General features: G+C 47.2%; 1 protein-coding gene across 2 annotated transcripts; it reads left to right on the top strand.

The window, feature by feature from the left end:
* The first annotated feature begins 56,020 nt into the window (after window positions 1–56,020).
* On the top strand, window positions 56,021–131,322 carry SIAH3 (siah E3 ubiquitin protein ligase family member 3). 2 transcript variants are annotated; one of them, XM_053899344.1, is made up of 2 exons: window positions 56,021–56,236; window positions 124,843–131,322. In XM_053899344.1, the coding sequence occupies exons 1-2, from the start codon at window positions 56,198–56,200 to the stop codon at window positions 125,509–125,511; spliced, it is 708 nt and encodes a 235-aa protein (XP_053755319.1). In that variant the 5' UTR covers window positions 56,021–56,197; the 3' UTR covers window positions 125,512–131,322. The 2 variants fall into 2 exon arrangements, with proteins under 2 accessions (XP_053755319.1, XP_053755313.1); XM_053899338.1 differs by lacking the exon at window positions 56,021–56,236 and adding an exon at window positions 56,913–57,387.
* The last annotated feature ends 12,857 nt before the right edge of the window (window positions 131,323–144,179 follow it).

The following is a 144,179-nucleotide window of genomic DNA, read 5'->3' as shown; positions in this document are numbered from 1 at the left end:
TTCTAGCTCTATGAATTAGCCTATTCTAGATACCTCACATAAGTAGAAGCCCACTCTATTTGCCCTCTTAGGCTGGCTTATTTCACTTAGCATGTCCTCAAGGTTCACGCGTGTTGCAGCCTGCGTCAGAAATTTCCTTCCTCTTCAAGGCTGCATAATATTCCATTGGGTGTCTACACCACGTTTGGTTTTGCCCACTCAGTTTGAAGAGCATTTGGGTGTTTCTACCTTTTGGCTGTTGTGAATAGCACTGCTATGAACACTCTCGTACAAGTATTAGTCTCTGCTTTCCATTCTTTTGAGTATATACCCAGAAGTGGATTATTATTATTACACGGCACTTGTATATTTAATTGTTTGAGGAGCTGCCACGTGGTTTTCCACAAACTTTGAATCAAATCTTCCACTTCGGAGTTGTTCACCAGAAACAGGGATGCTGAAAACCTCACCAGTATCCTCCAAGAGGGATCTCGTGCCAGCCTCTGCCAAAGGACTTATGGCTCTGAACCTTTGTGGTAAGAGGCTTAACTAACCTCCCCACTGATACACGCAGAAAGCTAACACCGGCAGGAACCGCACACTCTCATTCTAGGAGATGAGCAAGTTGTAGTCAAGAGAGGTGAGAGTGCTACATAGCTTTACTGGCTCGTCACTCCTCAGGGCTCAGTCCAAATGTCACCTCAAGGACCCTAACCATCCCCTTCCCCTAATCACTCTCTAGCCTTATTTTCTGCACATTACAGTCTAAAAGGATAGTAGTTCTTTGTGTCTCTGTTTATTCTCTGTCTCCTCCAAATGGATGTGAGGGCAGGTGCAGGGATCCCTTGCTTTTTGAAAGTTTGCATTACACGGTGCTTTAACAAAAATACCTATATTAGTTCCTGCTTTCCACTAATTTAAAGATATCCGAAGAGGATTTTCATTTTCAGGAGAAAAGGCACATAGTGAGAACAGGGGTCAGCACCTGTTTTGCAACAAGCCCTTATAGAGGTGGCACACATCCTGAGCACCAAGACGGTACCGCCAAGCTCCTTCCCCAGGAACCACACTCAACATCTCAGCATCAAGCCACCACAGCTTTGAATGGTGTCTGTGAGTATGTGTGCTTTATCCCAACTTATTGTGTGAATCCATTGGCAAGATGTGTCCTAAAGGTATCAGGAAAGCCTAAGAGAGATTATTTTTTGGGTCTGGGGACACTCAACGTTTTTTTCCCATGTAAATTAATGATAATTGCTTCTTTACGCCATTTTGGCTTACAAAAGGTTTCATAGGAACACTCTGCTTTTGGATAGTGGGGGAATCCAGATAAGATTTTCTGCCTTAATCATGCATGCCCACAGTATCTACAACTGTGTGTGGCATGTTGTAGGCACCCACGTATTTTCATTGAATGAATGAAATATAAATATCTTATTAAAATGTATTTACAACTCTGACATTTGCAAGAGATTCTGAGACTTGCACAATTCTCTCAAGTATATACTCTCCCATAAAATACAACCCGTTAAAAAAAAAAAAAAAAAAAAAAAGACAAAACCACACTGAGATCTAAGTGACAGACTCCAGCTCATCAGTTCTTACAATGAGTCTAAAGCTCAAATGTTAATTCCACAGATGCCAGGTCTCTACTCTTTCCACAGGTCTGAGATGAATGGGGAAGGGCTAATATTCCATTAGGGAGTCAAGGTCTTCGATTGTGATCACACTGATCATTTTCTTTCATTAAGATGTTAAATCATGTGGCTGTTCTAAGGATGAAAGTAACACTTTTCTAAGTAATGGTCTCTCCTGGTATAAAAACACGGTCGGTAATGGGACAAAAAGACAAAAAAACCAGAGGGGCTTGGCCTCATTCCAGCTAGCTGTGTGTGCGCGCGCGCGCGCGCGCGATCGGTGTTGCTGTCCCTGGTCCTGAAGTTTTCATAAGAACCCTCCATAGAGCACAGCAGAACTTACAGGAATGCTAGATGTGGTTTTACTATTTTTAGTTCTACTGATTGAGAACTGAACAGAGCAAGGTGAGACCTTTTCCTGAACCTGAAATAGAGCTAATTGGGGTGGTCAAGGAGGCAAGGCCATGAGCCATACAACACAGACTCCGGGGTTCAAGAGTGAAAATTTCTTTTTTTTCTTTATTGTTTATTTAAAGAGAGAGAGGAGAGAGAGAGGAGAGAGAGAGAGAGATGAGAGAGAGAGAGAGAGACCGAGACCAGGGGAGGGCTAGAGAAGGGAGATAGAGAGTCCCAAGCAGGCTCTGCGCTGTCTGCACTGAATGTAGAGCCTGCTTAAGATGATTCTTTCTTTCTCTCCCCCCTTTGCCCCTCTCCCCTGTTCATATTCTCTGAAAAACATTTTTTTCCATGAAAGGTTCAACAGCAGACTAGTATAAAGTGGAAGAAATGATCAGCAATGGAATTAAAAAACACAAATAATCCAATTAAAAATTGGGCAGAAGACATGAACAGACATTTCTCCAAAGAAGACATACAGATGGCCAACAGACACATGGCAAGATGCTGAACACACTCAGAGAAATGCAAATCAAAACCTCAGTGAGGTATCACTTTATATCTGTTACAGTGGTTAAAATCAACACCACAAGAAACAACAAGTGTTGGTGAGGATGTGGGGGTAACAGGAATCTTTGTGCGTTTCTGGTGGGAATGCAAACTGGTATAGCCACTCTCGAAAACTGTAGGGGGCTTCCTTAAAAAGTTAAAAATAGCACTACCCTACAATGCAGTAATCGCCCTACTAGATACATACCCCTATAATTCAAAAACACTATTTCAAAAGAATACATGCACCCTTATGTTTATAACAGCATGATTTACAATACCCAAGATATGGAAGCAGCCCAAATGTCCACCAATAGATGAATGTATAAAAGAAGATGTGATACACACACACACACACGTTAGATTCAGAAAAATGTATCAACGATTTAGAAGACAGTGAAGTGGAAAGCACACAATTGAACAGCAGAAAATAATAAAAATTAAAAGTAAATTAAAACAAAATAAGGATACATTGAGATCTCTGGGACAACTTCAAGTGAACAAACCTTCTTATTATAGGGGTCCCAGAAGAAGAGAGAAAGAATGGTGTAAAAAAAACAAAAACAAAAACAAAAACAAAAACAAAAACTTATTTGAAGAAATAGTAACTGAAAATTTCCCCAACCTAGGGAAGGACTCTTGTTTGTTAGAATATGTTTGTACTGACAGGGAGGTGGGAGATTAGGCAAAATGGGTGAATCGAAGAGGGAGGTACAGGCTTTCAGTTATAGAATTGTAAGTCACGAGAATAAAAGGCACAGCACAGAGAGCACAGTCAATGAACCTGTAATAGTGATGTACCAGGACAGACGGGAGCTACACTTGTGGTGAGCATAGCATAATGTATAACCTTGTCAAATCAATAAGATGTACACCTGAAACTAACCTAACATCATGTGTCAACTATACTGAAACAAACAAAAAACCGGTGTAGATGGTTTAAGAGACTTATGGGAGAATATCAAGAGAAATGTTTGTTTTATGGTGGTCCCAGAAGGAGAAGACAGCTTATTTGAAGAAGTAATGACTAAAACCTTCCCTAACCCAGAGAGGAAAACAGACATCCAGATCCAGAGGAGGCCCAGAGTATGCCAAAGAAGATAAATCCAACAGACTCTTAACCAAGACACATTATAATTAAATTGCCAAAAGTTAAAGATAAGGAGAGAATCTTAAAAGCAGCAAGAGAAAAACTATTTGTTGGATATAAAGAAACTACTTTAAGACTAACAGATTTTTTCAGCAGAAACTCTGTAGGCCAGAAGGGAGTGGCATTATGTATTCAAAGTTGTGAAAGTTCAAAAAACAGTCTACCCAGAAAAACTATCCTTCAGAATTGGAGAAAAAAAAGTTTTCCAGAGAAGCAATAACTAAAGGAGTTAACACTGACACTGGACCAGTCTTACACAAAATGTTAAGGGAACTTGTTTAATCTAAAATAAAAGAGTGCTGATTAGTAATAGGAACACATATAAATGTGTAATTATCACTGGTTTTAGGTAAATACATACAGTACTTAAATTCAGAATAGTCTAATGTAATGGTGGTGGACAAATTAAAAATTTAGTATGAAGGTTAAGACAAAAATAGTAAAAATAACTACCATAATTTGTTAATGGATACCCATGATAAAAAGGTATAAATTGTGACATCAAAGACAAAAATATAAGCGTGTGTTGGGGGTGGGGGAGAATAAAAATGCTGAACTCTAGAATGCATTTAAACTTAAGTTATTATCAACTTAAAATAGACTTTATACCTCTAAGATGTTTTATATAAGCCTCATGGTAACCAGAAAACAAAAACCTACAGTGCATACACGAAGGAGGAAATCTAAGCATAGCACTAAAGACAATCATCATATCACAAAGGAAGATAGCCAGAGAAGAAAAGAAGCAAAAGGAATTATAAAACAGACAGAAAACCATGAACAAAACGGCAATAGTAAGTCCTTACCTATCAATAATTACTTTAAATGTAAATAGACAAAATTCTCCAAAAGACATCAAGTAGCTGGGTAGATACAGAATAAGACCCAACTACATGCCATCTACAAGAGACTCATCTCAGCTTTAACCATATGCTGTCTACAAGAGACACATATAGACATGAAGTGAAGGAATGGAAAAAGATATTCCAAGCAATGGAAGCCAAAAGAAAGCTGAGATACCCATACTTCTATCTGATAAAATAGGCATTAAAACAAAGAAGGTAATTATGTAATGACCAAGTGGTTAATCCAACAAGGGGATAGAGCATTTGTAAATATTTATGAAATCAACATAGAAGTACCTAAATAATAACAGACTCAAAGGAAGAAATATATAGTAATATAATAATAGCAGAGGACTTTAATACCCCACTTTCATCAATGGATAGATCATCCAGATAGAAAAATCAATGAGCAAACACTAGACTTAAACGACATGTTAGAGCAGATGGACATCATGTACATTTATAGAACATTCCATCCAAAAGCAGCACATTCTTCCCAGACACATATGGAACATTCTCCAGGACAGATCATATATTAGGCCACAAAACAAGTCAATACATTTAAGAAGATTGGAAGAGCATCAAGCATCTTTTCCAACCACAATGGTATGAGACTACTAATTACAAGAAAAAACTGGAATATTTGAAAAATATGGAGATTAAAAAACATGCTACTAAACTACTAATGGGTCAAAGACAAAAAGCAAAAAATATCTTGAGACAAATGAAAATAGAAATACGATATACCAACACCTAGGAAACGCAGCGAAAGCAGTTCTAAAAGGGAAGTTCACAGTGATAAAAGCCTACATTAATAAAGAAGAATGATCTCAAATAAAAAACCTAACTTTGTACCTCCAGAAACTAGAAAAACAAAATAAGCCCAAATTTAGAAGGAAGGAAATAGAGATTAGAGTGGAAATAAATGAAATAGAGACAAAAAGGCAATAGGAAAGATCCATAGCTCTCAGATAGAATAGCTTAGATCAAAAGACTCTTAGACTAAGTGCTGTTTTAGAAGATAAACAAAATAGACAAACCTTTAGCTCAACAAGAACAGACAAGAGAGGACTCAAAATTAGAAATGAAAGGGATGTTACAACCAATACCACAGAAATATAAAAAGATCATAAGAGACTACTATGAACAATTATCTCAACAAATGAGATAATCTAGAAGAAATGGATAAATTCCTAGAAACATACAACCTACCAGGACTGAATCAAGAAGAATAGGCAATCTGAACGTATCAGTTACTAGTAAGGAGATTGAAACAGTAATTAAAAACCTCCCAACAAACAAGTTCAGGACCAGATGGCTTCACTGGTAAATTCTACCAAACATCTGAAGAAGAATTAATACAAACTCTTCTCAAATTCCTTCAAGAAATAGAGGATGGGACACTTCTGAACTCATTTGAGTCCAGCATTAACCTGTTATCAAAACCAGACAAGGACACTACCAAAAAAAAAAAAAAAATTACAGGGTAATCTCCATGATGAACATAGACACAAAAAAATTCTCAGCAAGACATTAGCAAACTGAATTCAACAATACATTAAAAAAATCATATACCATCACTAAGTGGGATTTATTCCAGGGTGTAAGGGTGGTTCAACATCTGTAAATCAATGTGATACACTACATTAACAAAGCAAAGGATAAAAATCCTATCGTCTTGACAGATGCAGAAAAAGCAGCATTTGACAAATTTAACATCCATTTATGATAAAAACTCACAAGAAACTGTGCATAGAGGTAAAGTATGTCAACATAATAAAGCCCCAATATGATAAGCCGACAAACAACATCATACTCAGTTGTAAAAAAATTGAAAGTTTGTCCAGTACGAATAAGGAGTAAGATAAAGATGCCCATTCTTGCTATGTTTATTCAACATAGTATTGGAAGTCCTAGCCAGAGCAATTAGATAAGAAAAATTTTTAAAGGCATCCAAACTGAAACAGAAGTAAAATTCCCTATTTACAGATGACATATTATATATAGAAAACCTTAAAGGCTCCACCAAAAAACTGTTAGTACTAATAAACAAATGAAGCTGTAGGATACAAAAATCAATATACAAAAATCTGTTGTACTACTTTACACTAGTAATGAATTCTCAGAGATATTATGAAAACAATTCCATTTATAACTGCATCAGAAACAATGAAACAAAATTTAAAGAGGTGAAAATCTGTACACTGAAAACTAAGACACTAATGGAAAAAAAATTGAAGACAATACACATAAAAAGATATTATGTACTCATGAGTTAGAATATTGTTATAATGTCCATATTATCCAAAACTATCTACAGATTCAACGCAATCCTTATCAAAATTCCAATAGAATTTTTTTTTTTTTACATAGAGTGAACAATCCTAGAATTTGTATGGAACCACAAATGACTTAGAATAGCCAAATTAATCTTTTTTTTTTAACATTTATTTATTTTTGAGACAGAGCGCATGAACAGGGGAGGGTCAGAGAAAGAGGGAGACACAGAATCTGAAACAGGCTCCAGGTTCTGAGCCGTCAGCACAGAGCCAGACATGGGGCTCGAACCCACGGACTGCAAGATCATGACCTGAGCCGAAGTCGGCCGCTTAACCAACTGAGCCACCCAGGTGCCCCAATAGCCACATTAATCTTGAGAAAAAAGAACAAAGCTGGAGGCATCACACTTGCCAATTTCAAAGTGTATTACAAAGGTATGGTAGTCAAAACAGTATGTGAGTGGCATAAAAACAGACACATAGATCAATGGAACAGAACAGAGAACACAGAAATAAACCCATACATATATGGTCAATTAATTTATTACAAAGGAGCCAAGATTATGCAATGAAGAAAGGATAGTTTTTTCAATAAATGGTCCTGGGAAAACTACACAGCCACATACAAAAAAAATATAATTGGACCACTATCCTATACCATGCACAAAAATTAGCTCAGAGTGGATTAAAGGCAAACAAATGTAAGACCTGAAATCATGCAACTCCTACAATGAAACATGGGGGTAAGCTCTTTGACATCAGTCTTGGCAGTAATTTTTCAGATTTCACACCAAAAGTAAAGGCAACAAAAGCAAAAACAAATGAGTAGGGCTATATCAGACTAAGCTTCTATATAGCAAAGGAAACTACCAACAAAATGAAGACAGCCTACCAATGGAAGAAAATATTTGCAAATTATATATCGGATATGGGGTTAATTTCAAAAAAATATATATAAGGAACTCCTATAACTCCATAGCAAAACAAATCAACAAACAATGCTGTTTTTAAAATGTGGAGATGATGGGGCGCCTGGGTGGCTCAGTCGGTTAAGCGTCCGACTTCAGCTCAGGTCACGATCTCGCGGTCCGTGAGTTCGAGCCCCGTGTCGGGCTCTGGGCTGATGGCTCAGAGCCTGGAGCCTGCTTCTGATTCTGTGTCTCCCTCTCTCTCTGCCCCTCCCCCGTTCATGCTCTCTCTCTGTCTCAAAAATAAATAAACGTTAAAAAAAATTTAAAAAAAATAAAACGTGGAGATGAACTGAATAGACGTTTTTCCAAAGACATCCAAATGGCAAATAGGTACATGAAAAGATGTTCAACATCACTCGTTATCAGGCAAATGCAAATCAAAAAGGCAATGAGATATCACCTCACACCTGTTAGAAAGGCAATTACCAAAAAGACCAGTATTGGTAAGAATGTGGAGAAAAGAGAACCTTTGTACACTATTGGTGGGAATATCAATTGTAAATTGGAAAACAGTATGGAATTTCCTCAAAAAAAAAAAAAAGTATTAAATAGTACTACCATATAACTCAGCAATTCCACTTCTGGGTATTTGTCTGAAGGAAGTGAAATCACTATCTTGAAAAGATTTCTAGACTCTCATGTTCATATCAGCGTTATTTACAATAGCTAAGACCTGAAAACAAACTAAGTATCCACTGATGGTTGAATGGATAAAGAAAATGTGGTATATTTATAGAATGAAATATTGACCCCAAAAAGGAAGGAAATCCTACCATTTGTGACCACATAGATGGACCTTGAAGGCATTAGGTAAGTGAAATAAGTCAGACAAAGACAAAATAGTTTATGGTTTTACTTATATGTAGAGGTCTTAAAACAACCTGAACTCATAGATGCAGAAAACAGATTGGCAGTTGCCAGAAGCAGGGGTGGGGCTGAAATGAGTGAAGAAGGTCAAAAGGTACAAAGTTTCAGTTACAAGATGAGTAAGTCCAGGGAGTATAACGTACAGTATTGTGACTCCTGACTATATTTTTTCAATAAAAAAAAAAGTCTCAGTTGAAGGGATGAGGAGAAAGAAAATGGTTAATTCAAGGAGTAACAAGGTTTGGGAAGGATTGGTTCCATTTATTCTTTTTAAGACAAGGTACAATTGACCAGTCTTTTTAGGCAAAGATGAATACAATAGGGTTGGTGAAACTGAAGAGTCCAGGGCACGAGTCATTAGTGAGAATGACCATGGCCACAGGCACAGATCAGTATCTGGAGAAGAGATGGTCTAAGAGGGAAAAGGGACCCTTCACTCCTGAGATGTTCCAAAGTAGAGAGGAAGGAGGGGAGAGGAGTCCAGAGTGGCCTCAATAAGGACCATATTCTTATCTGATGCAGAGCATGGGGCCCGTGACTGGTGTTGGGCTTGGTTTTAGGAGAGAGAGAAACACCTCACTTTTGTCTGCATCTCCACACCTGGGACCAGGATCCTTCTCGCCTTCTTACTAAATACATTCCAGGCACCCACATCTCTGTGCTCCTACTTTTCTCCCTTCCACAAAATCTTGCACAAGCAAGACATATGGATGCAGTAGGTTACTACTTGTAGGCATATTGCACATGGCAGGTGGCTCCTGGAACGTACGTACACAGAGGAATGGCATTTCCTCCTGGAAGCCACTACAACTCAGCTGGTCTGAAACTGAGATCATTGCCACCTGCCCAAGCCCGCTTCCTCTCACAGGAATTAAACCTTCTATTAAAAGGCATTGATGATCAGACACGGGGCTGAAAAACAGACCCATCTATGACACCTTCCTCCTCAAGTGTCCTCTTAACTCTTCCTAGTGGTTTCTCCTGTGCCAATCTCAGGAATATTCGCACCCCCACTGTCGGCCTCAGGTCCTGATCACCTCTTGGACGGATGACAAAAATACCTATCAGCTGGTCCATCTTCCTCCAGCCTATTCCCGTTGCCCCGGGCTCCTGCAACGCCTTGTTCTCCTTGGCTCAGAAGCCTTCAGTAATGCTGTTCTCTCCCAGTGAAATGCCCCTACTGCCTTTCTTGGTCAACTCCTACTCATCCTCCAGACTCAGCCCTGACCCTCCTACGTCCTGGCCCCAACCAGACCGTTGTGAGGACAGGAATGCTGTTCTACTTGTCATCCCCACCTCTAACCTGGTATCTACACTTACTAAGTGCTTGGTAAGTGTCTAATGAAGAAAGCGCTGAAGAAATGAGGGTTTCTCACTGCTTAGTCTTCTCCAGTTAAATGACGAGGGGACAGGAACTAACATTGTGCTAGGTCTACTCCAGCCAGGCATTGCACCAAATACGGTATCCCAAATGCTTTGAATATGCTATTTCAGTAAAATTTCTCTGCTGCCGACAAGGAAGCAGGCTGAGCAAGGAAAGGAGTTTACTCAAAAGCACCTAGATTGCACCACTGGCTCCAAAGTCCCTATAATCATGGGCTACGTATCATTACCTTCCATCTCCCCTCGCCCCGCAATTAGAGGCCCTTGTGATTGCAAAGCTTGGGGAACTAGAAAGTCACTCCTTAGCATAGCTTAGGGATTCTAACAAATAACTTATGTCATTCATGCATCTTTAAATATCTATTTCTTAACGTGACATCAAGCTAAGAGGTCCCCACAGGCAGGAACTGTGTCACATTGATCTTTGTACAACTTTTGGTTCTTGGCAAGTTGTAGGTATTTTGTAAATATTTACTGACTTGATTATCAATCAAATTATTTGTTGATTTATTAAGTGAAACTGTAAGGGTGAATTTTCTGGAGTCAGGGCAGGAAGTAGTTTTGAGCAGATGGCCCATTCTGGCACCCATCAAATTATACTAGATGGGTCATTTTCTAAGCATGGGGCCAGCCCTGGGGACGTAGCTAAAACAAATTTAGATTCATGATGAATTCATTAAAAATTCCAGGGCAAGAAATCTTTCAGGAGCACTAATGACATCCACATTTAAGACTACATTAATTCTGTATGGTTTAAATGTTATTGAAATGAAGTGCAAACAAACATAATGGTGACGAGGCACTGCTTCTGAAAAGGAATCCATTAAGAGACTCAAATCACCATAGCTTAGCTATTCTTTAGTACTGCTTGACATCTTCTGTGTTAGGTCATTTTTTTCAGTTTAGTTATTCAACACCTATTTACAGAGCACTTGTTCAAACAATGCAGGGAACTTGGAAAATTCAACAGAAATGGAAGGTGGGGTACTTGCCTGTGCCAGGTGTGGTCTGAGAACCAGCATGTGGAGACTTGAACCAAACTACTCCATGATATTTGCTGCCTCAGCATCCATTTGGTGTGGCCAAGCAGTCCGCAGGGACGAGGGACAGGTAATATCTTCTCGCACAAGCACGTGCCCCGGATAACAGCCCACAGAGGCACAGGTAAATTCAAGTTCCTGATACGACTTCTCCAACAGCCCTTGTGATAAACGTTCTCCCCTGCCGCCCAGGGCCTTCCCCCTTGGATGTCCCTGAGGACAAAACTTCCAAGAAGCTTACTGAAATTCCACTCTTTTCATTTGAATGGACTTACCACAGGAAGCCCAAAGCACTCCATCTACCAATCCAAAAGGCTTGGAAAACAGTGTGGAGGTTCCTCAAAAAGTTAAAAATAGATCTACCCTATGACCCAGCAATAGCACTGCTAGGAATTTACCCAAGCGATACAGGAGTGCTGATGCATAGGGGCACACGTACCCCCAATGTTTATAGCAGCACTTTCAACAACAGCCAAATGATGGAAAGAGCCTAAATGTCCATTGACTGATGAATGGATAAAGAAGATGTGGTTTACATATACATTGGAATACTACTTGGCAAGGATAAAGAATGAAATCCGGCCATTTGCAGTAACATGGATGGAACTGGAGGGTATTATGCTAAGTAAAATAAGTCGGGCAGAGAAAGACGGATACCATTTGTTTTCACTCATATGTAGATCCTGAGAAACTTAACACAAGACCATGGGGGAGAGGAATGGGGGGGAAAAGTTACAGAGAGGGAGGGAGGCAAACCATAAGAGACTCTTAAACACAGAGAACAAACTGAGGGTTGATGGGGGTGGGGAAGAGGGGAAAGTGGGTGATGGGCATTGTGGAAGGCACCTGTTGGGATGAGCACTGGGTGTCTTATGGACACCAATTTGACAATAAATTATACTTAAAATCAACAAACAGACAAAAGTCTTGTGCCCAAGGTCCTGGGGCTCTCTCTGCCTGCACCCTGCCTTGACCTCCCCACCTGTCCCCTCAAGGCATGCTGTGCACCTCCTGCCAGGACCTGTAATAGACCTATTTCAATTTCCTCTGTGGTCTCTCCTTGAACTTCTGCTCACCATCCCACACCTCAGTGCTCTACTTAACAAATGTTAATTTGATAAGGACACAACACAGCAGCAGCAACCTCTTGGAGCTTGTAGGATCTCATACCCCACCCCAGACCTCTGGAATCAGAATCCCCAGTTTAACAAGATGCCCGGGTGATTGGAAAGGCCACAATGTTTGAGAAGCACTGTAGAAATCTCTAGGATCCAGCTGGTCATGTAGGATTGTCAAAAGATAGAATTTCTGGACAAAAAAACAACCTTAATAAGGTCTACCCTATACAGACATCAAGTCATTTTGTTTTACACTTTAAACTTATATAGTGTTATGTTAGTTATAGCTCAATAAAGCTAGAGGAAAAAAGGACTACCCTGATGCTATTTACTTCTACAATGTGAATCCCTTACCCCAATGGCCCACATAATCTCCTTACCCTGATCTATTTTTCCCTGTGACACTTATCACCTTCTAACATGTTATATTATACCTTTGTCGTATATGTTGTTCACACTGTCTCCTGCTAGAATTGAAGTCCATAAAGGAAGGGATCTTGGTCTGCTTTGCTCACTAATATACTCCAAGCGTTACAGATTTGAGCTCTGCAACGGCAGGGATACTTCTGATGTTCCTCTAGCCCCCAGCTCAGCCAGAGGTTAAGTACAGAAAGAATCTTTCTTAACAAATGGAGGAAAAGGGGCGCCTGGGTGGCTCAGTTGGTTGAGCGTCCAACTCCCGATTTCAGCTCAGGTCATGATCCCAGGGTCGTGGGATGGAGCTCCCCATCAGGTTCCACACTTAGCGGGAGCCTGCTTGAGATGCTTTCTCGCTCTCTCTCGCCCCCCCCCCCCTTTGCTCCCCCTCATGCGCTCACTCTCTCCCTAAAATAAAATTAAAATAAATAAAAAATAATTGGAAGAAGAAATAAATGTCTGGTTGCTCCCAGGGCCCAAAGACCCTTCCCTCGTGTAAGACTTCCAGCCTTTTTGTTTCAACTCAGTGAAGAGAAACCTAGAGTCTCCATACCCTATGTGTAGAAGGACAAGGTCATTCAAACTGGAATGCCTTGGAGATTACAGGAGGGTGGCATTAATCTGCAGGTACAACAGGTGTATGTGAGGACTGTCTCAAGAAGCTAGGGTCTTACTTATGGGACCCACTTTGTTCTCTACAATCCAGCTCCAGGAAGATGGATTGGAAAGTTGTCTCCATGAGAGTTCTTCTCAAATACACTCAGATAGTAATAATTTGTGGCAAAATAGTGCCACATTTCCCACTGACATTCCCCTATGAAATAAAGTAGGTCATCTAGATTGTCAACTTGTATCTTTGTTTCTATGGAGTGCAATAATGCTACTTTTTGTTTCAAAGAGGGAAAATGTAAACATGTATTTTTCCCAAACTGGCTTTTCTGCAGAAAACGTTGTATATCCCAATGTGCAAGAAAACAGCCAGTGCAAAAATGCAAAGGGGTGTGTGGTGGGAGGCAGGCCCCGCAGATTTCCCTTTTGCTTCTTACCCAAACACACCCTGGGCCTCGGTCTCAAAATAAAAATCAAAACAAACAATCTGCCCCCAACATTCCTTTCCTTCCTTCCCTCCCAAGTCCCAAATACATAAACATAATTTTTTTTTGAAGGAAGCACATTTTTTTTCCATGTGTGTTTAACAAGCTGCCGTGAAAGAGATACCTGTATTATGTTCCCTTCAGGAAAACGAAGGCTGACAAAGAATCCTGTCACTGGAACACACCACCTGCCTTAATAAAGATATCACATAATGCTTGGTGTTAACATACATGGTCCTGACCCTTAACTGAGTTCTAAGCTTGCTACAGAGGGGATCAGGTCATAGATTTTTGCCTCCGTGTGGAATCATTTGATTGTAAAATAAAAAAAAAAAAAAACCAAAAAAAAAACCGATTGAAATGAGGTCAAGTTAAAAAGTGTTTTCTTGAGAGGTTATAGGGACAGCTCACAGAACCAAGTGTAGGAATTCTAGCCAGGCCTGAGTGCCATGGGGAAGGTATGAGGCATGGAGGTACAAGGCTTGCCATCCCTCAGGGCCAGTGGTCCCCTTCATCACTGTTTCTATCTCCTGTCACTGTGCTGGCTTACTAACCATGCCTGTGCCCCCAACACCCTAAGAAATTCTTCCTTGGAGATCATGTCTTTGCAGTGAAAACATCATTGGCAACTTGGATGGGGCGATTCATTGAGCTATGGTCTTGTGCATAGCTGGAGATTCAGCATTCTCTGCCCTTGCCCAATGAATGCTAGTAAGGTCTCCTCACAAATTCATTGTCACAACCTAAAATACCTCCATGCATTTTCCAATGTCCCCAACTATGTGATAACAGAGGTGAGCTTGCAACACCGTGTCTTAACTCACATTCCCAGGAGAGAAATCGATTGATCAGTCTATAGCCATTAAATTGGACCCCAGTCCACTCAGCCGTGACTAGAAGTGTGAATTTCAGTCCATCACAATCACAGGATACACCCAAGTCTGCCAAGACCTGCTTCTTCCATGGGAGCTAAGGGCAGGGATAATCCCAGAGAGGGGACTATGACTAAGAAACTAATAGTCTAAATTGACTAACGCATGGGACCAATGGAAAGAGTTCTCCGAGATAATTACATTTGCTCAGGGGGCCCCACCATAGTGCTCAGAATCTTGCCATGCTTTTGGAATCAATGCCTACAGGTCATCTAATTTCCCTTTCCTTCTCCCTTGAATGCCACTTTACTCCCACTTTTTATTTTCTCTACATCTCCTACAACCATTTAGGTCCACAAACATGTGATCTTAGTGGTTCTGGCTTCTCTTGCATACCAGATAACACAACATTTATTTACTTGGACTTGAATGAACTATTTTGTAGGCCTAAGAACATAATGCCCTAATTTACCCCCCAAATTAACATACTTTTGCTTATGCGTTTGCCTTGCACAGCTGTTCACCATTTGAAGAGGCCATCACAGTGCTCAAAAGATAATCAAAGAAGCTACTTAAGAATAACATGCTGCCTTTTTCAAAAACCAATGCCCATGCTGAACTCAGAATGGTAATCAGATCAGGCAAGAACCCAACTGAGACCTCCGTGGCCAACCCACCCAGCTGGGATATTTGCATTTTATACAAACCATTTTATGAGGCTATAAATTTCACATTTTTACAGTTACAGGTCTTAATCATCACGAATACCATTTCTGCACGCATCTTTGGTAGACAGAATTAAAATTTCCACATGATCTGAAGATGCTGAATTGTTAATAGCTTCGCTAGGGCTTTGTGGCTTTTTCTGACCTCTTTGATGATTTCATCATTGTTTATGCATATAAAAATCATGATTTAGGCTCATGAGCCTAATGTAAATCTCCAGGCATTTTTTCCAGTTTTTGCCACTTTTCAATATTCTTCAAGCTAGAGGACTGGTGCTTGAAAAGCAGGGAGTGTATTGAGACTTACAAATGCCTTTCTCAAACCAAGTTAGGTTATAAGCAAATGGAGTACAAAATAATGGAGACACCAGTTTTTAACCCCAGCATATATTATAAACACAACTGTCATCTATTTTCACACTTTAAAGTATTTGTTCATGACATGCGATCATATCATTTTTGGTTGTTTCATTCAGTATTTGGCTCTTAAGCCAATCTGCTTTTCCATTTATAATGTTTTTCCTAGAGGGTGCTTTAACTGCATTCATTTGGGGTTTTGAAACTGCTATATCTATATTTACCTACTTTTTAAAGTCACAAAGCTGTTTGAAGCAGACTCAAATTTCTTAGGTCTAAGTAAGCATTTGATTTAAAAATTATCTTTGAGCTGTTTAGTAACTATTTGTGAGCATTGTATGCTATTCTACAGGAACTCAGAAGAGTTTTTCATTCACTTGTGTTTATCAGTTCCGTATGTGTGGGGATCATAGAGAATGTGTTCAAGACAATAAATTTAACATGCTTTTTTTTTTTTTAGGTCTACTTATTAATTTTTGAGAGAGAGAACACAAGCAGGGGAGGGGCAAGAGAGAAAGGGAGACACAGAATCCAAAGCAGATTCCAGGCTCGGAGCTGTCAGCACAGAGCCTGACGCGGGGCTCGAACCGTGAAGTCATGACCTGAGCCAAAGTTGGACGCTCAACAGACTGAGCCACATAGGCACCCCAACAAGCTGTTTTTGATTTAACCGTGAAATGAAAGCTTGTGCTTCCTTGAAAACATCTTTTGCATGAAGTAAAGGTGTTGATTCTTTCTATTGTTATCACCTGCCAAAGTTGACCAACAAATACTTGGTACATACTAAGCACATTGGCTCAAGATTCAGGTCTTCACCCACCATGTGATCGTGAGGATGGGGGCCTTAAAAAGCCATCATTGTATTATTAACTGAGGCAGACAAACCCCTCTTCACACTGAGTGAGTGTGGTTGACGGAACAACAGGCAATAGAAAGAGCACGAAGTTTCCAGGGGGAATAAATGCAAACTGAAGGACTTGGACACATTTGTAAAGGGTCTGATGAGTCCAGCCTGTGTGTCTGCCAAAGTCATCTTGCTTTCCAGTATCGGGCCTTCAGAGATGCCGGGTCTGTCTTTTAAATTAATCTAAGAATACCCTAGCTAATCCTGCCAGCTTCAACTTCATAACACCGCCCCTCGTTTATCCTTCTCAAATGCAAATGTAATCCTATTCCATCCCCTTTGAAACTCTTCAAAGTTTTTCTATGGCTTGCAGGGAAAACATACAAATGAGCTGGCAAGACCTCTAAAGCTAGCATCATTTGGCCTCTGGCCACATCTCCATACACTTGCCATTTGTCCATTTCATTCCAGCCGCGGGGAACTGCATGGAGCCCCAGCCACGAGCCATTTGACCTTTAAGGCGTCCATTTCTGTCTCAAGGAATCTCCCATCCCATCCAGCTTTCACCTGGCCCGGCAGCCCCCGTAGCCAACTCCTATTCCACCCTTCAAGACCCGGTTCAAGCATTACCTTGCTCAGGCTTTCCCTGACCACCAACCCCCTTCCAACAACTCAGTTCAGAGTTCCCTCCTTGCAGACACAGCTCAGCGCTCAGCCCTCTATTCCAGCACTTAACCACATAGGGTTGTAACTATTTTTCCCGAACAGGCCAGCAATTCCCTCCTTGATTACACAAAGGTCAACCGGGAAGAGGATACCTATTGTTATGTTGCATCCTTGAATCCTTAAAGATTCTAATTTAATGGGTGGGGAAAGGCCCAGGAATTTTTTTTTTTTTTAAGTGCTCCAGGCGATTCTGATGTGCCTGTCTGAGAAGCCCCACACCGAACTGTGAGTTCTGGGCAGGCCAGGACTGGATCTTGTTTATCTCTGACCTACAGCAGAATGGCATTTAGACTTTCAGTCAACATGCAATGAGAAAAAGAAAAAAAACAGAGTTGGGGGGGGGGGGGAGGGCAGAGGGGCAAAGCACAGGTCTTCTAGGCTTCTTGGGAGAATGGTACCCTGTGGGGGAAAATACTGCAATACCGGAGTTTTGCGAAAAGAAACTTCCTGATTTAGCTCTAAGGATCAGATCTGCTTCTCAAGAAGATAGGAGCCAGGAGGTCGATACACTGAGAAAGACGCACTGGTACCTGGGAAGTGTGTGGGCACAGAAAAACCACCGAAGTTATTCCTGGTCTTATAAGCACCAATGTCAACCATCCATAGAAAACACATCAATCAGCCTCTTGAACTTTGCCTGCGGTACCTCAGGTCTCTGGTAGTCTGACATCTAGCTTAAAGGATCTTCCACCTCTGTGATACACAAATTACTCCCAAGCCTTGCCGGGTGTTCCTCTGCTCAAGCCAAGTTTTTGGCAATCAGGCTGCCTCATGCTGTTCCGCAGAATGCTGGGATCAGCGTTCTAATCCACTGGCCAACAACCCCTGCCCCTCCACCCGCTCCGTCCCAGCCCCCAGCCCCAGCCTGGCGGACTCATTCTGATGTCAAGAGATCTGCACTTGGATGGCATTTTGTAGAAGAGGATTAGACAGGCAAGAGGACACCCTGGAGTGGAGTTGGAAAGAGATCTTCGCACCTCATGGGGAGTTTTCCAGCTGCAAAGAACACTGCCGCTAGTTTTCTCTATACTGAATACCAGGAAATGGGGTTAAGCACCATGCAAAAATCAGCCACCCACTCCCATCCCAAGGCTGCCAGACTGGGGCAAAAAAAAACACCAGATCCTTCTCAACCTCTGGAAGAACGCTTTTAACGTTCTGGTTTTCCTGATCGCTGGAAAACAGGCCTCAGGATTTTAGCAGCCAAGAGGCCCGGTATGATTAGTCTGGTCAGAACGGACTGGAATTGCTAACGACCGCAGGTTTTTGTTTTTAAATACATGCCGTGGTCAGGGAAGGAAAGCCCATCGTGCAGGGTGCAGCATTTCAAGCACAAAACGTGATGAGGAAGGGTTATGATTGGAGCAAGCATAGCGCGACTCCACTTTGGGGCTCTGCCAGAGCTCCCATAAAACCCTCCTTTTTCTTGAGTCTACACCATGCGCTCTGATGTGATCAATTTAAGAGGCTTTTATGAGATGCCAGAGCGCGTTACTTAAAGCACTCCCATTTATTTCTCTTTACTTTATGTTTTTATTACGTAGCATTTGAATTAAATCCATCTGGCAACGTTTTACCATGGAGGGAGGTGGGGCCCATCAGGAAGAGAAAAGAAATTTGTTGACGAGGGAAAAGCTCCTGTGGTCAGGGCTGCTTGGACCTCAGTGGGGTGAGCACCCTCCCCCCAGTTGAACCCCCAGGTTCCATGTGAGGACAGATCTTAGATGACGAATATACAATCTGCCTCCACAATTTGATTTAGGTTTCCACCCCCCCCCCCTTCTTGCTTCTTCCCCTCCGGCTAACCATGAGCTATTTCCTGTTTATGCCTCCTACTAACCAGCCTTCAAGTCCTACTGGACGGTCAGGGCCCAGACATAATGTCATCTCTGCCTCACCATGTCACTTAATCCTTCTGGAAGGAAGTAGCTGGTTTCAGCTCTGAACGCCTATGGCATTTTATCTGGACTTCTGTAGGAAAGTTATCACTTTTTATCTTGACTCCTACAGAGGCGCGTTTTAGTTTTCAAAATTATGAGTCTAGAGCCTGAATGTTTTATCTTCGAATCATGCTCAGCACCCACTGCAATGACTTGAACATCCGAGGGACCCAATAAATATGTTTTGAGTAGTTATGTACATGCCGACTCCAAAAAGCAATTTTAGAACTAGGAAGCAGTTGTCACTTACCTATAAGTGAGCCACAAGGACTTGTTTTAGAGGCAGCTCTTAAAGTCACAGCTACTCAGAGGCCACGCCTGGCAACTGGCCTCAGGTCCCACCGGCCAGCTCAGAGCCACGGCCAGGCTGACTCGTTCTGAGATCAGGGAGCTATGCTCAGATGGCATCTTATGGGAGGGTACCGATGAGCCGGATTGGGATCATCTGTTTGCAATAAAGACCATCCTGCTCAGCCGGCACTATTAAAACAGGCTTCATCTTGAGGATCCACGTGGAGCTGTAATCAGGTCAAACCTCTGAGGACGCACCTGGAGCCTGGACCTTCACCTTGGCCCTCCACTCTGGTCAGGGCTGGCCACACGCGCCTCCCATCTGCTGGACCGCCAGCGGCCCCTCCATCCTGGCCAGTTGCCCCCACGGCCACCTTCTCTGTGTGACCCTTCAGTGGTAGCAGTTGCAAACAGTGGGTAAATGTGCTGTCTGTAGTTTTTGTTTTGGTTTGGTTTGGTTTGTTTCAGTGTGGATTTCTGAACAAAGGAAGTTGATTGGTTCAGCCATCCCTGGAAGCCAGATGACTATAGTTCTTGGGTCAGGCACCTCCCTCCGGGTCCCAGGGCCAGGGTGCAGGGACACGGGTGCACCTGTGGGTGTGTGCCCTGGAAACCGTCGGTCAGCAACCACTGCACACCTGCGGAGCATTGCTGCCTGCCCTCCGTGAGGACCCTGCAGCTAGGGACAGGGCTCGGGGGAGGCCTCTGCTCCCTGTCAGAGCAGCGAGAGAAACGCAGCAACCAGAAGCTGGGGGTGACTAATTCACCCAGGTGTCCAGACTCTGGCGCACTGCAGGAGAGTCGAGTGGGGAAAATGAAGTAATTGCAGGCGATCGCAGATTGGTTGGGAACAAACAGTAAAAACACTACACAAGGGAGAAAGGAGGGGGGAAAGCAAGTATTTTAAACCCCCTGATGAGCAGCTGAAGCCAGAGGACAGTCTTCTGAATGGAGTGATACACTCAACACCTCATTAGAACCTCCGAGTTCATTGGGTCCTCCGGTATTTTAGACTCCTGGTCTGTCCTGGGTCCTCATCTTTAAGGCATTTGAGGTTTGGCTTTGGATATTTAAAAAAGAAAAAAAAAACATCATAAGCTATTGCCTGATTAATGCCTAAGACACAGCAGTTTCTGATGCTCATTGCAAGCTTTGCCTCTTAGAAGTGGCTAACGCTGGTTCAGTTCTTAACAAGCTCCCCGTTCTCACGTCTCTCACGACTTTATAATCACAGATGGAGAGCCCTGATTAGCTGCTCAATCTGGTGACCAGAAGCGCTAGTCCTTTCTTTTAGCAGATTCAGGCAATCGCCCTCCTGTATCTCTGAGAAAAGAGTCTAAGATTTGATTACGGGGTGCTAACGATCACAGGGTGGGGCTGGGGGTTGGAGGGTGGCACGGCCCCCTCCCCTGTGCTCTAGGAGCTTCTTTCTCTGTCTCCCTTCAGGAATGCTCCAGCTGGGAGGACGAATCCAATCATGATCATAAGAGCCAATGTCTACTGAATGCTTAATATGTCCCAGGCACCCTTGTGAGCCCATCCCATAATTACCTCACTGAATTCTCACGACAGCCTTTTGAGAAGGGCGCCATGCGTATCTTTAATTTACAGATAGGCTCTGTCTTCAGAGGGGGCTTCTGAAACAGAGCAGGCAACCTTTTTTGGGGGGTGGGGGTGGGAGGGACGGGAGGGTGGGTGAGGGGTATTGAGGAGGGCACCTGTTGGGATGAGCACTGGGTGTTGTATGGAAACCAATTTGACAGTAAATTTCATATTTAAAAAAATAATGATAAATAAATAAATAAAACTCTTAAAAAAAAAAATGAAACAGACTTTAGCCTGCCCAAAGTCACAGCCCAGGCAGGAGGATGCCACCCAGGCAGACCTCCACTTAACTTCTGTGCTCCTCCCAGGCTGGGAGACGTTAACTCACACCTCAAATAAACGAACATTTCCACGAATGGAGGTTTTAAGTATTGCCATCATGTTAGCACTCCCCGCCCCGGGGTTATCTGTGGCCCCTCCCGGAAGGGCCTTGCTTCCTGGGGCGACTACCGTAGCAGGAAGCCATCTAAATGGTTGATTTCCAAAGAGATGTACAAGAGGGATGCTTTCTAAGGGTGGGATTTCTGGACCTACCACAAGGTGACAAAGCAGGTTGTGGCGCAGAACGCTCGTTTATTTAATTTGCACCACTCCTGAAATAATAGACGCTCTCATCCTCCTGTAAAAGGTGGGGGAACAGACACAATGAGATTCATCAACTTGCCCAACATCAAAATTGGGTGAATGGAAGAGCCAACATTCCAACCTGGCCCCGCACCAGTAGCTTCCCCATCTCTCAGCAACAAAAGAGCCCTGCCGGACGGGAATGTACCCTACTGGGATCTGCATTTGCTCAAAGGGCCTCTGGTCTTTTGGGTTTGGTCTTGTTTTTCCCATCAGGCAAACCTGCTGCCTCCCGCTCCTGAAACTGCACGTCCTGGCATGAAGCCCCGCCCACCTGCTCTGCAGGCGCACCTCCCGCTGGGTGGGCGCTCCATTCCCCCCCCCCACTCCGGCCTCACCCCCACCCCACACACAACACAAAATGACAGGGGAAAGAAAAATATCCCTTGTGTGGCCTGGAAGACTTAGCCTGAGGCATTACTCCTGCTTTAGCACCAAGACAACAGAAATACACGATGATTCCTGGGTACCTTTGTCAATGGATTTTTAATTTCACCTTATTTGTCATTTACTTTCTTAGGAAGAATTCTACAGTCTCCTTCTCTGTCCCGTGGGTGGATGTCTTGGGATCGCTCTCATGTCCCTCTTATTAATTTTACTTTTATGCTCTCTGAAAAGACATTTTTTTCACTTTGTCATTCCTTGGGGCTGGCGTGCAGCCCAGAGCCTCAGTTTGCTCCCTGGTGGCGTTAAAGGTGACACCTGAGTTCTGAGCTTCACCTGACCTCTGCCATGGCGTTTCTCCTCTCCTCACAGCCAAGCCTGGGAACACCTCCTCTTCCCTCTCTTTCCCCAAATCCGCCCACAAAATCTGCTACTTTTTGGGGAAGACACAAGTGGGGAGACTTAACCTCCGAAGCCCGGTCTCGATCTGAGCGCAGAGGGGCAGCTTGGCTGAGATGAGTTCAACATTCGTTCATTGCCTTTTTGTCAGACAGCTGTGGTGCTTTTCAAACAAAAACTTCAGCAGTTATTTTCCTGTCCTGAAAAAGAATTCAACTTCGTCAAATTCACATCGTGTTTTGTTCTCTCAATAGATAGGTCTGGGCAGTTTTGCCCCGGGCATTTCAAACTGAAGCCAATGCCATTTCATACATAACTTCCTCAAAGATAGGAGACCCTCAGCCAATCGAATTGGGAGGCTTCACCGGCCTCCTGCCTGAAAGCACTTTCACCCAGGGGACGGGACAATGGGCGTGCTTTGCACTTCTCCTGCCTTGAGGGAGGAAAAGCAGAGGCCTCCTACCCCAGAATCTTTGAGAAATTCATTGCTCAACATGGAGAGCACCTCCTCTGTGCCAGGCATGTACTAGGCGCAGGGATAGAAAACAGACACTACCGTGGGTCTACAAAAGAAAGATATTATCCTTCTGTTTCCAGTTTCTAAGTTCAAAACCAGTGGATAGACATACTCAAGAGTGAGACAGGTGGAGATGAAAATATCAGCCTTAGCACTGGCAAAAGCCAGACTGGAGGGCACAGCGTAGATACGAAGGTTCCTATTACTTTCCACACGTGTCCAGCCCACCGCTGCAGAGCCGGACCACGGCAGCCTCCCCCAAAGGGTGGAGCGTGCCCCCGGGGGCTCACTGCCAGGCTGAGAGCGGGTAGGCATCCCCAGCTCCCCCACGGAGGCCAGACGGAGAGAGAAAGGAAGGGGAGAGCCCAGAGGACTCTGGGCTGGTTTACCGAGCACCCTGGTTCCCCATGCCCGTTACCCCTCTGCAGAGAAGCAATGAGTGAGGATGGGAACGGGGCCAGGAAGGGTGTGCTGACCGGAGCCCCTCCACCTGCCAGCACGCGACAGGGGACTAGAGACGCCCCCTAAGGGACACATTCCCTCCCCTCACAGAGAGGGCGGCCCTGCGGTAGGGAGACCAGAGAGGAATTGTAAAAGAATAAGTGCTTTCCAGAGCAGGTGGTCTCTGAGCTGAGGCCAGGACGAGCAGGGCCCTTGCCAGCTGGACGAGTTGCGGAAGGACCAGGATACGCCAGGGCCCGGAGCCTAATAGAAAGAGGGTGACTGCGAGGCCAGGCAGACTTGCAGGAAGCCACCAAGGTGCACTTTGTCCCTCTGGCCCTCAGGACCAGCTTCCTCCACCTCCATCTGGCTTGCAGTCAAGGACTAAGGAACTGAGCACAGGACCCTGAAGGCAGGTGCTCCGCGGGGCAAAGACTGGCGTCTGTCACAGGTGGCTGCTCAGCAAATATTTGTTCTTTGGACCCACATCACATCCCTCTGGCCGCCTGGAACAGGCCACTTTTCCTTCATGCCTCTTGCCGTAACTGCAGAGACCCCACTCCGAGTCACCTTCTCACTTCCCTGAGCCCCTGTGATGATCCTTCCAGAAGTGATGTTTGCACAAGCCCGAATGCTCTCGGAAGCACGGCTCTCTGTAAATACAGAGTTTTATTATTAGAAGATGATGAATTTTTAAAATGCCAATTCTGGCCTTTTCGCCGTGACAGAATGTGACTCAAGTCTGCATACATTTGGCTCCTTCTTCGCCAGAAACCTCACGGGTCTCAGCTCCACGCCGAGGACGTGACTTTGTGCAGCGGTCGAGGCTACAATGCCCAGGGGGGATCAGGGACATCCTGTGAATGATGGAGCCCACGCAGCCACCCAACTCCTGGGAATGCCCAGGAATATTCGTCCAGCATGGCTTGTCAAGAAAAAGCAGAAAAATCTGTATTTTGTGTAAAATGTCCTGAATGTTAAATATCGGCCTCCAATTCAAAAGTTAAAAAAGAACACTGTGAGGCCCTAACATGACACATCAGAGGGGCAGGTTCACTCTCCTCCCACTCCCCCTGCCAGCTGGCTTCTGATCTACGGCAACTTTGCCCTAATGTCCAGTTCAGCACTTGGACTGGATTGCTGGAAGGAGAGCTATGGTCTCGAGGAAGTGAGCCTTGGCCACCCAGGGGAGGGCAAGGTCTGTGCTGTGCATATTTTATTTTATTTTTAATTTTTTTAATGTTTATTTATTTTTGAGAGAAAGAGAGAGAGACAGAGTGTGAATGGGAGAGAGGCAGAGAGAGAGAGGGAGACACAGAATCCGAAGCAGGCTCCAGGCTCTGAGCTGTCAGCACAGAGCCCGACGTGGGGCTCGAACCCACGAACCGTGAGATCACGACCTGAGCCGAAGTCGGGTGCTGAACCGACGGAGCCACCCAGGCACCTCTGTGCGTATTTTAAACTACTGCTTCTTAGCATTTTCAGCTTCACATAATTTTTCCTTTAATGTTTTCAGTCGTAGGGCTTGTCCCAATTCAGGCTTATGCTCTATGGCCCGACTCTTCGCCAGACAGGAAGACTGTGGTTGAGACCACACACGGAGCCTGTGCAGTGCCACAGGTCTGGGGTCAAATCCCGACCCGTCACTTCTTGGCTGTGTGATTTGGACAAATCACTGAACCTTTCCGGGCCTCGTGGGCAAATGAGGGATGGCTACCACCCCTATTTCAAAGGGCAACTATGAGAAATACTTGTAGGTAAAGCCCCGAGCACCTGTCCGGCAGAGTGAAACCCCGGCTACAGGATCTCCATGTCCTCCGTGCCTCCTGCTCCTAACACACAACCCCAGGGCGTGCGGAAAGCCGGGTGGACGACCCTCGGAGAGCGAAAAGTAAAAGACCAGAATCAGCCGGCACTTTGGGCACATCCACAATGCTCAGCGGATTGCTGATCGAACCTAGAAACAATTTGCCACATGCCTTTCTGGCCTCTTTTACCGACGGGATCAAATACGCTTACGAAGACAAAGTTTGGGGCATGGAGCCCCCATAACCATCGGGCCCTGTGTGGGCATCAAGTGATTCCTTCTCTTGGGTGGAGATTGTTTCCTTTCTGCCCGCTGGGCTTGCACCAGAGAGCTTGATGGGACCCTTTCCCATGGCGCACATTGTTCCTCCTCAGCTCACAGTTGTCTGCAGACGTTAGAATATACGCTAGTTGGACAGCGGGCAGCCCATCATCTGGCTCATCCTTGGACCTCCTTCCTCCTCATCAGCCTGCCCCGTGGCTGCCAAGTGGTCATGCGAAAACAAACAAACAAACAAACAAACAACAACAACAACAACAAAAAACACCCCTCCAGAAACAAGAAGCTACTAATTGAAGCCTGGGCCAAGGTGCATTAACACCGTCATACCCACACTCTCTCCCAATCCCACTCTAGCCGTTGTCCACTGATAGTTTTCCTGTCCTTCTCCACTTGGAAGCTCTCAGTGATATCAATGATTGCCTCCAGTGTCAGATTATCATCTGTCTTCCTCATTACATTATAGATTCCTTGGGTGCCCATAAAACTTTCAACATGAAACTTTGGAAATCAGGGACTGTGAGGAATAGGAACTGGGTATTTATTTGAGAGAGAGAGAGAGAGAGAGAGAGAGAGAGAGAGCATGCACGAACCAGACAGAGGGGCAGAGGAGAGAGAGAGACTCTCAACCGAGCTCCACAGTCAGGATGGAGGGCTCAATCCCACGCCCCCGGGATCATGATCGGAGCCAAAATCCAGAGCCAGACGCTCAATTGGCTGAGCCACCCAGGTGCCCCGAGAGACTGGGCTGCCTGTGTTGTAGATGTTCCTCAGCTCCTATAGAAATCCAGGGAAAAAAACCCAGAAGGTCTAAGACGGGAAAAGACCTTCGCGTTTGCTGCATGCCTGCACCAAGAGCCCAGAGAGCAGGGCCCGAACGTGCTGGGATGCCAGCGCCACTGAGTCAGGTCTGCTGGCAGTGACGGGCATTGGGCTGGCTCTTTCGGGGGCAGGGGGGAGGGGGCACCAAGCTGACGTGGAGTCAGGGACCGGAAGCTGTGAACAGAACACCCGCCGGCCCTGGAACAAGAGCACCGCCGGGGCCGTCACCGCGGGGAGAAAAGCTGGGCGAGCGCTGGCCTTTTCCGTGGTACCCGAACAAACTGGAACTATTTTCAAGGTGTTTGTGGGACTCTAAAGTATGTTCTGGCTGATGACATCTTTCGAAGTATAACGAATTGCACGGTTCTGTTGCTAGAGTGTGACTTTCTGGGTGTGTGCTATGGAGAGCTTCCGAGAACCAGTGATCTCACGTTCATGCATTCAGTCATCAACCATGTGAGGCGCTGTGCTCCGTAGTACAGGAATACTAAGAGGAGCTTAAAGTCAATGGGGGGGGGGGGGGGGGAGTGGGGGGGGGGAGGGACGCAATTTGGTCTTAAAGATTGAATAGGACTTTACCAGATAGACATGAGTTGGGGAGAGGAAGGCACAGGACTGAAAGTCAAACTCTGAAGAGATGGAAAGATATGACAGAAGCACAAGGATCTTCAAAGTTCAGATAATGCAGTTATTAATTTTAAAACATTTCAGATGGAGCACCTCATTCAGGCAGTTAAGCTTCCGACTTCGGCTCAGGTCATGATCTCTCGCTTTATGGGTTCGAGCCCCACGTTGGGCTCTGTGCTGACGGCTCAGGGCCTGGAGCTTGCTTCGGATTCCGTGTCTCCCTTGCTCTCGGCCCCTCCCCCATTCGCACTCTGTCTCTCAAAAATAAATACGTTACACATTTTTTAAAAACATTTGAGATGATCTATAATTGGGCAGTATTTGAACAGAGTGCTTCTGGAGTAAATATCGTTTTTTTACTTCTAATTTATAATACAGTAGTTATCGGCCAATGCTCAAAAAGTAACTGGAGTGATTTACAATGTGAAGTCTTTATTCTCAGCATCAGAGAAGGTGTCATTATCTGATGTAGCAGCAGAAGCTGCTGGCAGTCCAGCCACGGCCCTCCCCATTCCTGCACTTAGCCCTTTCCCACTGTCCCTTCTACGGCTCTGCTGGTGGGCTTTCAGCCAATGAAAGAAAACAGGGGATAAATCCCCTAACTTCCTCGGGTATGACAGCTCGGAGATGCATTTGACACTGTCTCCTGGAGTCCCCCAACAACATTGACCCCCAACTGCCCACAACAGCATCTTGCTCATTAATGCCCTTTGTATTGGCCTCCTTCCCTTCTCCTCCTCACTTCTCCACTTACCTCCTGCGATCCCCTCAAACGTAACCTATCTGCATTCAAATCTTTGTCTCAGGGTCTGTTTCGGGAGGGACTCCCATGTTGCGGATTGAACTGTGTCTCCCCAAATCGCATGCTGAAGTTCTGATCTCTGCTCCCCCATCTCTGCATGCGACCTTTTTTTGGAAATAGGATCTTTGCAAATGAAATCAAGTTACGCTGAGGTCGCCCTGGATCAGGGTAGGGCCCTCATGACTGGCTCCTTACAAGAAGAGAAGAGTCACAGACACACACAGGGAGACGGCCGTGTGAAGACAGAGACAGAGACTGGAGTGATGCATGCGTGTGCCCAGGAACTCTAAGGATTGTCAGTAGTCATCAGAAACTACAATAAATGCACACACAGGATTGTCTGAGGATTTCCCCCAAGGAACCAGTTCTGCCAACACCCCAAGTTTGGACTTCTGGTCTTGTGAACTATGAGAGAATAAATTCCTGTTCATTTAATACATCCAGTTTGTGGTCTTCTGTTAGAGCTCCCTAGGAAACTAATACACTGACCCATGATAAAAGTGAATGTTTCCTTCTTCTGGATTTTCTACGAGTCTGGGGCTCTTTGGCTATGTGCTTCAGAGTCTCTTACTGCAGGAATCCACGCTGTTCCTGGTCAGGGGGTCAGACTGTGATGTCAGGAGAGATCGGGCAGATAGGAATGGAAGAAAGGGATGAATGAACTCTTCTGAGTCCTCCTGGGTGATTACAGCCCCTGAAAATAATAATGTGACCATATTTTACAACCAGAAAGATCTGGAAATGGCTGGTGCTCCTGCAACATTCGTGGATCTCCTCTACCCACTCACATAATCAAGCTTGCACAGATTTTAAGTGCTAAGGTATGTTGTTCCCCATCTTTAGGCGGATCACAGCACTAATTAAATACTGGCATAGGAGTCTGTATAACTTTGAACTTGCTTGTCACAAATTATACATTCCAAATCTTCTGGCTGTGTGCATTTCTATTCCATTTCTAGAAAGAAAAAGAAAGAGAGAGAGAGAGAGAGAGAGAAAGAAGAAAGAAGAAAGAAGGAAGGAAGGAAGGAAAGAGAAGAACGAAAGAAAGAAAAAGAAAGAAAAAAAGAAAGAAGGAAGGAAAGAAAGAAGAAGGAAGGAAGGAAATAAAGAGAAAGAAAAAAGGAAAGAAAGAAAAAAAGAAAGAAGGAAGGAAAGAAAGAAGAAGGAAGGAAGGAAGGAGAAGAAAGAAAGAAAGAAAAAGAAAGAAAAAAAGAAAGAAGGAAGGAAAGAAAGAAGAAGGAAGGAAGGAAATAAAGAGAAAGAAAAAAGGAAAGAAAGAAAAAAAGAACGAAGGAAGGAAGGAAAGAAAGAAGGAAGGAAGGAAGGAGAAGAAAGAAAGAAAGAAAGAAAAAGAAAGAAAAAAAGAAGGAAGAAAGAAGGAAGGAAGGAAAGAAAGAAAAAGAAAAAAGGAAAGAAAGAAAAAGAAAGAAGGAAGGAAAGAGAAGAAAAAAGGAAAGAAAGAAAAAAGGAAGGAAAGGAAGAAGGAAGGAAGGAAAAAGAAGGAAGGAAGAAAGAAAGAAGGAAGGAAAGAAAGAGAAGAAAGAAAAAAGAAAAGAAAAAAAGAAAGAAAGAAAGAAAGAAAGAAAGAAAGAAAGAAAGAAAGAAAAAGGAAGGGAGGGAAGGAGGAAGGAAGAAAGAAAGAGCAAGTCACTGAGTCTCTTGAAAATTATCTCAATCTTTTATCAAAACCCAATCCCAGTTTTCAAACCTTCAGAGGTTTCTATCTTCTTTTATCCCACTTTATTGAGCCAGCTGCCTCCTCCCTAACTTGCATGTCAGTCTTTTTCTGTAAGAAATAAATCTACCTCTAAGGGTTTGACCTTGAGCCTGGAAGATGGAGGAAGCACAGAGGGAAATAAGTACAGCCTGACAGAGACGATGCAAACCCACTCCTGAGGCTCCGGGAGAAGGAGGGGGGAGCGCCTCGTGTGTTTTGGTACCACTGAGTTTTTCTCCCGGACTTTCACCCCCTAGGCCGGAGTCATCAGCTGGGTACCCAAAGCAAAACCCTGTGTGGGCCTGTGGCTGAAAGTGGCCACACCAATTTGGAAGTCTCTTTCAGAGATCTGATCCTACCATGCTGCAGACAAGGGTTGCCATGGTAACTCTCCAGGGGGCATTTTCAACCAGACAGAGACATTCCAACATGCAGAGACGGGTGGTTAAGAAAATCTATCGTGACATCGAGTTGGCGTTTTAATTTGAGGCAGAGTCAGAAACTCTGCCTGCAGCTCGGAGTGACCCTCTGAGCGGGAGAAGGCAAGTGATCAAAGTAATCTGTCATGTCTGTAATCAGACCCCCAAAGCGGGGAGGGCGCTGTCTGGAAGCCCTCTGGGGGAGGTCTCTCCACAAGAGTGAAGCCCAGCCAGCTATAGCCTCTGCAAGTACTGTTAAGAGCCCAAGTCGATGATGTTCTTCCCGGCCAGGGAGGCCAGCATGGTCTTTCTTTTCCTGACTCGCTTACCCTCCCCGTCTCCCTCCCAGAAATCTTCCTGCCTTTCCAGGTTCTTTCTCTCTTGGCTGATCTGCCATATCGGATTTCGGATGCATTTGGCCATGGACTTCAGTCCTAGCCGCGGGACCTTGTTCGCTCACCCCTCTGGGCCACAACTTCTGCGCCCGTGGTGGTGGACACTATTGTAAACAGCGAATAGGGAGACATCTGTAAACGGCTTAACACAAAAGGAGCACAGAGCTACCCAACAAACGGCTGCTTCTCCTCTTACAACTTTTCCTTAGTCTTTGTGCGAAGAAGAGTGACTCTAAATTAGAGAAGAATATGTCCCTCTAGTTCTGTGGGTACTTGGCTAAGATAGACGAGTTCAATGGTAGTACTTTTCAGTTGGAGGAGGGACTCTCCTAGGATAAAGGCACAACATCCCAAGAAAGCTGGAAAGGGACAGGCAGAAATAACACTCAACAGGGGCACCGGGGTGGCCCTGTTGCTTGAGTGTCCGACACTTGATTTTGGCTCAGGTCGTGATCTCGTGGTTTGTGAGATTGAGCCCCTCGCCCCCCCCCCCCCCCCCCCCCACACACACCTCAGGCTTGCGCTGACCGCATGGAACCTGCTTGGGATTCTCTCTCTCTGCCCGTCACCTCCTCTCGCATGCAGACACGTGCGTGTGCTCGCTCTCAGAAAGAAATGAACTTAAAAAAATATATATATCACTGAACAAAATCTTGCTATGACCCTTTCTAGTGAGTCTGGGGCGCTGGGGGTGGGGGTAGGAGGAAGTGCAAGTGTCCCCGGTAACACAACAACGTGAATGCACCAGAGGCCACTGGACTGTATGCTTAAAAATGATGCAGCTGGCAAATTTCATGTTATGTGTATTTTTAACCATAATTTTAAAAAGATGTGTCACAAGTGATTTCCTGAGCGTTTTATTCCAGACTTGGTTTTTTTTTTTTTTTTAAGTAATGCAATTAACGCATTAAGCTAAGGGTAAAAAAAAAATCCATTTAGGTTGTTTTTTTTTTTTTTTTTGTGGTTAATGACAGCAGTGGCATCCTTAATGCAGGTGGATTCACAAAGAAAAAGGCACTGTAAACTTTGAAAAGCCAGTGAAAGAATGAAAAGTTATTAAATCCCCCAAATCAAAACCTCTTTTCTGATCCCTTTGAACTTGGATCTTAGGCTACCTTGAAAACACGGGGTTTGGTTTCCTTTCTGTGTCCATAGTTCGCCCCCAAAGGTAAATTTAATCTGCATGAAATTGCAGTCATTACCCAGCCGTGTGTCTGATGGGGTTGGCTTCTGTCGGGGCTGGAAAACATTCGAGGGCTTCTGGCTTCTCCTGCTACCCAGGCATCCACTCCAGGGAACGCAGCCACCTTCCCAAAGAAGGCGGAAAATTTCTGTCATAAAGGTGGCTCGAAGGGTGGCTGTATTAAATTACCCCTTAAAATGGCAGGTGCAGTAAATTATTTAATGAATCTTCCGCTGCAGCGTTTGGGCTTTTGTTTTCTTCAAATTAAAAATGAAGTGGGGGGGGCGGGGTGGAAAAAGCAATTTCAGTGAGACGCTGCTCAATGTTTTTCAAGCCTGTGGAATTTCACTGACACCTCCACCCCCAGAAACAAGCATGTCAGTCACAGACTCAGGAGCTGAGAGGGGAAGAGCTTTCCAGAGCTGCTCTGACCCAAGGCGTGCAGACAGGCGCTGGCAGTCACCAAAGGGGTGTCTGCTGTTCTGGGAGCCAAAGAGGCCAGATGTTTGAGGCCACTCATGGGCGCAGAGTGGGACGGTGAACACTGACCCTGTGAGCAAGGGTGAGGCTGTTCCTGCCCCCTGGCTCAGCGGCTCCCTGGAAGGGGGGAGGAAAGAGCACTTCTCCGCGTCCTATGCGTGATGCGTCGTCCTTGTACCTTACCTGTGAGTTTTCACAACAGCCTCGGGCAGAAGGTACCCACAAGTAGAAAATAGCTCAGAGTGAGCGAGCAACTTACCGAAGTGGTGATTCCTCATGGTAGACTTTGGGACCGGGAGGACTCCAGAGCGCTCCCTCCTTCCATCAGACAAGAAATTCCGTTCTGCAACCTGGGAGGAGGGGGTGTTCAGTTTAGGGAGGACGATATGGGGCAAAAAGCAGCAAGGAGATGCAGTGCTGCTAAAAAAAAAAAAAAGCAAGAACCCCATGAAGGCCAAGTTTGGGCGGGAGGAGAGGGGGCTTGAGTTTAGGGTGAGGCTTCCTGCTTGTGTTGAGTAATTAATTAATGGGGAGCCACTGAGGATGTATGAGAAAGGGAGTGCCCATGCCAGATCTTCAGGAGGTTCCTTCAGCCACAGTCTAGGGGGCAGACTCACATGGAAGGACTTCAGAAGGATGTCAGTGGTTTGGCGGTCAGTTGGCTTCAGGGTGTGGACTTTCTCTGTTTTCTTTTTTTTTTTTTTAATTTTTTTTTAATGTTTATTTATTTTTGACAGGGAGAAAGGCAGAGCATGAGCGGGGGAGGGGCAGAGAGAGAGGGAGACACAGAATCCCAAGCAGGCTCCAGGCTCTGAGCTGTCAGCCCAGAGCCCGACACGGGGCTCGAACTCACGGACCGTGAGGTCGTGACCTGAGCCCAAGTCGGACGCTCAACCGACTGAGCCACCCAGGCGCCCCAATGTTTTCTGAGCGGTTACACTTTCTCCCTTCTGCACACATCCCTCCGGAGAAGGAGGCAGCATAGCGAGCTGGTCACAAGCTCGGCCTCTTTTTTGCTGTGTGAGTTGGAGCAAAGTCCTTCCCTTCTCTGGGTTTACTTTCCTCTTCTAGAAAACGGGAAAAATAAGACGTGCTTCACAGGGCTACCGTGAAAGATACAGGAGAATAAAGTTATTTAACACTTGGCAGCATGATATACATTTAATAACTGCCGTTATTATCGCTCTTATGCATAGATAGCAGCCCTTTGCACTTTGGCAAGCAGGCCTGATCAGAATGGAAACCGTAAAGTAAGTGAAATTAACCTTTGGTCCTTTCCACCCCTTCCCCCCAGACCCCCAAGCTCCCAAAACTCATTTGGTGGCAAAATCGGACGTGAAGTCAAGGGAGCCTAGCGACAGACTTCATCTGAGTGTGAAACTCATCCAATGTTGCTGCTGAAGTTCCATGTGTGTGATGTGGGGGCCTAGGTGCCAAGGTGTTTGGTCAATCACTAGTCTCGAAGTTGCTGTGAAGGTAAATTTAATATGATTAATGCCGGCAATCAGCTGTTTTTTTCTATTTACTTATTTATGTATTTAATGTGTATCTATTTTTGAGAGAAAGAGAGAGTGGGGGAAGGGCAGAGAGAGGGGGCAGAGGATCCGAAGCAGGCTCTGCACTCACAGCAGAGAGCCTGATGCGGGGCTCTCGAACTCATGAACCATGAGATCATGATCTGAGCCTAAAGTCAGACGTTTAACACACTGGGCCACCCAGGCGCCCCGTTATTTTTAATTACTTATTTTAAAATTTTCTTTTTTTTTTTTAATTTTGTTTTTGAGAGAGGGAATGAGAGAGCGAGAGAGAGAGACAGAACGTGAGCAGGGGAGGGGCAGAGAGAAAGAGGGAGACACAGAATCCGAAGCAGGCTCCAGGCTCTGAGCCATCAGCACAGAGCCCGATGCGGGGCCCAAACCCACAAACTGTGAGATTGCAACTAGAGCCGAAGTCAGGCGCTTAACCAACTGAGCCACCCTGGTGCCCCTGAGATTTTCATTTTAAGTAAACTCCATGCCACATGTGGGGCTCGAACTCACAGCCCCGAGATCAAGAGTCATATGCTCTACCGACTGAGCCGGCCAGGCACCCCTCAGCTGACTTTAAATCAAGGAGATTGCAATCAATAATACGGGTGGGCCTCTGAACTGGTGTGCTCAGGCTGCCACGGTAAAAGACCACAGACCGGGGAGCTTCAGCAGCAGAAATTTATTTCTCAAGGCTCGAAACCCAAGATCGAGGGGTCAATAGGTTTGGTTTCTCCTGAGGCCTCTCTCCTTGGCTCACAGATGGCCTCCCTCTTCCTGAGTCCTCACATGGCCTTTTCTCTGTGCATCCCTCCCTGGTGTTCCTTCCTTTTCCAATAAGGATGCCAGTCCGGTTGGATGAGGGCCCCAACCCTGTGACCTCATCTAATCTGAATTCCGTCTTGAGAGATCCTATTTCCAAATACAGTTAGACCCTAAACAGAAGCATTCTGGGAGGACACAATTCAGTCCACGCCATTCTCCCCCAGTCAGTTGAAGGCCTTAAGAGGAAATATCGAGGATTCTCGAAGAAGATGGAATTTTGCCTCCAGACTACAACATAGCAATCCTGCCTCAGTTTCCAGCCTTCCATCCTGTGCTGCAAATTTTGGACTTACCAGCCCCTACAATCCCATAAACCAAGTCCTTAAATCCAATCTCTTTATGTCTGTCTGTCTCGATCTATCTACCTACCTACCTACCTACCTACATATCTCACACGTAAGCGGTATATAACTCAGGGTAGAATGGACTGGGGCTGAATGTGGGCCAATGTTGACTCTCCAGAGTAGCTCACTGAACAGAAGTCCTTAATCAGTAGGGCCTGTCTTTGGAAAGTGAGCCCCATTTGAGCCAGTGGAAACCCTTCTGTATAATTTGCCTAGAAAACACATTTTCTCAGTCTTTGGTGATCAGTCCTTCCTGCCACTTTCTCTTGTCCGTGGGACTTCCAAATGATCTCAATTGTAACTCCGAGCTACTAATTAAGTCCGTTAAACACAGTGAGTTTTCTGCCTCCAGCAGTGCTATAGAAATCGAGGGTTTTGCTGGTAAGTGACTAATCTGCCTGAATATATTAATTGTTGCGTGAACTGCTAGAGCTTTGAGAACAGTCTAAAAACATCCTAAGAATACCTTGATAATGAAACATCTCCTCCGTGATTGCCCTTTTCATGGTCAGAAGAACGTGTCATACCCAAAAGAAAGCCTCCACCTGTATCAACACAAGCGTATCAAAAACAGAATGCATGGGTGTGCTTTCGTATTTGTCTCTGTGAGGACTGGCTGGGATGTCTTACAGCAGTGACCTCCCCCCAATCCCCAAAAGTGCCCGGTGAATGTCCAGTGAATGAACAAACGAACGTCCTTCCTCTCCCCTCCCCTCCATCCTTGATTTTGTTTTGAAAGAAGGGGAATAGCTCCTTGGCTACAGGTAGTGCCCTTAGGTCTTGTGAGAAAAGTTTGGGGGAGCCGTTTAAGAAAGAGTCCGGAAGAACTCCTGCTGGGGCAGCCACTCAGACACCCCATTTTGCCAACTGAAAACCCCGCCCCGTGCCGCCCTGGCAATCTGTGGCCAAGGTCAGAACAGGAGTTCTTCCTTGCAAACGTTCAAGTGATGTAGGCTTTGCCGTTAGGAGCAGTTTGAGGGGGAGCTAAAACTCACCTCCCTGGGTGGGAGCAGACACATGAAAACTTTCAGAGAGGAAAGGTCAAGCCGGTCCTCCAGCAAGAGGGCACCATCTAGAGACAGAGAGAGACAGTGAGAGACCAAGGAGCCAGTGACTGGCAAGAGCCGTCTAAGCATCAGGCGGAATGGTGAGCTGTTCAGGTCCTGGCATCTGGAGGGCAGGTGTGAGCTGGGCAGGGGGCAAAGGACACTCTGTGGAAGATTTGAAGTCCTGGGATGAACTGCGCCTCTCTCACAGTGATTTGGAGGCAATCCTGGGCCAAGGTCATGTGCCAGTGAGGCAGGGAAGTACAACCTGCAGAGGCAGGGGCCTTGGGAAGAGCACCTGAGGTGGGAAAAGTGGTCAGGTGGCTTTGGAGACCGATAGGCCTGGGTTCAAATTCCAGTTCCAGCATATTTCTTGCCATATGGCTCTGGGTGCGTTCCTTACTTTCTTTGAACCTCTGTTCTACCGAGTGGGATTTAACCACGTCTCACAAGGCTGGTGTGAAGATTTAGGAGAAAATACGTGCAAACTGGTAAAGCGCTGTGCTCGGTGCATGGTGGGTAACAAGTGCTCACAACGTGAGTGTCCTTTCATCCTTTCTCCTGCTCTGATTTCCTCCAGGCTCACCTACACACACACACACACACACACACACACACACACACACACGACAATGAAAAAATTCTTAGTTTTAAAGAAGTACCATTCTTACCTTAGGAGCCTTCAGACATGTCTTCCAACTTTTTTGGTTACAGACCACAGTCAGAAATACATCTGAACAAAACCACGTGTGGGCTGGTGGTGGAGAATGGGTGCAAGCACCGAGCTGCACCCCGTCACGTAGAACATGCAGGAATCACAGATCCAACAGCCCTGTCCTGTGTGCCAGAGAAACCCCTCTGTAGGCATGCCAGGGAAATGAGGGAGAAGGTTCCGGAGCAGCACTGTTTGTAAACACCCAATCTGGAATGACTTTCGTGTCCACCAGCCCCAGGATGGTGCCGGTATCATGGTACAATCCTACGAAGAAAGCTACACGCCAGTGAAATGCTTGAGCTACAGGTGAACATGCGGACGAGAGAAAAATCTCAGGAACACAGCCTTGAGGGGAAGAAGCAAATCCCAGGAGAACCCTTAGGAAGAGCTCAAAGGCAGACCAAACTCAGTGTTCTTCCTGATGTAGATGTCGGGGGCAAAACTGTGACCAAAGCCAGGGGATGATTACTGTAAAAGTCAGGAGTGTGGCTGCTTCTGGGGGCCGGGAAGGGGAATGAGGTGAGGAGGGTCAGACAGACGGTTTCTTTTTAAATTTTTTATGTTTTATTTATTTTTGAGAGCAAGAGAGACAGAGCACGAGCGGGGGAGGGGCAGAGAGAGAGAGGGAGACAGAATCTGAAACAGGCTCCAAGCTCTGAGCTGTCAGCAGAGTCCGACACGGGGCTTGAACTCACAGACCGCAAGATCACGACGTGAGCCAAGTTGGACGCTTAACCGACTGAGCCGCCCAGGTGCCCCCAGACAGATGGTTTCTAAGGTCTCAGCTCTGTCCTCGTTCTCAGTCATAGTGGGGGAAACTCAGGAGTTGGTCTAATGAGTCTTTAAAATAGAAATTGTATATATGCTGCTGGGGGTTTAATACTACGTCACAGTTAAAATAAAGGTTAAAAAATAAACAGAAATACATTCGTGCCCCCACATCAGTACACACGTTTATGTATCTATGTGCGTGTGTTTATACCAAAATGAAAATTTCACAAAGAAACCAACCTTTTTACGGGCTGTGTACTCCTGTACGTCTACTCTATTCTCTTTGGTTCGATTCTATTTTCTAATGCAGTTGTAACCTACTAAACTGATTTCAGAAGCCCCTAGTGGATCATGACCACAGTTTAAGAACATTGCCTCAGCCTGATGACACATACCAACATTCCCCCTTGCCCAGATGCGAAAGGCTGTTTGAAATATTTGGCAAAGCCCAAAGTGGCAAAGACAGACCTTGTTCTTGGAAGGGATTTACCGCTTTTGATCAGCCATTTGCATTTCAACGGCACAGCTTTTCCTCTGGGAAGCCTTGGGGGGGGCGGGTGCGGGGAAGTGACTGCTGGTTATGGTGCTGTCGAATCAGTCACCCTTGTCATGGGATTCGAACAGCCGAGGAAAGAGAAGGCTGAATGCAACAGTTTGGAGGCTGCGTCCCTGGGGTGCAATAACAGTGTTTCCAAGAGACAAACCAAAGCGCATCATCAGGAAATACACAATGGACGCTACGTACCTAGGCAGCGGGGAGTGAGAATTGCAGCAGCGCATCTAAAGGACAGGAATGCTGAGATAAAAATGGAGTGGAACAGGGCATCCCCTAGAAGAGCATTTTGTTCAGTCGCTGCCCTGTGGTGGCTGGCAAATCATGTGGAGGGAGCAGCTTGCGGGGGAGGGAGCTGCTCGCTGGCCAGATAACAGAGCGGCAGTAGGAACAATCGACAGACAACGGGTGAGCACTCCTTTAGTGTCCGAATGACTCGGAATGTTCCTCTCCAGTGCTTCAGCGTCAGCGCTGCTTTTAAGGTTGAGCGTGACCCTGGACAGAACAAGCCAGCGCCCACAGCTCAGATCCACGTGAATCAAGCATTTGCTCTAAGAGACCAAACACCTGCTTCGAAGAGCTCACGCTTTCCGGGACCCCTGAAAGGGTTCCGCCTTCTGGCTTTCCTGGAGACTCCGAAGCTCAGCAAATGGTGACGTCCTCGCAGGTTCTAGAACCCAGACTAGAGTGGGAGCTGGGAGCCAACGGGGTGCTGTCCCCGGGGGCCCCAGCCCATCTAGCAAAATCCCATATGGGCTATTTCAGATGGCCTCTGCCGTGGGCGAGTATCAGGCCCCTTCTCCAGAGATTGGCCAGAGTTGGTTAGGCTCTGGGGGCATGTAAGTTCTTTGGGACATTCTGTTTAAGCCTTGAGAAGGTAAGTGGATGGAACATACAGGTGTTACTATGGGAGAGGTCAGAGTTAACTGCTGCCCTGTCCCCACCCTGAACCTCGAGAAGCCAGAGCAGAGATTCTGATAAATACCTGGCTGAGAGATAGGATCAGAACTGCCAGGAGGCAAGGAAATCATGTGGGCTCCAAATGATCTCTGTAGTGCTGTCAGGGTGGTCCAAGTCCCCCCTAATCATAGGGGTGGGTTGCGGTAAGACGAGGGCAGGAATGAGAGAAAATGAGAAAGAAGAAATGACAGAGCTCTCACGTTCCTCTCTTTTCTTGACAATCACTGAAAATTGCTAGCCAGAACAATAAAACGTAGGTTCCCAGATCCTTTTCATCCCAGCACTTCTCCCCCTAAGGAGGAAGGAGAAATGTTCTGCAATATTATTGGCGCTCTATGCACACTGCATCATCTTACGTGCAGAGGACAAGACCATCCCCAGGTGAAGTCAGTCCACATGTACTCAGGGCCTTCCTTTTGCATCAGGGTATATGGCAATGCAGGAACTTCAGAACCTTCTGTCCTCTGCAAGAAACCATGAGGGAGGATCTGCTGAGATGCTTGGAAAAGTATCGCCTCCATCCCTAGAAAATTGTTAATGCTTCTTTGTTTGTGTGGTGGATAGAAGGCTGCAATATTGCAGCTGTGTGTGTGCGTGTGTGTGTGTGTGTGTGTGTGTGTGTGTGTGCATCTGCTTGCATGCACGTGTGTTTGTCCACAAACTGGAGACAGAGAGAGTACGCTTCTGAGAAAGACCAGAAAGGAATGGAAACATAGTCTGTTAAGCAAATGTTGACATAACCAAGAGCCAGAAATCACCTTGCAGCTTTTAGCTCACGGGGGGGGGGGGGGGGGGGGGGGCCCTCTCCCCAATAGCTCGGGCTCTTGGCTCTTCGCCCAGTCTCTTGATCAGTCAAGCCTGCTTCTAACCTACTTCATATAAAAGACACATATATACATTTTAGGTGGCCCCTACAAAGGAAAGTTAAGGTTTGAGAAGCTTTATGAAACAAAGACAATGTTTCACAGTAAGTACACATTTCTTGATCATAACAGAAATTAAGCTGCTGTGGGTTTTCCTTATCCTACTTGTAAATGCATCCAGAGGGTAATAAGCCATGAGCACATCCAATAACTCTAATAATTGCATAATAAATAAGCATCGAGTCAGCACAGACTGTGTGAGGGAGCGAGGCCAACAGGCTGGAGCAGCACTTCCCGGTGTGGCACACAGGCAGGTTGATACAGATCAAGGAGGAAGTGTTAGGACAGCCCTCTATAGATTTCCTGACCTTGGCATTTGTCCAGGACGCGCAGCTGCAAACAAACTCCTAAATGCACACGTAGCACATGCCGCCGACCTCCTTGCAGCTCTAAATGAGCCTGCTGAAAATGTGCTTGTTTTCGCGTGGGCTTAAGACAGCCACTGGCAGCTGCAGGGCAATTGCCTGGAGTACTTAGACCATCACAAAATTGGATGGCTTCTGACTTCAGCATCAATCAGCTTCTTCCCTGGATTAAAAAAAAAAAAAAAAAAGTGTGTGTATGGCAGGGGGAAGGGGCGGTGGTGGAATTAAGTTATTGGGTTAGAAGAATTAGCATAATGGAAGGAAATGAGCTACACAAAGTGTATGAATTCACCGCCATATATAACTCACTCCCGGAAATTTTTTTTTTTTCCTTTATGATTCCTGGCAGATTTGGCCCGATGATTTGGGGCATGTCTGAGGCTCCATTTGAATCTGAGGTAAGGGAGAGTGGAGTTCCTTCACTAAAGAAAGATCTACAGGGAGTCTGCGAGTTGGGAAGGCATAGCCCGTACATGTGATGGAATGCGTAGCTCACGCTTGTTGGGGGAACCCAAGGAGGGGGTCCTACCTAATCACGGAGCCAGCCTCCCTCTCCCAGGAGCTGCCAGCAGGGAGACCATGGCCCCTTTAATAAAAACACCTAGAACTCACCTGTGCCTGTGCTCCTTGGGAGCCTACAAGAGGGAAAGAGGCATGGGGCCTGCAAATTATTGTACATTCTATTAATGTTACTAGCATGTCCTTCAAAGGAGGGACAGAGCACCAGGATATCATTAGAAATGGAAGGCGTAGTTTCTGTTTGAGTCCACAATGTAAAACTATACTACGAAAACAGTTCTGTGGATATGCATATATTGATCTAACAGTTCCCTGTATTCATTTTAAAAATTTTTTAATGTTTGTTTATTTTTGAAGGAGAGAGAGACAGAGAGCGAATGGGGGAGGGGCAGAAAGAGAGGGAGACACGGAATCTGAAGCAGGCTCCAGGCTCTGAGCTGGCAGCACAGAACCTGACACGGGGATTGAACTCACGAAGCTGCAACATCATGACCTGAGCTGAAATCAAGAGTCAGAGGCTTAACCGACTGAGCCACTCACATGCCCCTAGCCTGACTACTTTTGAGATCACAAGATTCTTGATATAATCCACTCCTCTTATTCTCTCTTGTGGTTTTTTTTTTCCTTCTTTTTTTAATCTTTGTTTATTTTTGAGAGAGAGACAGAGTGTGTACTGGGGAGGGGCAGAGAGAGAGGGAGACACAGAATCCGAAGCAGGCTCCAGGCTCTGAGCTGTCAGCACACAGCCTGACGTGGGGCTTGAACTCATGAGTTGTGAGATCATGACCTGGGCCGAAGTCGGACGCTTAACCGGCTGAGTCACCCAGGCGCCCCTTCCTTGTATTCATTTTACACACTCAGCATAGTACTATGTACACAGGGCCTTTGGCTGATGATTGGAGGAAGAGGAGAAGGAGAAAGGGGAGGAAGAGATGTTGATGATGATGATGCCTTGGAACGGCTTGGTGCAATCTTCTGTAAAAGGGAGGGATTAAATGATCTATGCTAGATATTGTAATCTATGAAAAAACACTTTACTGTTCAGTCCAAAAACTCTAGGAGTATTGTGCCTTGCAGTGTTGGGAGTGTAATAGTTGAATAACAAATACCTATGGGTTGATCTTATGAATCCATTTAATAGGTTGTAAGTGGAAAGATTAAGTCTGCTCCACTGTCAGCTTATTACCAGTGAGGGTCAGAGAGAAACTGACTAGGCAGAGTCCCAGAATAATGGCAGGTCCTTGAATGAATCCATTGGATTCCTAGCTAAATTCACCTTTTCTACCATGAGGGGAAGAGTAAAGCATCAAAGCAGTGACGTCAAGGATACCAGAGCCAACTCCTTCCTTGAGAAGGGGGAATCACACACATCCATTAAACCATTGGGAGATTGAAAATCAACTTTCTTTTTTGAGAGCTCCAACTTCTTGTTCTCTCTGTCAGTGGAAATGAGTAAATGTGGAATGCCTACTGTTCATTCATCCATTCATGCATTTGTTCATTCAATGATTTTTTTTTTAATATATACTGAACATCTGCTGGGTACCATACATGATCAATGCCAACCCAATTGAGAAACTGTCAGTGCCCTCGGGGAACTCGCAAGCTAGTAAGAGTTTAAGAAGTATTCATATATAACTACAACACGAGGCAAGATAAGGTGACCGTCTTGAGAGAGACAATAAAGGCTAGTCGATGCTCTGGGAGGGTAGAGATACGGCAAGAGAACAATCTATGACCTCCATTGTTGTATGAGAGTGGGGACAGGGAAGAGGCCCTTCGGGAAGCTGGAGCCAACCTGACACTGCAGATAAATGGATGGCATGTCATCCTTCCTCCCCACAGCCTCCTTGTCTACCCATCCTGACTCACTAGTTGTTGCCTTTTTGTGAAACAGAGTGGCGTTTGTGATCCTGCTTTGTGTTTCGGGATCTAGAAGCCGGAGGCTACCTCAAGGGGTCTTAACATTTGTGCAGTCAGGAGACAAAAATCTCTCATTACAGCTCAACAGCCCAAAAGAAGGGCAGGGTAACATGATTACATGCTGATTTTCTGCCACAGTATCCAACCTGCTAAGTGTTTTCTGGATTACCTACACAGGCACTCAGGGTGAAGTGTCCCCGTGTTATCGAGAAGTAACATCATTTCAAGCCCTGCCATGGCATACACTAAAAATATCAGATCTCATGATCCGCCCAAAGGAAGAAAACTATCAGCCCTCCTTATGGAAGTACATACCCACCTGTCAAGGTTTTCTCAGTGTTACCTTGGGTTCTATTTCTGACTTCAGGTTTTAGCATTAACCCCAGAACCTTCTTGATGAGTTCATGTTAGCAAACCTCCAAGAATTACAGTCCTTATGATAATACAGGTGCCAGGGTGCCTTTGGGGGTATCAGGTAAGTGGCTGCTCTACCTTGCAATGGCTCACAATCTAGATTCTTCAGAAAGAGCTGTCCAGGGTTGGCGTCTGCTAATAGTTTTTTTTTTTTTTTACAGAAGAGAGAAAATCGATCTGAGGGGATACACTCAGCACTGATGTCAAAATGCCAATGGAAGGTGAAAAATAACAGAAGTAATGTTGAGGACAATTTTCCTCCCCAGATGTCATGATGATCCTCCAGAATTCACAGCACTCCCCCTTCTAATCAAGAACGGGCAAATTGCAGAGCGGTAAATATTATCTAAGGAAGGCATTTCCCCCCTTATTTTTTCAGGTATACAAGGAATCATATGTTCAGTGTAGAAAAATAGAAAACACAGATAAGTAAGAAGAAATAAAACAACCAGCCAAAATTCTACTACCCAGAGAAAATCACTGTAAATATTTTGGTGTATATCCACTGCTATCAATCGAAAATTTATGTCCCCCCCACCCCCACTCCAGGTCCAAATTCATATGTTGAAACCCTAACCTCCAGTGTGATTAGGAGGTAGGGCCTTTGGGAAATGATAAGGCCATGAGGGTGGAACCCTCATGAATGAGATGAGCGCCCTTATAGAACAGACCCCAGAGCTCCCTCCTCTCTTCCCCCATGTGAGGACACCGGAAAAAGACTACCATCTATGAATCAGGAAGTGGGTCCTTGCTAGACAATGAACTTGCTCATGCCTTGATCTTGGACTTCCCAGCCTTTGGAACCATGAGAAAAACATTTCTGTGGTTGATTAAGTCACCTCGTCTATGGTATTCTACCATAGAAGCCCGAATGTACTAAGACATCTCATCAAAACTTTTCCATATGTTTGTGTGTGTTTATTTTTTAATGGAATTAATGCTATATTTAATACTTACTGATTCACTGGGGCACCTGCGTGGCTCTGTCGGGTTAAGCTTCCGACTTTGGCTCAGGTCATGATCTCATGGTTCACGAGTTTAGAGCCCCATGTTGTGTTCCACGCCGACAGCTCAGAGCCTGGAGCCTGCTTCAGATTCTGTGTCTCCCTCTCTCTCTGCCCCTTTCCTGCTCACACTCTGTCTCTCTCTGTGTGTCTCAAAAATAAATAAAAACATTAAAAAATACTAGTGATCTACTTGTCCTAATATATTATGAATATCTTTATATATTTTTATATGCACACATGTACATCATTTTATTATCTTTAATGGTTAAATAATTCTATTTTCTTTCTTTTTAAAAAAAATTTTGTATGTTTATTTATTTTTGAGGGAGAGGAAGACAGAGCACAAGCAGAGGGAGGGGCAGAGAGAGAGGGAGACTCAGAATCTGAAGCAGGCTCCAGGCTCTAAGCTGTCAGCATGGAGCCTGACGTGGGGCTCAAACCCATGAGTTGTGAGATCATGACCTGAGCCGAAGTTGGACACTTAGCTGACTAAGCCACCCAGGTGCCCCTAAATAATTCTATTTTTTTTTTTTAATTTTTTAATGTTTCTTTATTTTTGAGGTAGGGGAGGAACACACACACACACACACACACACACACACACACACACACACACACAGAATCTGAAGCAGGCTCCAAGCTCCAAGCTGTCAGCACAGAGCCCGACGTGGGGTTTGAACCCAGGAGCTGTGAGATATGACCTGAGCCAAAGTTGGCCCCTTAACCAACTGAGCCACCCAGTGCCCCAAATAATTCTATTTTTAAGATGAACTGTAATTCATTTATTCAATCCTGTATACCTTTGGACATTTAGGTTACTTACAGCCATTCATTGTTAAAAGAGTATCCTTTGTATGTTTCACATACTTATCTGTTACTTTCTTAGGATAAACTTCTTAGACCAGAAATACACACTTTTGAGGCAGTTGCTCTGTATTTCCCAACTGTACTCCAGGACATCATACTGATTTACACTTTTAGCAACAGCGTCTAAGAAATCCTCTTTCCCTAGACCCATGAAAGGCACCTTTTAAAGTCCTGTAGGTCATCTTTGCCCTTGGACTCCCAACACTCCCTGACAGCAGCTTACAGAAAGAGCTCTGCACCACTCGTGTGCACCAAACAAAGGAAGATGGGCAGGAAGCCATAAACTGGAAGACTAACTGAGAAGCGCTGTCAAAACATAGTGAAATTTTGCTTAAGAGAAAGAAGAAAGAGAAGAACAAGGTGTCAGCCTGAGATATGTGGCTTGGTTCCCTCTTGCCTTCCCTTCTGTTTTAAAAGCAGCAATGTTTTCTGTTTATACAGCTCTTCTGAGAAAGTTAGATTACCCCCGGCAAGGTTTCAGCTTTCAACCCTTTTCCAGATTTGAGTAGAGTTGATATCTGTGTGCTTTTACATAGATTATTATAGCAAATCCTCCCTACGGCTACATTTTTTGGTGCAGGTATAAACATCCACTTTGCTAGGGTTTAGAACCTCTGGTCCCCAGTCTAGTGCTCCCTTTATTTTTTATTTTACTTTTCTAAGGTTTTATTATTTATTTTGAGAGACAGAGAGAGAGAGAGAGAGAGAAAGGACCCAAAGCAGGCTCTGCACCACCAGGGCGAGCCCAATGCGGGGCTCGAACTCATGAACCGTGAGATCAAGACTTGAGCCGAAGTCAGACATTTAACTGACTGAGCCACCCAGGCGCCCCCAGTGTTCCCTTTAAATATTCCACTCTTTCACTTAAGATTTAAGACATTGGAATAAATACATATTATTAGCCCCAGGATCTATGGCAAAAATTGCCATTTTTACATATTTCCTGCTATCAACTTTGGTCACGCTTTGACTTTTTCCTGAGGAAGGGTACAGCACAGATCATGAAAACAGTGAAATCTGGTCCCAGCTATTCTACAGATGCCATGACATTAAGTGTATTAATGGGACCCTCTTCACTGTGTGAGTGACTCTCTAGGGTCACGGTTACTGATTCGTGAGGAGATACCAAAGTTCGGACAGGGCTCTAAGGGCCCTGCGATGGTTAATTTTTCTGTCAACTTGGCTAGGCCACGGTACTCAGATATTTGGTCAAACATTATTCTAGATATTTCTGTGAAAGTGATTTTTTTCCCCAGTGAGTTAACATTTATATCGGCAGACTCTGAGTGAAGCAAATTACTCTTCACAAGGTGGGCAGGCATCATCTACCCAACCAAAGGGCTTAATAGGAAAAAACCGACCTCCCCGGAGAATGAGGAAATTCTGCCTCCGGACTGCGTTTGGACTTGAACTGCATCAAATCTTCCCTGCACCTGCAGGCTGCTGGTCTGCCCTGCAGATTTTGAACTTGCAGCCTCTACAACTATGTGAGCCAATTGCTTAAAATAAGTTCTATTTTCTCAGATAGAGAGATAGATAGATAGATAGATAGGCAGAGAGACGATATAGATACAGTTATAAATATACATATAGATCCTTGCTTCTGTTTCTTTGGAGAACCCTATTTATAGGTACATCGTCACCTCGTGACAGAGCTTTCTAGTCAGGGTTTCTACCTTATCTAGTGTCACTCCCAAAGTCAAGAAGCAAGCATAGATAAACTAACTCCATTCCATCCTACTTTTCAAAGACAAGTTCAAATGACAATGATGAAATAGTAATGTCCCAGGTGCTGTGCCAAATTCACAACCCAACACTAGGGGGTTGGCCTTGGGCCCACATTGACAGAAGAGGAAGCTGAGGCCTGGGGAGGCTGAGTTCCCCGCGGTTAACCTTGTCAACGTGACTCCAACCAAATAGTATGAGCAGCTCCAGGTGGCGGGCCTGGGGTTCAGATCCAGGTTCGGCTGGCCTGCCTGACTCCCAAGTTCAGGCTTTCGACCTCTATGCCACCCTGCATTGTTGTAAAAGTGGTTTGGCATTTGAAAAAACATTCAATACCAACTGGGCAGGAGCAGGGCTCTAAATTCTCTTTACTTGAGCGCACGTGAAAACCAACCAAACATTGTCCCAGGTTCTGAGCACACGAAATGAGGTTCTGAAGGGAAGAGAGTCTTTCCCGGAGCCGGTGCGTTCAGAGCGTCTCCACCTGGAGAACGACTGAGATGCTCCACATGTCCCACTGATCGTTTCCAAACCTCTGTCTTCATGTCCAACTCTGACCCCTCCCTCATTACCTGCAGAGCTGGGCTCCTGACTCAGCTCCTCCCAGGCTCCCGGTGACCCCAGGGGGCCGCCTTCTGGCCAGGTAGCCTGCTGGCTGCACTACCCGTTGGCTGAAAATATCTCTAGCACATTCCCCGGACCTGCTGTTCTCGCTCTCTTCTCACTGCCACACTCTCCTTCCTTGATCTTCTTCCTCTGCAGCTAAAAAGAACGGAAGCAGGAGTGAGGGGGAGGAGAAGAGGAGGGGAAAGACCGAAGTATCCCTTTCCTCTCTTCTTCCCACTCAAGTCCAGACATAGTGAAAACCTAATAAGCATCTTTCAGCCTTGTGAATAGATGCCGCCGTAACTGTCACAAGAAAACGTCAATGTGTTTTAACACTCAAGGGGACGGAGCTCTAAGAAGGCCCCGTCTACCGCTGTTTGGAGCCATGGAAGGGAAGATGACAGGATGACAACAGGCACCAGACTCCTATTGGGGTCCAGGCAGATTAGAATATGAAACACACCATTTGCCCTTCCTTTTACTGATGACGCTTCATGTGTTATGGTAGTACGTTCACCCAGAGAATATTCAATATTTTATAGCATCCGTCCCTATTTCCCTAGGAAAGATTTACGGAATCATTCTGCTTCTTCATTTCCACTGCTTTTCCCCTCCCCCACCCGCCGCCACAGAAGCAGCTGCTGTTGCCTTGGCAACGTTACAGAATAAACTTGTTGCTTTTGGACCATCTGTACCCAACCTGAGCTACGTTGAGGCTGTTTGTTTCCTCTTCCTGTTCGTCATCCACCAAAAGTCAGACTTCGTAATTCACATGCTGAATTACAGACCTGTCTCAAAGCTAGAAGGGCCAATTCATTCCTCTGGTTTCGGGTTTTCCCGTAGGACCCTTAGTCAAACATATGCGGCTGCCAGGGAGTCAGGACCCCCCCAGCACATTACAACCCAACGGGGTTAGTCCATGTTATGGCAGAAAACAGAATCTCCATGGATGGAATCACAGGGCTACCGTGTGAAAAAACAAGTACTTTAGATTTATAAGCATTTTTGCTGACTCTAGACATATGTTGACTAATTTATCTATTTGTCCTATTCCAACAAAGAGATAATGTACCAATTATAAAAATAATATTTGTATCTTAAAGCAGATTGGGAAAATATAGAACAATATTTAAATACCACCAGCAACCCTGCTGCCCACAGACACCGTTACGATTTTTTACATTTTTTTTCTTTTGTGCCATATGTTACTTTTAAAACATAAGATGGATTTATTTTATAAATGCAATCTCATATCCTGATTTGCCTAATTCAATATACACCAGGCACCTCTGCATGTTATAAAAACTATTTGAAACATGCACTTTCTCTCTCTCTCTCTCTCTCTCTCTCTCTGTCTCCCATCCTTCTCTCTCTCTGTCTCTGCAATGTCTGTGTTATTGGTTAAAGAACCCGGTCATTTATCCAACCTGGAATTTGCTACTCAGGTCCCCATGTTGCCATTTAGCACGTTCCTCTGTCCCCTACATTTCCTAAAAATTGGTAGCTAAACCTGGAAGTGTGATCAATGTGCATTTGTCACTTTGGCAAGAATGCTTTGCAAACAGTGCTGTAGACCTCCCCGATGGCACGCAGTGCCTGCCTGGCTATCTTCCTGTGATATCCAGATCCATTAGGAATTTCAAAAAAGTAGATTCTCATTTCACCATTATTTCTTCATCTGTGAACTGGAGTCCTTCTACAGACAGAAACAACTTCTCGTTGCCTATTTAATTATACTCAGGTACAGTTCATAGAAGAAAGGTAGGATAAAGGCCTAATTTATTCCTTGTATTCACTAGCTATCACGATAATGAACTGAGTGCCAAGTACGATCCAAAGGGAACTAGTAAGTTTTTCTAGTATCATTCTGAATTCATTTAAACATATTTGATATGTTTTAATCCATTACAGTTATTATTCTTAATCATGCTTCAATTGTCCCATCTTTGGCCAGTAGGGGCCTCTTTGCATTGCTTTCTGAATCCTTAAGAAGACTCTAGCATTTTTTCTAGTTTTTTGTTTTTTGGGTTTTTTTTTTTTTATCGCCTTGTTACTTTTTGGTGTGATGAGATGCTCCAGGCTCATCTGAAACATTTTCTGCTCCAGATCTGGAACTAGCCATTTCTTCATAAATATCTAGTTTGTTGGTTTTCCAGGGGGAAAATTTATATAGAAGCTGCAATCTGGGTTTTAAGGTACTCATTTTTCAAGGTCTTTTCTGTGGATAGAATTAACAAACTTTGCTTTTGCTCTCCCTTTCCTCCTCTTCTTCCTCCTTCTCCTCTGGCTGCTCCTTAACATAAAATATCCCATTGCAATTACTGCCATTTGACTTTAAGCCTACAGTATTTTTTAAACCTTATCAATCTTAAGCCTGTGGGTCCTTTCTCTTACCCCAATGACACCAACACAATTATCCATTTGTTTCATCAACAATGCACACACATCAATCTACTCCAAAACTTAATGGCGTGAAGCCACAATAAACACTAGCGATGTCACAGTGTCAAGGAAGCAGCAAATCAGAAGCAGCTTGGCTGCCCAGTTCTGGGTCAGAGTCTCTCATGATATTGCAGAAGAACGTTAGCCAGGGCTGTGGTCATGTGAAGGCACGACTGGGGCTGAGAGAACGGTTTCCAAGGGGACCTACTTACATGGCCACCAAGCTGATGCTGGATGTTGACAGAAGACTTCAGTTGTTCTCAGAGGGCTGTTGGAGGGTCCTCACAGCATGATTTCTGGCTTCCCCTAAAGTGAGTACTCAAGACAGCAAGGTGTAAATGGCAATGACTTTCACGGTCTCAGCTCAAAAATCATACATTGTCATGTCTATCACATTCTATTGTTATAAGTGAATCACCATGTCTGCTCATATTCAAAGGGAGGAAAATGACTCTCCACCCATTGAAAGAACAATGTCAAAGTATGTGTAGGCATGTTTCTTTCTAGTCTCTGGCTTACTGATTTACACTGCAAATGTTAAAATACACTTGGCTTTCCAAAGACTCCCCAAAACTCATTCTTTTACGGCATCAGCTTGAAGTCTAGGATCTTGTTACCTAAATCAGGTCCAGGTGTGGAGAAAACACCTCAGGATTCCTAGAGTATAGCTCCTCGAGTACAGTTTCTCAAAACATGAAGACCTACGACCCAGAAAGAAAAGTTACATCCTACAATCTATCAACTGCACCACAAGGCATTCAGCCAAAGGACACAAAAATGCTGATTCAAAGGGACACACGCACCCCAATGTTTATGGCAGCATTAGCAACAACAGCAGATTATGGAAAGAGCCCCAAATGTCCATCCACTGGATGGATAAAGGAGATGGATAAAGAAGATGTGGAATATTACTCAACAATCAAGAAGAACAAAATCGGGCCATTTGCAACAACGTGAATGGAACTAGAGTGTATTATACTAAGTGAAATACGTCAGTCAGAGAAAGATAAAAACCATACGATTTCACTCATATGTGGAATTTAAGAAACCAAGTAGATGAACATAGGGAAAGGGAAGGAAAAGTAAGATAAAAACAGAGAGGGAGGCAACCATAAGAGACTCTTAAATACAGAGAACAAACTGAGGGTTTCTGGGGGGGGGAGTTGGTTGGGGGCTGGGGCTAAATGGGCAATGGGTACTAAGGAGGGCACTTGTTGGCATGAGGACTGGGTGTTATATGTAAGTCATTGTTCACTACATTCTACTCCTGAAACCATTAGTACACTGTATGTTAACCAGCTTGGATTTAAATAAAATTAAAAATAAATAAAGAAGTAAACAAACAAATAAATAAATAGAAGAGAAAATATTTGCCACCTCTTTGCACATACACACACTTAACATACAACAGTGGGACAGGCATAGGGTAACTACTATGGACCACTCCCACCCCAACACACACACACACACACACACACACCATAGAGGAAAACAGGAGACACGTAGAAGCCTCTGATCCATAGCAAAACCCACAGGGGCAAATGTTGGAAGTTCCGTGACTAGGACTCAATGCCTGAAAGTGAGTCTCCCTAGCTCTCAGCTCCAGCCTCTCTTCTCTTTACTCCACCCTCTAGGTCACCCTCATCTCATCGAGAAAGGCAGCCCAGGTCTTTTGCAGAAGAGTTTTAGCTTGCTTCCCTGCCTGCAGAAGCTTCAGGGTCCTAAGGCCTCTTATCATTTTATACTGTTTCTGCCACCTTTCAACCCAAGCTTGTGGGACTTCTGCCAATTTACTTCTCTTAAAAACCTCTTGGATCTCCTGTGATTCTGGTTGTGGCCCACTCGGACAAGACCACACTCACAAACTCTTCCAAAAATCAGCCCTCCTTGATCATGGGCTTCTACAAACAGTCCTTTCAAGAACCTCTAAGCCTTTTTAATACGTTCCACCTCCGTCCATGGCCTACTTCCGAAGCTACTCCTAAAGTTGAGGGTTTTGTAACGGCAGCACCCTACTCCTGGCACAAATTCTGTAGTCATCTATTGCTGCATGATCAATTATCCTAAAACTTGGTGGCTTAAAGCAACACTACACAGGGATTATGCCACAGTTTCTGTAGAGTAAGAATTTGAGAGCCACTCTGCTGGCTAGTTCTGGTGGGGATTTTCCCATAAAGCTGCAGGAAGGAATGTGTCCTGGGCTGAGGTTACCTGAAGGTGTGGCCCAGGCTGAGGGATCTGCTTCCAAGGTATCTCGTTTTCACGGTTGGCAAAGTAGTACTGGCTGCTGGCAGGAGACATAAGTGCCTCTCTGTATGGGTCTCTCTGGAAGGCTAATGAAATGTCCTCATGGCATGAAGGCTGGCCCCAGAGCAGGAGATCCACCAGAACCATGGAGAAAACGCCATTCCTTTGATGATCTAGCTTCAGAAGTCACACATCAACATTCCCACACTTTTCACTAGAAGCAAGTCACTAATGAGCGTCTCACGTTCGTGCGGAGGGAGATCAGGGTCTTTCTGTAGGTGGTATTATATTTTTAAACCACTACAAACACTATCGTCAACAATATGATTTCTAAGTGTAGCTGAACGTTTAACTTATTTTTGTCCTTAGGGTGTATTTCACTAAAGATTTACAGTCACATGATCATGTTCCAAAGTCGCCTAAAATTGTCCTTTCTTGGTGCCTATCCCATCAACTTGAAAAACTGTTGATTTATCTCATCTCGCTTCTAACTTTTGGGGATTTCTTTTTAGTTTTTGTTTCACAATTTTATAAAATAACCTCAAGGTTTCAAAGTCAAACCACAGAATAAGTGAATTCAGAGAAGTGTGGCTTCATTTCTGCCTTCTCTCTCTTCCCTCTTCTCCCCTATCACTATCCTTGTTTTTAGTTTATTATTTATTCTTCCACTTTTAAAACATAAATAACAAATACAAATCCCCCATTCGAAGATAAACATCTGCATTTTATGCATAAGACTCTTCACATTAATACCACCTGAATTCATTCCATAACAGTATTTAGAGATAACTGTCATTTCTTTTTAAGGCTAATAGCCACTATTATATAGATGCATATAGTTTATTTCAACCAGTCCCCTACAGAGGGATAATGTGGAGGTTTCGCATTTATACGTTTGTCATTATTAGTCTTACCACCACCACCAACAGATGAGAATGTCAGTCTCATGGAAGATCCATCAGCGCTGGATAGTATTGTTTAAAAATAAAAAAGTGCTAATTTGACGAGTAAAATATGCTACCTTGTCTTAATTGGCATCTCTTGGAGTTCTAGTTCTATTAAACATTTTCCACTTATTAATATTTTTTTTCTTTTGTGTAATCTGTTTATATTTTGCATCTATTTTTTCTATATGATTTTAGTTCTTTAGAATGTATATAGAAGGCTTCTTTATCAGGAATACAAATCTTTTGCTGTTGGGGGATGCAAATATATCCCCCAGCGTGTTGGTTGCTCTGGTTTTTGTTTTCAATTTCAGTTGTTAGACATTATTTCACAGAGTTTAACATTTTACATAATCAAGTATTTCCCTTATTACTTCAATAGGCTTTTTAAATCTTAATGGAGTTCTTTACTATTTCAAAATGCAATTATGTGCTCATCCACATGTTACTTTAGTATTAGTTGGAGCATTTATCTTACATGCAAGAAAGGTGCCTTGCTGGTAAGTTCAGGGCCTGAAGAATTTCCACGAAATAGTCGTAATCGTTGTTAGTTAGCTAGGATCGTTAGCTAGAAGTACGACAACCCGGGTGGCTTAAACAACCGAAATCAACTGTGTCACAGTTCTGGAGAAGAGAGATCTGAGATCAAAATGTCAGCAGGATTGGTTCCTTCTGGAGGCTGTGAGGGAGAATCTGTTCCATGCCCTCCCCCAAGCTTCTGGGGGTTTGCTGGTCAGCCTATGTGCTCCTTGTCTTGGAGATACATCGCCCCAGTCTCTGCCGTTGACCTCCTCACGGTATTCTCCCTGTGTGCATGCCTCTGTATCCAAATTCTCCCTTTTTATAAGAACTCTGGTGATAGTGGATTACGGCTCACACCAATGACCTCATGTTAACTCGATTACCGCTGTAATGACCCTATTTCCACCTAAGGTCACATTCTGAGGTACTGGCCGTCAGGACTTCGGCAAATCTGTTTCTAGGGAAACAATTCAACCCACAACAGTCACAAAACTAGAGCACGGATCAAGAAACAGAGCACACCTAGCTTTCTAAAACCTACCTTGCGTTCTCTTCAGCCACAAGCCCTTGCCAAGGTTACCGCAGCCCTGTCTCCGACGCCGTAGATTACCTTTTCTATGTTCTTCAACGACACATGAACGGAATCACGCGACATGTACTCTTCTGTATCACATCTGTGCCTCAAAATCGTATCTGTGAGATCCACGTTCCTGCATGGCTGCAGGTAGCAAAGAATTCACGTCTTCGTGTCTAGGTAGTTATTTGCAAAAGGAGGACAAAATGGGGTAATTTACCCAGTTTCTTGTTGATATTTAGGCTGTGCCCAGTTTTCAACCGCTGTGGATATAGCTGCAATGTTGCAGTGAAAATCCTGGCGCAAGTCTTCTGCTCAGCACGTGTTCACACGGCTGTTGGGCACGTGGAGCGGGCTTTCTGGGCTGCAGACAGGGTATCGATACGCTTAGCTTTAGTAGATGATCCCCAACAGTTTTCCAAAGTGGTTTCCAGCCGTGCACGAAATTTTTTCGTTGTTCCACATCTTCACTAACACTTTGGGGTGACTTGGACAAAAATATTTTTGATGAGAAGAGGAGGAGGAGGAGGAGAATAGCTTCTCGTTAAAGTTATTATGAAAACCAGGCACTGGCCTGGTCATTTTACCTCTATTATCTCATTTAATCTGTACACTACTTTTTAGGGGGAAATTATTAGCTTCATTTCACAAGACAACAAAACCAAGCATCAGTGAAATAAAGCAATTTGCCCAAAGTAACAGGAAGTAGCAATATAGGGTTTGAATTAAAATTTGTCAGGACTTTCTAGTCCAGATAAAATATAAATCTGGTTGCTGTGGAGGTGAAGGGAAGCCCTGAACATCATGGTGTAACATGAGGCGGGGCGGGGCGGAGGCGGGGGGGGGGGGGGGTTGGCGTGGCTATGGCAGAGGACCGGACTTAGTGGTAAACAGTGACATAGCTCTAAATCTCTATTTGAAGGTTGGTTTATGCCACCCTATTTTGGAGACATTAAGCATGAACATCTGCTGTTAGGGTTAACTCCAAACGTTTTCCAACGGATGAGTTTTGTGAGAACTGATTCTGAGGACAGATGATGTGCTTAATACCCTAAACTAGAGTAACGGAAACCAGTTTTCGGGTAGAGAGAGCAAGGGCTCACGTCCGGAACTAAAGAAAAACATCCAGCAGAGCAGGTCTGGGGTGCTGCCCCCACTGCTCATGTCAACATGCATTCCTCAGCCCCTGGGTCCTGACTCCTAGGCCTGGTCTCCAGCCCTCAATGGTGGCCTCCAGCTCGTATCGGGAATACCTATCCTTAAGAACACAGCAGGAGCAAAGTCCACTGTTTCTGTGCCCTCTGCTTGTGTGGCCCTCAGTGGTAGGGTGAATCTCCACAGGGAAAAATATTTCAGGGAGCAGGAAGAAAATACATACCTGCAAATAATCACCCTTCTGCCAGAGCTATGCAGTAGACTCAAGACTTGGGAGGCTGCTTTGAATCGGGCACTGTGCAGGGTACTTACAGATACATCAACTTAGTCTTCACAACGACCCGGAGAAGCAAATAAATTTCTGTTATCCCCACGTTACAAGTGTGGGAACCAAGCCTCAGTGAGATTAAGAAACCTGTCTGAGGTTATACAATCTCTGTTTGTTTGTTTAAGTGAGGCAGTGCAAGAACACTGAATGCTTTCCTGCTGAACTCCCGAAAGCTGCTTCTGGAGAATGAAAACTTCAGAAAGCAAATTCCAGGGTCGTGGTCTAGCAACCCTGATTTATGAACCATATAATGAGAGGGTCTAGGAACTCATGTCCTATAGCACGCATCACGGCGTGTGAGTTTCTAACCGGTTCAAATGTTGTCACCTTCTAGTTTTGTGTGAGTGCAGTCATTTTTAGAAAGTACAAAGTTTCCACTAATGAACATGGAAGCAACAATTCAGTGTTTGGCGTGTTTCTTAAAGCATCGGTGTGGTTTTAAATTCGGGTCAAAACGAATCCCTGCCTTCGTCCTGGTTTCAGTAAACCTGTACCTTCTCCCCCCTATAGTTTAATCTGTTGTTGGCTGAACTGGTCTGACCAGGTCACAGACGTGGGTGTCCCAGGCGTGTGTAGGCTTTGCCTACGTTACAACACAAGCACTGTCGCCCCAGCAGATTGAGGGCCAATCAGGAAGGAACTTGGGCTCACACTCCGGGTGCAATTCGCATACAAGGCTGATCCAACTCACCCCCAGGTGCTGAAACAACAAAAGACACCTAACTCTGCTGTGTTAGTCACAAACAGTTGACTAAGCCATCGGAACTAGTCCCCAGATACCCTAGGACACTTGGGTGTGCCGTGCATGAGCCTCTTTTCCGGAACCAGGGAGTGGGCTCAGTGCCCCCGCCAGCCCCACTCTGGAGAGGGAGTGCCGTCAGGAGCCTAGAATGCCCTCTGCCTGCTCCCGCAGAAATGTGCCGCTGGCATTCCCGGAGACCAGCAAACAATGTGGTATGTGCACTTCCTAATCCCTATTTTAATGTCTCCAACCATCTAGTGGTTAATTAGCAATTTGCTGCCCACCAATATGCAAATGAATGACAAGCAAAGACCCTCCACATCTGTAATTATTTTGCTGATTTACAAGCCACTTTCCTCTCTGTGTAGGTTTTTCTGTGTGTGTGTGTGTGTGTGTGTGTGTGTGTGCATTCACGCATCAGGGATTTCATTATTTTTAGAAGCAGATCCCGTGCATCTTTATGCTTTAATATTTTCAGGCTTCAGTAATTACAGTATATATATGTATCCCCCCACCTCCCAACTGCAAATGCTTTTATTTGTTAGGGATTCTTTTCTTTGATAAAGATTGGAAAGTAAGATTTATCAGGGGGCTGAAATCCAAATCGCAGAGCGCACAAGATTGAAAGATGCACGTTTCCATGCTGCCAAATCCTTATCTGGAATCGGAGTCTTGTAATATTTGATTTTCTCCCAAGCAGCTCTGGTGCGTCGAGCCACGATCTGCGTTATCCATCTGCCTACTTTGGAGCAGGGCGCTTTACTATTTGGCGGTTTAAATGCTTTACGTTTTTGCCAGCGCGTTGAGAAAGGCTCTCGTGTTAAATTAAGTCAATTAATAAATGGAGACACATTAAGCAATCAATTTTGTCAGCCTATCTCCCCAGCATTATGTATGGTTGGCTGTAATCACAAGATAAATGCAATGTGCTGATCTATGGTAATGTTCAATAATACATTCTCCGCCAGGCTCAATTCATCAGGGAGTTTCGGTAGGGGAGGCATTTGTTATTGGCTGTCTCTGCACCTCAAGGATAACATTTCTGTCCTTTTGATTGGCCGCCTCACTGCTGCAAGATTCTAACCGTCTTATTTTGATGATGAATATGAAGGCACGCTAAGCCGGGCTGGAGCGGAGTGTCTCAGAGGCTGTGCTCCTTCCAGAGCCCAAGGACTTACCAGCTTCTTCCTGCTGCCTTCCTGTGCCAACAACCCCCCCAAAAGTTGTGATGCTTTTCTTTACCCAGTGCTTTGGGGCTGTGTTAGATCTCATTCACCTCCGCTTTCAGCACTACAAGGCTAAACGGGTTTTCTCCGCCGCTGGGCAACTTGTCTGCGTTGTAAACCCCACACACAACCTAAAGGTGAGTTGCTATCATTTTCTATTCCCGCGGCTCGGGTTCCAGTCCTTTCTCCTGGCTGGTCGGTGACCCTCCGCGTGCTCCTGGAGCTCCTGGCAAAGGCTCTCTGGCTAGCGCTAGGACGCGCTTGGTACCCGGAGGGGTTGCCTCGGCTCCTTCTCGCTTTCTAGGTGTCTCTCGTGCTCTCGGTGACAGCGTGTTGTTTCCCCGACTGGCAGAACAACTGGAGTGAGAGTCCAGTCTCTTTCCCCGGAGCTGTCAGTCTAAGAGCGGGGTCGGAAGGGAGGGTGGCGGAGGGGGAAGGGGGCGTCCTCTTCTAGCTCCCAAATATTTGTGGGCAAGCGTTCAGGAGACAGGATGTGAAAAGTTACCCAAATTGCACACTGTCCCATGTGTTTGGAAAGGCAGGCAGGCACATGGATTGCGGAAGCCCCCTTCTGCTGGCTGCCGCTGAAGTGGCCACGGGCGGGGGCGCGCAACCCCCAGACCCTGACCTGGGAGCGGATGAGGGGGGCTCTCTCTGCAAAGTGGTTTGCCTTTTGCTCAGACTCGGCGTGTGTGTGCATGTGCGTGCGTGTGCGTGTGTGTGTGCGTGCGTGTGTGTGTGTGTGTGTGTGTGGAAGAGAGAGATTGAAAGATCAGGAGGAGTTAGTCTTTGCTCCCTGTGAGCTGCTGCGCCCCTTGCGCTGGGGACCGGAGGGGGTGGGATTTGCTTCAGTTGTATAATAATGAAACCGGCTGGGAGCTGCGGGTGTGTGAATCACCACCGGCTGCCCGGGCTGCGTCTGGCGCCACCGCCTCTGCATTTGTGTCTTCGGGCCAAAGCCCTTTACAAGAACAGCCCAAATCTGGGGTCTGGGAAGACCGCTCCACATCACAGCCGTGACCCACAGGGAAATGAACGAAGAACCGTTGGCTAGGGGTGGTGGGGGCGGAGACAAGACAGGGCAGTAGAGAGTGGGAGGGTGGGGGGCTCAGCTGAAGTCCCCGATATGAAACTCCGAGCCACCTTGGCTCTGTTTTAAGATAAACGATGAACTCACTGGGAGTTGCTTTCCTGTCTACCTCACGATGCGAAGGGCTGAGTGACAGGGAGGAGGGCAGGTCTGCAGGGGAGTGCTGGAACAGCCTGGCAGGGTAGATCTCTCATTCTGACCACTGCTCTTGGATAGGGAAAGTGTTGCTCGTCCCTCATCACTGTATAAACTCCTATAAAGAGTCAGACTCTCCTCGGCCCTGCAGGTCAGGACTGATGGGTGCCTCTCCCCTCCCGCCGCCCCGATTCCTGGAAGTCCCTAGGAGGGACAGCTGCCTGGAGTGCCTGTGGCAGTAGAGGCGGCCAGTCCTGGGCAGAGGGGTGCTGGACTGCTCCAGGATTGCTACGGTGCACAGACCTAGGAACTAGGTCTCGGAAGTACCCAGTCTGTGACTAGCACCAGCTCCATGACCTGCATTTGCTCTCTCCGTCCTATGCTCTCTCTTTCTGGCTCTAGCTCTCCTGCCCCTCATTCCACTGGCTCCTTTTGCATTCGTGGCTTAGTTTTACAAATGACAGTCCACTGCCAGTCATCCTTGGCAAAGCAAGTGCATGGCGGACATACTAAAACGTGATTCTGAATTCCACGTTACCGCCACTTTGGAGACCGCATTCAAACTCCCATTATTTTGTCACTTTACATTAGTTACTTCCCCGTGGCAAGACGTTTTGTTTACTTCTGTTTTGCATTTTAATGCCTTTAAAAATTGTGTCTGAGACCAAAGTTTGCATTTATATGGTTCGCTGGCTGCAGCTGATGACGGGAGGAGACGCTCAGATCTGGGGTGGGGTGGGGTGAGCTGGGGTGAGACGCATCTGTGTGTATTTTTTAGCGAGGTCTGCCTGGACATTGGTTAGTAAGTAGTCCTGCTGCCCGAAACCCAGGAGTTCAGAGTCAGGGTTGGAGGCTCTGGGTCAGCTCTGACCAGCTGTGCGCCCTCAAAAGATTCAACCTCTCTGAGCCTTCCCTTCTCCACCTTCGAAATGGACATATGAATGAGTATATCCATGGCTCTGTGAGGCTAAAAAGAGTTACAAGGGGTGGCCGTGCCTCGTGGCACTCTCCCCCAAAAAGAATTGTTATGGCACATAATGTGGGGGGTTCCGGTAGGAACTTTAAAAGTTGTCACTCAAAGCCTTTAGCCCACTTAGAAACCATATAAGCAGTAACATAAAAATCTCTGACATATGCTTTGGGAGACTATTTTCCATGGCTCGCTTTTTCGTTCTCACTTGGCTTTTTTAATTTCCCATAAAAAAACCACTTAGGGATTTTGCCCAGACAAGCATCCCCGGAGGTAAACAAAGCAAGTTGAGGGCTGTGAATGCCACCGGGGGGGGGGGGGGGGGGGCCGGCAGAGAAGACAGGAGTCACAGGGGCTGTGCCAGGCAGAAAGACCTCTACAGCCCAGACCACCTTTATGGAGGTCCAGGTGGCCCATCAGGTAAGTTTTACCTGCTTTGCAAACCTGGGGGCTAACAGCCATTTGCAGAGCTTTTGAAGGAACAGTTCGATCTGAGCACTGCCGGCCGCTTCACTTACATTAAAAAGTGAGTGAACAAAACCTCAAAGAAAAGGTGCTCCTACTAAGCATGAATTTCCATAGACCGCAGAGATATGTCTTGGATATAATCAGCTGTGATCTACACGGAGGAAAAAATTCTTTTTTTAAAGGAAAAAAAAAGGGGGGGCTGTGGCAACGTTAACCCAGAATAGCTATTGATCTGTGGTGCTTCCGTGCACTTTGTATGACAGGCTGGAACGTGAAATGGTGACCAAGGACAGAGAGACTGCAAGCTCGCTTTCAATTTTCTAGGTTGTGTGTAGCTACAAAGAGGGCTGGGAAGCCTGTGTTTTTCTTTGTGGAAGCATTTTTTGCGCTTCGTCCCTTCCCGGGCTTTCCAGAGAATGCTAACAGTATTTTAGGACCTGAGGCAAGTGCTGAGTTATAATCAAAATTCACTTACTGAGCAGAGAAAATCGTGTATTTACCATGCTTCCCTAGGTCACCTTCATCCTCAATCTTATTATGGCGATTACTCCGTAACCTGGGATTCCTTCAAGCAAGCAGATTCCTTTCCTTCTACGTGGGAGGCAGAAGCCTTCCTGGCAATGCAGACACCCTGGATAAAGCCACGACACCCCTTAAGCCCACCCTAATTAAAAGGGGGCATTTAGAGTAGCTGTACTGGAACACAGGAGATCAGAACCCGGGGGACCTCTGCTTTAGGCAAGGGGCAAGCAGAGAAGAATCCGGTGCAGCGCCCTCTCCATGGGGTGCAAATGACACTCCGTGTGTCCCTGTGTCTGTCTCCTTGCACATATAAGGATTCCAGATGATGCCCCCACATTTCTCCTTCCCACTTTATAAAGGGTCACCAGCAAGAAGCCAGCGTTCTTGGCTTGCTGCCCTCTCCGTCTTCATTCACAGAGGTTACAGAAATGTGGTCAGCAGGCTTCGGGCCGGCCCTGGTGAGGGCGCCAGGTCCTGGTCCTGACTCGGCACTCCTTTCGCCCTCGTGCTTTTTGCTTGTTTTCAAACCAAGAAAGCCTTTCTGCTCTGGCTCCTCTCCCATTGGCACTGGCCACTTCTATAATGCCCTGTCCTGGGTAGCCTTCCCCTCTCCCGCCCTGTCTCTGGAGATGCCAGGGCCCCTCTAGGGCCAGTCCTCAGAGCTTTCCAAGCAGACAGTACCTGAGCTGAGGCTGGCTGGACGACTTCCTCCTCTTAACCACAGCCCTTGATAAACTGGTTTCGGAAAGACCAGCAGAGAGCTTTCTGGCAAACTTCTGAAGGCCCTAGCCAGTACCAAAGTCCCTGCTGAATACCCCAGTGCCCTCACCAGCATCTAGAACAGAGGGTGTAACGTCCCCACTTGTCCTGGAAGGCCACTCATACCTCCATCTAGCTGGTCCTAAACCTCTTTATTTTAACCTGTTAACCTTGGGCTTACAGACTGAAATACACACACATACACACACACGCGCGCGGCTTTCAGTGCCTGACTAACACTACATCTAAAATCTGGGCATCTCCGCACCATTACTTGAAGCATCCACACGCCTTTTATTCTAAGACCAACGTGAGCCCGTGTGGATGAATGTGTGTTGAGTGACAGGTGATGGGGGGGTGGGGGGGACTGCAAGGCAGAGGAGGGGGATCACCAAAGGAGGGGACCGAGGAGATATGTGTGGCAAAGCCAGACATCACCTCTCCTGTTTGTGGGTAATCTTTGGAAATCCCGTTCTCACCCCGGGGCTTTCCCTAACTCTGCCTGACATGGCTCGGCAGGCAGCCGAATGAGAGCTAAAGACCTGAACATTGTTTTTAGGGATTTAGAGGCGGCCTTTGGAGCGTTCATCCTGAATATGTTTTAAAGCACTTGAAGGCTTCCGCCAAGACTGGTTAACAGCCAGAGTGTGGGTTACCCGGCTCTGGTTGACATAACCCACCCCTGAGGAACCCCGGGTCCCATCCTCTGGAAGTGTCACCATCTTCCTTTTGCTGGCCTCTCTTGTGCCTCCGCACAGTTCATTAGCACCTTGGAGGGGCTCGGAGAGGATAAGAGAGGAGCTGAAACTGGTGGGGGTCGCTCTCTGGGCCTTATTCTAAAAGCTCCCCGTGCAGACTCTTCCAGCCCTTGGGTTCCCGTGGATATTGTAGGACACTCAACTCCACGGGCACCGAGCGGCTGTGCAGCTTTTCTGGTTAATGGTGATTGCAAACGAGGCTCCCGAGTCCCGTAAGTAAAGGCCCGGGGCCTCCGAGCAGTCATTTGGCGAGCTGGTGATGGAGTTGCAGGGAGGCCGAAGCTGGCACCGAGGCGAGGTGAGCCGATTACCTCTGTCCCCCACGTATCCAGAGGCGCCAGAGCAGATTTCATGTAACTCTCTTAACCACGGTCCCCTCGAGCTGCAGACTCTGTGACAGAAATGAGAAAACCGGTACTGCGAGCTTTCCCTGAAGTCCACAGAGAGGTCAGAGCTATTTGGATGACTTCCCCAGGGTGAGGCAGAGTATTTTTCTAGCAATTAACAAGGGGGGGAGGGGGGGAATAACCGTCTGTGAAGGTATTTTACCCTGAAAGTCATCTTGAATCAAATAGCTCTGTTTCTCAAAGGCGAAAGTTGACCTGTTTAGATGCTAATTGTTACACGGAAGGGGTCAGTCTGGGGAGTGGACACCTGTCCTCCACAGGGGCCTGGGACTCAGGGAATGACAGGGAGTCATTGAATGCAATGGAAGGTCAAACCTTCTTTTTTTTAAAGTTCATTTATTTTGAGAGAGAGAGAGAGAACGAGAGTGCACACATGAGCTGGAGAGGGGCAGAGAGAGAGAGAGAGAGAGAGAGAGAGAGAGAGAAGGAGAGAGAATCCCAAGAAGGCTCCCCACTGTCGGCACAGAGCCAGATGTGGGACTCGAACTCACCAACCGTGAGATCGTGACCTGAGCTGAAATCAAGAGTTGGACGCTTAACCGACTGAGCCACCCAGGTGCCCCTAAAGCTTCTTATTTTATAGTTGAGGAAACTGAGGCCAGAGAGGGGGAAGTGATGTACATCCATTTCCCAGCATTGCTGTAACACACTGCCACAAACTGGGGGCTTAAACAGAAACGCATTCCCTCGCGGTTCGGGAGGTGAGATGTCCAAAATCAAGGTTTCAGCAGCACCCTGCCCACTCTAAGGCTCGCCAGGGAAGACTCTGCTCCTTGCCTCATCCAGCTTCTGGTGGCTCCATGTGTTCCTTGGCTTGTGGCCACATCCCTCCAATGTCTGCCTCTGTGGTGTCCCACCGTCCCTTTCTCTCCTCCGCCTGTCCTCTCCTCTGTGTGGCTATCTTACACGGATATGTGGGATTGCATTTAAGGCCTCCCTGGTTCATCCGGGATAAGCTTCTCCTCTCGAGACCCTTAATTCAATCCTACCTTTGGGTCATGTCATATTCACTCTCTTACCACGTAAAGTGATACTCATAGGTTCCAGGGGATGTGAACATGTCATCGTGTGGGCTGCCATTCAACCCACTACACAACTTTTGCAAATGTCAACCCATCCGGCGACAGAAATGGAAGCGTTAAGTTACGTCTCCTAATCCCAGACCCATATCCCCTGCGCTGTCCCAGGCTGCCTTGAAGTTAGCCCCCAACGAAATGTCCCTCGTGCAGGTGCGTGCCATCAGAGCAGAAAATTACAGGGACCCCCGTCCTGCAACCCATCAGCCCTGGGCCAGCAGTATGACCCCGCGGGTTGCACCACGCACCTATCATCCCCCTTTACCAAACCTGCATTCTGCGTGCACATTGTGTTTTTTAAATCAAGTAGTAAAGAGACACATAGTCAAAAGCATAGCCCTTTACACCCACCAGGTCAATACGGGGAGAAGCAGTGGGTGTCGGGGGGGAGGGGCGGGGAAACACGGGCTTTGGGGGAGCCAGGCCTGAAATCAAATCCAGAGTGTGCCACGTGTAGACGTGTGACTTTGAACAAATGGTTGAGCCCCCCGGAGGCTCCATTTCCTCATCTTTAAAACCGAGAAAACAGTGCCCACCTGCTAGGGTGGCCTTGAGGCTGAACTGAGCGCCTACGAGGAAAATGTCTGCCGCGGAGGAGAGTCGGTAAACAGCAGCAGTTACTGTCAACAATGGTCATTACGATGAAAGCAGCTCCTTGGAAGCCCGCGTCCACTCTCTGCAGCCCCACCGGGCTGTCTTTCTCTGCCCTCCCGCCCTCTCTGCAAGCCTCCTGCTTGCTGCTCTTTGGTATTCGTGAATCACCCTTGGCCTTGAAGGGAATTTTGAGTAGCACAATTTCTCGCCTTATATTAAAGTAAGATTTGTCCTTAAGGCATCGCTTCCATACAACACTGGATGCTGCCTGGGTCCTGAGGCCGTTCATCCAATGGGACAGGGCCCGGGTCTCGGGACACAGGTGCCTGTCACGGGACGGGGGCTGATCAGCCGGGTGCCCTGTCATTCACAGAGCCAGGAGGCGTGCAGATACGTCCCCATCTCCACCCATCCTGAAACTTGCCCCTCATGACTTATGCATGACGTCTTTTCATTAGCAGCAGCTGAGTAAGCACATGGGTAAGTGGCTGTGTGAGGGGCATCGGATCTGGAGGGTGTGGATCCGAGCTGGGTGACACCACTGAGAGATTCAGCAGGGTGGGGAGACGTCCGTGCGCAAACGCTGCACGCTCCCTGGGAGACTGGACGTTTTCTCTCTGCCCTTTGCTTCACTCTGCTTTGAGAAGCAGCCTCACTCTCAGCAGGGCAAGGATGAAGGGGGGTGTGGCTGGGTCCAGGCTGCAGGGACCCTGCGGGTCCCTGCCCCACAAGGGAGGGGGCGGCGAGAGAGATGCTCTGACCTTTCTGAGCCAGGAAAGAATTCCTGGATCCCACTGTTATCAGAGAACTTTCTAAAAGTACTAAGCAAGTCCACAGACCTGGGTCTCCTGCCCTCCAGCCTGAGTTTCTAAACACACACTCACAGGGGCACCTGGGTGGCTCAGTCGGTGAAGTGTCTGGCTTCAGCTCAGGTCATGATCTCACGGTCCATGAGTTCGAGCCCCGCGTCGGGCTCTGTGCTGACAGCTCAGGGCCCGGAGCCTGCTTCGGATTCTGTGTCTCCCTCTCTCTCTGCCCCTCCCCCGCTCATGCTCTGTCTCTCTCTGTCTCAAAAATATATAAACATTAAAAAAAAATTTTAAACACACACTCAACTCACGCTCACTCGCACAATCGATGGTAATTCTGAGGATGCCGACCTCTGGGGACCCTGCGTGGTCTCTGAATAGCAGTCCAAGACCACAGGACGCAAAGCCCAGTGGAGGGGGAGAGCCGACCCCCAGGACTGCGGAAGAAAGAATAAGAGGGAGATGGACAAGACACGTCTCTCCTGTCCAATCTGCGACTGACCACTGCAGCCTCAGGAAGGAGGTCAAGGGAGAAAGAAAGTGTTGGGAAAGAAAGGAGCAACATTCTGGTTGAGGCCTTAACGTACAGACAGATCTGGGTTTGTATCCAGTGCTGTTCTTCTGTTGTTCCTTGACTAATTTCTCTGGCCTCCCCGAGCCTGAATTTCCTCACCTGTAAAATGATTGTTGCAAGGATGGAATAATGTCACGTACGTCAAGTGCTTAGCACAGCACCTAACCCATAGTAAATACTCCATCAATGGGAGCTACCATTACTCTTTAAAAATTTTTTTTTAACATTTACTTATTTTTGAGAGACACAGACAAAGCATGAGCAGGGGAGGGGCAGAGAGAGAGGGAGGCACAGAATCCGAAGCAGGCTCTGAGCTGTCAGCACAGAGCCCGATGTGGGGCTCGAACCCACGGACTGTGGGATCATGACCTGAGCCGAAGTGGGACGCTCAACCGAGTGAGCCACCCACGCGCCCCAAGGGAGCCATCATTACTCTTAAGCTGTGTCCCGTAGGGATATTACTCGGGGCACAAGAGGTGAGCAAGCTTCTCTTGCCCAACTTGTGTGGGTGACCGAACTCCTCTTGCTCCAAATGAACGGAGGGAGGGGGCAGCAGTAACATGACCTGTCTGTCCAGTGGCCAAGATTTTGAAGCACAGTCTGTTCAAGATAAGAGAGCCAGAGTGATGCTGTAGTTTCAGGTCCTGGTCTGAGAAACAAGGATGATAAAGGGATGAAGGGACTTGCCCAAGGTCAGAGCTGATGACGGGCACAGCCCACTGCTCTGTGACCCCACGCTGCTGGAGGAGGAGAGCGCTGGTTAAGGACACTGCCTCTCTAATAATAGGACCCTGTGGCAATGCTGGATGTCTTCCCAGGGGGTCCTTGTCCTCAGGACAAGGTGCCAGGTGTAAACCAGCCAGGCGACAGCGGGGCATTAAAAAGGTCAATGTTCCTTGGGTCTCTGGTACTGGCTCAAATACACAGCAGACGGAAGATGAGCCTCCAAATGGCTTCACCAAAGCCACGAAGCAATAACCCCAGACTTTCAGACAGTAGACGGATCAAGGTCTGGTACAAAAAGCTACATTTGCATCTTACCCCCGGGCCCCAGGTGAAAATGCCCTCAGAAAGCAGATCCAAAACCAGCCTAATGTTTTTAGCCATCGAACAGGGTCCTTGGGGCTAAGTGAGAATTGTGATCTAACCGGAAATGTCAGTTTGACTTGCCAGATGCCGTATCTCTTAATAATTTCTCGGTCCTTTAACGTATTTTTAATCACAAATTTGTGATGAGGAGGGAGCTGTGTGCTGCAGGGCTGTCTCCAGCCGAGGCCCCAGGAACTCCAGCTAGGAGAGAGTGGCCTGGGGAAGGAGCAAGGCTGGGCCTCCCAGCACAAGACTGGAGAATGTCTTCTATGGAGGAGCAAGGCCATTACAGACCACATTTGGAAAGGGAAGAGGGGGTTCGCTGGGCATTAGGAAGGCAGAACCGCATGCAGGTCAATAACAGATTTTGTGAGACTGGCCAGTCAGTCTCATCATCTGCTCAGCTTTGCAGCCAGACACCAGGGCCCCCCAGATCTAACTCCTACGACGTCACCAAAGATGTGCCAGGAAGGCCAACGCAAGTAGCCACCCGGAACCTCGGGTTTCCTTTCTGTAAGTCCGGGGTGTATTATGACTTGCACGAAGCTAAGCCAGCTACACATCCTGCAACCATCAGACAATTGTTTTCCGCTGTCGGGTACGCACACAGTGATAACAATAATGACAATGACAGCCACACGGTGGCTGCCATTTGTGGAAGGCATGCTATGTCCAGGAACTGTGGGAAATGCTGTGCGTTTAGTTCTCGCCGGGAAATGGTACGCGATTCTCCTCCTCTGTGCTACAGAATAACAAAGCAGAAAACACTGGAAGAGCTTGTTCACTGGGGTGGAGCCTTCTTAAACTCAAATCCTGTGCTTTTAAGCACTTCTTGACTTGTCGTCCATTAATGCTCTCTTTTCACAACAACCGAGCCAGAGGACGAGGACCAAGTGGACTAGATTTCATTTAGAAACGCCGAGGTGGGATCCTGTCTTATTCACCCTTATGTATATACGTCAAACACACACGTAGCTGCCCCAGCTCTTGGCGGGTGGTCCTGGGAGGCATTCTCCAGGCTTCTCTGTGCCGCCTGGTAGAATCAAGCCCCTGTGGCCTACAGCAGTGACTTTCCTCCTCCCTCCTGCTTCCTGGAACCACCTTCCAAATAAACTCCTGCATCCAAATCTTTCTCTCAGGCTCTATTTTTGGAGAACCCAAGTTAAGACTATGGATACGCTCGTGCTTTTTAAAATTATTATTATTGGCTGATGTTTATTGAGCACTTACAAACTGCCAACTGCTGTGCCAAGTGATTTACCTGAACTGCCTGTTTGACCATCCTCAGAACAATGCCATCAGTGTATCCCCAATTCACACAAGAGGAAACTAAGGCACAGAGAGATTAAGTAACCTGTCCAAGGATGCGTTCAATGAGCAGTACAGGTTAGCCGGTGCTTTTAACCTCTATCTAAAGCTGTGTCTCCCTCTTGATAACACAATTGCTTGTCTGGAAACTTCTACAAAGAGCATAGCGCTCCAAATTCAGGCTCAATAAAAACTATGATTTGCATAAGATGCTTCAGGGGAAACTTTGCAACGACTTTACCTACACGCTCAACTCCAAATTACCCTGCATAAAAGGAAATCTGTGCTCCGTGACCACTTTTGTTTAAAAATGGGTACATAGCAAAGGAAACTGGCAAAAAGAAAAAAAAAGACAAAGAAAAAAGGAAAAAGAAAAGAAAAGGCAACCTCCTGAAGGGGAGAAAATATTTGCAAATCATACATCTGATGAGGGGTTAACATCCAAACATATAAAGAACTTGACTCAGAAAAAATAACAACAAATCCAATTCAAAAATGGGGAGAGGATCTAAACAGACATTGTTCTAAAGAAGACAGGCTCACAAATAAATGTTCCACATCACTCATCGCACAAACCAAAACCACAACGAGATACGATCTCACACCTGTCGGAACAGCTATTATCAAAAAGACAAGTAATAACAAGCGTTGGCAAGGATATGGTGAAAAAGGAACATCTGTGTACTATTGGTGGGAATGTAAATTAGTACAGCCACTATGGAAGATAGTATGGAAGTGTCTCAAAAAATTAAAAGCAGGGGCACCCGGATGGCTCAGTTGGTTAAGCAACAGACTCTTGATTTCGACTCAGGTCATGATCTCAGGGTTGTGAGATCGAACCCCGCATCAGTCTCTGTGCTGAATGCACAGTCTGCTTAAGATTTTCTCCGTCTCTCCCTCTCTCTGCCCTTTGCTCGCGCGCTCTCTCTCTTTCTCAAATAAATCAATAAGAAAAAAAAATCTTAAAAAAATTAAAAGTACATCTACTACCTGACCCGGCTATTCCACTTCTGGGTATTTATCTGAAGAAAATGAAAACCCTCATTCAAACAGATATATGGGCTCCTCTGTTCACCGCAGCATTATTTACAATAGCCAAGATAAGGAAACAGCCTAAGTACCCATCAACGGAGGAGTAGATAAAGAAAATGTGATATATATCTACATATCTTTAGACAGATATAGAGAGAGATAGATATCACACAACGGAATATTACCCAGTCATAAAAAAAAGAGGGAAATCTTGTCATTTGTGAAAACATGGATGGGCTCTGAGGGCCTCATGCTAAATGAAATAAATCAGACAGAGAAAGACAGATATTGTACGATGTTACTTATATGTGGAACCTAAAAAACAAAACAAAACAAAACAAAACAAAACAAAACTCCCGGATGCAAAGAACAGACTGGTGGTTACCAGAAGGGAGGGGGCGGGCGAAAGGGTGATTGGGGTCAATTGTGTGGGGACAGACGTTACTGGGCTCATTGTGGCAATCACCCTGCAGTGTATACAAATACCGAATTACTATGTTGTGCACCTGAAGCCAATATAATGTTATCTGCCAGTTTTACTTCGATATACGTAAATAAATAATTGGTTACAGGTGTTGTCAGGCGAAGGGATGTCTGAGTCGGCAGCTACATTGATCGCTAATTTTTTTTTTCTAAAATCAACGAGAAATGAAATATCGATGACCATTTTCTACCTAATCTAACTCAGCGTCCACCTGGATCTCTGGTAAACCTTCCCCCTAATTCCTTTCAAACGTTTTCTCTTTCCCAAACGGCTGTGGGAAGAACTGAGGGAGGGAGGGAGGCATCCGTCTGCGAGGTGAGCTTGTCAGAGGAAAAGTGGAACGACGTGGACGAGCTTTGTGTCCAGTGTGCAAGCTGGAGAAATGCAGAGGAGTGTTTACACTGACTTTGGAGGGCGGGAGCAAAACGCTCAGCCGGGAGCTGCCGAGGGCAGATCACCAAAGTAAATCCCAGGCGCCTCCTCCAGCAGCCCTGACATCTGGGGACAGTCCCGGAGAGCCACACAGGGCTCACGGGGGACCCTGACGTGGAAGGGATGATGGCGCGTCTGTGAGGAAAGTGCCCCTGGCACCAGTGCCATGACCATCCAGCCCCCGTGACACCTGCTCCTCCCAGCGCCCCTCGGGGTGGGGGTGGGGGGTGGCTGGCGCCCCGGGCCCCCTGTGCCACCCCCGTGCCCGCCCGGCCTCCCCGTAAGCAGGAGGGCTGATGAGCACATCAAGAACCAACCTCACTGAAGCCAAAGTGATACATCTGTTTATGGTAATTAAATAAATGCCAGCTGGACCCTTCTCGGTGCGCTTACTGAAGCACGTGCCAGATTCACGAGGCTCTCCAAGAATCCGAGAGAAATCAGAGGCGGGAGCGAGCTCTCAGCCACTTACCACCCACTTCTTGAGAATCCTTGGCTGAGGAGGTTTTCTCAGAACCGAGAGCCTGGCTTCGGTCCCACCGGGTCTTGAGCAAGTCATTTCACCTTGGCTTCTCCATCTGTCAGGTGAGACGGTGACACTTGCTCTGTGCCTCCCTTCAAAGTGACCTTGGCTAGAGGTTGGCCCTTCCTCATTGTCCCCATCTACATGCTGCCTCTTTTCAAAGGAGGTTTGAGGCAGTTTAGAACCACAGGGTGCGGTGACAGGGGAAATAAACTGGAAGGAAGACGGTGAATGCACGCGGGTTCGTTGTATGATTTGTACCCATTGTACCCGTTCGGAGTGAGTGGCAGAAATTATAAGGATCGTGGCCTTTGGAGTCAGATGTGGCTTCAGCTCCAATGTTCCTGGGTGACCCTTGGCAAGGGACTTAACCACTCTGAGCTTCGTTTTCCTTGTTTAAAATAAGGCAGGCAGTGTAAGGCCAATGGAGGATTAAATGTGGCAAATATACAGAAAAGCACTTTGACCAGTGCCAAGCACATAGTGGTGCCCTTATAAACACTGGTTTCTTTTCCTTGCCTGCCGTCTCTCCTTCCTTCCTCTACTCCTTCTTTCCTTCCTTCCTTTCTCCTTCCTTGCTTGTTTCTCTTCATTTGTCTTTCCACGTTAAATAAGAAAGTCTCCAGGAAATGCTTCTGTCATAATTGGACTAATGGGTGAGAAGGGACTCTGTGGGGATGGGAAAGAATTTGGAATTATGAAGGAAAGAAATCCCTGACGTGCAAGGAAGGGAAAATTTTAAAGATGGGGTATGATTCACTGAACTTATCCAAAGTCACCAGGTGACTTATTTTTGCATCTAATTTTTGTTATCTGGGTGACGAATTAGTAAGAGGGGTCCCCTCAGGTGCCCCAGATCTCTCCAAGGGATCTAGAGTAGGAGGTATGCTGGGAGGACGTTCATTCCACATGGAGTCGGGAAGACCAGGGACGGATGGGGCTGCCGTTATGGAGGGCACGACTCCAGACAGACGTCAAGCCTCACAACAGCAGGATGGCCAGGTGGTCCAGGGGGCGCTAGAACCTACCATCCCCCTGCCTGGAGCAGGTGCTGGGACAGCAGATGTCTGCACATTTTCCTCCAACCAATTAGAAAATAGAGGTGACAAATGCAATTCTTTCTTACCCTCTGAGGTCACATGGGTATGTCCAGGCAGGCGGGATGAAGAGACAGCCTGCAAAGAGACAGGCAGCGAGAATTCTAGGCAACGGGCTGGCATCAGCGGGGTGTGGCAGCAGGAAGGAGCCCCTGCTACCTGTTCTGTGAAGCCTTTCCTGGTAACCGCTTTCCCCATCTATCTCACGGATGCTGCGCTGATTTTAATCACAGCCCTCAGACTCGTTCGCTCCATGCAGCTGTCTGCATGTCTGTGTCCCTATCAGATGGTGAGCCCCATGTCCTCAGCCTTAGCATAAATGAATGAATGGCACATAGTAGGTGCTTAGTAAATGTAGGTCTAATTAATAAGTAGAAGGCTCAGGATGGTAAGAACAAGGCAAGGAAGCAGGAGAACTGAGAGTGTTACCAAGACAGAGATTCAAGATGGGCGCCTGGGTGGCTCAGTCGGTTGAGCGTCCAACTTCGGCTCAGGTCATGATCTCGTGGTTCGTGAGTTCGAGCCCCGCGTCGGGCTCTCTGCTGTCAGCGCGGAGCCTGCTGTGGATCCTCTGTCCCTCTCTCTCTCTGCGCCTCCCCCACTCACACTCTCTCTCAAAAATAAAATATTCTTAAAAAAAGATAGAGCCTGTATCCTGAAGCCTGCTCTACGCTATGAACTCAGTATGAAGAGGGCAGTCATAAGGCCAGAGCTAGACAAACAGTGAGACCTGGTCCAACCTCCCAGATCCTTCCTGCCTAAGGATAGGATTGGGTTTCTGAGCCTGGCCTGGATCTAGGCTCATGGTTGAGGTCGATGATACAGGAAAATGTAGTATGATGCTAAGTGATGCACTCCGGAGCCACACTACCTGGGTTCAATGACTGTCTCCACAGCTATCAGCCCTGTGACTTTGGACTTCTAACTTAGTTTATCTTATACCTCAGTTTTCCCACCTGTAAAATGGGAATAACAATAGTACCTGCATTGTAGGGTTGCCGTAAGGACTAAATGAGTTAATATGATGAAGTGCTTGGCACAGAGTGAATGTTACACAGGTGCCAGCTACTATTATTGCCATTGGTGATGGTGTCGTCATTACCAGACATTGAGGGGGTTGGGGCGGGGGACGTGCACGGTCCATAGGTCCCGACGGTGGTACAGTAAAAGGAGAGAGGAATCTCATGGGTTCTGGCTTCCATCTACTGTATTACAACTGCCCCAACTTTACCTGGTTAGGGGCTGATCATCTGAAGATTAGTTCTCTATGTGCTACTGGGAGATGTTTCAGGTTCCGCTTTTTGAGACCTGGGACAGTCCCTACCACCGCGGTGCCACAGGTTGACTTTGAAAAGAACACGGGTGTGAGGTTTGATTGCCGGTATACTCAAGTGAATCAGGGTTTTTTGTGGCTTGAGGGATGGGGGACCAAGCTTTCTCTTTCTGTCTTTATGCTGTCTTGTGGGCTCTCAGGCCTAAAGGGGACGAAAGAACATTAAAACCCGTTCAATTCTTAAGGGAAGTTCTTGCTTATTTGTTTTTAAACACCTACTTGTAAAGCACTTACTATGTGCCAGGCACACTATTCTAATTACAAATACTAACACAATCTCCAACATAACCCTGTAAAATAGAGCAATCTTTGTCACTACTTTACAGGTGAGGAAGGAGGCACAGAGAGGGTAAGCAATGTGCTCACAAGCTCACAGCAGGGACCAATGAGGCCAGGCTCATGAACACAGGCGCCCGGTCCCAGAGCTGGTCGTGTGTCTCCTATTATGCCACCTCGCCGGAAGGCCTCAGTTTGGGTAAATGCACGAGAAGGTAAGCTGGCCTTTCCCAGCCCAGGGTGAGTTCAACTGCCAGCTACCCCAGAGTCTCCCACTCAGAGCAGCCCTGCCTTCCCCGATGGAAGGAAAGAGAAATCTCATAGACTCCACCAGAGTCCCAGATTCCTGCTGACTCTGGGAGCCCAGCTTTGGAAGGAAGGTTTTGTGCCCCAAAGACTCCTCCCATATGGCCGAGGACACTGTCTAGCCTGAGACCCCTCCACCGCCTCTTCCCCTTGGTTTTCTATTACTTCTCAGACACCCCCCAGTCTGAGAACAGGTAGGGCCTGGGGCCTGGGGGACTTCTTCCCTCTTTTCCAAGCAAAGGGAAGAAGCCCCAGGGAGCCTGCGGGTGTCAGTAAACAGGTCTGTGTGATCGCTGGGCCTTCACAATTGGACAGCCTTTTCTTTCCCCTGATAGAGATAAATGTTGATAACTCAATGATGATGAAAACATTGTAAAGTGCCACGCACAGCATGTTTAGTTACAAAAGCCAGGAATAATTGCTTCAGCCTTCCTGCTAAGAAAACCAGTTGTTGAGTCCAGGATAATTCTAGTAAGAAATTGGCATTCGGGGATTAATTGTTTAGAATGTAATGACTGCTACAACCCAAACTAATGAGAACAGAAGGCGGCTTCCAATTTGAATTTCAGGAATGAAATCGGCTTTGCCAGGCTGGCTGGTGCAGAAAAAGAGAATGGAAGGGCTTTTTTTTTTTTGACCTCAGTTCTGATTGGGCGAAAAAATAAGAAAGCATTTTGCAAGAACAGCTTCTGAGAAGACTAGCCAAAAGTCTGTGCAGACGCCTCAGGGAAATTCTTGATTGATTATTAAAAGCCTGGCTGAGCTTTTCCTTGGGGCCCTGAGCAGGTGCGGGGGCAGCAAGGCAGGGGTGAGTCACGGACTGCGCTGGGCCGGGGTGGGGGGAGCGGGCACTGGGCATGGAGTCCCACCCGTCCCTGCCACTTCCGCTCTGACCTTCAGCAGGTCACCTGTCCTTTCCGAATCTGTCCTCCTGCAAACAGCACTCACCCTGCCAACTTCAGTGGCTTATGGTGAGGCTCGGGTGAGAAAATAGCTAGCAAAGTGCACTGCGATCTTTATATCACAATGTGGGTGGAGAGTGTTATTTGGATAAGTTACCCCTTCCTCCTTCTTTTATTTGTTTGCTTAGCCCTAAAAGGGACTCAAGGCAACCTGCCTATTCTTCTCTAATTTCTAGCATCGCTGTGAGCAGCGTGTTGAATAACTATCAAGGCAGGCAGTGGTTCAGTGCCAGAAAAGACCAGAAAAGACCCAAGAAGGTTGGTAGGGTCCACTGGACAGGAGCCTGAGGGCCCCTGAGGGAGTAGAACCCTTGCTGGCTCTTCAAAAGGCACTACAGATAAGAGGTGAGGGAGAAAAGGAAATGGGAGCGGCCCACTCATTCAAGTGTCTATTTGTTGGGTTCTGGCTATGAAGATATATTTATTTACTGAGGGACTGTTAGGGGAGTGGCATCACGATAAAGAGATTAAAAGGACCCTCACAAGACCTACTTGACTCATGGGAGAGGCCGCAAATTCTCCACCAGTGTCCAACTCTTACCCAGTTTTCTTTCCCAGTTTCCTCCCATCTCCATCCCTGCCTTCTAGCTGACGTTGGTAATCGAGATGCTGAGCAGTATTCCCTGGAATTCTTTCAACTGGAAAGCATCCTCATCAAAGTCCTACCATAAGTGAGGACTCCTCAGACTGCCTGCCCAACGTGAGGTCAGAGAAGGTTTTCAGAGAGGATTTAGATGTGATGCTCTTAGGGTAAAGGCAAAGGCACTGGAAAGTCACAAGTGTTGGCCAAGGATGTGGAGAAACCAGAAACCTTGCACACTGTTGGTGAGAATGTGAAATGGTGCAGCTCCTGTAAAAAACAAAAAACAAAAACCAAAAAAACAGGAGTTTTTTGTACGGAGGTCCCTTGCGACATTTAATACAGAATTACCGTGTGGCCCCGCAATTCCATGTCAAAGAGTTGAAAATGGGCTCAAACAGGTATTTGTACCCCAATGTTCACAGCAGCATCATTTGCAATAGCCAAAAGGTGGAAACAACCCAAGAATCCATCAACAGATGAATGGATAAGCAAAATACGGTCTGTACCTACAATGGAATATCACTCGGCTACAAAAATCAATAAAATTCTCACACATGCTACAACACGGATGAACCTTGAAAACACGGTGCTAAGCGCAATAAGCCAGGCACAAAAGGACAAAGATCGCATGATTCCACTCATACGAACTATCTCACATAGGCAAGTTGACAGAGACAAAAGGTAGATTCAAGATTACCAGGGGCTGAGGGGAAGTGGAGAGTTATTGCTTAAGGGTCACGCTTTTCTGTCTGGAATGGCAAAAAAAGTTCTGGAAGTAAGATAGTGGTGGTGGTCATACAACATTATGACTGTAATTAATGCCACTGGATTGTACACTTAAAATAGCAAAAATGGCAAATTTTGTGTTTTAAGATTTTATCATAGTAAAAATATATAATTCGCTTAAAAATGAAGGCAAAGTTCCTGGACAAAGTTGGGCAGGGCAGAGCTCTTGCTTGCCCAGGGCGGGGTTCCCCCCCCCCACCCAAGCCTGTCTTCCCTGCCTCTCTAGCCGCTTGGCACCAGTTCAGCCATAGCGCTCACCTTGCTCCCTGCCACGGGGGAGCGCCCCCCACCCACCCACAGCAAGCCTTTTTGCACCGCGTGCCAGGTCAGGTTCCTTGGTTACACTCTCAGAGACCCATGCACCTTCTTCAAAGTACAAGCTCCAATGATGGAATATTCGAATCATGTCTGGCTCTCCCATGAGACATAAATGCCGTGGTAACAGGGACCGTGTCTGTTTACTCTCTCCGTGTTAGTGCTACTGCCCCTCGGAGGTCCTCGGTAAATGAATACATTCTAGGGGCGCCTGGGTGGCTCAGTAGGTTAAGTGTCGGACTTTGGCTCAGGTCACGATCTCATAGTTCATGAGTTCAAGCCCTGCACTGGGCTCCGTGCTGACGATGCGGAGCCTGCTTGGGATGCTCTCCTTCCCTCTCTCTCTGCCCCTCCCTAGCTTGCACACATGTGCACGCGCGCTCTCTCTCTCTCTCTCTCTCTCAAATAAATAAGCTTTAATACATACATCCATACATCCACACATCCATTCTGGATGAACAAACACATGTACAAATGAGATACTCCATCTTCCCCCCCCCTCCCCCCCGCCGTCTCCCCTCTATCATCTCTATCCCAATATTCATTAACCATAGCACTTGCATCTGTAGAAATAATTTGAAGTATTTATTTCTTTATGTATCCACAGTGTCCTTGCCTTCTCATTATACTGTAAACCCCTTGAGAACAGGGACTTTTTCTGCCTTGCCCCCTGTGGTACCCCCAGTATACAACAATGCCTGGCGTATCATAGGGCTCAGTAGGTATCTATCGAATCAATGAATAAGCGGACCTCATTAACTCCTGCCCGGATTATCTTCTACTCAATTTCATGGTCTCCATAGGCGCGCCAGTCATGTCACTACACGGACAAATTGTCAATGTGTCCTTGTCCCGTTGCTGCTCTAAGCCTCCACCGCTCCCCCAGGGCCTGGAGGAATAGTCCGTGCTCCTGGTAGAGCCTACGCTGGCCTCTCCTGACACTCCCCATCCCACCCCTCAAACCCTTCCACACTCACTAGATAGACCATTCTTAACTCATGCCGTTCTCCCTCCCCAGAATACCCTCCCCCACTTCCTTGTCTGGTGAGTACTTCCTCACCCTTCAAGACGGCTCAGATGTCATCCCCTTCCAGAAGCCCTTCCCTGAAAGTGTGTGTTCCTATTGTGATGCAAAACTGCTAACTGCCGGGCTCTCCCACTAGACTTGCCGCCCCAGAGAGCTGGGAGCAAGTTCCATCCATCGCGGTGCGTGGCTCATTGCCTGACATATGGCAAGCGCTCGCTGAAGACGGGTTTAACCAAACTGAGCTCTTCAGAGTGAATCTGAGAATAAAGAGGATGGTCTCTTGATGGAGACACAGGATCTCAGTTCTGTGGAGTCACCACCCTGACACCTGACAAGATGGCTCCCTAAACCCTGTGCTCTGCAAGTCTTTCCTGGCCCTCCTCAGGCCGAGTCCCACCTGTGGGCTGAGGAATCTGTAGCCACAAGTGAATGTTCCCGCCTGGAGCTTGCACCTTCCCTTCCAGGCCTCTCCCTGGGTATCCAGAGCTTATCTTCTACAGCTCTACCCTCCCAAGGGCACACCGTGCCACCAGTATGCATGCCCCTAGGCCCGGCTTCCTTTTTGTGGAGACCGTGGACAGAACCAAGACGTACAGGCCGGGGTGGCCACGGACGTACATCAGGTATGGGACAGGGACGGAGATGGGAAGAAAAGAGAGGCGGGCTGCCCATGGCCAACTCTCTCTCTCCACCACCACGTTCTGGGACTCTGAGGAGTCTGGGCCCTCTAAATTTAAGGCTGGCCTTCTGATGTGTTGTGAAGGTGTTTATCTATTAAGATAGGAAGAAAACACGTATTTTATTTTATTTATTTATTTTTTTAATTTATTTTTTTAATTTTTTTTAACGTGTATTTATTTTTGAGACAGAGAGAAAGCATGAACAGGGGAGGGTCAGAGAGAGAGGGAGACACAGAATCTGAAACAGGCTCCAGGCTCTGAGCTGTCTGCACAGAGCCCGACGCGGGGCTCGAACTCACGGACCTCGAGATCGTGACCTGAGCCGAAGTCGGACGCCTAACCGACTGAGCCACCCAGGTGCCCCGAAAACACGTATTTTATTTAACAGTCTCTGGCTTAGTATGTAACTCTGAAACATCTATCTAAACGGCTTGTGAGCCTCTATCTGACCCTTGCCCTGGGTCTTGTTAATGCTGAGGGTGGGCCTGGACCTCAGCCGGAAAGAAGGGCATCCCTATCACAAGGAGAGGGGATCGTGAGATATGGTTCTCATGTCCTGAACAAAAAAATACAAGGAAATTGCTACACTAAATAGGTCTTTTTCTTTTTTTTTTTTTTTTTAATTTTTTTTTTTCAACGTTTATTTATTTTTTTGGGACAGAGAGAGACAGAGCATGAACGGGGGAGGGACAGAGAGAGAGGGAGACACAGAATCGGAAACAGGCTCCAGGCTCTGAGCCATCAGCCCAGAGCCTGACGCGGGGCTCGAACTCACGGACCGTGAGATCGTGACCTGGCTGAAGTAGGACGCTTAACCGACTGCGCCACCCAGGCGCCCCTAAATAGGTCTTTTTCAATAAGCGAGTTTGTGCTCTCGTTTCCCTTCGGTTACATTGTAGTGTCTGATGGTGAAGGGAAAACCTTAAAGACGTGTGTGTGTGTGTGTGTGTGTGTGTGTGTGTGTGTGTGTGTGTGTGATTTATTCACAGACCTGAGAGAGAGGAGGAAGGGACAAGCAAGATTGTTTTGTCTCGAACTATCTGCCAGATGTCAGGAAAAGGGTTACCTGGAGGCGGGTACAGGCAGGGGGACTGACTGAGAAGGGGCTTGAAAGACGTTCCCAGGACGCAGGAAGCGTCCACTGTCTTGATCGGAGTGGTGGTTACTGGGTCACGCAGACTGAAAATTCACCAAGCTGCACACCTGAGATCAATGCACTTCACACACAAGTCAGCTTGGGCTTGCCAGCTCAATGCCCTTGAGCGAGTTACTTGTCCTCTTAAACCTCAATTTACTTAATACATAGTGGGTAAGATCAACATGTCTACCTCGCAGCGCTGCAGGAAAGGCAGAAGCAGTGAGAACTCAGTCAGCCGTGGTTCTTTATTATATTAGCTGCATTAACTACTATTGCATTAGCTATGTAAGCTGTTGCTTCTGTAAAGGCTTGAAACTTTGAGACGTATGGGTTTTTTAAGGTAGTTTTTCTTAGAAAAACAACAACAAAAATGAGTTGGCTCTATCCAAAACTCTTCTCTCTTCTAACTAGTTTGTCGATACCACTCATTTTCACTGCCTGATTTCTTGTAAACCACACTCGGTCTAGGTGTCGACTTTACTGCATGGTAAGCAGGTTTCCCTTCACCATCAGGCATTACAATGCGACAGAATTCAATCCGAAGGGAAACGAGAGCAGGCTGCTGAGACTGGCTTATTGAAAAAGACCTTTACTGCTGTCACGGGGGACTTCACCTTGGCCCCGGGAGAGCCCTCATCCTGGCTCCAGCTGAGTCCCCCTGTGTAATGCCCTCGCTCTTGTCTCATTCCACACTGGAAGCTCAGCGTGGGTGGCGGGGAGATTTTGGTCGTTCTTAGATTAGGTAAGCTGGGATGGCCATTTTTGAGTCTCCAAAATGTTGAACACGCCCTCCTTATTATACCGCTATTAAAGTATGCTGTTCCCTAAATTCACACTCACGAGGAGAAGTGGGCTTTGAGAGAGTTCTAGGAGCTTCAAGAGTAGTATTTGTACATTCACCAAACCTTTCCTAGTGCCCACCAAGGACAAGGGGCCATCCCAGGCACCTGGGAGAAATAAAGAGGGCCTTGGGCCCCAGAGAGCTTAACTGGCCCTCCTCTAGATGAGGCTCTGAGAACATGAACTTCAGCCATGCAGATGCTAATCTCATTATGAATCGGGCAGAAATACGTACTCAAGGGAAGGCGGCTGAACAGAGTGCGCACAGTGGGGCTGCTTTGCTCATGACCCCTCATGTAGCCCTCCCAACAACCCCGCCGAGCAATTTTCATTATTCTCATTTTACAGACGAGGACACTGAGGCTCAGAGAAGCCAAGACATGGCCTGAAGTCACAAAGTTCATAAATGGAGGCAGGACTGGCTACATCATTTGTGGGCAACAGTGCAAAGTGAAAATAAGGGGCCTTGGTTGAAAAAATCAAGAATTTAATGGTGGTGTCAGTAATCCATTAAATCAAGCCTGGGACCCTTCTAAGCTCGGGGCCCTGTGCAGCTGCACAGGTTGGTTGCTACTCTGGTTTCCTATAGATGGACACAAGGCTACCCTAGTGACCTTTCTAACCAGAGCCAGATGCAGCCAGGAGCCCAGGTATCTCCTGAAACCTATGGGACCGAGGAGTCTGTCCCGGGCACAAGCCGCCTGTACCGAAGGTGGGAAGGAATCCAGTCCTTAGCTTCATTCTCTGCTGTCTGGAACTTTCTCAGTCCCTCTATGAACTCTGTGGCCTCTGGTCCAGCTCCAGGCCTGGGACTGGCCATGTCAGCATAATTCCCCATCAATTAAGAATAAGAGGGGTGCCTGGGTGGCTCAGTCGGTTAAGCGTCCGACTTCAGCTCACGTCATGATCTCACGGTCCGTGAGTTTGAGCCCCGCGTCGGGCTCTGGGCTGATGGCTCAGAGCCTGGAGCCTGCTTCGGATTCTGTGTCTCCCTCTCTCTCTGCCCCTCCCCCGTTCATGCTCTGTCTCTCTCTCTGTCTCAAAAAGAAATAAACGTTAAAAAAAAAAAATAATAAGATTGGTTGCAAAGAACAGAGTGATGAAGCATCAGTGGCTTGAACAAATAGAGGTTTCTTTGTCTCATAGAACAAAGACCAGGAATAGAGAGTTTCTAGCATTAGTTCAGGTGCTCAAAATGTCAAGATTGGCCACTCTGTGACTTTCCTGCTCTTTCCTTCAGGGTATCAATGTTGTAGTTGCAAGATGCTCACTGTGGCTCTAGCCATCTTGACTGCGTTCAAGAGTAACAGAAGGCGAAGGGTGACCCTGGTCTCAAAAAGGAAAGCAAAAGCTTCCTCAGGGTCCCTACCTCCAAAGGATACCCCTGAAGTTTCACTGCCCCAAACTGGGTCACACGGCCACCCAGAACTGCTAAGAAGGGCTGGGAAAACAAAGAACAGTGACTCAGTGGCTCAGACCAGGAAGTGGTCACTAAGCTGCCATGAACAAAACTGAAATACTGGTAACCATGACGGGGGAGAAAAGAGCTGGTACTAAGAGCTTAAGACTGCTGGTTACTCTATGGACACCTCTTGTGCCCTGAGTTCGTCCCAGTCCAGTCGTATGCCTCCCAGCAACAGTCCTGGGGGATCCTGAGATCACACGGGTGCCTGGGGATGCCTGGGGGTACCTGTCACCCCAGGAATGTGGGAAGCTGGCAGCCCATGTCGCTTCCTCTCTTCCCTTACAACTCACACAGAGAGTTAAGGTCTTTCCAAGCATGCCCTCCCTCTCCTGTGGGATCATAGGCTCCTGGGGGGCAAGCCCATGTTCAGCGTGAAGAAAGGTACTTAATGATGTCAACTGTGTGAGGCACCGCGATGTTGCGACAACCCATTAACGTGCAATAAAGCCTACAACACAGACCTGAGGGGAATAAGAGGAGAAGGCACAGAGTGTCTTTAATAGCATAGCTTGGAGAGTCAAGGAGGGCTTGCAGGGAAGGCTACTGATCCACCCATCTATTCATTCATTCAATCATTCAATCATTCGGGGCGCCTGGGTGGCTCAGTCGGTGAAGCAGCCGACTTCGGCTCAGGTCATGATCTCGCGGTCCGTGAGTTTGAGTCCCACGTCGGGCTCTGTGCTGACAGCTCAGAACCTGGAGCCTGTTTCAGAGTCTGTGTCTCCCTCTCTCTGCCCCTCCCCCGTTCATGCTCTGTCTTTCTCTGTCTCAAAAATAAATAAACGTTAAAAAAAAATCATTCAAATATTTATTTAGCACCTACTCTATGCCAAACACTGTCCTAGGCACTGGGGACGCATTAGTGAATGAGGTAAACAGGTCCCTGGCCTCACGGGCTTGATCTCCATCTAGTCCAGACAGGAAGTAAAAAAAAAAAACCCCAAGTAAATATGTCAGGTAATGTTAAATGCTCTACAGAGAATTAAAACAAGCTTCTATGGACTGGGTCATCTAGGAAAGCCTTCTCTTAAAAAAGCGACACGTGACCTAGAATCTGCAGGAAAAGAACATTCCTAGGCCGAGCCCTTCAAGGCTCAGGGGAAAACATCTGATGGGCAGGGGCTAAGGAGAAACCAAGAAACAAAGCTGCAGGGCTGGGGCACTGAGGGCCAGAGGGAGGAAGTCAGAGCTTCACGAATGCTGAGGGTCCTTGGCTTCCTCTGTGTGCGTTGCGGGCGTAGGGGGGTGTCTAGAAGCAAGGTGGGGACTTCCAGGATGAATCCAGGGAGCGAGAAGAGAGCAGGAAGAAGGGCCATCCTGCAGCCAAAGCAGGATAATGACAAAGGTCCAGAGAGCGTGTGTCACTGGAGCAGGTGTGACATCGGAGAAGGAGAAGGGTCCCTGTGCTCGACCCTTGGGAACTCCTCGGTGGGGGATTAAGAGGGAGAGATGTGTTCAGCGTGTTAGTAGCTATGATCGCCTTGGGGAAGGATGGATGGGAGGCCCATTAGAGGTGTCATGACATCCAGAAATGACCAGGATCCACGCTGCGGAGGGGGCTGGGCGGTGGGAAACACAGAGGTGACGGGGGGGAGACAGGCAGAATGGAGAAGCTTCTATCTAGAAGCTTCTAGCCTGGATAGAACCAGGCTTCTATCTCTGGTTGCCCCGCAGGGTCCACCTGGCGCCTTGCCACTGATGGGTGCCAGGTGAGTACCCATGTTTGCGGAACAAACGAACACACGAGACAGCTCGGAAGCCTGGGAAAGCAGCACGCGGGCAGACAGGTGCAGCCGCAGAAAGCACTGCCTCCCGTGTCACCTCTCGGTCACCAAGACGTGTCCTAAGAGACATGGGCTTTCTTACTTTCCCCAACTGGTACCTTCGGCAGAAAAGCGAGCTGGGAGAAGTGGGTCATCTGGAGCAGTAATTTACAAAGAAGTGAAAAGGTCAGTTCAGATCTAAGCCCCTCCCTGGTGATGAGGCAATGCTGAGCACCTCCCTTCCCAGTTGGGAGCGGGGGGGGGGCCCCCCCCTGCCCCCAGCTTTGGTTTGGGGCCATCGGTTTCCCTCCCGGTGATTTGTGGTGGGGAGTGTGGCAGGAGGGAGGCTCCGGGCATGGAGGCCACTGTGCCTTCCCTGCGTTTTCTCCTGCATCTTCACTCCCGTTTATTAGTGTGATGCTCCCGGCGTCGAGATAATGATTTAAAAGCTCTAATTTTGTTACATCCTGAAGCCTGCCTGCCATCAAGCCTGATTGTAATGAGATTTGGGAAGGAGCTGGGCTCTTAGCTGGGGTCAATTCATCTCTGGGAGAAAGTGCTACCATCAAAACGCCCAGGAATTATTAGCACTTAGAGGATGGCTGAAGAGGCCCTATTAATGTGAGATGCCCGGGGAGTCCTGAAGTGTGAGGTGCAATTATATTTCTTCTTTATTTCCCCCGGCTTCATATTTAAGGGTGAAGAAAAGATGGGTAAGTAAGAGCTTGTGAAAAATCAATAAATATTTATTAAGCGCCTAGATCACGGTCCTACCACCTTACCTGTCTGCACAACGTTCCAGCCTCACGAACATGAGCACAGGAGCCCACACGGTAACTCTCTTACTCGCCTCTCAGCCCTCCCCTGAGACAGCACAGCATGGCCTGCTTTCCTATTTTTGTTTCCTAATAAATGAGGAATCCGAGGCACAGAGAGAATACATCCCTGTCTCTCAGGATCTAAGTCTGGATTGGCCAATTCCAGTCCACTGTGTCCCCAAACCACGGAGCACCTCTTTGTGTGCCAGGCTCCGTGGCGTGGGTGGGGTGGGCAGGGGCTGCAGAGAAAGCCAGCACCTGCTCTGACAGTGGTTCTCAGCTCGGCCCGCACGTTGGGCCCATCTAAGAAGCTTTAAAAAAAAAAAAAAAAAAAAAGTAAAAAATGCCAAACCTGGGTCCCACCCCCAGAGACTCTGCTCTAGTCACATGAGAGCAGGCTTAGACCTTTGGAGCTTCTCGAGTGTGGGAGAGTGCGGTGTGCCAATCTCAGCCTATCAATAACCAAGGTTGTGATCGGACTGGCCTTTGTGGTCCTACTAGGACTGCAAGATGCCCGTAGCTATAACCATCAGGAAACTGAAAAACTAAAGGCTTATCATCTATAGGACCTGGAAATTACATAGCACTCTGGGACCACACAGCGGGTCACGTAGAGGGAGAGAGGGAGGGGGAGGGAGACCTTAGCCCAAGGTCTGCTTGGGTCCTGCTTTTACTGAGGTTGTTCAAGTGGGGTCTAGGGTTTCAGGACTCACTCTTAATTACTGATTTTAAAACACAAAAGCAGGAACTTAAAGCATGGGAAGACAAAAAACAAGTGGTCCAAATGGTCAGTCATCAAAATCAACAACTTTTAATGATAGAGAACAAACTGAGGGTTTGACGGAGAAAGGTGGGTGGGGGATGGGCTAGATGGGGGATGGGTACTAAGGAGGGCACTTGTGATGAGCACTGGGTGTTGTGTGTATGTGACTAGAATCACTGAATTCTACTCGCGAAACCAGTATTGCCCTGTATGTTAACTAACTAAAATTAAAAAAAAAAAAAAAAATCAAGATTTCTAAAACAAAGGGGCCTCCGAGGGGCAGGTGGCCTGGCCGGTTATCTGGTTGTTTGGCTGGCAATGTGTTTATCTGAAATAGTCATCTTTGAAGCGGATGCTTAGGCAATGAAAGCTACAGTCAGGTGCTCGCATTACAAAATACAAAACAAAAACCAACACTCAAGATTTACAGAGGGAAGGAAGAATATGGTAAGAGACAGGTGAGTGGCAGGGGGCCTGTCCTTACTCTATTTTTATTAATAGCAACACTTTATTGACAAAACGACAGGCAGGTCCCCTGCCTGCTGCCTGGCCTTATCACATTCAATCCTACTAACAACCCTGTAGGGCTGGGGACATTATTGACACTTTTAGGGAACTTAACATGGCGTAGTGAAACAAATAAAGGGTTTGGAACTAATAGGAATTGACCTCAAAACCAAGGTCTGTCGCTTGCTATTTGTGTGATTTTGAACGAGTCACTTAAATGTCCTTAAGTCAAATTTGCCTAGTTGGTAAAATGGGATGTAAAAATTTGCCCCGACTTAGGTTGTGTGACGACCGCAGGGATGAAAGTATATCTTTGAACTTTGTAGAGTTTACTCTGTGAACCATAAAACATCATCCCCGTGTTACGACGGAGGAGAAAACTGAAGCTCAACACCAGTAAGCAATTTGCCCAAGGTCACAGGTCGGGACCCAGGCCTCGGGTGAGACAGGCCCGCTCCTTCTGTTATGATTCAGCACCACTCACTATACTGTCCGTAGGATGTCTCTAGGATGAAGCCACCAGATGGTCACTTTCACAGTCCCTGCCTCCCCAGAACACATTCACGTCTTTTGGCCTCTGCCTAAAAGGGACGGTAGGACAATTCTGGGTGGTCAGAAGCTGGAAAGGCTTCCCATTGTCTTTGGGTAGCGAAGATTTTGAGACCAAAATGTTTCCAGGGCTTTGGGAATCACAGAAGAGACCAAGCTCTCTAGAGTCAAGAGTCTACATCCAGATAATTGAAGAATTTTAAAGCTGGAAGGCATATCAATCATAGCTTCCGCGGAAAAGAAAAAAAAAGGAAAGAAAGAAAATTGGAAAAACTCCAGAGGTAGAATGAGATTTAAGGTTTCTCAAGGAGTGCCTATAAAAAGACTTGCCAGGGAAACTAGAGCAGACTCGCCTTGCCGACAGCGGCCCCAAGAATCAGCTGAAATGGTGGACAAGTGATTTAAAAACTCGGAAGCAGTGATTTTCAGCAGTGGCTGCGTATCAGAGTCGCTGGGGAGCTTTTGCATGATTCCAAAAGCGGTGCCCACCCCAGACCAATTAAGTCAGTACTCTGGGGTTAGGGCTGGGCTGGCAAAGCTCCTCAGACAATTCAATTGTGCAGTCTGAGCTGGGAAACCGCCACTCTGAAGCATCATGCAAATATGAGTTGTCATTCTATTATGCAAGTAGACCCAGGGCTACTATGGAATAAGGTACCCGCAGTCTACTGAGGTTCAAATAAGGACTGACCGCTGTAATTTTTTTTTAATGCTTATTTATTTTTGAGAGAGACAGAGACGGAGTGTGAGCAGGGGAGAGGCAGAGAGAGAGGGAGACACAGAATCCAAAGCAGGCTCCAGGCTCTGAGCTGTCAGCACAGAGCCCCATGCGGGGCTCGAACTCAGGAACCCTAAGATCATGACCTGAGCTGAAGTCAGATGCTTAAACAGCTGAGCCACCCAGGCGCCCCAGGACTAACCACTTTAATCTATAGCAGAAGGGACCAGTTAAACCAAATTTGCTGACTGTCCAGAGGGGGATTAAGAGAGTCCCCAGTGCCTCTCCAGGGTGACCCAAGTGTAGACTGCCATGGAGGACCCATGACCTCCAGTCTTCCTCTGTACTTTAATAAAAGAAATTAATAGGGGTGCCTGGGTGACTCAGTTGAGCGTCCGACTTTGACTCAGGTCATGATCTCACAGATCATGAGTTCAAGTCCTACATCGGACTCTGTGCTGACAGCTCAGAGCCTGGAGCCTACTTTAGATTTTGTGTCTTCCTCTCTCTCTGCCTCTCCACCGCCTTCTCTCTTTCTTGCAAAAATAAATAAACATTAAAAAAATTTTTTAAAAACCATGTTAATTTTCAAAATTTGGAAAATAAAAATATAAAAAAATTTGTATCACCCATAATCTCATGGCCCAGGGATAATCATTATTGATTGCCTTTTAAAATTTATCATTATTTTAATTTATTATTTACCATTTATTATTTTATTATTTATTTATTATTTTTGCTTTTCCTAGTTATCATACGTATATTTGGCAATGAAAACTGAAGCTCGCTTTCTCAAGGCACTGATCACTGTTGAGTAGTAATTCAGAGCTGCAGCTTAGCTCAGAAAAGATTCACATTCAAATGCAGCTTATTTAATGACAAGATAATTCCTTTTAGCACAGTGTGTTTTTACATGACCCAGTATGCTGCCTACTATACTTAAAAAAATAATGAATTACTGGAGAAATATATTCACCTCTCAGGTCTCAGGACTAGCTCTGGGAGTTTGGACCAGGAGCCCCTGGAGCCGGACTCCTCTGAGACGCCCTGGGTTCCGCTTGTCGCTTGCGGTGGGGAACACGTGCCCCCAGAGCAAAGGCGTGTAGTCTGAGCCAGGAACACACGGCTATGATGCATTCCCTGGAACCGCCGCCGAGGGCCCCATAAATCACTCCTGGCTCTTCCCCAGGCCCTCAGCCCCGCTTTGTGGCGGGTGGTGCTGCGAGATAAGCACCCGAAATCGATTCAGTGCGTGGAAAAGAACGTCCAGGTGTATCACAGTGAACGAGGGTCCGGGCTCTCTCTTCCCACCCAGCTTGCAAAATGGAATTCCTCCCCCCACCCCCGCCTCACTGCTTTTCTGCCTCATACTCGTAGATCAGCAAAGCAAAACTCAGGAACAGGTATTTCCCGGGGGGCCATAACTAGGTGATGAGACGATTAAGAGGGCCACAGAGTCATTGAAAGAACACTCGCTTCTAATTTGCATCTGTTGTGGTTAATCAGGATGACGGTTAAAGTTCTCTCCAGTACTTTTGCACTTTGAAGTCAAATTGTTCTTATGGCACCAATGTATTTTTGACTGCCTACTATATGCCAGGCACTGTGCTAGGTCCTGGGACACTGTGGTTTGGGCCCTTAGGAAGCTGACAGCTTAGACGGGGAGACAAGAAATCAAATCGATGTCGCATGCTGTGTTTGGGCAACTAGTCCCTGTATTCCAGAACAAAGTACGACAAATCGGGTGGCTTTGACAGCAGAAATGTGTGGTCTCACAGTTCTGGAGGCTGGGAGTCCCAGATCAAGAGGTCCCCAGGGCTGGTTTTTCCCGAGGGCTGTGAGGGAGAATCTGTCCTATGCCTCTCTCCTAGTTTCTGGTGGCCTCAGGAGTTCCTTGGCCTGTAAATGGTGCTTTCCCTGTGTCTTCACATCATCTTCCCTCTGTAGAGGTCTGTCTCTGTGTCCAAAAATTCCCCTTTTTATAAGGACACCAAGTCATATTGGATTAGGGCCCATCTTAATGACCACGTTTTAACTCGATCACCTTCCAAAACCCTATTTCCAATAAGGTCACACTCACAGGCACCTGGGGTTAGAACTTCAACATCTTTTTCAGGAACACAATTCAACCCATAATTGCACGCATATATATTTACGAAGCAGAGAGGGGACCACAGGGGAGGGACCACAGATCATGGTGGGAGAGTCCCAGGAGGAGAGAGAGAAGGCCCGGAGGGAGGGGTTAGCCTCCTAGAAAACTAGATCAACAGTCACACGACAGGAATAAGCCCCACAGCTGAGCTGTTCCCTGCTAAGTCTACTCCAAGGGCCCCAGCATCAGGGCAAGAAGCCCCAGGAAACCCAGAGACTCCCAGGCGGAGTCTGCTCTCTGCAGCAGGGTAATTTTGATATTGGCAGAGGGGATGGAGGAGGTAGTGGGGGCAGGGCACTGTTGCCGCTCAGAAGTACTCTGGAATCATTCACGCTGTCATTCTGAGCAGGCCAGCCCCCGATATTTGTGAGGCCCGGGGCATAGGGAAGCCCTCATATCATATGTCTCCGCACTTTGAAGTCGTAAATCAAACTATCACGCTGTTAGACAAAATATGTTCTATTTTCCCACCTTTCCACACATGACCTTGTGACAACCTGGAAGCCCAAGCTCAAGTTCACGATTCCTGGACTCCGAGGAGCTCCTCACCAGAATGTAGTTGCGGGAGGGAGGGGAGCCCGCCCCTGGCCCAAAGCCCACACCCCTTCTCAACCTACCCCCGGCTTCATCCCATACCGCAGGGGCCACTCCTGCGTAGGTGTGGACGCCCAGCCCACACATGGAAGCTTCATCCACCCCGCCCCTCTGCCCCCACAAACAGAGCCTCCTGACCACCCCCTTTGGCTTAAGGTTTGTACTGGTGGCATGATATGTTCTTGAGTGGGGGCCCTGCAGGGTGCAGGCCCTGTGGACTCTGCCCTGTGGGTGGGTGCAGCCCGGGGCGGGCCTCTGAAATGCAGGCCCAGGCAGGGGCTCTGCTGACTGGATATAAGGCCTGTTTCACCCTTGAACACACAGCGGCCAACTGTGTGGCCACCTGAGAAATAACTTTCTCCTGAATACCAACTTCTGGGAAATTCTCTCTTATCTAATTTTCCTCAGTACCCCCCTCCAAAGTTCCCTTTTGCTACTTTTTTCTTAAATTTGGAATTATGGATTTCCTGTAGAGGCCCTCGGTCGCCCGACTCTTCCCCGACGGCCACCTCTCCCCACACACGCCCACATCCCAGCCATGCCCCCCAGACACGCCCACTTCCTCCTGCCTCTGTGAATTGGTGCCCACTGTCCTTCCTTTCTTCCTGACATGCTCTTCCCACCTTGGGTCTGTTGGAAATCAAGTGCAAACAGCAAACGGTAACAACAACAAAACAGCGGCTCACGTACGACTGGTCGTGCTGCTATGTTAAAGCAGGCTGGAGGCAGGCAGGCAGGCCCACGATAGCATGGTGACCACACAGGCCCTCGGGGGCCGGCCTTCTAAGCCTTCCTATGCCGGCCTCTCACTTCCTTTCTCAGTGTTGCAGAAGATCAACAGCTGGCCCTGGCAGCCTGAGCCATCACATGCACACGGCAGTAAGAAGGAAGGACAAGGGTTAAGGGCACATGCACTGAGGTTGCTTTCCCTTAAAGAGCTTTCCAGAAAGTCCAACCATCAGCCTCCACTTACATCTCGATGGCCACCCCCATCTATATGGTAGGCAGGAAATATGTACTATTTGGCCAAGCACTTGACGGCCCCCGACAAAACTCAGGCGCACTTCTGAAGGAAGACAGGGAGATTGGGTGCTGAATGGTCACTGGCAGTTTCTGTTCTGCGGGTGCCTATCCTCAGGGTTTGGCTCAAGGGGCCCCTCCTCCAAGAACCCCTCCATGCCTTGCAACAGGCTCAGTCATGTGCCCTTCTCTTTGATCTCTCCGTGCCCTTTTCACGGCTCTGGTTTAGCATTTACCTAGTGCCCTGGAAAGGTGGGGTTTCTTGTCCATCTCTCCTTAGAATATGAGCACCCAGGGGGAAAGGCTTGCTTTATTCATCTCTGCATCCGTAGTACCTGCACCTGACAGGGACTAAGAGTAAAACTCTTTTGCATGAATTACTATTTTATTGTCGTGGGCTGATAATGGACCCCAGAGGTGTCTGCGTCCTAATCCCTGGATCCTGTGAATGCTACCTTCTATGGCAAAGTCTTTCCGGTGTGATTAGGTTAAGGCTCCTGAGATGGGGAGATTGTGTGGCGTTACTGGGTAGGCCCTAGATGCAATCACATGTATCTTTAGAAGACAGAGGCCAGGAGAGATTCGGCACAGACACACAGAGGAGAAGATGATACAAAGGCAAAGCGAGGAGAGAGTCGAACACACTGGCTTTGGAGACTGGACTGACCCAGCCCCAAGCCAGGGGATGCCAGCAGCCACCAGAAGCTGGAAGAAGCAGGGACAGATTGTCCCCCAGAGCCTCTGGAGGGACACGGCCCTGCTGACAGCTCGGCTTAGTGTCACTAACTCCAGATTTCTGACCTCCAGGACCGTGAGAGAATAAGCTTCTGCTGTTTTAAACCACCGAGTCTGTGGTAGTTTAAATTTGTTACACCAGCCTTGGGAAAATAATACACTTATTTGCTGCTTTAAAAAAACATCATTATTTAATGTAACTACAGACATAAACATAACAAATACATCTACGTGTGTATATGTGTCTTAGTTGAGGATCCCCAGAAACCAACCCTGAGACAAGGACACGAACAGAGGTAGTTTATCTGGGAGGTAAACTGAGGGAAGTGAGACCGTGAGCCACAAACGGAAGGCAGCCACATAAGGTGCACAGATGAGCAAGTTACCGCCGTCGGCACCTGGGGCGCAGTCGCCCTGGGGACCCACTGGGAGACGTGGGACACGCCTCAGAGTTACCCGTTAAGAAGGAGGAATCTGGGTATTTCCCCCCAATTTCTGGTCATCACGTGTCAACAGCTGCCCCTGGGGCAGGGTCGCAGACACTCGCCGGGTAAGGCACCAGCGTGTGTGGGAAGGGTGCGTGGCCAGGGAACGCGGGCCGGGCACCTGCAGCAGGTGAGTAGCACACATGCTGTGTTCCCTACACACACGCAAGAGACGCCCACGGGGCACAGCGCGTGAGAGCGGGGGCTCGGGGCTCTGACCGCCCCCACATCGTGTTCTCATCTCTAACATGGGAATAGCGATGCTGCCTGACTCATGCCATAGGAGTAAAAAATACATATAAACACAAAGCCACATATAAAATATTAATATACGTTATATATATATATATAAAAGGGCTAACCGTGATCCAGACGCTATTTTAAGTGTCTTCTGTAAATGACTCATTTAATCCTCAGTAATACTAAGAGGCTGGTGGGATTATTATTCCTATTTGCCTATGAGGAAACTAAGGCACTAGCTAGGAAGTAGCCGGGAAGGGGATTTGTTCATCTAGTGCAAATTCAGTGCCAATCCTAATCATCAGGTAGTACTGCCTTCTTTCAATGGATTTATATTACCTGATCCAATGCAATGGTTACCTGGTCGGTAATAAGCTCTCACAACATTGTTGTTGTTGTTGTTGTGATCACCAGTGCCTACTGCTGCTACCTAAAGGCACAGGTGGTTCCCACAGACACTCGGCGATCTTCTCCAGCCACATTGGGTTGGCTGTCCCAGGGCAGGTGAGAAGCAGTTCCACGCAGGGGCTCTTCCCGAAGTGAAAAGAGCCCCCTGCGGAACTCACGTGATGTCAGAGAGCAGTCCCCTGACCCTCCACCTTCCTGGAGGACAGGCGGGCGAAAGTGAGCAATGCACTTTGTTGGTGCTCTACCCTGGAGCACGCGACCAAAGGAGCAGAGTAGTTCCGGGGCGTGGCCACGAGTGGGGCTGCTTGCCTAGGGCTGTACTGATATTTACATTCAGATGAATGCTAAATCCTCAAGGGTTTTGTGACTCAACGTTCTAATTTATAATGAGACTTGCAAAGACAGGTGCATATGCATAGTTTTCCAGGCCACGTGTTAGTGGAAATAAGCGGCTGTAAACACCTCTCTTCTTTAGCTGGGATATGAACAGGTGTCCCTGGTTGAACCTCACTTCACTGTCTTTATTCCAGTCTCGGCATCAGGATCCTAAAGTGAGGAGGCCAGCAGAAACAGGGCCACCAGTTTGCCAGACAGCCGTGCACCAGTCCCTGCAGTCTGTGTGAAAGCAGAGGGCCCCCTGGAGTTGTGCAATGGCATGGCATGGAAGAGAAACAAATTAGATGCAGCTTCTGGTCTCAGTCCAGGCCCCGCACCCTGGGAGAGCAGGAGAGCCCAGCCTGGCTGCCTCAGCTTCATGAGAACCTGGGCGATACAGCTAAGCTTCTCCGTGCCTCAGTTTTCTCATCTCTAGAGTGGGGCTGCTGATAATTCCTCACATACGACTGTGCTGTGAGGATTCAATGAGACAGTGCGTGTAATGTGAGTCCTGGTTTTTGAAAATGTTACATGAATAGTATCTGTTATCCTTTTACTACAAGCATCCCCCGCCCCCCCCCCACTGCCATGTCACCTTAACAGCCTCTGTCGGTTGTGTGACAGATGAAGAAATGACTCCTAGGAAGTTAATCAGCTTGTCTGGGCTCTGGAGTCTCACTCCAAACTGGGGCAAGAATGGAATTCAGGGGTGTTTTTCCTACCCAGCCCTTTGAGATCATAGTATGAATACCTGTAATCAGTCGGAAAAGCCAGAAAGTTTGGTCTTTCCTGGTGGATAAGATGTAATGCTTTCAAATGAATCAGGCAACCTAAGATGCCAGGGCTTACCCAGTGTATTAGTCAGGGTTCTTTGAGGACAGAACCAATAGGATCTATTTTCCAAAAGAGAGAGAGAGAGAGAGATTTATTTTAAGCAACTGGCTCATGCAATTGTGGGAGCTGTCAAGTCCAAAGTCTGCAAGGCAGGTGGCAGGCTGGAAACCCAGGAAAGAATTGATGTTGTGGCTTGAATCTAAAGACAATTTGCAGGCAGAATTCCCTCCTCCTCATGGGAGGTCAGTCTGTTTTCATTTAAGACCTTCAACTGATTGGATGAGGCCCACTCACATTATGAAGAGTAATCTGCCCTTCTCAAAGTCTATTGATTTAAATTTTAATCTTATCCAAAAAGAAAGAAAAGAAAAGAAGAGGCTCCTGGGTGGCTCAGTCGGTTGAGCATCCAACATCAACTCAGGTCATGATTTCACAGTCCGTGAGTTCGAGCCCCGCATCAGGCTCTGTGCTGACAGCTCAGAGCCTGGAGCCTGCTTTGGATTCTGTGTCTCCCTCCCTCTCTTCCCTCTCCCACTCAGGCTCTGTATCTCTCTCTCTCTCTCTCTCTCTCTCTCTCTCTCTCTCTCTCTCAAAAATAAACATTAAAAAACTAAAAACAAACAAAAAAACAAACAAAAAAACCCCCAAATACTTTCCCAGCAATATCTGCACTGGTATTTGACCAAACATCTGAGTACTCTGGCCTAGCCAAGTTGACACCTGAAATCAACCATTACAACCATTACATCCAAAAAGATGAAATACATCAGTACAACCCCTCCCTGGCAAGCACCCACAGTGACAGATTTTTATTTCTGCTAGATCTTTGTGAGCAAATACGCTTGGAACTTCCTCCAGCAGCCTGGAACACTCTGAGCAGCATGGTGCTGTGGGGAGAAGCTGAGATCTGGGGAGGTGAGAGAGAATGAAGGCTACAGGTTGCAACCCTACCTTTGCACGTGCTATTCCCCATGCCGGCAAGTCTGCTCCCCTGTTTCTCCTTGCTTTCCCAGTTCTTGCTCATTCTCAGGGAGGTCACTTCTTCTGGGAAGCCTTCCCTACCACCCCAAGATGATGTTGGTTTCCCTGTCAAATATCCTCTGGCACCCAGCGCCTCCCCCATGCCATGGCACCTCCCCCGTGTAACGTGCTTAACAACTTGTCGGTTTCTCCCACTGAACTCTCAGTTCACTTCTGCACGGATGGATGAGTGTTAGGGAATGCACAGTTGTACCTCCACCCCAAACTTGCACATTGAAACCCTAACCTCCGATGGGGTGGCATCGGGAGGCGGGGCCTTTGGGGTGGAGCCCCCACGATGGGATTAGTGTCCTCACAGGGGAGAGTGTAGCGCCCCCACTGCCATATGAGGATACAACAAGACGGCCACCCGCAAACCAGCAAGAGGGCTCTCACCAGACACCAGTCCTACCACACCTGGATCGCGGACGTCTCAGGCTCCGGGACTGTTGAGAAACAGATTGCTGCTTAAGCCACCCAGTTTATGGCATCCTGTGACGGCAGCCTGAGTGAACCACCATAAGCAAATGAGAGGAGTGGCTCTGTAAGGCTGAGGAGAAGCACTTGTCATCAGGAAGCTGGCGGAAGGGGCCTCCGATGCAAGACCCAGGAACACTGTGCTCCAGTGTCTTAGTCTATTCGGGCTCCTATAACAGAGTGCGACAGACAGGGCATCTGAGCAACAGCAGCAACTTATTACAGTTCTAGAGGCTGGAAGCCAAGGTCGGGGTGCCAGCGTGATCAGATGAGGGCCCTCTTCTGGGTCATGGGTCCTCACATGGCATAGGGGGCACGGGAGCTCTTCAGAGCCTCCTTCATAAGACAGTAATCCCACACATGATGGTTCCACTCGCGACTTAAACACCTCCCAAAGGCCCCACCTCCTAACACCGTCACACTGAGCATTAGGATTTCAACATACAAATTTGGAGGGGACAAAAACATTCAGACCATAACATGCGGGTTCCCTGGCACCAGGTCTGGGGCTTTGTCTCTTGCTCCCAAACAGCCTCCTTCCCACACTCTACCTCTGCCCTTCTCACCTGCATGACAGCGTCACCAAGTAAAGAGCTGAGGCCAGCAGTGTGCCAGGACCTGGTCCTGGGGGGCGGGGGGGCGGGGTGGGCAGGCTCACATGCTCCGTCTGGGTCTAGCCAATCTGCTTCTGAGAGCGGAAGGTACCGACAGCAAGGCCCGGGGGCTCTCTTACTTCCCAGCCGCCCCTACAGGAGCCTGGAAGGCATGGGTGGGCCTCCGTACACAGTTTTCCTTTACTCCTCAGAACAGTCTGTGGCCTTACATTTCCCGCCCGGGAGAGGCGCAGCATGTTTATTTGCTACCTGCAGTCGAGCCTGTGACGACCCCCAAAACTTTCTCCGATTGTGTCCACGCCCTGTGTTGTGTCATCTGCAAAGGCTTTTGTATCACTGGAGCATCAGAAAAAATCCCAGGGCATTCCTGCTTCCGAGTCCTGGGGACTCAGGCCTCGTTCTTAGCACTTAGCTGTCTCGCCAGGTTGCTCTTTAGCGTAGGGGTGTATGTGTGGTGGTGAGGGGGGTGTGGGTGTATGAGGGTATATATGTATGTATGTATATGTACTTACACACGCGTGTCACAGAGAAGCGTGGCATTAAGGAAGCCATACCCCAGTCCTAGTGATCCCGTATCATGATAACGATCGGTATAATCATTATAATGTTAGCCACCCGCTGCTCCAGAATGCCTGTAAGGATTAATGGCAGGCTGTGAACAAAGTGCCACCGGTTCTTGGGGAAAGCTCTTTAGCAACTACTGGTTTGAACCTCTTTCGGGGGCGGGGGGAGGGGAGAGAAAAGTATAAACTAGGAACGGAGCCACAACTTGGCCACCACCCTGCCCTGTCTTAGCTGTGGGGCCTTAGGCCAGTCTTACCACCTCTCCGATTCTGTTTTCTCATCCATCACATAGCCTCGCAGGGCTTAGACCTCTCTCCGGGGGCTGGGGGAGAACGAAAACGAGATCACGCGAGTGAACACCCTATGGAAACCAGCAAGTGGCACAGATTCCGAGGCTTGGTCCTGCCTTGTGAGCGATCAGGCCAAGTTTCCTCCTCAGCCAGCTTGGGGATCTGCCAGCAGCTCCGTCTCACAAGTGCCTATGTTGGCTCACACATGACTCACTTCTGTCTCCGTCTGCACGGGTGACGGGAGGTGTCCTCTGGAGGAGAGGCTTTGGGCTAAAAGGAGCACATGGGGAGAGTGTGGCCCTGTTCTCTGAATGTGTCCTCGGCGTCCACGCCCGGGTGACGTGTCCCTCCCCCGTTGATAGCTAAGAACTCTCCTGAAAGTCCAGATGGTACCTTCCCACAGGGCTCTAGCGTGGAGGCGCCCTCGGGCCCCGAAGCCTCTGGCAGCGGGACAGGCTGAACGCCCTCTGGTTCCCCAGAGACAGAATCGGCTGCCCTTTGGAAGACTTTCTCCAAGATGACTTCTGAGCCCTTCTGAGGTCAGTAGGGGTTGATGCACACGAGGAGCAGGAGTAAAGCCCCAAAGCAGCCAGCTCCCGGAGAGGAAGGGCTTGGGAGCCCTTGGGAAGAGAAACCTGCGCGACAACAGAAGCAGTCATCTCCTGTCCCACCCTTTGGCTTCACGGCCCTGAGATCCCCAAGCCGTTTCCCGAGGCACAAAGAAAATGTCCCCCACAAGGTTTCACTTAAAGGACATTAGAAGTACCTTTCCGGAACGTCTGTCTGTGCGTCTGTGCTATCAACAGAGCCTAATTACAGTTTTCAAGATCTAGTTAGGCTGAAAACATTCATTTCCCTTAAGAAATGGTCACTGCCCCCCACCCCCGCCATGGTCAGATTACATGTACACAGTACAGTTCTACCTCCATCCCTTCCAACTATCCTGCTTCACTAAGTTCAGAGAATCAGCATCATCGTCACTACCACTAACACTGATTAGCAACGACTCTATACCAGGCAAGGTGCTAAGGTCCCTGAATCTCTCTTTTAATTATTAAAATTTCCCTATGACAGAAGTTTTATTATTGGCCTAATTTTACAGGTGAAGCTCAGAGAGGTTACGTAGCTTGCCCAAGGTGGCACAGCATATGAGCAGCTCCACTGGGATTCGAACCCCCATGCTCTTAACTTCTTCCCTATCTTACTTCTCTTGGGCATAACCAGAATAGTTCTTTACCCATATTCTCGTGGAAGCCAGCCAGAAGGATATGAGCACGCCAGTCGTGCATTCCCTTTCTTTCTGACTCCGTGCCTGATTTCTGGAAAGTCTTTCCCAGGCCCTTTCAGGTGCTGTACGTGCAGACCCTCGTTTTAACTAAAAGTTCCATGGAGACCATGAACCGGAGGGCCCAGGGGAAATTTGTTGCCTCTTATCTCCAGAGCTGCCTGCAACTGAATCAGCAGTGACAATGATGGCCAAATTTCAGCAGTAGAATTTGTTCAAAGCAACCATTCTCGCCGATTATCAATTCTAGACTCCCAGCAGTCACAGAGTATAGCAGCATATTATTTCTCTAAGGGGCTGCCTCTGACTTCAAGCTTAGAAATGGAGAAATCAACTAGCTCCAGGCAAATGCTGGGCTCAAATTCCAGTCCTTCATTGGCCCATGTCACAGCATTTTTCTATTTCCAGAGGGTGATTTGCTCTGATTCCAGGGCACATCAAAACCCCACGTCTAAGCCACTAAACACCAGCTGCTGGTAGCAGAGTTTGAAAAATGCCTCCCAGATTTTAAGTATCCAGAGTGGTTTGTGGCAGCACTATATCAGCTCGGTAACACACACAAGAGTCGAGACAGATGTGAGCTCCTGGTGCAAACCATTCCTCACCCAGGCGCTGTTGACTCCGGAGCGAAGCAGAAGTTCATCCATCCATTCGGCCGACTGGCCGTTATGGAGCAACCCCACGCACCCTAGACAGGGCTGGGCCTGCCCGTCTCTCACCTCCCCTGGAAGGTGGACATGGGGCTAGCAAGTGGGGGACCCCGGCGTCTCCCGGGAGGACGCACAGCTCAGTCTCCTGGGAAGGTCCAGAACACTAGCCATCATGAGCTAAGCTGAAGGCTTCTCAGCCGCCCCTGCTGAATTATGCCTTCAGCCGCTGCCCCAGGATTCCGCACTGGCTTGAGCACTTTGGGTGCTGTGGGTCAGGACCAGCTCAGGTAGGGAGCCCTGGGCTTGGCTGCCGACAGAAGCTGTAAATGGAAGTGCTTTTGGTTTTGTTCTTGCTGTACTTCCCCTCCATCCCTCCCTCCTTCTCTCTCTCTCTCTCTCACACACACACACACAGACACACACATTATTTTTAAAATAACATTTTTCTAATTACAAACCCAGTACATATAGAAAACCACTAAGAAAAAGGTTACCCATAATCCCACCCAGAGATAGACACAATTAATATTCTGGTATCTGTACTTCTAGTATATTTTCAATGCAATATATGTGACTCTATTTTTCTATAAGAAGAGCATTAAATAGTGATATGCAGATACAGTCTTACCTGTTTGTTTTTTTTTTCACAGACAGCATGCATGAATCAGGGACAGGGACAGAGGGGGAGAGAGACAGAGACAGAGAGAGACAGAGAGAGTGAGTCTCAATCAGGCTCTACACTCAGCACAGAGCCAACACAGGGCTGGATCCCACCACCCTGGGATCCTGACCCACGCTGAAATCAAGAGTCAGATGCTCAACCAACTGAACCACCCAGGCACCCCTGATTTTTTTTAATAACATAAACAGTTTACAAGATCAGTCCACAGGTACGACCTTCCTGCGTAAGCAGTTTGGGCACCTTTCAGCCCCTGTATTCCCCGATTCAAGTCTCAGCCAGGCTACAAGAAGATGGGCCAAATTACTGATACTCTCCTCACAATCACGAAGCCGCTGATTCTGCCCTTGGTCAGGACTCACGCCTGGAAATTTCTCCATGAGGCACAGCTCTCAATCTTCAGCGGGCATATACTATTTATCTGGGGTGTTTGTTACAATGTCAAGAGATACTCATTTCCTAGATCTACAGGCGCAAAAAAACATGTCTAGGGCCTGCAAAGATTCCCAGACCATAGTCTATAAATTTCCAGTGTAGCCTTAAGTGTGGAATGAGAATTATGGGGTCCATTTAAAGGTCTCGGTTCTGCGGAGCCCCCAACATGCCCATTCTCCCACCCTAATGCCCGGCAGCTCAGCCAATTATTTTAAGGCAACAGCCACTAAAAGGTCAGAGGTTATACAGGGTAGTCTCAGGATTTATGTCCACTTCAGGACTCATTGACCCTCATCGACTTCTTTTATGAGTCAGGAGCAGGAAGGGACCATCAATATTGTCACAAGTGGGTTGGAAGCCCCCTCATTCACCATGTGGGACATACCACTGGAGGTGTAGACAGAGGACACTCTGGCTTCAGAGGACCCTTACTCAACTAGGCTCTTTCAGATGAGAAACGGTTAGAAATCTTAAACATATTCATAATCTGAGGTGTGTAATAACTGTAACTGAACTTAATACATATTTTAGGTTCCCATTCCATCAAGAGTGGAAAGTTAACGTTAGCCAACCTAAAGATTCCCTGCTTTTGCCCACAATTGTGTCCAAGTTTTGAGGGGCCAACGAAGTGATATTCTGGTAGATATTTAACAAGCAGCTCTTGTGGAGGGGGGAGAAGCCTGCATACACATATGTACACAGGTTTAGTAACATAAAGGATGCGTGACACAATTTTAATACAATAATAAAATATGCAATAGTTCTAGTTGTAAATTCCACACAGCCGAGCAGAATGCCTTCGCAGGGTTTGCTGAATTCTTGTACCCCTAGGCAACCTATGGGTGCAATTCAGCCACTACTTAATAAAATCAGATTACAATGAGAAGCCACCACACCACTGATGAATACGTGTGATTTCCATATGACTGTTGGTTGACAGTTGCTTTTATGTTAATGAGACGCAAGTGAAACCACAAAGGTAAATGTCAGAATATCACTCACTCATCAGTGACGGGAACAACCTCCTGGCTGAACTGAATAATGATTTTAGAGTACTAAACTTCCCAACACTGTGTGCTATCCCACACAAAGTAACACAACGCACTTTTAAGTTTACTTTGCCTTATTAACATTTTCTCCATCGATTTCTTTAGTCTAGGCAATCAAAAACCCAGAAAATTGAGGCCTGGTTTCCAGCATTTGCCAATTTCCATGGTATAAATGCCCCCACCGTAGTTAATTTCAAGCTACCAATGTGTCATTTTTCATGAAGCTGGGAGAGGATGTTTACCATTATTTCGTATTTCCACCATACAAAGATACAAATACAGATCTATTGATATGTGAATGACCTCAAGAATACATGTAAGCAAAATAATCAGGAAGTGATGAGTTTGGAGTATTTATTACCTTTGTTCTTTTTTTTTTCTTAAGTTTTATTTATTTTGAGAGAGAGAGAGAGCGTGGGGGGGAGGAGCAGAGAGAGAGAGAGAGAGAGAGAGAGAGAGAGGGAGGGAGAGAACCCCAACCAGGTTCCACACCGCCAGCGCAGAGCCCAATGCAGGATTGATCTCAGGAACCACGAGATCACAACCTGAGCCAAAATCAGAGGCGGATGCTTAACCAACTGAGCCACCCAACTGTCCCGTATTACCATTGTCCTTAATATAATTTATCTAATTATTTTACATAATTTAATTTTAACAATGGGTGCACTTCATAATCAGCTCACAAGATTCTTGAAATTTTAATAATTAGCCTTTGTGAGCTGATACACAGAAAACCTGTGTGCCGTCGATGGTTGGATCTGGCGGGCATCCTTTCTAGTTGTTTTCATCTATCCATAATGACACAACTATTAAGAATTCTTGCTGCCGGGGCACCTGGGTGGCTCAGTCGGTTAAGCGTCCGACTTCAGCCAGGTCACGATCTCGCGGTCCGTGAGTTCGAGCCCCGCGTCGGGCTCTGGGCTGATGGCTCGGAGCCTGGAGCCTGCTTCCGACTCTGTGTCTCCCTCTCTCTCTGCCCCTCCCCTGTTCATGCTCTGTCTCTCTCTCTGTCTCAAAAGTAAATAAACGTTAAAAAAAATTTTTTTTTAATAAAATAAAAAAAAAAGAGTTCTTGCTGCCATGTGGCATCTGGCCAACGGCCTAAGCAGGTCACTGCCATGTCCTGACTTTTCTACACACACTATCTTCCCCAGGTCCATATCAACCATATGGTCCATATGCTCTCTCTCAGCTCACTTCTGTGGATCAACGGAGATGCAGATTTTAAAACTCATTAGGAGAGCTGGAGAGTCTTTTCTCTAATGATATGCAGTGGTGACTTTCTGTTCTACTAAGTGTACTAAATAGACCCATATCTATTTGAGTGTATTTTTGAACTCTGTGCTGTTCCACTGGCCTATTTGTTTTGTCACACAGCAGAACCACATTGCTTCCATTACTGTAACTCATTCTTGGTTTTAAAACAAGTCGGTCAGCTAGTCTCGTTCACTGCCACTCACTTTTCCGTAATGTCCTGACTATAGTCGCGTGCTTTTTTTTTTTTTATATATATATAAACTTTTCAAATCAACTTGTTTGGTTGTGTTTAACCTATTTTAACCCAATCACGCATTTGTGATGGTCTTCTTAAATTTATGGAATGTCAACATGTTTGTCATAGTGAACCATCCTATTGAATAGATCATATTTTTTTTTATTCAATTCTTTGCGTCCTTCAGTAGCATTTTAAACTTTTTTTTTCCTTATAGCTTGTGAATGTTTCTTGTAAACTGTATTCCTAGGTATTGTTTTTAATGTGTATAACTAGTTTGTGTTTGAACATATGAAAACTATTAATTTATATTTAGTAAACCTGTGCTTTACTGAGTTCTTTACTGTTTATGGTAATTTTCCAGTTAGTCCTTTCCTTTCCGAATCTTTATACCTCTCATTTTTTCTCCTGTCAAACTGCTTCGGCTACTTGCTGTGGAATCTTAAAGAATAAGAGTACAGTGAGCATTCTTGATCTGCTCCAGGTTTCAGTGATGTTTCCCGAGGTTGCCCATTATAAATGATACCGGCCTACTCGTTAAGGAAGTTTCTGTCTGGTTCTATTGCTTATAAGTCTTATTAAGATAGACTTCATACACCTTCGAAAGTGTATAATTCAGTTGGTTTTCATATCTTCAGAGAGTTGCACAACCATTACCACAAGCTAATTTTAGAACATTCTCATCACCCTCAAAAGAAGCCCCATACCCATTAGAGAGCCCTGAATTCCCTTCTCCCCCCAGCCCCCCAGCCCCCGGAAGCCACTAATCGACTTTGTAGGATTTGCCTACTCTGGACATTTCATACAAATGGAATCATACAAGTTGTGTCTTTGGTGACTGGCATCTTTCAGTTAGGATAATGTTTTCAAGATTCATCTATGTTGGAACGTGTTAATACTCCATTCCTTTTGTTGCCAAATAATATTCCTTGAGTGGATATATACGACATTTCGTGTATTTATTTGTCAGTTGATGGGCATTTGTTTTTTTCCAGCCTTCAGCTATTATGAATGATACTGCTATAAACATTTTTGTAAAAGTCTTTGTGTGAACATAAGTTTTCACTTCTCTTGGGTATGTACTTAGTGGGTTATAGGGTAACTCTGTGTTTAACCTTCTGTCAGAATGTCATCCAAAGCAATTGCACCATTTTATATCTCCACCAGCAGTGTATGAGGGTTCCAATTTCCCCGTATCCTCACCAATGCTTATCATCTTTTTTACTGTACCCATCCTAGGGGGTGTGGTTTCTTATTGTGGTTTTGAATTGCATCTCCCTAAGAGCTAGTGATGCTGAGCATCTTTTTACGTGCCTGTTGGCCATTTATATATCTTCTCTTGAGAAATGCACCTTCCAATCCTTTTCCCATTTTTTTAAGTTTCTATGTAAATTCTGCTTGATTAGCATACAGCGTAATATTAGTTTCAGCCGTACCATATAGTGATTCAACACTTCTCCTTTGTCCATTTTTAAATTGGGTTAGCTGCCTTTTTGTTGACGAGTTGTAAGAGTTCTTTACGTATTCTGGATGCGAGTCCCTTAACCAGATACATGATTTGGATACTTTTCTCTCATTTTTCACTTTATCAAATGTCTCTTCAACATCAAGGAAGATCTTTTTGACCTATTTAAATGGTGAATCATTTCATAGCTTTCTAAATATTGAAACATCCTTACATTCCTGATATGAACCCTTTCTGGCCTAGGGATATAATTCTTTCCACATGCTGCTGCTATAGACGACCTGCTACCATTTTATTCAGATTTTTACAATGATACTCATGAGATTAGCCTAGGGTTTTCTTTTTGTGTTATCTTCATTAAATTTTATTATTTTATTTAAGCAGGATGAAGGTCATTTGTTTGGTAAAGATCTTGGTAAAGAATCCCTCTGAAACCATCTGGCCCAGTGGTTGCATCCTGGGAGAGCTCTGGGAGAGGAGGGAGTGACCACGATGTCTGTTGCTTCTTAGCAACTCATGTGTTCAGATTTTCTACTTTTCTGAGATTCCTTTTGTTCATTCATCGTTTTTAGAGAAAGCAGACACGTATTCATACGGGCTGAAGCAAAGTACTGTTTATAATTTCTACCAATTTCCCCTCTGTCCGAGCTGATTCTCTTTTCACATTTTCACACTGTCCTTTAATAATGGCTCCAGTCGGTCTGTGGGATGGCAACGTGCTGAATACAGAACAGGAAGGACCCGGAGGGTTTCGCGAGGCTCACCAAGGCTTCTGATCTCCGTTTTAGAATACTGCATTATCCCACAGCATCCCCCCTCCCCTGCCTATTTCAAGACATGAACTGTGGCTCCTCGTAACAGCAAAAGTGGCCTCCCTGGCTAGTGTACGAATGCCTTTGTTGAGAATTATCCTAACAGTCCGGAAGCTTTCGCTACTCTTCTTTCTGCCCAAGGACTGTACTCAACAATCCAAAAGATCTAGCCCTATAAACCTTACTGTCATCAGGTCAGGGCCCAGTGGCTAGAAGAAACTAGGCTCCTATAACCCTGCCACTTTATTGAATTTTCTTACTCTTTGTACTAATTCTCTGGTTGATTCTCCTGCATGATATCCCAATCTCTAGGAAAAGCATTTTCCCTTCCTGCTACCTGTATCTTCCAGAGTCAGCATGGACAGGCACAATTTCCACTGAAACTCAGCCTTGCTGTCCTTTAACGTTTTCATCTGCTGGCCTAGACCAATGCCTGGAACATAGGGAATACCGGCCAGCAAATGTCATCAACTGGGCGACTGGGTGACCTTACCTGTGCTCAGGATTACCTGAAACACTAGGTATGAGAACACTTTTAAAAATGCTAGTGATGGGGCGCCTGGGTGGCTCAGTTGGTTGAGCGTCCGACTTCGGCTCAGGTCATGATCTCGCGGTCCGTGAGTTCAAGCCCCGCGTCGGGCTCTGTGCTGACTGCTCAGAGCCTGGAGCCTGCTTCAGATTCTGTGTCTCCCTCTCTCTCTGACCCTCCCCCGTTCATGCTGTGTCTCTCTCTGTCTCAAAAATAAATAAACATTGAAAAAATTTTAAAAAAATGCTAGTGATGATTCAAGGCCATAGCTCTTGACTGGAAAGAGGGCATAAGGATGACTAGTTTAACATGTTACTAAAATACCTGTTGAGCCCCTGTTGTGTGCATCTGCTCTATACACACACATATGACAATTATGACAATTTGTCATCATTTTAGATACTCATATTAAAAGGCATTCAATCGAGCCTTGGTATCATGGTCATATATCCAGGATATGGAACAGATTGAAAGTGTTGTGAAACCCTCTGCCACCATGTCTGCCCCCACCCCGGTCTTGCTTTCAGAGCTCTCAGTAATCAGATTGTACGGTTCCTGCCCGGCCTTATTTCTCGTTCCTCTGCTGAGGCCTCATCAGTTGGCGAAGACTAGCTCCTGTCTGTGGTCAAGCTCTTCTCCATCCTCCAGGAGCACTTTCCTCTCATCTGTCCACCACCCAGTCCTCACCTATTGTTTCTGGCCCATTTCAAGAGTCACCCCCTGCACAAGCCTTTTCCTACAACTCAAGCCATTTGATACTGAAGAGAGCACAGCCTGCTTCTCTCCATGAACTCTTCTATTGCAGAAACATATGGCTTCACATATGGCAGGTTCTGGTGAGCTCCCTGATGGCCAAAACAGCAAAGTCAATGGCCATGTCCCCTCAACACGTCACACAGAATCCAGCCTATTCTAATTGCTTTACAGGCATATGCTAATTATTAAGGACCCTGGGCTAAAATGGCTCTGAACCTACAATCAAAAGTGGACACAGGCAGAATCTGCCCTTCTCAGGGGATAGGGGGACAGTCATGGTGGGTGAGGCTCCATCCCCCTCCCCGCCAGGAACATGGCACTAGGAGAGGTCACCCCCAAAGACGATGTTCTCATTACCAATTCAGTCCCCGTGGAAAGCCTCACCAGGGCCCTTAATTTCATGTGTTAAAACAACAAACGAGGTGACCCCAGCACCGTCTCTAATAGGTAGCGCGGGTCAACAATTATTCATTTGTTCTAGTGCTTTTCGCATGACGGGCTGAGATGAAAATTTGTCCTCTTCCTGGCAAGAGCTATAAATTAGTTTTATGCTACTGTTAAACCCAGAGGCCAAAAAGAAAAAAAATAAAGGGAAGGGACTGGAAGTGGGGGAGGGTTAGCAAATAAGACCTGACCACTTCCAGTGACAAAGCTACTTCTTAGCCTGTGTAGGCAAGGAAGGAGGGGACCGCAGAAGACAATGAAATTGGGCCAGACAAAAACATCGATGCAGAGTCTCTGACATGAGACCATGGACTCTTCAGGGATCTGAACTGAATCTCATTTTTCTTTTTATCCCAACATCTGGCAGGTTTGCTGAATGAATGAGCTAGGAAATGATGGGAGGTAGGTGGCAATCGCGACTCTTGTAGCCGGATCTGAATGAAACCAATTACGCCACATCCCTATGAGTTCTCCTTGAGTTCTCGAAGGCCAAATGGAGCCAATTAAAATGATGGTGTTCATCAACGTTTCTGACACGTATTTTTCCATATGATATGAAGTGGAAAAAAGCAGCTTATAAGAATTCACATATAGTATTTAGGTATTTGTGTTTAAAAGGCACTGAAAAAAGTACCCACCGAAATGGTTAAGAGTGTTCTTTGTTACCATGCTGGCGTTGTGAGTTTTCTCTTCTTCATAGTACGCACAATTTCCTAAAAGTTGTGCGATGAGAACACATTCCCTTCTAATTAGAAAAAAAAAAAGTTGTGTTTTTTTTTTTAAATCTATCATCATCCCATAGTTATCTGCTAGAAAAGGAGAACAGTGGTGTAGATCATCTAGGAGATGGGAAAAATTACCCATGCTTGACTTTGGAGTCTGTTACATACATTTTTTCCCCCCAGAAGATTTATCTTCCTAATTATGCTTTGCTCTTTACTTAATATTAGGATTAGTTCTAAGTCCCCGAGCCCCCTGCCAACTAATGAGCTGGATTGCATGGCAGGAAAAGTCAGCTTGGAATGGAATGAAAAAGCTACAGATAATCCACAGGCAGATAATTGAGCTTTGGCTGCGCGCACAGAGAGGGGGTGGGAAGCCCAAGGGGGGTGGGAGGGGCTCGGCTCCCATGCTCAAAAGCCAGACTCCTGAGGGTCAAACCCCAGTTCCGCTATCGCTAACCCCAAGGTCTTGGGAAAGACCCTTATCCTTTTCTGTGCTCTCATTTCTTCGTTTGCAAACTGCTGGTGACCGTGGCATCCACCTCCGGGAGCCCAGAGGAGGATTAAATGACACGATGTGTGTGATGTGGTTAGCACAGGCCCTCAGCAGGTGTGAGTCAGGACAGCTGTGTGTTTGGGGGCATGCCTTTCCATGATTTGCATCCATATAATACCTCCCTCCAAAAGCACTTCACTCTTTACATTTTACAGCACATTTTAACACATTCCTCAGTCTCCCGTAGGAGGGGAGGCAAGTATTCGTGTTCTCATTTTACAGTTATGAACACCAAGTCCTGGAAAGGTGAAAAGAGCTGCTCTTGGTTTCATAAGAAGTGGAAGGACAGAGACCACATCTCCTTTCTCCATGAGCCTCCTTTCCATGTGCCCCTGCCCTGTCCCCGTCACACACACTCTCTGCCTCCACTCCCTTTCTTAGCCAACACAAGGAAATGTAGGTTGTATCCTGAGGTCTGTTCATCAAGCCTTGCGACGATGAGCCAGGGAATGACTGTTAAGCGCTTGGCCAAGATCAAGTGCTGTGCAAATACTGAATTCTAGTAATGCTGAGAAATTGAGGAAAATTCCTCTCATGTTGGCTTCCTGTCATGAGGTTGGTACATTAGCAGGGCGAGGATTGAGGACTTGTCACTCCTGTGTTTTATGGAGGAACGCTTTCGTGCCATTAGCAATTTATCTTCCTTCTGAAATATTCTCCACTATTGGATTCATGGAAGAATCTTTTGACAGTGGTGGCATAGGGGAAGGGATGGGGAGGAAGATGAAGTTCCTTCCAAACTCCGCCCTCCTTACAGGTAATTTACACAGACCTCAGTCACTTTCTTGACTCTAAAGTAGATCCTAGCTCCTTCCTCACCCCTCATCCAAGGCTTCCTTCTTTTCCCTCTGCCCTTCCCTCTCCTCCCGCTGGGTTTGACATTAAGAGAAGAGAAAGCGAGGGGCACCTGGGTGGCTCAGTCGGTTAAGTGTCCAACTCTGATTTCAGTTCAGGTCATGACCTCAGGGTTGTGAGATCAAGCCCCCTGTGAGGTTCGGCACTGACAGTGAAGAGCCTGCGTGGGATTTTCTCTCCCTGTCTCTCTCTCAAAATAAACAAACATTTTTTAAGAAATAGAAGAGAAAGCAAAAAAGGACAGGGCAATTTGCACTCAATCCTCTGCCAGAAACTGGAGAGGAAGCCACCCTGACCATTCTCTACAAAGGCCTTCCTGACCTCTGAAAGCATCTGCTGTCCTTACTAGAAAAACCTGCTTTGTGACAACAGGGACCCTGTTTGCTTTGTTCACCATTTTATCCCCACCACCCCACCCCCCCCACCAACAGCACATAGTTGCTGCTCAATACATATTTGTGAAATAAACGAATGAGCAAATGAACGAATGAATTCACCATGTAACAGCAGAACAGTGTGGGACTCGATGGATGCCGCTGAAGAGAGTGATGTTTGTTTATGTATTACTCCTTAAAACGAAGAGGAGGAAGGTGCTTTGAACTTCTGAACGTGAAAACCCAATTTAACTAAATAGTAGGAAACTACAGGCAGCCGTAAAAGTAAAGGACTTATTAATTAAAGCTAAGCTCTCTGAAAGAATGACTTTAAATACAGTGAAAAGAAAGAAGATAAACCACCTTTCCATTCTGTGCTTAAAAATTCCCTCGGAGTTTTGCTTCCTTCCTTCCCCTCCTGTGAAGTCAGTCTGTGCTCCAAGCTCTGGGCACGGGGACCCTGAGGACTGACAAACGAAACAGTGTCTTGTGTGGAATCGGGCAGCCGATTCCGGGAAGGTACTCTGGAACCTGCGAGGGTTGGAGGTTGTTAAAGTGTCAGAGTTAAGAGGAATGTCTGCGGTCATTAAGAATCCTCTATCTGATTCCAAAAGGGATGCCCGGCAGGCCGTAAGTGGGCAGAGAAGAGCCGGTCTGGCTCCCCCTCCTCCAAGTGGAGTCTGTGCCCCAGCAGCGCTGACACGCAGGCTGGTTAGAAATGCAGCACATCAGCCCCGGCCCAGACCTGCTGAATCAGAGTCTGCGCTTGCACAGGACGCCCAGGGGGGTCGTGTGCACACTGCAGTGTTTCAGGCGCGCCGGTCTAGCCCGCTGTGAAAGGAGCTTTGCAGTTTGTGAAACTACGAGAGATGCTCTGGGATTTATACACGTGCAGGGCACAAAAGCAGGTGCTTTGGATCGCTCAGAGCTCCACAAATGCCTTCCCTTCTACAACATTCCCCTAGAGCATGGGGAAAAGCAGACTGATGACAGGAGGCAAGCCCAGCCCCTGGGGTGATCCTAGATGTAACCCAAGCTGCAGGCGTTGTGCAGGTTGCAAGAATCCTAGGCCGCAGGTGGATTCTCAGTCTCCTTCCCCTTGGGCCGGCTGGAGAGTCTGGGACAACAGTAGAAAGTGAGCACCCTCCACTGGGGACTATGGGAGAAATACGAACACAACAGGCCCAACGTGGAAAGGCAGCCATGGAGAAATCTGGAAAGAAATGCACTTACGGGAACAATGTCAGTTGCCTTGAAGTACGTCGGGCTAATTATCTTAGTGGACACTAATAAACGTGTTCCTTAGAGACACATGGTGACTGTAATAACTTAAAAGATGAATATTGGATGAATGAGTTATTAGGGACTGGCCAGACTGCTAACCTCCCAAGCCCAGAGGGCAACCGTTCTCCCTTCTGCCTTCCCATGTCTTCCCCCGAAGCCTAAGATTTTTATTAAATATGTACCCAGCTACTGAGAAAGCTTTAGAGTCAATAAAACACCTGCCCCCTCGCTTACGGGGATTTACTCAGAGCTGTCAGCCGCTTCTCAACGGGGCGGGGCGGTGGTGCTGGTCCTCAACTGGGGTGAGGAGAACCACACTGCAGAGAGGGAGGGAGCCTGTATTCAGCCCACAGTTAGCCTCCGCTAACCCACTGACATGCTGTGGTACAAGTTTCAGTCCTCAGCCCCTTAATCTAGGCTCAGAGAGGGGGCTTCTGCCCTAGAACCAAAGGGCTGGGCTTGCACCACTCCAGGCATGACTGTGAATACCTTCAACTGCTTTTCCTCCGGGTTCGAGGCCCTGCGTCGCCCTAGGAATGGCAGCCGCAAGCCCACCTGCTGAGTCCAGGGCCCATCCCTGCTGTGACTCCCATCCCCAGCTTCCAATCCCCTAGCTATTAGCGTCACGGGCAACCAGACCAATCCATGGGTCAAATGAGCACCTGGAGAAATGAAAGAAAAGGTTTCTAGAGCTCTCCCTTAAACTTTGTACAACGTGCCCGTTTAACAGTGACCTAGAGACAATGGCCACATGCACCACTCCCTTCTTTCCTTTGTTCGTTTGTCCACGTAGAGTATACAGCGAAGTGCACAGACCTTTAGCAATATCTTGGTGGATTTATACGTGCGTGTGTGTGTGCATCCATAGAACCACCGCCTAGATCGAGAGTTAAAATGTGCACAGCCCAAGAGAGTGTCCCGCACGTCTGTTCCCAGTCAAATAGTCCCCCACACAAAGCTAACTGCTGTTCAAGCCTCTGTCACCATAGTTTTGCACGCTTTTGAACTTCTTACAAATAGAATTATTACGTGTGTCCTCTCCTGTGTCTAGTTTTTCTTTATCCAACTTATTTTTGAAGTTTATTCCTATTGTTGTGTGCTGCGGAAATCATTGTCTTGCTATAGCTGTGTAGCATTCCATTGTGTGAATGTACCATAATGTAGCCATTTAAAGGGCATTTAGGTGGTTTTTATTTTATTTTTAATTTTCATTTAATTGGTTTTTTAAACTTACATCCAAGTTAGCATAGAGTGCAACAATGATTTCAGGAGTAGATTCCTTAATGCCCCTTACCCATTCAGCCCATCCCCCCTCTCCTCCAGTAACCCTCAGTTTGTTCTCCATATTTATGAGTCTCTTCTGTTTTGTCCCCCTCCCTGTGTTTATATTATTTTTGCTTCCCTTCCCTTATGTTCATCTGTTTTGTCTCTGAAAGTCCTCATGTGAGTGAAGTCATATGATTTTTGTCTTTCTCTAACTTCACTTAGCATGATACACTCCAGTTCCATCCACGTAGTTGCAAATGGCAAGATTTCACTCTTTTTGATTGCCAAGTAATACTCCATTGTGTGTGTGTGTGTGTGTATATATATATATATATATATATATATATATATATATACACCACATCTTCTTTATCCATTCATCCATCGATGGACATTTGGGTTCTTTCCATTCTTTGGCTGTTGTTGATAGTGCTGCTATAAACATAGGGGTGCATGTGTCCCTTCGAAACAGCACACCTGTATCCCATGGATAAATGCCTAGTAGTGCAATTGCTGGGTCACAGGGTAGTTCTATTTTTAGTTTTTTGAGGAACCTCCATACTGTTTTCCAGAGTGGCTGCACCAGCTTGCATTCCCACCAGCAGTGCAAAAGAGATCCTCTTTCTCGGCATCCTCGCCAACATCTGTTGTTGCCTGAGTTGTTAATGTTAGTCATTCTGACAGGTGTAAGGTGGTATCTCATTGTGGTTTTGATTTGTATTCCCTGATGATGAGTGATGTTGAGCATTTTTTTCATGTGTCGGTTGGCCATCTGGATGTCTACTTTGGAGAAGTGTCTATTCATGTCTTTTGCCCATTTCTTCACTGGATTATCTGTTTTTTGGGTGTTGAGTTTGAGAAGTTCTTTATAGATTTTGGATACTAACCCTTTATCTGATATGTCGTTTGCAAATAAATATCTTCTCCCATTCTGTTGGTTGCCTTTTAGTTTTGCTGATTGTTTCCTTTGCTGTGCAGAAGCTTTTTATTTTGATGAGGTCCCAGTAGTTCATTTTTACTTTTGTTTCCCTTGCCTCCGGAGATGTGCTGAGTAGGAAGTTGCTGCAGGCAAGATCAAAGAGGTTTTTGCCTGCTTTCTTCTCGAGGATTTTGATGGCTTCCTGTCTTACATTGAGATCTTTCAACGATTTTGAGTTTACTTTTGTGTATGGTGTAAGAAAGTGGTTCAGGTTCATTGTTCTGCATGTCGCTGTCCAGTTTTCCCAGCACCACCTGCTGAAGAGACTGTCTTAAGGCATTCACATTTTTGCATCAGTTCTTTGAAACTCAATTCCCACAGGGTTATGCAGAGAGGGCCAGATGAGGTCTGCACACACAGTATGTTGCATTATTACAAAAGCTTAGGGAACCCAAATCTCTTAAAATGTACAGCAAGCACACCTGCCCTCAGTCCCGAAAGAAGATATGCTATCTGTGTCCCAAGGCTATAAGCAAACTGGCCCTTCGCTCCAAAGAATCACTAACTCTATATTTCAAGGCTGTTCACTATAAAAACATCCTTGAAAACATAGTCTGGAATAAAGGACATTCAGTGCTATGCTTGCAAGATATGCAAAAAATGGAAGAGATCAATGAAGAATTGTTTCCCCACACGTATATGCCCAGGGGTGGGATTGCTGAGTCAAAGGAGCTGGCATAGATTTAGCTTCAACGGATACTGAAAAAAAAAAAAAAATTCCCCAAGTGATTGTATCATTTTACACGCCCATGAGCAGGTGTATGAGAGTTTCAATTGCTCCGCACCCTTGCCAACACTTGGTACTGTTGGTCTGTTTCATTTGAGCCATTGTGGTGTGGCCATACCTTTGTCCCTTTCAGGGACTCTTCCACATATCAGGCCTGCTTAGGTGTTATAATGATGGTACAAACCATCATGAATATCACTGCCATGGGCAGCGTGGATCGGAGGCTCTGGGGAAACAGAAAGACACACAGGGCAAACTTCCCTCAGGAAACAGGCTTTAAAGATATAGAAAGTATGAGATCGCTCCTAGGCAGGGAGCTGGTCTCAAGGGAAGGCACAACCTACCCAGTGCCATTCAGGCCGTGCCAGCACGGTGACGGGCCTCAAAAAGAGACCCTCAGTGGAGCAAAGAGGGATGAGCAGGTGGAAAAGGTGGGAGGACCAAGGGCCAGACCTGCTTGTAGGATTAACCTTTGTAGCAGCATTGCATTGACCAAAATGCTAGCGGGTGACGACGATGATGAAGGTGACAGTAATCATTTACTGAGGTCCACCAATGTTCCAAGCACTAAGCGGGGCTCTTTACACACATTAAACCTCTCTCTATGTTGCAACCAGCATCCATTGGCCAGTGATGAGATGGAAATAGTAAAAGGCTTTTGCTAGTGAAAACACCGGTCTCGGGTGAGAATTTTCAGGGAGCTTTACAGGAGATTTGGAAGGGCTTTGGTGTTTTTATGATTTCATCTAACTCAGCTATGGGCCTACGAATTACGCAGGGTGAATTTCCTTAGCTCACATCTCCACCCACTAGCCAGATAAAGATAATAGTAGTGAACACAATGATAACTTAGGTAAGGATATCTCCTTACTTGGGGCCAGATACTATACAATGTACTTTGCATCTCATTCAGTCCTCACTTCAACCCTATGGCATCATAATCCCCACCTTATAAAGAAACTGAAGGACAGGGAGGTTAATTAACGAGTCCACAGTCTCACGGGTTTTAGTAGCAAAGCCAGGATTCATTTCCAAGTTTGTCAGACTTCAAATATGTTTTCTTTCCACTCTGTAGCACCAACTTGCCATCTACTCTTGATCAAATGACACAGTTCCTATTTTAAGGACAAGCTTATAGGGAGGCCTAATCTGCTAAAGATCATTATTTGGGAATTTAGCCTGCTGTCAAAAGATGGCCTTTTGTGTGAAACGACCTGGTCCTCTGCTCTAGATCTGTGCATTTCTGGTATTAGCGTATGGATTGTGAGTTGACGATCATCCCGGAAGGACTAGAGGCCATATCCATGCCTGTGTGTAGACAGTGTTCCCTGACAGTGAAGCAGTTCCCAGTCTTAATCATCCAGGAAAGAGGCGAGTTCTCAGGGAGGAAACCAGAATTCCTAGTTCTGGGGGTCCTAGGCATGCAGAGAACCTCTGCTTCTCTCACAGCCTGGACATGATGGGCCTAGAAGCCTTTGAGGAGGACAGTGTGCAGGCGTGAATTCATCAGTGGTGGGAAATCTGGAGGCTGGGAGCCAGGATGGACGGGCCAGGAAGTCCTGGAGGACAGGCCTAACATTATGCACAGTAAGCTAGGCCTGACCCTAAGCATGAGCCCACTTTGAAAGTTAGAGTGAGCTCAGGAATGCTTCTGGTACATCTTACTCTGAATCTGCAAATCAGTAGTTCAGAGATACTACTGATGCAGGGATCAAGGACACACCTGAACGAATGCCTGTCTCCATTGCCTTCCTAGTTCCCTGCAGACACGAGAAGTTCCACGGTTTCAGCAGCCACAGGTTGGGAGAAACCCAGCAAGTCACAGCTGCCCAAAACTCTGACGGGGAGACCGGGGCAGGGTGTCAGGAATGACGACAGTCACACCGACATTCCAGTGACAGGGACACTTCACTCGGGTCCTCTAAGATGGAAGAGCTTAAGACCAAGAGGAAATTATTCATTCATTTGAAGAAAAAAAAAATTGCTGTTCTCTTTTAGGTACCAGATAATGTTCTAGAGATACAGTAGTTAACCAAGATAGCCAAGCTCCTAGTCCCAAGAAACTTACATTACAGTAGAGAAGACAGTACAGTGCACACGCGTAGATATATGACCTATACTATATGTACATTATAGTTCCATAGTGTTGATAAATGCCATGGAGCAAAATAAATTAGAGTAAGAGGATGGAGAGAGGTTTTTTGTAAGTGAAGGGGAGGGAAGGCAGCCTCAGATTGAAGGTACTTGCGGAGCAGCGCTGCAAATGAAGTGGGAGAGAGACCCAGCATGGGTATCTGATAGTGTTCTAAACAAAGAGATCATGCAAAGGCCCTGTGACAGGTGGAGACAGCACGGTTAACGCACAAAAAGTGGTAAATTGTTTAGAGCAAAGGGAGCAAGGAGGATATGGGTGGGAAAAAGGCGAGGCCAGGGAGTTAGCTGGGAGCCAGAGTGTGTCAGCTCTTGGTGGCCATGATAGGGATCTTTGGCTTTATTCGGAATGGGATGGAAACCCATTAAGATACTTGGTGAGACAAATTACAGTCCGAATGAGGCAAGAACGGACACAGGGAGACTCATGTATTAGTTTCCCAGGGCTACCATACAATTATCACCGGCTTGATGGCTCAAAATAACAGAAAATTTCTCACACCGTTCTGGAGGCCAAAATTCTGAAGGAAGGTGTTTTGGTCTTTTGGGTGAAATGACCTGGTCACTTCCCCTCTGAAGGGCCACATCCTCTCTGAAGGCTCTAAGAGAAAATCCTTCACTGTTTCTTCTGGTTCTGGTAGCTCCAGGCATTCCTTGGCTTGCAGCCACATCATTCCAACTTCTTCCCTGATCTTTACATGGTCTTCTCCTCTGCGGCTTTCTCTTCCGCCTACGTCTCCTCTTCCATCGCTTCTAAGAAAGCTTGCTGTTAGATTGAGGGCCTATCTGGATAATCCAGGATGATTTCATCTCAAGATCTTGAACTTATTTACATCAGCAAAGCCCCCTTTTGCTCAGATAAAGTCACATTCACAGGTTCCAGAAGTTAGGAGGTTGACCTATTTTAGGGGTCCACCTTTCAGCCCCACGACAACTAGTCAGGAGGCTCTGGTAAAGCCCTGAGAGGTAATGAGGGAGATTTGCCCTAGGGGAGTAGCAGCCAGATGGTGAAAAGTGGTCAGATTATGCTAGTATAACAGGTCAATGGGGAGGGGTCGTTCATTCGTCTTCTCCAAAAATGTTTCTGGGGAACCTACCACGTTCCTACGCTACTGTCACTGGGGATACAGCGGGGTTAACACAGATATAATGCTTGCCCACCTGGAGCTTACCTCATGGTCTATCAGGAAACCTGGACCTTGAATAAGCGTGTTGTGTGTTACAAAGGAAATATACCAGCAACAGACCAACCTATTGAGAGTTTGGAACGCGCCGAGGAGGAATACAACTTAGCCAGGACAAAGGGTGCTCCAGGCGAAAAGGATGAGGAAGGTACGGAGCTCTGGCAGAGCAGGCTGAATCTGTGGGGTCCCTGGAGACCAGGGGAGCAGCCTGGCCACCAGAAGGTCCGAGAACACCGAGGACACACCTCTGCCCCTCACAACTTGTGACGTCGGCCTGTGGGCACGTAGCCATTTTCAGCAAGAGGCCCCCGTCCCAGGTTCTGGCACCGGCTCCTACTGTACCCATAACCCTGAGCGGCACTGATGCCCGCAGCCTGAGCTTGTGCAGACTGGGCGAAGTGGTTCTCCCAGCAGGCTGGGCACACCCCCCTTGCGTCACTCCCTCCTTCCTTCTAAGGAGATGCTCACGTTCACGGGGCTTCGATTCATTTATTTTTAACCTTTATTTTTATTATTGTTATTATTTTTTTAATGTTTATTTATTTTTGAGACAGAGACAGAGCATGAACAGGGGAGGGGCAGAGAGAGAGGGAGACACAGAATCGGAAGCAGGCTCCAGGCTCTGAGCTGTCAGCACAGAGCCCGACGCGGGGCTCGAACCCACAAACCGAGAGATCATGACCTGAGCGGAAGTCGGCCGCTTAACCGACTGAGCCACCCAGGGGCCCCTATTTTTAACCTTTAAACGGCTCACCCAGGCACCGGGTTTCGCTTGCCAAATGCAGATATAAAAATGTCACTACACGAAAAGTTGCTTTTAAGAAAAAGCCCTTTCATCTGCAAGATTCAAAATACTCATTAGCAGGCTCAAAATCTCGCAGATGAAAGGCAGAGCCAGAGAGTAAATGAAGACGGACAGGCACTCCTCTGACTACGTGGTGGGACTGCAGGCCCACCCCTGACGTTTGCAGGGCTCAAGGCCAAAGTGCAGATGGAGGTCCACACGCTTCCAAGTTCAGATACTTATGAGTACAAATCAAGGTAAGAGACTCTTAAAATATGTTCTATCCTCCCCCTTTAGGAATTCCCCCTTCGGAGTGATCTGCATGGCCACGACCCCCAGCCAGTGGCCTGTGTCGCTTTCTTCGTCATGAGGCTTAGTCTGGCACTGTGACAGGTCCCAGGCAAAGGCAAATGAACCTCCACAGGCCATACATCCCAACTCTGTGCATATCCCCCGAAATAGTCATCCATGGGCCATATCTCATGTCTAACGGTCCACCTTCTGGATGTTGGGTCCCAGAAATAGCACAGCTACAGGACGTTGACTTAGAGCCATTTGGTAGGGAATACAGGATCTCCTTTATCTGGAGTGTGGTCTCCACGGGTCGGTTCAAGGGCTCCGGGCAGGCACAACCCATTAGTGCCTCACCTCAAGAGGAGGGGTATAGCCGGAAGAGTATATGGGTGCATTCAGCCTTTTGCTACGTCAGCGGTCTTGCCGAGGTATGGGAGGGGAAAATGGGTCTAGATCAGTCTAGCAAGTGGACAGATTTCCTGGGTTGATCGAGCAGCCTGTCCTTCTCAAACAACTTGTAAAGAGCAATCTGCTATTAATAAAAGGAATGTCTGAGGCTTAGAGTAATCTCTGTAAAAAAAGTAAAAGCAAATAAAGTACCCCTCTGACATGAAAAGTTTGTTCCTCAAGGCTTTTATTTTATAGCCTACGACAGCAGCTGAGCACTGTCCTCAGTGTCCTCCTCCCGGCCAGAGCCCCGCGCCTACTCTGCGTCCCATCACCGCTGGGTTCTGGGTAAGGGGCTGCCAGGAGACCTTCCCGATAAGCCCACAGCCGTGGACTCACAAGGACACACACACACCCCTACGCACTCCTGAGAATGTAGCAGCCGAAAATAAAAGGCACAGGACAGGGCCTCCACCTGAAAACAAACAGCCTTTCCAAGGATACGGTCCAGAACAGGGTTCCATTTATACATCATTCACACATTCGTTTACTCCAGCAACAAAAGCTGATGGAGAGTTTACCCGATGCCAGATACGTCCGAGTGCTGGATTTGCCCATCACTGGGCTAGGCACTGGGCAAACTAAATACGGCCCCTGCCCTCAATGGCGTCCACCCCAGCTGAGGAGAGAAGGCCGCGAGCTAGTAATTTCAGCGTGAGCTGGACAGGTCTTAACTGCCACTTGACTCCACAGGGCAGAGAGAGAGAGGCGGCATCCACCTTACAGAGGCTTATTGGTCTCAGACAACATCAGTCGGGACTGTGGCTGAGCCACCTAAATGCTACAAAGGACAAGAGCCAACATGATCCTCGTACGTGAAGGTGTCACTAATAGCCCGATGGATGGCACAAATACGTATCAAGCATCTATCGCGTGTCAGGCACCATGTGAGCAGTGAGGACGTGTGAGCAACAAGTCCCCATCCTGAAGGCTCTCAAAAGGCAGGAAACTATGTATAAATCAACCAGCCCCGGGCAGCCAAGAGCCAGGGCCTAGGAACTAAAGAAGGGCCCTGAGGGCTCAAGATCTGAGTCCTAGGTTTTGTTCTCAAAATGTCACCCACATATTCCTTCCCCGCTCCTCACAGAGTGAGACTGTCCTGGATGTATACCCGACCAGGCGGGTCAAGAGGCTTTCGAAATCATAGGACTGGTGTGCGTACAGACGCGTGTATGGACCCCTCTCACTGCTCTTTGCCCATGGACCTTGGTTCTTAAAAAGTTTGGTTCAGGGGCGCCTGGGTGGCTCAGTCGGTTGAGCGTCCGACTTCGGCTCAGGTCATGATCTCATGGTCCGTGGGTTCCAGCCCCGCGTCGGGCTCTGTGCTGATGGCTCATAGCCTGGAGCCTGTTTCAGATTCTGTGTCTCCCTCTCTCTCTCTGACCCTCCCCCGTTCATGCTCTGTCTCTCTCTGTCTCAAAAATAAATAAATGTTAAAAAAAAAAATTAAAAAAAAAAAAGTTTGGTTCAGCAAAATTTTCATTTTCATTGTCCTCTTTTCCAATTAGTTAACGGCATACATATATCCCAAGGCCCAAGCCTTCTGTGTGTCTGCTAACCCATGTCTCCCTGCTGAATTTACATAATTTTGCTCATCGGTAAAAGAAACTGTGTGTGCAGTGATGTAACGGAGGCAAGAACCAGGTATTCTTAGAGATGGGCCTTGACTCGGTGGCCAGATACAGCAATGTTTAGGGAATAAGCTTCCAGGCCCACCCCTACAGTGAAGGATCTCTGTGCAATACTTAAACCGATCTTCATGGCTTGAAAACCACGAATTTCATACAGGCAAGTCCATTTCTAGCCTTTGTTATTCTGACTAACTAACCACCAATTTCACCAACGAAAGCCTCTGCGAAATGTTAATTAGCAGCATCTGGTGTGGATCAGAAATATGGATACTGAGGCAATGGCAGTTGTCATCTCTGGAGTGTGGCCTTCCTGCTAAAGTGTTGGACGATCACCTCAAAGAGTGACTTCCTGATTAGGGAACTGATAGCCTCTACAGTCTGGTTAAAAAGGTACACGTTTATACCACATCCCTCCCACTAAAATATTTCAAAGAAAATCATGGACATTACCATGCTGTCCACAGGAAGATCTCATCCATCTGTGTCCCAAGTATAACTAAGTCTGGGGGAAATGGAGCATGGGACACATTCTCTAATGAAGATGTTCTATCCCAGGTGACAAGAGTCCCGCTGTTGTTTTCTGCTCTCAGCTTATTTTTTGACTGCTTGGAAGGCATTCCAGAGTCCTCCTGGGTTTTGTGGGCACGTCTACAGTCACGGTACGTTTTGACAAAAAGAGGGGAAGGGCCAAGGTGTCCGGGGAAAATAGAACAGGCAACGCTCAGCCTTCAGCCTTGACTGTCCCTCCTGGAAAGAGCGAGAATTTTTAGGCACTGCAGAGTGGGACCTAGGGGTAGCTAACAATTATTCCCTCTTCTTAGCAGCCCTGATTACAAACTTGGTGCAGGCCTTGACGTTATCCCCAAACTCTGATACCTACCCTGAAATTTTACCCCCTCTCCCACCTGCTTTTCGGCCCTGGGTGTGAAACGCACTGATAAGCATGTTGCTCTCCCCTCCCCTACAACCCCCCTTAAGTTGCTCTCATAAAAGAGACTTTGCGTGAGCAAAGTCTAAGCAAATGCCTGTCATTTGAAATTGGGTGCAAACCCTCCCCCAGCTGAAATACAGTAGCAAGCAGGGCTTGCTGGCCACAGAGAGCAGAAAGGGTCATGAGATTTTCCAGGGGCAGTTGTCCTCTTTGGAGGCCAGGATTTGGAGAGAGAGCCATTACCAACCATAGGAGTGTGGCTGATCAAATTAAGGAAGGCGTTTTTTAAATTCAATTACACCCTCAGCGGAAATGGTCTCACTAATGCTTGGGGAAAGAATTATACCCAGTCCATAAAGCCTAACACTTCTAAACCCAATTTTGCACATTATTCTAAAGGTTAATTCAAGATCTCTCTTCCAAATGGGAAGTTAAATACAGCCAATGGGAGGAAGGCATCTGCTGACTGACTGAGGAGTTTATCAGCCTGTAAGAGTTCATTAGTTTTAATTAGCGTAATCACTAATGTTGCATTAACAGTTTAGTGAAGGAAAGTAATTACTCACACATCCACTGTATTAGATGGGAAGATTAGAATTCATTTTCCAAAACGATTAGCATTTGCCAATTAAAAGAATCCTTTCTCCCTGCCAGAAACCCTGTGACCTCACTCACCCGAAGATAGTTTAAACGAAACATATTTTGCATCAGAAAATGGAGCAGGAAGAAGGGGAAGAATTAAGGCTGGGTTTATTCCTAGAGCCTTCTTGGCGCACAGCGATTGCAGGGGCTCCCTGAGTTGATAGTGTCCTACTCTATTTGCATAGTCATTCACTTCAGTGGCTTCAGATTGTGCCCTGGGCTTTGTCACCCAGCAGCAATTAAAAAATGAAAAGGCTAGTGGAAGATGAGGCCGAAGGAAGCAAGGAAGCAAGATGGAAGGGCCGTTGCTAAGGTCCTCTGGTTGGACAAGAGTGGGACTTACCACCGGCCCCATCCTGAGCGCGCAGGAGCGCTCTACCGCAGGAAGCTGTGTCTCTTGGGCCCCTTAATGACTTCCCCTGAGCACCGGTGATATCTTGCCGCCTCTGGCTGCTCTCCGGCACCACGGCCACCTCTCCTCCATCTCTGCCAGGACCCCCAGAGACCCATTTCTGCGACGGGAATTTCAGGATGTTCTGCCATCATGGGTCTGTGTTGGGACAGGAGGCCCCAGGCCAAGTGCAATGTTGGGGTTTCCAGGCCCTTATGTTGGCCTGTGTTCAGTCCAGAGTGCTGCCCAAGTGCAAAGATCATCTGGCCAGGACAGACACAGGCAGGCATGGACTGAGGCAGAAGGCCACCGGAAGTAATCACCCAAATCCACATCTAAAGGGAAATGCCATCTTGATGTAATACTTAATAACAAGTATTGCAATACTTGTAATAATTTGATGTAGTTATTAAAGCTGTCTCACAAGCATTATTTCCTTCGATCCCCAAACAACCCTCTGAGATAAATATTTTGTTGATAGGGAAACTGACTTAATCAGGGCTACGGGACAAATAAACAGTGAAACAGAATAGAGTCTGCCGACATCCAGCCTGTGATCATCACAGACTCTGATCTCTGTCACCTTTGACTGATCTGGGCTCTGTTCCCAGTGGCACCCCTTATAAGCCACGTCACCTTGGGCAAGAGACTCAACATCTCTAGGTTTCTTCATCTGCAAGACAAATATAATATGTTTCTCTAGTGATTATTGTAAAGACAAAGTGAGAGAGAGGAGCTTCTCAGAGGCTGGGAGAGGGGACCGCGTCTGGGGCTTTCCGTGAGAGGCCGAGACCGGTCCTCTTGAGCCCAGCAGACGAACCCCACTGCCAGGCCTGAGTCTGTTGGAAAGACCTGGGGGGACCCTGGCATGTGGCCGACAGTGTGCGAGCCCTGGGCTTTTGTACGTTCCCAAGGGATATGAGAAACTCCCCTTCTCCTACTGACTGAATGGTACATGCCACCAGCAGGCAGGTAGGAGCTAAGCCAGATTTAAGTTTTTCATTTGTTTTTTAAAGAGGAATTGATCGGGGCGCCTGGGTGGCTCGGTTGGTTAAGCGTCCGACATCCGTTCAGGTCACGATCTCACGGTCCATGAGTTCGAGCCCCGCATCGGGCTCTGTGCTGACAGCTCAGAGCCTGGAGCCTGTTTCGGATTCTGTGTCTCCCTCTCTCTCTGACCCTCCCCTGTTCATGCTCTATCTCTCTCTGTCTCAAAAATAAATAAACGTTAAAAAAAATTAAAAAAATAAAGAGGAATTGATCTTTCCTGTGAAAAATTAAATGAAGTAATTATGCAAAAAAATACCAACTTTCCAAGTGCCTAATTCTTAGCAGAGGTTACCTACTAGTCAGTCCCCTTTCCTATATTTAACACGAAAGAGGAAGTCAGACCCATCACTAGCAGGATTCTGGAACACAGCCCCCCTCTTGGGCCTGGCAGGGGTGCAGGATGGGTGACGGCATGCTGCCCCTCCGCTTCCGCCCAGGAACACCGCAGGAACCACGGAAAGGCCCCTGTGGCGCACGCCCCAGGTCGGCTGCCGTCCCCGGGCAGGGCACAGAAACTGGCAGCTGGAGCTAACAACCCCAGAGCAGAGCTGGTGCAATGCCCGCCTCTAAGTCACCCGGGCCACAGGGCAACCCGCACACCATGTGGGGGGTGTATACGCAGTGGAGGGGGGTGAGGCCCAGGATACCCTAAAGAAAGGGAAGCCAGCCAGGTCTCCACCATTAGCCATCCTCGAGCCCAGGGAGACGGGCACCCTGGCAGCCACAGTGGCACGAGTCAGAAGGTAGACCTTCACCCTCAAACTCTCCACATTGGGGACGAAAGGAACCGAGAGGAGGAGGCAAGGGTCCAAAGGCACCTGCAGTCCTGATAGGGCTTGGAGACCCGGGGCACAAGGGACACGGTGCCTGAGTTCCGCCCAGAGGCCGGCTGCCCCGGGATGGCCTCGTGCCCCGAGCGCCCCGCGAGGTGCCACCTCACTGCACGGCCCCGGTCCCGCAGGCTAATTCAAGGAACCCGAGCTGGAACTCCAGGAATGGAGGAGGAGCTGGAGGCAGGGAGAGCTTCAGGGAGGGAGAAGCGGGGGAGCAGGGCTGCCATGTTCAGAGTCAGGGGGGTGTCAAAACGGCCAAGCTTTGTAACCTTGGGCACGCTACCACGGAAGCCGGTTTCTTCAACTGAAAAATAGGAACCGTAGTCCTCGGGTCACAGGGAGGACCCTTGCGAAAATCACAATTAATGAGGCGCACGCTGATGTCTCTGCCACCCACAGCCAGAAACACAGTTCATCCTGCTCACAGCTGATCCCCCTAAGCACCCTCACGGTCCGGCCAGAGAAGGTATTCAATCAGTGTTTACTGATACCTGATCAGAAAGAGCCATCACAGCTCCTGGGGCAGGGGCGGGTGTTTGTGGACACACTGCCACGAGGAACAAAGGATCGGGAGAGTCTCGGGGTGGAGGCTTCCTCGCATTGAGCCCCTGGGAAGCTGCTCTGGAGCAGTGAGCCTGGAACAGGGCAGAAATGTGCTCGCTGGGGGGGGGGGGGGGGGGGGGGGGGCGATCGGGGGTAAGGGCGAAGTCCCGGGAGTCACAGATGAGGCTCCCTCCCTGGGAACTGTGGCCCAAGTTGCACATCATCAGCTCTGCATCCCTCCTGAGGACCCAGGGGAGGGCACCCAACACGGCACAACCCCTGAGGACCCAGGGGAGGGCACCCAACACAGCACAACCCCTGAGGACCCAGGGGAGGGCACCCAACACGGCACAACCCCTGGCAGCACTGGAAGGACAAACAGGCACTTACCGCAGCGTTGTTCTAATAAGAATAGCAATGGGGGCGCCTGGGTGGCTCAGTCGGTTAGGCAGCCGGCTCATGATTTCAGCTCTGGTCATGATCTCACAGTTCGTGAGTTCGAGCCCCACGTCGGGCTCTGTGCCGACAGTGCGGAGCCGCCTGGGATTGTCTCTCTCCCTCTCTCTCTCTCTCTCTCTCAAAATAAATAATTAAACGTAAAAAAATATAATAATATCAATGATAAGAAAGGGAGGGGAGGAATTCCATTGGCTTCTAATGCCTGCACAAAAATATTAGCGGTATTAAAAAAGCAAAAAAAAAAATTGCTTTTTGTCTTTATGACTAATGACCATCATAATGCACGTTGAAGGGGGAAATTGCCTATTTGTTTCAGTATTTTGTTAAGGAATCAGAAAGACATAAATATTGTCTTTTCTTGGACTGAAGTTTCAGAATCTCAACCACCCAAGGCATCTACCTCATTTTTTTTTAAGGGTTTGTTTTTGTTTTTTTTTTTTTAACATGCTGTTAGCTTTGGAAAATATCTTCTTCGCGAAAGGAATTTTTTGCAGGAGCTTCCGTTTTTAATTGGCACAATTTAGATCCTATACCAAAATGACACGACGTGGAGAAGATTTAACAATGTCTCAGCACCTAGATCTGGCAAGACCTTCAGAACAATTTAATTGTGTCTCATGAAAGCATCTGTCAAATCGGATAATCACAAGTGTTGGCGAGGACGGGGAGACACTGGAATCCTCTTACCCGGCCGACGGGAATATAAAACGGTGCTGCCACTTTGGAGAACAGGCTGGCAGTTTCCCCTCGTTTCTGGTGGGGTGGTGGTTTTAATATTTATTTATTTTGAGAAAGAGAGAAAGAGAGAGAACGCATGGTGTGCTCAGGGGAGCAGCGAAGGCATGCAGAGAGGGAGACAGGGAATCCCCAGCAGGCGCTGCATGGCCAGCCCAACGTGGGGCTCGAACTCACGAACTGTGAGATGGTGACCGGAGCCGAAATCAAGAGTCGGATGTTCAACCGACCCAGCCACCCGGGTAGCCCCCGCCCCTTGGTTTTTTTTTTTTTTTTTTTTTTTTTTAAGAAACAAAGCTTTCGCCGTCTGCTTTCCACTCTTGGCAGAACCTGGGGAGTCTCAGCCAGGCTGAGGGACTGGCCTCAGCCACTAACACTCTCCTCTCTCCCGCAGTATGTGTCCAGCCGACGCGCCGTCACTCAGAGCGCACCAGAGCAAGGCGGCTTCCCCCCTCACCACCTCACCCACCACCACCGCCCCCACCGCCCCCACCACCACCTCCGCCACCACGCCCGCCCCCACCACCTCCGCCACCAGGAGGCGGGGCTGCACGCCGCCCAGGTGACACCCTGCATGTGCCCCTTGTTCTCCTGCCAGTGGGAAGGCCACCTGGAGGTGGTGGTGCCCCACCTGCGGCAGATGCACAGGGTTGACATCCTTCAGGGAGCGGAGATAGTCTTCCTGGCCACGGACATGCACCTCCCCGCCCCAGCCGACTGGATCATCATGCACTCCTGCCTCGGCCACCACTTCCTGCTGGTGCTCAGGAAACAGGAGAGGCACGAAGGGCACCCCCAGTTCTTTGCCACCATGATGCTGATCGGGACCCCCACCCAGGCCGACTGCTTCACCTACCGCCTGGAGCTCAACAGAAACCACCGGCGTCTCAAGTGGGAGGCCACCCCCCGGTCCGTGCTCGAGTGCGTGGACTCGGTGATCACTGATGGGGACTGCCTCGTCCTCAACACCTCCCTGGCCCAGCTCTTCTCCGACAACGGCAGCCTCGCCATCGGCATCGCCATCACCGCCGCCGAGGTCTGCTCCGCAGAAGTCGAGGTGTGAAGCCAAAGGCCAACTGACGTTCCCGCACGGCCCCCCCTCCGCCAAGACACTCTGCCTGTGGCCCTGGGATCCCCAGTTGCCGGGACTCCAGGCTCCTTTTTATTCTTCTCCCTCCTTCCCTCCCTTCTTTTTTTTTGTCTCAGGTACTTTGTGGTACTTAGTCTTTGTCTGCCATGGGCATTTTAATAGGTAAACATCCTGTGATTCAAGACCTTGGTGTGATGTTTGTCCTGATTTGTCGGTAGAGTTTTCTAGAGCATTTCTAATCCACTTTGATCAGGAGGGTTATTTCCTGCCACCCCCAGGTCCCTCCTCCGCTGCTCCCCCAATGAGCGAAAGCCACCGAGACTGCAAAGCGGACCGTTGGGGTTGAAAGGAGATTTGGTGTCCCAATCATTTCTTCCTTCTCTTTTCAGTCTATTTTGGACCAAGCCAGCCCTGAACTGTGTGAGGACAGCAGGTTGGGGAAGGGGACCTGGCCAGCTCTGAGGTGTATTCCAGACCAACCAGACGCAACTCTGACAGCTTCCCAGCTGTCCCAGAACCTTAGGGTCAGGGCTAAGCTGCCTGGACACGAGGACGTGGCATCACCTCTGAAGGCCAGGGAACCGGGCTGGAGGTACCACGACGCCATGAGCCCTCCGGTTTGATCCTGGGGCTCGAGGGGGTGCACAGATGCTGAACCCTCTGTTGGGCGGGCTGCTGTGGGCTTCCTGTCGGCCTGGGCCATGGTTTCTTGCTCTGGAATCAAAGTCCTCTTGGTTTTTGTGATTTTGTGAAAACCTCTTTGCCCTCTGTGGAGTGAGTAGGAAAGAAGAATAGGCAAGATGCAAGGGAAGGGAAGCAGCTGAGAAAACAAAAGATAAAATTAATCTCCCAGCTCGGGGAGGGCGTTCTCTCTGTAGAGAGTTTTATTATCAAATTGTAAAATCCATTGATCTTTTCACTAGGGTAGAACACTTTGGTATCATGCAAAGGACCCACTTGACTCTTGATAGTCAGTAAGGCGGAACCACGACTTAGCATCAAACATAAGGAATTTGGAGGGTGTGCAGGGGACCTCTGACTTCCGGGGGTCAGAGGTCACTCGTACGCCTAGGACAGGGGAAAAGGGGTCCTCTTTCCTTACTTTCAAAGTGCTCCAAGGGCCCCATTCGGCACACAAACGTTGTCACTGGTCAACTATTATTCAGCGCCCTGTTGCAGCGTGAATGAAAAGGTGACAAAATCCATCTTGCTTGTTATTGCTTTCTCTTATTTGCTTTCTCTTATTGCTTGCTTGTAGACTGCTTTCTCTTATTTGGCTGTCGCAACAATTCAGCACCTTCTTGTGGAAGTCTCTCTCGTGTAGTTGAAGAAAGTACGCGTGTTTAATCGACTTTGTCTCTTCTGTCCAAAGGTGAATACCTTTCGGCCTTCCCAGTGGGCCTCTTCTCCCCGCTGTTCGCTGTTTTGTTCTCTCCTTGGCTACTCTCCAGTCGCTGAAAAGCATGGCGCCCAAACCCCACACAACGCTCATTAGAACCGAGCGGGCCTTGGGCCGCCCAGAGGTTGCTCTTTGCCCTGTTCCCTCGGCGTCTTGGCTGCATCCGAGCCGGCCTCCAAACGAGTCCTTCGTTTCAGACGGCTTGGCCTGGCATCAGCAAGTCTTTCCCTCACCAAAAGTGTTGGATCCTGAGACACAACACCCTTCTCCCCCCAAGTCGGTATTCCTCCAGTCACCTATTCTGCCAACCCACACCGCGAGCACCGGTCAGTAGATTTCATAATGCAACCCCCTCTAGTCACACAGCAACCGCTCAGACCCTGGGGCCAGACTTTTGTTAGGTTAGACCCTAAGGGGGCCCGTAAACATCATGTCGCTGGCTGAGGCAAACATCAGGTCACAGTCCCAAGGAAAGGGTTGTAACCTGTTTGCTCTATCAGAAGATCCTTCCAGGACACCAGCTCTCCCCTCGTGCCACACAGCCCAGGAATCAAGCTGAGGCTGGTTGGCTGGTGCTGGGAGAGACTAGCCCGCTTGGCTCCTTCCTTTATTCCCAGGTCCTTCCTCCAAACCTCAGATCCCCTTGCCTGTAAGTTTGACACCTCGGGAAGCCACAGTCCCTTCCCGGGTTTCTGATACTCAACTACTCTGAAACATTTATTGTAGCCTCACAGGTGCCCCAGGTACACAAACAAACAAAACCTCAACAAGAATATAATTTCAGTTCACAGGGGCCTTAGGATTCCTGCAAACATCACCTCTGCCTTCTTGTGCTGTTACCTGAGCCAGACTAGGAATAACTTCAGGTGATTATTACTGCACACAAGACTGTATTATGAATAAGTGACCCCAGATAGGAACTGGTATTTGGGTTCCTAGGAATGTTTAGAATTAAGGGTAGAAATGTTTTATTTGCATTCATCTATGGTGCTCCCAAGAAGGCCTGCCTCTCCATATCCAGATGTTGAGGAATTGAAAAGAGAGCAAACAAAAAGATAATAGAGAATTGAAAACGATACGAACAAAGTGTGTGGTGTGGAGCTTTATAACCACAAAGGGCCCCCTCGTTTGAATCTCGGGTTAATCCTTATTGGCATCCTCGATAGACTAGAAAAAATGAGAGATTCTGAGACACGAAATGACCTTCCCAAGGTCACACGTCAAGTGGGTGGGACCATGACTAGAACCTAGCCAACTGCCTACAGATTTGGTATTCTTGAAAAAGACCGACCCCAAATATTCAGCAGTATTCCCGCCTCATCAGTGGACTGTGGGCCTGAGGGTCAACTGGGTCTTTGTTCTGGGATACCTGAGGGATCAGGGAGAGAGAGACTGGAGTGGATTTGCTTTTAGATGGCAGCTCAACTTGAAGAAGCGGTCAACCTGGAAGCAGGGGATGGGGTGGCGGGAGTGAGAACTAGCTGTGGAGTCTTCGGGATCATTACCTACTCCAGGGTCCTCTTTCTTAGATTTCCAGGAATCTGTCCAGTGAATAGCCCAGGGATCCCATTGCCTCATTGACACCCAGGTGCTGACTTGATGACTCAACCTGCTAAGGAGTGTCTGTATTTTAAAAGCCTAGGGAGAAAGCCACACTTACAGCTAGAAATGAGTTACCGGTATTTAAATTTCAGGCATTTGTGAGAACGATTTTTTCAGGAGGTGTGGACATTCCTCCCCTTGAGGGAGGCCTACATAAATGGTGGATGCTGAAATGGAGGTCAGGCCATACAAAGCAGATTGTCTTTCACAGTCTTTGCCTGAATCTGCATCTGAGATAGATCCCATCACTACCCACGGCTACCTGGGACATTTTAAATGTTTTTATTTATTTTTGAAGGAGAGAGAGAGAGAGACGGAGCATGAATGGGGGAGGAACAGGGAGAGAGGGAGACACAGAATCAGAAGCAGGCTCCAGGCTCTAAGCTGTCAGCACAGAGCCCGAGGCGGGGCTCGAACCCACAGACTGTGAGATCATGACCTGAGCCGAAGCCAGACACTCAGCGGACTGAGCCACCCAGGCGCCTACCTGGGACATTTTAGAAAGGGGCCAGGTTAATAACAGTGCCCATGGCTACCATTTATTGGGGGTTTGTGACCCAGTAGGTTGACTATGTTGAATATAGTATCTCCTTTCATCCCATAACAGCCTTACGAAATGGGTACCGTTATTGCACCCATGAGAAATTTAAAGCTGAGAGAGTTAGGACCTTGTTTAAGGCCACACGGCTAGCAAGTGGTAGAGCTGGGTCTGGAGCCCACGGGTCTTGCTCCCACGTCCAGGCTGCTTCTGATCAATAACAACTTGTGTTATTTGTAGGAATTCTCGGACCCAAGGGTCAGAAACTCTGAATGGCAGAGAGGCCTTTTAGTACTAATTGTGCCCTTTGATTTCTCCTTTTCCCCCTGCTTTTCCCAGCCCAAGACAGGCTGGTGTGCTACAGCTGCTTTGGAAACCAGTTGTCACACGGTTTAGGAATTCTGCGAGCTGATTAAGCACGGCCATTACTAAAAATTAAATCGTCAATGTATAATTGGTTATATTAAAAACAGAAGTTAACAAATACTAAAAACTCAGCACTTCCTAATTATTTCAGGACTCCATTATTTTCTGTGCTCTTTAGATATGTAGATGTATAGATTCTTGACATCTGTCGTAATTGTATGGTGAACATAGTACACACTGACGTGCTACCAACCCCCCCTCAACCAAGTGACGTCACAGCCATAGCTTGAAATTGGCCGTGGTGGTAGTGTTGACACCACTGGCAACTGCCAAGAGCTATAAGCCAGGACCTTTCCCCCTAGGAGAACTAGATGTTAAACATTTACCAGCCCACCATTGCCAAGACATCTCGGATGCACACGGCATTGTGGAGGAGAGGGGACTTTGCAAGGAGAAGCAAAATCCTATTGGCCACACCGACAGAGACCCAGGTTACGGTCAAGCTAGCCGAACAGCCAATTATTGGGAAAACACAAAATATTCTGCAGAAGGGAGTCTGGGGCTTCTAAGCAACTTCAAGCACATTCCCTGCCCTACCTACTCCAGACCTTGCACTATTGCTCTTGGTGCAGGAAGTCCTACCTGATGAATTTCATGGAAAAGTCATGGCTCCTCAGAACTAGCCTATTGGCCGCCCCAATCTGCAAAATGAAATCAAGCTCTAAGAGACTGGAATGTCCTGTTGCTTGTTCTTACGGGTCATGTTTCTTATCTCTACCTGTGGACTAAAACCTCATCGAAAGCAATAGTTTGCTTTGAAACACACACACACACACACACACACACACACACACACACATACATATATTGAAATTAGTGATGGGAAATATCCTACATCTGAGATGGGCACCGTGAGCAGTGGTTTCAAACGTCACATAAAGTCTGTTACCATCAAAATAGGACCCTTGCGCAGCACAGCACAAAGCTGAGAGACAGAAAAGGTAACGAGTCAAGGGATACCACGTGAAGGACAGAGAGCCCCCAGCACCTTACTTTCCTGCTCTGTTTCTCTCCACTGCATCCCAGCAAAGGATCCTGTTCACAATCTACAGCCTACTCTAACCAATACTCTTTCCAAATTAAAGGCATGGTTCCTGCTAGGATAAAAGTCACAGGGAACTCCAGGCTGAGTGTCTGGAAGCATGCAGAATGTCAAGGTCAACAGGGAGTCAGTTACACTGATTCCAGTGATTTCGGCGTGAGGGATGGAAGAAATGAGGGTTGCTGAAGCTTCCACCTGGATCCAACTTCTGGTGGAAAGGGAAGGGACTATGGACCAAACATCACAAAACTATACTTCGATTAAAAGGTCAGCTACAAATAGCATCGAAAGTAGAGTCTCCCAACAGATTGCTAGGCTTTCAGATTATTTGTTCTGAAGATCTGCTCCAAGAACTAGTGAGTTCTCTGTTGTGCTCACCTGGAGAATGGCCAGCTAAAAAAAACCTCACTGAAAAGAGATCCAAGAGATCTGTTGTAGATAAGCATTGATTTTATATTCCTTCCCACATCAGGTTATCACATGGGTTATCTATATAGGTTAGAGTTTGTCTTTTCCAATACTGTATGAAAATATTTTACCTTGAGTACTATACAATACACACTCCCCTCTCTTTTTTTTTTTAACCTTTTTTTACGGCATTGAGATAAGAAAGAGAAATTGAGAATCATTTTACTTACCCTGAATTGATGTATACATATACTTTTCTAGGCTTTCTTACGGTGTTAAAGACAGCAAGAAGCAAACGTAGAATGAACGTTACTTTATCTCCACCCTGTCTCCCATGAAACGTGTCATTAAATTGCATTTGATACTGTTTCCTTGATCCTTTGGAGTTGTTTTTTGTTGGTGGTGGTGGGTTTTTTGTTTTTTGGTTTTTTTTTTCTCCCCACAGGCTACTGTGCAACATGCGGGGACAGAAACGAAATGCTACAAGGGAAAGTAATTATCAGAAATTCACCAGCTGCCATATTTGACTTATGTTTCATTATCTCCACCCCCCCTTTTCATTTTTGCCTCGATTTTAAAGTCATAATTGGATGTAAGGAAGACAGCGCTCCTAGAGGTGAATAAAAGCCCTGGCAACAAAGTTGCCCCCAACGCTATTTCAATGTATCGGGCAGCCCTGAGGGGACCAAAGCCTCCCTCACTGGACTCCAAAGAAAGAGACAGGCTTTCACTCCCCTTCCCTTCCACCCAGGGCCCCTTCTCTTAGCTCTTCCCTCCTTCTGCCTGACAACAGTGTTCCTGAAATTTACTTCTGGGCCTATCAGATCAGTTGTCAAGGGAGCCTTCATGGTTTGATTCTTTAATTTCAGGCCACTGTTACTTACTCGCAAGATCAGGACTGAGCAAGAGTACTAATCCTATTGCCTGTCAATTCATGTTAACTTCTATCTTCTTCCCTACCTCCTTATTCCCAGAACCTGTTTCCTGCTCCCACATGGGCTTACAGGCACCGCCTTGATTGATCTAAGTGATCAAACTGACCCCGTGGCCAGCATGAATATTCACAAGGCAGGCCCTCATTCATCTCAGGCCACGTCCCCTCTTGGGACATTCCCGCATCCCACAGTGTCCCAGATGTTTGCCCCTTCCCTCCAAATACCCTCAAAGCCATGCAGTAAGTTTTCTTAGTGCTAGGGCGAGACTCCACCAAAAGGAAGGAGAAACTCAGCCACCTGGCCTTTGCTCTCACCCCACAGACAAGGCTTCCATGCATCTTAGCTCTGAGCTGCCACAGAAAGCATCCCGATAATCCACATTCGCCAGGGAGGACCCTGAAATGGTGACCCTGCTCTGGCATTGTGGGGAGATTCGACAGGCCCAACCCTGGCCCCACTCTGGGATCTGGAGTTTTAATTCCCAAACTTCAGCGTCCTCAGGAAATAATCTGGAGAACTTAATTTCTGGGCCCCAGAACCAGAGATTCTGATTAGAAAGGTCCAGAGTGAAGCCGAGGATTATGATTTTTAAGTTTATTTATTTTGACAGAGAGAGTGTGTAGGGGAGGGGTAGAGAGAGAGGGACAGAGGGAGGGAGAGAGAATCCCAAGCAGGGTCTCCATGTCAGTATGGAGCCCGATGTGGAGCCCGAACCCATGAACTGGGAGACAATTACCCAAACTGGAATCAAGAGTTGGACGCTTAACTGACTGAGCCACCCAGGTGCCCCAGGATTCTGTTTTTTAACACTCTCTTCCATGGGATTCCGTGAAGGGAATGGCTGATCATTCACTTCTCAAATCCAGAGCAGAGCTCACTGGTGAGAAAGAGAGCCACAGAAAACAAAGGAGCAGATGAAGTGACCTGAAGAAGCTGGTCCTTCTGTAAGAAGGGAGGAAGGCAGCGGGCACCTGGGTGGCTCAGTCAGTCAAGCGTCCACCTTCAGCTCAGGGCATGATCTCCCTGTTCGTGGGTTCAAGCCCCGCGTCCGGCTCTGTGCTGACAGCTCAGAGCCTGGAGCCTGCCTTGGATTCTGTGTCTCCCTCTCCTCTCTCTGGCCCTTCCCCACTTGTGCTCTTTCTCTCAAAAGTAAACAAACACTAAAAAAAAATTTTTTATTGGGGAAACAAAAAGGAGGAAGGCAGGAAAAGAGGTGCTGGGGAAGTGGCCACAGTTCCATTTGGATGGAGAAGCAAGGAAACACAAAATGGAGATCAAAAAGGATATGAGAAGAGAATTAGGTAGGAGTTCCCTGTAAGCAAGTAATAGAGGGAAGTACTCTTCTATCACTCTGGGATGGAAACAGGGGGCTGCGGGGACAGAGGAGGGAGAGAAGCCATCACCCATGGCCAGGGCCGCTGCTGGAAGCCAGCGCAGAACGATCCCTAGCGCTGAGGGTCACCCAGCGACAGCCCCCGCAGCCTGGCGCCCGGTGAAAGGACTGTGCGAATCTTCCCATGAACACAGAAGGGGCTCGTCTGTAAATCCCTGCCAGGCTGGAATGGTAACTCATTTTTAAATCTCTGCCCCCAGCGCTGACAGGGAGTTACCTAGCAAATCCCCAGGGAGGCGTTTATTTATCCTGCAAATCTCCCCAAGATGCCAGAGAAGGGTCACCATTTCAGGGTCCTCCCGGGGGAATGTGGATTATCGGGACGCTTTCTGCGGCAGCTCAGAGCTAAGCCCCATGTAAGCCTTGCCTGTGGGGTGAGAGAAAAGGAAATCACTGAACTGGTTTCTTATTAGCCTAGAGCAAGACAAGATATACTCTGCACGCCCTCTGCAAGGGAGTCGATGGGAAAAGCCTCTCTTAAGGATCAAAGTTGGGGGTGTGGATTACCACCCGTCTGGGGGGTGAGTGTATCTCCCACTCTCTCTGCCCCCTCCAGGGCCCCAGTTCAGCTTTCATTAAGACACAGGAGAGGGACACATTGTGATTTTTTTCACACTGGACCCGACAGACAATTCTGGGGATGACAGAGGTTAAAAATAAAACAATCAAACAGGAAATCAAGCACCCCCAAAATATCGAAATGCTTCCAGATCATTCGAAAGGCAAGGCCACCTGCCACCCCGTGGTCCTGCTTTCTGCAAACAGTGACAGGAGGACCAGGCTGCCGGGCAAAACCCAAAGGCTGGTTCTTTCCCTAACCATCCAGCTCTGCGTATTCACCAACCCAGGAAAGTCGCTCTGTAGATAAGGAGACTCAGAAAAACTCTGATCACTGGGGCTGGTTTAGAGAAGGGGCCACACCCTGAGGAAGAGGCTGGGTTGCAGAATGGGCTCTAGTGGGGAGACAGCAGAGAGTAGGGCTGTTTAATAAAATACAGACCACCCAGTTACATTTGAATTCCAGATAAACAACAGTGACAAAACAATTTAGTATCTCTTTTAGAATCCTCGCAATATATGATGTACACACTTATACTAAAAAAGTCCTTGTTGTTTATCTGAAAATCAAATATAACTGGGTGGCCTGGATTTTTATTTGCTAAGTCCGGCCAGCCTAGGAGGGAAAGAGCCCTCCTGAATCAACTGCATGCATTTTATTGTGGGGGGAGGATGATATCTACAGCAAGCACTCGGGAGGGAGGGTTCCCTTTGGTAACTTTGCCTCTGATCTGGGGAGTCACGTCTGTGACCAATTCTCTCTGGCCACAGGGCTGGGTTTGGACAGTTTATTATTCACAGCAATAGCAACCTTTGGTCCAGGTTCCCTAACCAAATTCCAAAAAGACGGTGCAATGAGGGCCAGGTGTTGCCTGCACACAGAGTGGTGGGGTACATCATAGGAGGAAAACCCTGAGATTAGGAGACCATCCTCCCCTCTGGAGAGAGAGATTATTTGCATTACCCTGGAATGGAAGCAAATCTCTCTTAGAAGGGAATACCTCTTTCTTTACTATCCAGGAATGTAAACAAATTTGCTCTAGAAGGAGTTCCTCTCTCCATGCTTTGCTGAAATTCCTGAAAAGATGGTTCTGGAGCAAATTGGTTGTTCACACCTAGACTTGTAAAAACACGAGAGATTCATAGACAGTTTACCAATAGCAACACGCAGCTTTATATAATGAAGAGTCAATGAAATGATTAAGGTTTAAACTGGTGTGGTGTGAGAAAGAGCTTGATGGCAGCTAAAATGATTAAAGAATGCTTCGTGGAAAAAGAACTTGAAATTGTCCCTGAAGAACTTACAGATAATATCCAAGACCACCAGCCCATTTTATCTACCAGAAAAAAGGGTTGGCAAACTCTTTCTAGAAAGGGCCAGATAACAGATATTTCAGGTTTTGCACACCATATACCCTCCACTGCAACTATTCAATTCTGCCATTGTAATATGAAAGCAGCCACAGACAATACCTAAATAACTGAGTGTGGCTGTGTTCTAATAAAACTTTATTTACAGAAACAGGCAGCAGAATGACTTTGTCCCAGGGGCTATAGTTTGTTGATTTCTACACGAGAACACATGACAATTAACATTCAGACAGATGCGGTGGGATGATCAATTGTTGGAAATGCTAGAAGGGATTCATTCAAAGGGAAAAGAGTTGGATGAAGTACTGAATGAGGAAAAGAATAATAGAGGAAATAACCACATAAAGTAACTCGTAGGGTTCTTTTTTAATTTTTTTTTTTTAACGTTTATTTATTTTTGAGACAGAGCATGAACGGGGGAGGGGCAGAGAGAGAGGGAGACACAGAACCGGAAGCAGGCTCCAGGCTCCGAGCCATCAGCCCAGAGCCCGACGCGGGGCTCGAACTCACGGACCGTGAGATCGTGACCTGAGCTGAAGTCGGACGCTCAACCGACTGAGCCACCCAGGCGCCCCTCGTAGGGTTCTTTATCACTCAGCAATTCCCTGTTTGGGGATTTGGTAGAATAACTAGAAACTACACAGGCATTTTGAGCTTTCTTCCAAATGTAAGGATGAAGTTAGAGAGCTGTTAGAATCTGTATATATATATTCATCTCTAAGATTCTAGAAGACCTAGAAGATTCTAGAAAGCCACAGGCAGTCTTGCTCATATGATATGATAGCTGCTGGGTTCCCTGAAATAAGTGACAAAGGGGACTTTGAATATGATGGTCAGTAATCTGTCCCTAACACTGGGATTCGGCTTCATTCTAACAATGAGGGGGACTGCATGGACAGATACTTCTGCAAGGAACTTCCCCGAAGCAGAAATCAGTCAAAATACAAAGGTTCTGTCTTGGGAAATCCAGTTCATCATAAAAGAAAAGATTATGAAATATTATAGTATGTAGTACTGCTCAAATATCCTCTTTCCCAGTTTTTAAAGATGTACCAGGATTTTTTGTTAATTGGGTGTGGTAAAAGAACAGCATGGGAACAACTTCCTTTGAAAGAAAAAATTATTACTCACAATTCCCAAGAGAAGGGGGCACACCAGGCCATGCAGGGCCACACTAGGTGGCACCAGGGTTGACCAGGAGGCAGAAGGATTAGGGAAAGCATGGGCAAAAGCTTTTAATGTGGTTTTAAGGGAAATGAATGGGTGTGGCCGAGTAAACATTTCAGCAGGTATAGAACTGGATAGTTTGAATCATTTCAGCGGACTCTGTGCTCCCAAGGTGGTCTTGAATTTATCTGGTACTTGGCCCTGGGGCGATTTAGGGCAGGGAGACAGTGCTAGACTGGAAGTGCCAGATAAAAGAAACAGCATAGGGGTGTGGATTCGGGATTGGCAGGTTTGCATGCCGAAGGCATGTTCCTAGGCAAGTTGTTTGCTATCTCTAGGAATTAGCTAACGTGGGGAGGAACAGTCCCTCACCACGTGGTCAAGGCCTCAAGGCATCATAAATTGCAAAAAAAACAGAACATGATTAATATGTCCAGCCTAAAAGAGTTTTAATCTCTTGGAGAAGGTCATGTGGGCTGAAAGAGTTGTAATCTCTATAGAGAATTCTCCCTTCACGCTGGGGAGGCAGCTAATGCACAAGTGGTGGAGTGAGATCCAAACTAAGGCAGCGGGAGCTGCAGAGTTCAGGGATAGGCAACAGGCTTTCAAGAAGACAGCAATTCATAACGCAAAGTTGTTCAGCCTATGTGAATGGTGCCCTCTGGAGTTGTGCAGTGCACAATCTGAACAGCTGTACACAGTAGCCTTGAGTGTGAACCACCCAGGGCACACAGGGAAGGGAGAGTACATCAGCCAAGTTGTAGACTATAAAATCTACTCGAGCTAGTTTAAACAGAAGTGTATTAGGAAATTCACAGGAGATCCAAAGAGTCATACAGTCAGAAACAGAGCCAGCCAGAGAAAACTCTCGGCTATGTACAGCATTCTTCTGGCAGAAATACCACTGCTGTTGCCTTCTGCTGCTTGACCACCTTGATGCTAGAGACCAAACACTAGGCTCGGAAACTATCACAGCTGCCCCAGAAGAAGGAAGGGTAGCAAAAAATGCCTGTGGGAGTTCAGGAGAAGCACCCCCCCCCCAAAATATGCCACTTTGATATACTGACATTTTGAGCTGTAGGTGCTCAAAAAAGAGCAAACGCAGGGAGATGCTTTCTCTGAACTCCCTCTATCTGTCTAAAGATACGTCCTCCAACAGGAACTCGGTTGTCATAAATGTCCCCCCCAGAATGTCATCAATGGGGGCAGACTGACTTTGACCATGGAGAGGAGACTTCAAGGCAACATCACACTCAGACAAACTTTGTCACAAACTATACCTCCCTCCTGTTTTTCTAATGGTTCCTTCACCTTTCTGAAAAATCAGTTACTCTCCCGAGAGGCCTAAATCCCTCCTCCCCCCCCCCCCCCATTAAGATGGTATTTAATCCTGAATTCTCAAGTCCCTTCTACAGCTTACTCATTTCTCCCGAGTGTCCCAGGTACCCAGGAGGTGTACCTATTAATAAACTTTTTCTCTTGTTCATCTCTTATTCTATGGGTCTCAGATAAGAACTCCTAAAGGTAGAGGGAAAATGATTTCTCTTCCCCTACAAAAGCCAGATGTCCTACCCACCACGCTTGCCTAAAGATCAAGTCCCTAAATTATATGAAGAGCCCGAAATGCCAGGGAAACTGCAAAGTATAGGTGTTACTTAGCGTTTCAGTCTTAGATTTGGTCAAGAGGGCAAACTGAAAGGGGATTGCCATCTGCCCTAAGCAAGTCCAGTTAAGCTTTCGTGGAGTTGTGGTAAAGCACAACAGAGCTCCAGGAATAAAACTGGTGATGAGAAGCGGCTACCCCTGGAAATGCCACCTGAGCTCTAGATTGTTCCCAATGCCGGTGGAGTCTGGGGAACAGAGGGTTAATAATCCGAAGTAAAAAGCACCAAAATCCTTTAAGTAGGCTGCATTTTGCCAATAGACCTCTTCCCTGAAACAATGAACGAAATCACATTCTAAGTGCCGCATATAATATTTATTACTGAAAGAATCCCATTGTGAATCCTTTCGCAAAGTGAATAACTGCGCTTCTATATTTCTTTCGCGTGAAGCTAGATTTAATATGTTGAGCTTTCTTAAATCAAGGTATACCATCCCCTTGGAGCCTTTAAAAGAACGGAACATCACAAATCTCATGAAAGGAGGCCATAAAAAGTCACGGTTTTGACATAACAGGCAAGACATAATGGCAGCTGGAAACTGGCAACTGTCAATGCCATCGTAAGCTCCCTGTCTTCCAAATTAAGAGCTGGAACTCATCAGCCTGGACACGGAGGGAGAGCTCGGCACGACCTTAATACCTGGCCGTGTCCACTTAGCTAAAATGCTCCGAGTACCAACTCGAATGTAGATCTCGGGCCCCACATCCGCATGTGTGCTATAAATACCAGCGTGTTGGAGAGGAGGCATAGGTGCTTAATGCTCTCGTAAAAAGCAGCTTGCAGATGGTAATTAATGCCTCACACCATCCCCAACGTGCAAAGCAGAATTTCTACAGTGGCAGCGGCTCTGATTTCTGATGTCTTTTTAAAAATTTTTGCCCATGAAGCTGGAGGCCAAAAGCTGCACATTATGAAAGATTTTGCTGCCGGCTCACTCAGACCTCAGCTCATAATGGAGATTGGTGCTCGTTAATAGATTCGTGCACTCCTTCCCCGTTGCCTTGTCAAATAATAGCGCAAAGCAGTAAGAGAGGAGTCCACACTCACACGCAACTCACAAGTCCAACAGTGGGGAGGGGGCTTGTTTATTATCCTGTCTGGAGCAGAATGAAATTATTTATGGACCATTTAGATGCAAATGTATCATTCATTTAGCAAACACCCTGCATATGCAGACAATTTAGCCAAACAATAGATCTATAAGGACATCCCCACTAATCTTGGAACATCAACGGTGCCTTTTCAAAGGGGATTTGGATTTTCTCTGAATTGATCAAACTTGACAAGTAATTTCTACCTAATGTTCAGGCTAGCCTCTTCTCTCTTCACCATCTGTAGGTGAGAAATCCTATTTTCTGCTATTGACTAGGTAATGCAAAAGGCTACAGACGCAGGTTAAAGAAGAGGAGGAGATTTTTGTGCCCACGACTATATCGCCACAGAAAATAAAACCATTCTGAAGGACCTATTTTGTTTGGTTGCTTTGAAATTACAAGACGTTTCCATTCGACACACGGCCCATCCCCCAACCCATTTATGCTTCCTGAGCTGTTGCAGGAGAGGAAGCTGGGAAGAAATCTAAGCCATCTTGGTACAAAGAGAGTGTTCCCCACCACTACCCCCCACCGCCCCCCCTCCCCCACCCCCAACCCACACACACACACCTGCTCGCCAAGAAGAACGTCTCAGTCCCTGCGTGGGAATTGTGAAAGAGTAACTCTCAGAATCAATGAAAACCATGTTAGGGGAAAAGACACCAAATTTGAGACTCACCCCATCTTGGAGTTTCCTATCAAAATGTCAGCTTGATTCAGTTGTACGAGACAATTGGGTGAATGGAGGAAAGGTGATGTAATAAGCCCTGCAGGTCAGAGATGTAAAATGGAATTAGATGAATTTCTCCACAGTGGGCCCAAGGGAGGGACTGAGGGGCTACGCTGCCCTTGACTGAGCTCAGAATGGGAGCCTGTAAGTATTTGAATCTTAGGGCTCACCCCCACATGGGTCTCCATGCTGGTACCCTGGGATGGACCTTTTTTAAAAAAAAACAAAAAAAAACAACATTTTTCTTTGCCCATATCCAAATGGAGAGACGATATTTGCAATCTGCCCACTGCCTCCTCTAGGAGCCTTAGCCCAAGAGAGGCCTTCTCTGCCACCAGATCCTTTGGCCTGGTTGTTAGAAAACAAGAATTAAATTGCCACTGAATCCTTTAATGAGCCATTTTACTGGAAGGCCAACCAACTCCTAGATTTGACTGACAATATTAAAGTGGCCACGATGCGTACCAGGAACACTGGGCTAGATGCCTTGTAAATTTCTTTAAAAAAACAAAACCAAACAAAACCTGGATAGTGCTTTTATTAATTCAACCAGTTTTGTTGCTATAATTCTTAAGTTCTAGGTAGAACTCAAGCCAAATGCATCGTACCTCACTCTCCTCTATCCCTGGCTCTCTCTCCCCATCCATTTCTCTGTGCGCGTGCCCGTGCGTGCACGCACACACACAGCCTGCGTGCACACGCATCTCCCACTCCCCCTCCTTCCAACAGTCCAGACTCTTCAAGTCTGCTGCTTCTACTTCATTCACTTCCAGTGTCTTCCTTTCCGTGTTTCAGCTTCATCCCTCACAACTACCGCCTCAGCTTTCTCAAGTCACAAGCTACCTACCGCCTTATTGCCAGATACAGTAGCCGCTTTCCAGACTTCGTCGTCCCCCAAACTCTCCGCCACGTTTGATGCCGTGGACTTCCAGGAAATTCCTAAACACTACACAGAGAGCTCCGCTAGGCGCCTGAAACTCAGTTTACCCAGGTCGACACGGACCTGAAGCCTCTGCCTGCCAGGGGGCACCCCTAACAAACCTTGCCTCCTCCTTCAGTTCCTTGTCTTGGAAGAGGCCACACTCTCCTCTCAGTTACCTGGACTAGAAGCCCCAGGGGCATCTTAAACCCTTCCCTTTTCCTCAGCTGGCTTTTCCAGTCCACCCCACCTATACCACTGGCTCCCCACGTCTCATCCCACCTTTCAGAAAATTACATCGCAAATGGCGGCATCGCTCAAGGTACTCAGACTGCCACGTAAGATGCTCCACACACTATGTCATGTTCTATTTTCAGGTGGTGCCTTCACAGAGGTCTTAGTACGGGTGAAAATATCTGACCAGTTCATATTGAAATGCACGTTCTTTGACTGTAAAGAACTTCCTTGCTGTTTCTCCTTTATATTGTACTTAGTGTCTGATAATTTCTGAAGTTACGAGAGTAGGTTGGTTATATTATTTATGAACTTCATTTCAGACGGGGTTGAAAAATACCGCTCCCTTAGAGCTTGTGCTTAAGGTTTCCTTTCCAGGCCCACCACTTCTTTCCAAGTTCTTACCTGGATACTAAAAGTGTCGTCCTTTCCCTACTCCACTCCCTGTGTGTCCGACTGCCTGTCTCTCCAATCTGTCCTCTGCACCGCCAGAAAGATGATCTTTATACAGCACACATCAGGCCGTGTCCCTCTCCTCCTTCAGGGTCTTTAATGGCTCCCCACCGTTGTGAGAGGCAATTCTCACGCTTGAGTGTGGCACGTAAAGCCATCGCAAGTGGGTTCCTGCTATCTTTCAAGCTTGTCTTCCACATGTCCGTCACACATCCTACACATCAGTACATGGGATGAGTTTACTCCTCTAGCCCTTTGCTCTATGCTGTTTCCTACCCTCGAACTCCCTTTCTCTCCTATGAAGCCTGCAAGCTTCAGTCAGCCCTCAGTGACTCCTCCCTGCCCCCAGATCCCCTACTCCTTGAATGCTTTATTCAAACGCCATTCAAGGGCCCAGTTCATCCCCCCTTGGTCCATAGTTTAGCTGTTTATGTACCTCTCCCCTAATGTGTGTGTGCTCTGAGCCAGGACTGTTCCATTTACCTCTGGATCCCCCTCAATGCCGAGCACTTTGACACAGTGCCTGCTCAAGAAATGCTTGCTGATTTGAGTTGAAACAGCAAATCCTGCTAAGCTCAAAATAGTTCTGGGAAAAGACCAGTTGGGTGAGCCCAAGGGAAGAGAAGTCTTGATAGCCTTATTAATGGAGCTAAATTCAGGGCTTAGAGCTCCCCCAGGAGAGGCTGCAGACATTTCCATTCCGTTATTTTAACAGAAATTAAAAGTGCACATCGGTAAAACAAGGAAGAATAAACGTATCACCTTCCTAAGAGGCCATGTTGTAATGCCAAGTCGATTTCCAGAGCTCTGCTCCATAGCCACCCCGCCCCCACCTCCATTTCTGCCCTTGTGGTCCCTCCCAGGGGTCCTGTCAGAGTCGGGGTGACTCTACTGCCAATGTTCGTCGGGCTAAGAGTGGGATCCACAGAACTCAGTCAGCAGGGGGGTTAGGGACCTGGGTGTCCCTGGGGAAAATGGTCGCCACAGTCAGCTGTCACCAGGAATGACGCAGGTGCATCGGCAGTGCCCCGCACACACACCGCCATTCCCCCCTTTGTGGGCCTCCACGGCCCCCCAACCCCAGTCTGAATCCTGGCCTGGGCGCTCCCCCAGCCTACTGTCGCTTCTGTCTGTCAGCTCTGTCCTGCTCAGATCCCGCTTTCTCATCAGCCTCATTCGCCCACCTCCCTGCACTCTGTTCTCCCGGGACGTGTGCGGCACCCTCGCTCTTCAGGGTCCTCGTGCTACTGCCTCTGCCCGGAATGCTCTCCCTCCCGCTCACCACCCACCTCTATCTGGGTAACTCTCTCCTTCCCGGGCCTCGGGGTGGGGGCGTTCTTTCTTGACACCCCCGCTTTAACGCAAGGCCCGCCCTGCTTTAAATCCCTCTGATGCATGATACTCATCACGCTCGCAGTACCTTGTTTTGTGTCTCCTCCCAGATCTGTGTCTGTTCATAGCGTCCCTGGGGCCCAACACAGCGTCTGGCACACGAGAGAGAAGTCAATCACTATTTGTTGAATCGAAAGGAGCTGCCTGCCTGGGTGGGTCTGTATATTTCATGTGAATGTCTACCACTGCCTGACCCTGTTCCCCAAGTGCTGGAAGAGAGCCCTGAACAAGGAGGCAGAATCTCTGTTGTCAAGGGCCTCACATTATTACAGTGGAAGGAGACACATTTTAAGAAGACATAAACGCGTATCAGAGGGATGTGATCGCTTCCAACGATGATGTTTTTGAAAAAGATAAAATCCTCCCGCTCTTCGTTAATCTGTGTCGGTTGTCAAAGTTACATAAGACCCAATTCCCTTGAAGCCCATGGTCCCCCAACAAGGGGGGGGGGGGTCACGAAGTTAGGGTGACTGTAGCTGCGAGGAAGTAAGACCGATGGCCTTTGGCTCGACAGTCAGGGTGTCTGCCCCTCCCCCATGCCGGACTCCTCTCCTGTCAGCTCTGCGTCTGTATCATAGCTCCAGCCAGCTGCTCTTGGATTCCAGTTTTTCACAAATGTCTCCGTCTCCATGTCTTAACAGCAAGGCAAGGACCACCACTTCCTCAACCCTTGCACGAGGCCCAACGTATAGCAGGAGCTCAATAAGTGTCCTTTTGCTACTTTTGACAAAGCTGAATGTGAAGACTAGCTTGCCAAAAGGCAAGTCCAGAGAAATACAGAGAGCAAAGAGCCACGCAACTTTTGCAAACCCGGAAAAGATAATTCCCCGTGAGTCACCGCCTGGCCTTCCTGACACTGGGTCCCGGTCAGCAGATTGGAGGATTGGCGGGGGTGACACCGGTGCAATTGTGTTGTCACTCAACTATCCTAGCTCTTTGGTTCACTGTGCTCCCTGCCCGTGCTTACCCCCAGACGCACCACCCATGCTGACAGTAACTCCCTCCAGGGCCTATCAGGGGCATGCTCCCTACTCACGCAGGTTTGGGAATGCTGCGGTCACCACAGAATCTGGTAACGGTGGCTCTACACACGCTGTCACCATGCCTCTATAAGTCACAGTCAAGCCTGACGGACTGGGGACATCCAGAACGTGAGGCAAAGCAGGAGCATCTGGAGAGCCTAGAGTAGAAGGAGAGTGACTTTGCAAGCACGCGCGGAATCAAGTTGTCCTATTTCTCTGCCCCATGGCGGGAGGGGGGTGCCAGAGAGAAAGGAGAGGGAGGAACGGTCCCCACTATTAACACTCCGAGCCGGC

This window comes from Panthera pardus, unplaced genomic scaffold, assembly GCF_024362965.1.
Source record: "Panthera pardus isolate Hobbes unplaced genomic scaffold, ASM2436296v1 HiC_scaffold_1, whole genome shotgun sequence".
NCBI lineage: Eukaryota > Metazoa > Chordata > Mammalia > Carnivora > Felidae > Panthera > Panthera pardus.
The sequence above is the reverse complement of the archived record's forward strand: the minus strand, read 5'-3'. Positions and strand labels throughout refer to the sequence as shown.

Coding starts and splice junctions, on each gene's coding strand:
- SIAH3 (XM_053899338.1), top strand. CDS start 57,253: ATGCTTTTCTTTACCCAGTGCTTTGGGGCTGTGTTAGATCTCATTCAC. Junction 57,388..124,842: donor ACCCCACACACAACCTAAAG/GTGAGTTGCTAT, acceptor TCTCTCCCGCAG/TATGTGTCCAGCCGACGCGC.